This window comes from Phalacrocorax carbo, chromosome 11 (assembly GCF_963921805.1).
Source record: "Phalacrocorax carbo chromosome 11, bPhaCar2.1, whole genome shotgun sequence".
Taxonomy (NCBI): Eukaryota; Metazoa; Chordata; class Aves; order Suliformes; family Phalacrocoracidae; genus Phalacrocorax; species Phalacrocorax carbo.
This window is the reverse complement of record NC_087523.1, coordinates 10,336,067-10,480,245: the sequence shown is the minus strand read 5'-3', so window position 1 is coordinate 10,480,245 and position 144,179 is coordinate 10,336,067. Positions and strand designations below refer to the sequence as shown.

At 41.6% G+C, this 144,179-nt stretch overlaps 1 protein-coding gene across 11 annotated transcripts; it reads right to left on the bottom strand.

Annotated features, from left to right (window-relative positions):
• Positions 1–39,089: 39,089 nt before the first annotated feature.
• Positions 39,090–130,556, bottom strand: KLHL13 (kelch like family member 13). 11 transcript variants are annotated; one of them, XM_064462998.1, is made up of 11 exons: positions 130,443–130,556; positions 120,204–120,291; positions 111,608–111,666; positions 102,573–102,644; positions 67,134–67,275; positions 64,251–64,383; positions 63,805–64,001; positions 55,540–56,335; positions 47,762–47,875; positions 45,660–45,755; positions 39,090–43,961 (listed from the first exon to the last, which is right to left on the bottom strand). In XM_064462998.1, the coding sequence occupies exons 2-11, from the start codon at positions 120,231–120,233 to the stop codon at positions 43,888–43,890; spliced, it is 1,713 nt and encodes a 570-aa protein (XP_064319068.1). In that variant the 5' UTR covers positions 120,234–120,291; positions 130,443–130,556; the 3' UTR covers positions 39,090–43,887. The 11 variants fall into 11 exon arrangements, with proteins under 11 accessions (XP_064319068.1, XP_064319058.1, XP_064319060.1 ...); XM_064462988.1 differs by lacking the exon at positions 39,090–43,961 and having other exon boundaries at positions 44,200–45,755; XM_064462990.1 differs by lacking the exon at positions 39,090–43,961 and having other exon boundaries at positions 44,200–45,755; positions 120,227–120,291.
• Between the last annotated feature and the right edge of the window lie 13,623 nt (positions 130,557–144,179).

Genomic DNA, 144,179 nt, shown 5'->3' with positions numbered 1-144,179 from the left:
ACAGCTCCATGTCTTGTAAATCCTATTTTGCTTTGAGGTCATTCCAGCTGTTCATTTACCTGATATTTTCACAACTTCTGTGCAAGTTCTCTGCCATGATGAAAGGAAGGAAGAAGAAGGATCAAAGACAAATTTTCCAGTCCTTTGTACTCAGTAGAAGCCAAAAAAAGTAGACGTAGTTTTTACTGAATAAAAAAAACTATTAAAAGATATTCATTCCTTACTACTATAAACATGATAGAATATTACCCTTAAGTTAGTGCCCTGATTCAGTCAAGACACATCTGCAATAGCCGTAGGCAGGTATCATGTGATCAATACCCACATTTATTTTTTTCTTTTTATTTCATTATCAATAAACAAATTATAGGATAAAACTCGTATAAGTAGGCCACCATTATACACCAGTGAAAAACAGACCTGAAATGCATATGCAGTGTATTAATTGTGTAGACTTAATGACAGGTGTTACTCCAGAAGTAGCAATTTTTTCCAACTCCACTTAATCTGGTGCCTCAAGCAGCACTCATGATGGATCCATTAGCTCAGTGTGAAGGACATGTGCCCACATGTGTTTTGTTCTTTACAGTGCAGAAAATTTAATCAAATTAGAGGATCAATGAGTTTTTAACAGGAATGACTAGCTTAGATTTTTAGCCAGGTCAACTCAAAGACATCTTTGTATCCTTATGGAGGTGCAAGGAAACAATTGGCCTAACTCCACTTTGATGAAGCCATACAGTAATTTTTTGCTATTCTATCCAAAACTTGTTTTATAATGCTTTTAAACTATTTGACAAAAAGATCTTAATGAATGTTATTAAGTAAGAAATAAACTCCTGAAAATACATGAATGCATTCATATAAAATTATATAGTACTGCAGAAGTGAGAGAACTTCAAGCCCTCAAAATTTTCCTTTCATTAATGATGGTAAAATCACAGTGAAAGAGCAAGAGCCACAATGCACCCCACAAGGATGGAGAATGGTGATGAAAAATCTTCCAGTCCCATTATTACTGAGGCAGTTAGAGATGCCCTACTCTTAAACCTTCAACTACCTAGAAAATACAGAGCTGCCTCCCAAAGCTAAAGCCCTGTGCTAAGGGGCTGTCAGGATGGGGACATACTTTACAGCAGTCCAAGAAGAATCTAGAAAACTTCTTAGAGCTCCCATTATAAACTACAGCCCTCTAAGGTAGATCCAGATAATCACTGGTAGGTACTTAAACACCAGTGGCTCCCACAGAGCCACACACAGGTGTGTGTGCCATTATCTGCCCATCATGAGACAAAACCTTAAAAATCATATTCCTATTTTCAGCTTTAAATCTTTCAAATGATAAAGCTGAACAGGACAGGTAAGTGCAGACACACTCAGGCATCTACTCAGGCAAGTTGCAGCTGGGCAGAAAACTTGTACTCAGGTAAGCGCCACAGGGAAGTTTAAGCCAAAAGAAGACTGGCCATGCAGCAAGTCTTTCTTCAAATGTCTTTTCACAGAGTCATCATGAGAAATTTAAATGGAAACTCATTCAAAGAGCAACAGAACTGGAATTTGGCAATGCCGAAGCAGCCACACACCCCAGCAAAGCCACCATGCCTGGAACCACTCTGCACCATCAGTGCCACACAGGGCACCCAGCTTGGTCATCACAGGTAAAACAATGCAAGGATGTCACCCGCAGCCAAAGTGACGTTGTTCTTCCCATGGAGAGGCTGCAACATCCCCCTGTCCCAGCTAAGAGACGCCCACAGCAGCCACCACGAACAATCACCCATTTCCAGAGGTCCCGCAGAGCTCTCTGGATCCTTTTGGAAAGGACTGATGCATTTTAGCAGGCAATTTCTGCAGGAAGGGCCAGCCTGCCCAGCTGAGGCCTAAAGTAGAAGACAATTTTATAACCCCGTGTAACAAACAGCTTCCTAATGAGCAATGGCAGGAGACAAGAGCCAGTGCTCCTCCCCGCCCCATGCCAGCCTTCCCCAGTGAAGCAGACGCAGCTGATCTTTCTGTGGACAACAGGCAAATGAACCCATCGATTTGTCTGCAAAAATTGATAGAATGCATTAAATTAAGACTTTTACAGCTGTGCAGTGTCAATATGCCAATAGGCGTCGGTGCCTTTCCATAGGACTAAACAACAGGTCCACACGCAGAAAACGTCCCAGTCCATGGCTGTGCTGACAGGCGTTCCAAAGGCGTTTGTTTAGGGACCCACGCAGCCGCACGTCGCCATGCTCGTCATTACCTGCCGCCCGCCATGGCTCAGCCCAGGAAGGCAGCAGCAAAAAGCAGGGATAATCCACTGCTGCGGGCAATAAGAGATACAAAAGCAGCTGGGGCTTACTGCAGCTACCGGGCTAACTTGGAAGCGTTTAGAAAATGCTCAGGTGCTCATACCAACACAGTGGTATGCCATGGGTGTATCAGCTGAACGCAGAGAAGATTAAACTGACAGTCTATATTCTGATTTATGACATAAAAAATGGCAGGATCTTTACTCATTGGGCTTGATTAATGGTTGTGCTGCTTGACTTTTTAATTAAATTGTGAAGACTATTTATTATATGACCATAAATTGTTTGTATAACAAGGGATGGTATTGAGGGATCTGAAAGCAAAGGCCAAATAAAATAAAAACTAATAAAAATGTATTTTTTAACTGTAAAATCAATAGTAATTTAAGCGTGCTGGGGGTCACAATTCTATTTGAAAAAGATTGATCATCTCAGAGGAAGAATTTTTAAACATTTGGCTGGTTTCTTCCATTTTCCTAGAATCACCTTCTTTTGGAGAACTGACAGCAAAATGATAAAACATGTTGATTTTAAAATGCTGGGCTTTGAAAATCACCCATATTTGTCCATATCAGGCAAGGGATGGGGAACATATATCTAAACAAAACTCCCTATAACTTGCTAAGAAAGGTGAAACACACCATGATGACATACTACATATTCACAGGCAGCAATAAAAGTAATCTGCAATACCTATTTCCCCACATACGAATTCAATGCCAGGTAATAAAAATCATAGAAAAGGATCTACAGGCACAATCAGGGATCTGATTTTGTACCACTGATGTAAAAAAAATCTGGTAACTTACAGCGACGTTAGGAGGCTTTCATGCCAGTTGGATGACAGGAAACTGCAAGGAAAAACTACAGCTGAAGGAAGCTAATTAAGCTAATGGAATATCCTGTATAACCTAATGCTGAATGCAGAAGTGAATATAGCTTCCACACTTTTCTGCATTACAGATGTACAGATTTATTTAGGGAGATATCCCAGAAGAGTAAAGAGAAATGTAAGCGTAAAATGTGACATTTCTGTAAAGAAAATAAGGAACAGCAAGCTAGTGCTGGTTGGGAATGCCTCCCTTTCCTTCAGCACATCCTCACGCATATGCAGAGATCTTCCCCACAAGGACCATGCCTTGACGGATACAACAGGTTCAATATGATTTCTTATTTATGTGCACAAGTAAATCAAAAGAGCCAGGGAAAACTTTACATCTTACAAAATATTAGATATGCAAGTCTAGGGAGTAAAGCTTACAGGGTCTCAGCTCATTTAGTCTTTGACAGGAACACTGAAATCATTACTGCACCTAAAGCCTGGAAGCTGTTATTTACTGGAACTGTATTTGAAAGCAAACCAGCTTAGAGCACTCACCTTTTCCTGGAACCCACTTCTTGAGTTTGTCTAATGCTTTCTTTTAGAAATGATGCCTGCCACCTACTTCTGATAAGTCTTACACCTCTGCCATTTGCTGCCAGACACTGAAATTCAGCAGAGAGAAAAGCCCCCAGCTAGACAAGTGTTTTCTCTTGGGTTCATCCTGTTCAGGGCTGCTTATGTTCCTTCTGCTCCTGGTGCCAACAGCAATTTTTTTTGCAGCCTGTCAAAACAGTGATTAAATCCAAGACTGCAGACTAAAGTCAACCCTCAGCAGCCCCAGAGAGCCCCAGCGGAGGCAGCCAGATCCTGCCTGCACCAAGGGCTTCAGCAGGCACCTTGCACGGGGAAGGATGGGAAGGATGCAGGCCTGGCAGCACATCCCACCCCCTCGCTGGGATCAACGTGCACCCATAACAAACCCATCTGAGGGCTTCGCTTCTCTGTGGGCACTGAACCAGCAACGTTTTGCACCACAGCCTCGCCTTCCCGGTACGGTCGCCATGTGCTGCACTGCTTTTGACAGATTCCTGCCTGATCTACATTGCAGCAGAAGACCCCCAGGCATGCCCAAGCAGCTTTCCCAGCTCACCGTTTGTGGGCAGGTATGTGAGATGTGAAAGGGGGTGGCAGCAAGGCAGCTTCCCCTTAGGGGATGAAGGAAGGAATACATTTGCCAGCAGAACCCTCTTCAGAGACGGGCAGAGGATGCTGGTGGTAGCTCTGAGGAGGGCTGCACAACAAGGCAGATGCAGAGGTAGAAGTATTCAGAGGAATGTTAATTTACCAGCAGGAAGAGGCAAAACCTGCTCCTGAGGAGACAGTTATTACCTCTGCATGAAAAGAAGGGTCTGGCGCTTGTAGATGTCTAGAACACACCTTAGCAGTGTCTCAGGGCATGCCACCCATGGCAAATTATTTGCTAAGAGCACCAGTGCATGTTGTAGCCTTTGGGTGCTGAGCACACCCCAACGCCTTGGCCCCACGCATCAGCTCTGCCCTGCTGCTCTAGCGCTGCGTTGTACATGAAAGCAAATACACCTGGAGCACATACCTTTCCCAGGATACAATGCTCAAAAATCCAGACCCGCTCACTATCTCTCCAAGGTGTTATTGCAATAACAAAATAAAGCAGTAATTCGCTTTTGTGGCAAGTAACTGTATTTTATTGCATCAGAAAGCACTGACTTTCTGCAAAGATGAAAAAGCACCAGCCTAACAAAAAGTGATGCTCTAACTTCCTGAGCTTCTCTAATGTTTGTGATTTCTCTGGCAGAACCTGGTGAGAAAACAAAGATTTTGTATTATGCAGACCGTAATCTTTCACTAATACGTCTCATTCAAAGGCAAATTTATGTACTTCTAAATATTTTGAAGATATTTCTATATCCACAGTTGCATTATTGTGCATTCCTTCTCTTCCTTACAAACTTAATAATGCCAATTAAGTTTAAAAAGCTGTGCAAGCTCGATCAGTGAGGCTTAAAAATGTTTTGGAAAGATGCCTTGCTTTAAAAATATTTTCCCTGTCCCTGTGCATAGAGCCAAAGGTGACTCCACTTTGCAGCATATTCCAGCTGAGCTCCAGACAAGTAACTGGCCTGCTGGTACAGTAGAAGCTCCTAGAGAAGATGAGCGTTCCGATACTGCATAGCTTCCTTTGCTCCCAGCAACCCTGTGTCACGTTCCTTACACAAGCCAAGTCACGTTTGTGCGAGCACACAGTCCCACGGAGGGACTTTTCAGCACCAAGTTTGCAGAATTTGCCCTTTACCACATGCTACAGATGTCTAAAAGGGTACATGCAAGCCAGGATTCCAAGGAGAGTGGGTGCAGAGACCCAGGGCTCTCGGCATGCCAACTGGCACAGCAACAGGGAAGGCCATACTTTTTGGCAAAAGTTCTGTGAAACATTTCATTTTCAATGAATTGGCATTTTCAAAGGCGAAAGTGCTTCATCAGAATATTCCCCTAATGTGAATACACACCACAGTGGTTTGATTTGCAAAAAATTCCCTCAAAAAGTGCTGAGCTAGCAGGGCTGTTCGCCTGAAAGGGTATATGAAAGATTTGTACAAACACCATCAAAGATGAAATGATGTGTTAACTTCTGGATTATGACTAATCCCTCTGGAAATAATAATTTATTCAATCAACAAAATAAGATCAGTTACATTAACCTTGAAAGATCTACTAACAGCTACCCTCCAAGCTTCACATACACAGATGATGAGGTTTAGCACCAACAGTTCCAAGAATCTGTTTCCTCACTCTATTTTCACCAGAAAACAGTGAAAAATATCCTCAGGCCTTTTTACTGTTTTGCTTACATGGAACGAAATAATATGGAAGATGATTTTCTTCTCACATGCCCATGTTTATCTCAGGCTTGACTTCAGCAAAGTTGCTGTACTTCACATAAACATAAGTGGGAAAGCACACAGGGATGCAATTTCTCCGTGCAGCACTATGGGTTGGTTTCTAGAAAACCTAATTCAAAGGGCATACTGGGGTTGGGTCCTGGTTTGAGACACATGTAGAATATTTTCAGGTATTCAGGAGACCTTCCCAAACTCAGGCACCACCAGGCATCTCCAGTCAGACAACAGGCACAGGTTTTAAACTCCTTATGCCCCAAAAACCACCATGGATAAGGGACTCGCAGTGTTTTCAGCAGGTGCTGCTGAAGAGATGGAAAGAAGGCTGGGACAGGGACTTTTTAATTTTCTTTTATTCTCCCTATCATCCATAATTTAGTTGCACATTCCAAGGCAGTGTATTGTTGTCTCAAGAATGATTCTGACCAGAGACAGCTTCCTATGGAAAGTGTCACGCCATGGTGTCCTTTGATTCATATTGTGCTGCTGCTCCCGTGCAGGCCATGCTGTGCCTTCCCACGCTGCGGCAGATGCAAAGTGAGAGGCTTTGCAGCAATCCCAAGCTCAGCACGGCCATGTCTGGAGTGTAGCCATTCCTGCCACTAGAGTGGTCCATGAGGGCCAAATGGATGAGCACTGAGATCTTGGATATAACCCATCCTGTCACGAGCAGCATGCACAACTCAGTGAGCTGGCTGGTGGGAAAGGCAAGGACATTCCCTCAGCCATCTCCTATTTCTGAGTCCTTGATTTTTTTCTCAGAAGGAAAATTCAAAACAAATGAAACAGAAGAGGTGATTGAGATCCCCTGGCAGGTGAAAACTACAGGAACATCAGAGCTTTTTGCAAAGCCAGGTCCGTACCCTGCCAGAGCTCCATGAGTGCTCTAGAGGAATACATCGACAACAGAAATTTCCAAGACAGGATGACTCGGGAAGAGCCAACGACCAGCTGGAAGGCAGCACAAAGCTGTGGTGTACTGCAGCCAACTTCAGCCATGCTCACAAGATTGCAAGAAGTCAGCCTTGCGCGATATTCCTGTAAAGCAATGGCATTTAGCTACTGGCTATGAAGAGTCGCCAGGATGGCAAGGTTTCCTGGAGAGCTGGAACTACCTGAGAAATGGTCACCAAGGTCCAGACCCATAGAAGAGTTTGAGTGCTGGACTCCATTTTAAGCAGGGTACCTGGGGAGAGCAGGCTGCCGCAGGATCATGATCATTACATACAGGAGCTGCCTGCAAAGATGCAGAAAAGCAGGTGTCTCTTGCTGGCTAAGACTTGGCCGCAGCATTCACATGTCCTGGTGCAAACTGTAAATATTGAAAAATATTGTATCTACAAACTGGCAGTGCCCCTGGAGACAGGCAGCAGCTGAGCAGAGAGCTGAATTTCAGCACAAAAGTCCAAGCCCAAAGGCTCAGCTCTTGGGTGCTCAATTGAGCTCTGACTGAAGCCAAAAGGAAAATTCATTCCAACGCACTAAGGAGCAAATTTTACTGGTGTTTATATTTCTAAATATATAATTAATATTTCTGAAAGATTTGTTCTGGGAGCTCTGGAGAACAGCAACATCAAAAGAAAGTAGACTTGAAAAGAGAAAGGAGAGGTTGAGTCAATAACAGTGTCTTTATCATCCATATATTTAACAACTGCACATTTCTGTGCTGTTTTTAAAAGAAATCACCCTCATTTGCTATCTGTGCATTTGTGAAACACCTTTACCCTCCAATCCTCTAGGAAAATAATTAAATTTAATAGAACCCACCCACGTTCTAAAGCTGAGATGGAAAGTACTTATATTTAATAGAAACTACATCTTCTAAATGATTATGGTATTTAATTTGCATTCTCTTTGCTATTTGAACTGCAGCTTTATTAGAACAGCATTGTTGGCTGCAGTGTTTATCTTTTACCACCATTGTCACGATAAGAAAAACATGGAAAGCAGATGAAAAACAGAGAAAATATGAAAAGACAGAGCATAAGCAGAATAGGCTGAATATTTGTGTTTGGGGAAAAATATCTCAGATCTCTGCAAGTCTCAAATCCCCATTCACCCTCCCTGTGAGCTTCCAGGAAGAGAAAAGAAGATGTAGGATGTTGCCGGCTCATTTCCATACCAACTAAACATCCTTTTGCTTCAGCAGAGAGGGGCAGACGGTCAGCAGCTGAAAACCTCCCTCCAGCATCTGTGCCCATTGGCACTGGTGGAAGTGGCTGCTCACAGCCTGCCCCTTTCCTCCATCCTTAGATGGTAGGACTAGAAATCCCATTTTCCTTCTCTGCTCTCTCCCTCTCAGGACCTGCTTAGCTTTGTGGGTTGGAGCCAGTGCCAGATGTCTGTGTTTATCCAGTTCAAATCCCCAGCCAGAAGATTACGCACATCTACACTGAGAGGATCGTCTTGAATTTCTGTTAATGAAATCATCACAAACATCAAGAGATTGTGACGCTGGGCCCAGCGCACCCAGAGCGTTTGGCAGAGGCGAATCACGAATGGGTGAGAAGGGAGGCAGCTGATGGGGCGGGTGAGCCAGGACCTGGCAGGTGCTCAGAGACACACACACGCCGCCCGCGAACCCACAGCCCTGCTCCAGCCCTACCCGGCTCAGCCACGGAGGCTATTATGAGCCAGAGGATAAACTACAGAGGAGGAAAAGTGAGCGGAAAAGGCAACTTGATCACAGACCCCAGTAATCACTTCCTGAGCTGGAACCAAAAGGGTATTCACCACTGAAGTGGTGAATAATCATACAGGGTGATAATGATGCTATGCAAACTGAGCTGCAGTCTCAGCATCCATGATTCCCCCTTTGCTACCAGTTCAGCACCATTGCCCAGATATTTTTAGAGCAGCTCTGCCAGCTCCCCAGCATGTTCTTCCACCCTGCCCAAGTGCAGATGCACCTATGCCTGCTTCTGGCAGTGTAGCACCATCCCTGTGCGATGCCTGTAGAGCTGCTACATGAGGAATATGGATCAGGCCACCCGCCTAGAAATCAGCACAATTCAGTGCTACAGAAAGGGCCATCATCAATCAGCACCCTCCAAGCCCTCCCCAGGCAGAGCAAGGAAGGGATTTAACGAGGGAAGCTGGGAAGACTCCAGCACTCACCACAGCATGAGGCACTGGTGGAGCACAGTGTTTTTAAGCAACCGGAACACCCCAATAGCATTCACAGCTCAGTTATACAGGATGACCCACAAGCAGCCAAAAGATGGTCCCTGTCCTGAATCCTGGGGCAGGAATCTGGTTAAAAAAGGAGGGAGACAAGAGGAAGCACTCTGGAGTTACTCAGCTCTTCAGATTTGAAGGAAACATGATATTGGACAAGCAAAATATCATATAGGAACCTTATCTCTGCTGATTCTGAAAAATTAGTAATTAAATTCTCCTCAACCTTGTCTATAGCTGGGGATTTGCTCAGATTCTTTTAGTCATCTTTGTCACCTGCTGGATGGAGCAAGGAGCACCAGCTCACATTTTAATAGGTGTCACTGGGTTTATGGCGCCATGAAACCACGCTAAGCAGGCAAGGCAAATGAGGCAAGCGTCTCCATTTGCTGAGAAATCAGATTCACACTAAAAAGTAATAAAACTATCATGATTTTTTACTGGTTCTCTTTTTAATAGAAACAAGTTACTAGAGTGAACTCTTTCTGATGAATGACAGACTTACTGGGAGAATAACATGTCTGCTGGTAAGATTTTAAGAAAAGGGACAAGGTTTGGGGTTTTTTTAAACTGATGATCTTGAAAATGTCAACCTTTTGCTCACTGCAGTCATGAGCTTAGACAGATCCCCACCACAAAGCAAACTTTGATCCAGCATAACACTACCAAACCTGGAGCAGAGCCAAGGACGCAATATGCCTCTCTCCTGGGGCTCCTGCGCTGCAATACCTATGAAACATTTCAGACAGCAGAATTCAGATAATATTTCAGATAGCACAATTAATAATAGTTGTTTTAATTAAGTCTTGTCAAACAACACAGAACAAAGAACTGTAATACCAACACACCAGCACTGGCGCAGGTTTTTAAGATTTGCTCAAGCAGGTTGTCATCAGCATCTCTGTCCTGGCCGGAAATTCAAACAGAAGAGGGTAACTGGAACATGAGCTTGCAACTATTAAATGCAAACCTAGCAAAGAGCTTACTAGAAGGGGCAACAGAGGTTCAAGCCAGAATTAGCCCTTCTTGCCAACCGAGAACAGTTCTTCAATGGCTTCCCTGTGCCTACTGAATGTCTGTCTTCAGCTCTTCTCTAAATATATTCCATGTCGTCTTGGGAGAAATACTAGAAAAGAAAAAAGACCTTCAGTACTTGCACTCTTTCTTGTGAAAGGGCTGCTGCCGCATCCACCCCCTTTCTTAGATCTGCTACACAAAGTGGGTCTGCCGAGAGGTTTTGTACAGCAAAACTTCTTAAGGTGATGATGCCAGAGCACGGAGCGCAGCAGGCGCACCTCTGGCCTTCATTTGGTAGCAAGAGAAATCAAGGTGCCTTCAGCTTTTGAAGTCATCTTTTAAGCAGGTAGGTTCATCTGATCAGAGGCAGCCTGGCTACGTGGAAGTAGATTTTGTAGGAGAATATAATGGCAGAAAAATAAAATTTAAATACCCTATCTCAATGTAATTAATTGACTTGTAATTATCCAGCATAACTCACCTGCAGTTCTGCCAGGATGGGACAGAGACATCGGCACACCAGAGACAGGCATGTGTGGCCTCAGGAGTGCCCACACTGGCCCCAGGCAGCCCCAGCGGCTGAACAGGGACCCAGTCCTGTCAGAACCCAAACCTTGGGGCAACGCAAAAGGGTTCAAATCCTCATCGTGGCTCCTTCCAGCGTGCAGATTGAACACTGCAGGCCATGCACAGGGGGTGTGCCTGGTCAGGTCCCACAGCCCATCTCTGACCTCTGGCAATGCACCAAATCACTCCACTGGCATGGATGAATGAGTCAGGCCAGGGGTTGCCATATGTGCAGATGATGCCTGGAAGGTACCTGTGATCCGGAAGTGTTACAACGCAAAGAGACCACGTCCTGTTGCACACTATTGCCCCAGTCCCCTGCCAAGTCCTTGGATCATGGCTGCATCTATCAGGCTCCAGCTGTACTTTGCTCCTTTCTAGTAGGGGCTCAATAGTTCATGTTCCCTTCGAGGTGAGCTCTCCCTTCAATTTAAAATTGACCATGTCAGCATGTTTTTGTGCTCACATTCAAGTGACGCTAATTTTACATGGCAATATGCCAGTTCAGAAAACCAATACGTAAATTCATAATTATTCATGCATAATTCAGGAATTATTTGCATACAGTAAACAGGCCATCATCCTGATGAAGTGTCAAAAGATATAAAGTGCTAATGAAAAAAATGAGAACAGACAAGAAGAGATCATGAGACCGAGAGAGGGAGAAAGTGGAAGTATATCCTCTAATGAACTTTCAAAAGTTTCTCCAGGCTCTTGTGAATCATAAAAGACACCCAAAACACAGCCCCAGGAGCCGTCCCCTCTCCCGCATTTGTGTCCAGGACAGTACAAGTATTCCCAGCAAGCAAAGATACATTTTCAGTCTGGCCCAGGATTTATCTGGGTACAAATCAGATCTTCCAATCAAACCAGAAATTATTTCTTCTGAGACCTAGTAATTCAAAAGACCCATCGCTGTCAGAGGGGAAGTGTTTCATTATTAAAGGGTTCCTCGGCTGTCTCAGGAGGGTACCTACATTCTTCTTATGCATTATGTATGGCGAGATTATTTTAATAATTTCACTTGAAGAGAAAACATTTCCAAGCCTCATTCAAGTCTCTCTCACTCTTATCCTGGGTCTATGAGTGAGACAGGGTCCCCACCTCCAGCAAATATTCTATATTATTAAGAGTCTTTGTTAGCAACATGTCATTCACCGGGGAAGAAAGGGAGAAATGGATTCACACACTGATACTCTGGCATTGACTTCATTTGCGTTGTTTTACAATGAGTGTTACGTCCAGCGGAGAGACCCAGCTCTTACTGAATGAATGTTATTCGCAAGGAAAAAACAAAGGTTTTTGCTGACAGTAAATTCTTCCTTTTTAAATATGTAAATATTTTTAGTTACAGAAAACCATAAATATTTCAGAAAAGGGCTTTTAGCTTTCAAGATTCTGAATAAATGTGCCTCGGTTTTAATGTGTTTTTACATAGATTAATATTTCTATCAAACATAGGTCTAGGTAGCTTCAACTGTCATCTTAATAAAAACCTCAGAGACAAATGTTGAAAGCTGTGGTGAGAAGTATGCTTTTTAAAGTAATTTTTCAGTGGTTAATTCTAAAAACTTAATTTTTAAATAATAATTGCCAGTGAACAATTTGACAGAGCAAGGAACAGTGCAAAAACAAATTAGAAAGCACAATTTCTGTCCTGATTTACAGCGTATGACCCTGTTGCTTTGTGCCCATTATAACTGGCATAAAATTAAATAGAGTGATAATGTATTACACTGGTAATACTCCTGCTAGAGTGAACTAAGTCCAGCCAGACTGTTTTAGGCTCACGGGGGCTATTGGAGTTTCTAGCACTTTTTGTGCATATGCGTTATTGGGTGGTTTATCATTGATTAGGTGTCATAAAAGACCTGACTTTGCTATCTGCTTCCATTGAAGTGGAAATCAGTGGTATCTAGCCAGACTTGCTACGGATTTATTATACTTCCACTGAACTGAAAACATACCTATTATTAACGGAGGGGCAGTCGATATTGCCACTAAATACAGGTACCAAAACATTCATTATCTCTAAGCGTTTTGATTATATTACAGTTTGCTCATTTCTGCTCTCACATCAAGAGCAGCAAGGCTGCATTCAGAGGACAAAAGGAGAGACAGGCTTTCTTTGTGAGCATTTTTGTTTGTTTGCTTGCTTTTTAAGCAGATAATCTTGCCTCTCCACAAAACCTATTTACAATCAAGGCTTCAGTCTTGCTTTCTTCTTGGGCTTTTTTTTATTATTATTTTTATTTTTATTTTATCCTGTGAATGGACAGCCGGGGGAGCTGAGATTGGGAGAAAAATACGTCGGCTGCAGTAACTCTTGAGAAAAGCTGACAATCACCATGGCTCTCTTTCACGCTGCTGTATGCATGATAAAAAGGATCTTTTCTGGTGAAGATGCTCTAGGAGAAAATGTTCTAAGCGCGGTGCACAGTGGAGAGGGAAGGAGGGAGACAAAGTCTGGAAAAGAAGGCAGAAGCACTTTGTGCCGTAAGAAAAGATTTAAGCTTGTCAGAATGAAAGACAGGCATTTTCAAAGTGCATAATTTCCAGAGAATTACATGGGATGTGGGTGGCTTCAAGGCTACAGCTCCTGCTCTGCCACAGATAGGTTTCAAGGTCAGAGTCTAATTTTATCCTGTGATATAACAGCCTGCATTACGAAGCTGCCGAGGCATGCCTGAACGCCTGTTGCCCAAAGTGATTAGCACCTCAGTTGCCTTGTTTCTCTAAAGCTGCGGACAGCGCGAGAATGGGGCAATTTGGGATCGCTCCGTCACGTCTCGCACGTTGGCCTCATGAAGCGCGCGAGCGACACGGTCGCAGCCACAAACACCGCTCCGAGCAGCAGCACAACCACCACGGGTGGCTTTTAAGGTGAGCTGAAGGTAATGAAGGGGAAGGAATTTAAGCAGAAATTCCTGCAGTGGACTCAAGCTATGGAAGATATAATTTTTTTTTTTTCAGTTATCCCAGAGAATTCTCAGCTTGAAACTTAACCACTTCAGTGCAGGAACTAGAAGTGCAATGTAGGGAGATAACATTAGCAGTGATTTTGTGCTCATGAATTTAAAGGTTGGTCTGAAATGAGCTTGGCATCGCCCTGGGAGAAGCAATGGGATGAAATTTGATTTCAAGCAAACTTAAGCAGAAAAAGAAAGCAAAGAAAAAGCAAATTAAACACCACTGAGATAGACCTTGAGGAAGCTGACATGGATGAACAATTTTTGATGTCTGTTCCTCATAGAGAAAAGGGGGGTCTGACAGGACCATAGGTCTGGATGTTGTGACGTCTGGAAATCAGTCCATTGGGTTTCCTGGGATGGGCTCCCTGTGATCAGGGCAGGCAGAGATCTTCACATATGCGGTTCCTGCCTTGGAGCAACCGCAGGACAAAATGGCTTTCTGCATTCCCCGCCAGCCCTGCTATTCAGCCGTTCCATAATATCCATGAATTCCCTCTAATTTATCTATTGGCATCTGCAATGCATCCCAGAGACACAAGGGGCCCTGTGAAAGAAACTCTGGTAATGTTTTTTGGTGCTTAGATGGCTTTGTCTGATTCTCTGGAGTATCTCTTGAGATAAATCATGTTATTGTTAATGTGGTTTCTAACAATGCATTGATATTTCCTTGGGAGATACTGGTCCTGTCAGCCCTCAGAATTTTAAAAACAACAAACAAAAATATCTTGATTCTGGGAGACTCACTGACCACCACCAGAGAGGTCAGCAAGGGACTTGTATTCACACACATTATGGATAGACCTAACTGAAAAGAAACAATCAATAGTCCCCTTTATTCACATAAAAATGACTGCTATCCACACAGAAGCTAGGGAAGCTGTGTGGAGCAATTAGAAAGGAAAAAAAAAAAAAAAAACAAACCAACAAAAACCTTCTCCTTTCGTTACTTTTCCTATAAATTAACAGAGATGTATGCCAAAAATGAACACAAATTTTTATTGTTTTCACAAAACTAAACCTACAGATTGTAGGGCTGTGCAGAAACCGGTGGACGGCTGAATACATCCCTGCAGCCCAGGGCTGCTGCTCTGCAATTGTCAGACAGAAGATGTCAGGTTTTGCTGTCACCTCCATGTTCCAGGGCCAGCTCAAAGCATGACTAAACAGAAAGGCAAATTCTGGAAGGGTGGAAGGGTGGTCCCTTCCCAGTGAAACGCAGCCCACCGGGTGTGTGAGCACCTTCGGAGGGGTCTGCTCTGAGCACCCACAGCTGCCTGCTCAGCCCTGCGCTCGCAGCCTCCAGACACACGTGGGTTTTTTCATACCTTGCAAGCCCTTTCCCTCCTGTGAGCTTACCTGTAGCAATATTAAAGCGGTCTCCTAATGACAAGCTCACAGACAGATTTTCCTTGCCTACGCAAGATCACTGCCAATTCCACCCACCGAAAGTATTGACTGCCACTGGGATGGGGTCACGCCTGGAGCCGTGAGACAACAGAGAGCTGCAAATTGTAAAAGACAAATTAAGTCTCCACTGACAGTTCTGAGCACTAGCACGAAGAGAACTTTTTCTCCCAGCATAATGCTTTGTAAGACTTTGCTAGATGGAAAAGAAAAACAACACATGGCAACAATGACCTCTGGGCAAAGGAAGAGCCAAGGATGAATCTGTTGCAGCTGTAACACCCAGAGGAGGTGCAGGATGATGCTGTGAGGGCACCAATGGTGCCAAGAGCTGTGCGGCCACCTCTCACTTCTGCAGCAGGGACGACAGAGATCAGTGCAGTTTTTTGGCTCTAACCAGGCTGACAACAGCCACCAGCCCCCAGGTTAGAAACCCAGGGCCATTGCAAACTGGATCTGGAAACTGTTAACCATAAACTATCCTCTAAAAGACTCTGTTAAAGCAAAAATCTTTCCAACACAGCCTACATTTATTTTGCCTTGTACCTCACCTTGGTTTTAGCTGTATTAAAATCAGCTTATCCTACACCAGTCCAGTGCTAACTATAAATTATGCTGCCGACTATTATAAATTCTTCATGTTGTTATTTTCAAAGTAGGAAAGATTTGCAAGGCAGGAGAGTCTCTCCTATAATCCTTTTACATTAATCAACCAAGCTTGTAAACTTATTATATAGAAAACAATCAGAAAACCAGTATCAAATTTGTCTGACAAGGTTATCTTGCCCTCCTTTAATATTTTACTGGTTATGAAGTAGGGTTTAAAATAAAGATGCCTTCAAGGTACTTTCACCCCTAGCAGATGGCAGAAGTCGCAAGGCAAGAGCTGTAATTGAAAATTCAATCGCAGTCTCATCATTTACTGCCTCCTACACCAGTGCTGAAAAGAAAAAGAGGGGTGTCTGCTGATGTTGAGGGTACCCATTTTCCTGGTTGATGCTCCTTGCCCATGGCCTCCGTGGAGGCTGGCCACATCTCACTGCAGTTGTTTTGGATGTCTCCCAACTGCTCAGTTGTTTCCAGGACCAAAGCTGAGGAAGACGTGTCACTTTGCCTGCTAATAAGTCCCCAGTCGCTTTTCTTTAATGCCTTTGGAGCTGATTCATGAAGATTGGCAGGGGAAGTGCACTTACACTGGGACTCTGCCTTTTGCATCCCCCTGACAAGTGACCAGGCTCAGGCCAGCGTTTCCCTAACACTGGCCTGTTAGTGTGAGTGAGTGAGCCTGTAAGGTGAGTGCAAGCAGAAAACCTGCACTCCACGAAACGCTCCATGTGCATATGGGTTAGATACATTTTAATTACATGATTTCACACTGTTTTTCTCCCCCAGATTCCCAGACTCATGTAGGACCAGCAGGACGTGCTGCAGGGCTGGCTCATGATCCACACTTTTAGAAGGAGCTGTATTCGTAAACCATAAGTATAAGGTCAGACCTGCATCCTCCAGGCCTGCTTCCTAAAGTATCAAATCCTTAGCTGCAACACGGAAAGCTACAGAATGAGTAGCATCTTGCCAAGCTTCTCAGCAAGGGCTGAGACCAGCTGGCCTGGCTCAAAAAAGATGCAGAAGTAGCCGAAGCACTGGCTGTGCTTTGGTGGCAGCGCTGCCCCCAGCCACAGGCTCCTGCGTCTCTGCTTTTCGCAACCAAGTCCTACCCACTGGCAGACCTCCAGCACAGCAGGCTGGAGGGGTGGGAAACCAGCCCCAGAAAAGGGGTACTGGCAAGCAAAGAGAGTATCATGTGGAAGGTAAAGGGCAAATGGTGCAGGGGTAGAGGCAGCATTCACTCAGGAGCAATTCTGTAAACATCCCACCGTAGATAAATGCCAGGGAAGACCATTTTCCTTTAATGGTCCCTTCATGTCTATTGCATCTGAAATATGCAATAAAAGGAAAAATACCTAAAGCCATAAAGAGCCAAAAAGAAACAGCCTGGCATCTCCTGAAATACTGTGCAGGATTGGACCCATGTGATTTCAGGAGGGAGGAGGGTGTTGATACATAGGAATAGTATCAATGGGCCCATGCTAGGGGAAACTTCATCCACTCCCAAGATGCCCATCTGAATGAAAATCCCACACTTTATACTCCTCATCACTTGTTCTGCTCCAGGATACTTGCCTCCAGGCTCCACAGTCATCACTGGGGACCACAATGCTACCAGGGGAAGCAGAGCTGGTAGATAGACACAGCCTCACAGCAGCACCACGTGCTGCAGGTCCCAGAGATGTGCCAAGAGGAGATAGTCCAGGACAAGGTCTGTGCCACTGCACTGCAGCATAAGGAATCAAAACAGCAAAATTCCACACCCATGAACAGTAATAACATGATAATTTCAGAGCATCCCTAACTGAACTGCACCTCACTGGCAAAATCTTGGCCCTACATCTGAAATACCAAAGAAAATAGTTCTTTTTTTTTTTTTTTTTTGGTAGAAACTAATACCATACTGAAAATCCAGACTGTGTGGGATGTTACGGAGCCCATCTAGGGGGTTAGGATACCTGCTCCGAGCAGTACCTGGAGCAGAGCTGCAGGATGGGAGCACCCTGTGCTGCAGATATTAAGATATTACAGCACAGCACTGCTGAGGCTCAGTGGGACCAGAAAGCTCCAAGAGTGAAAGGTTTCAGATCAGGCTCAGTTTCAGAAAGAGTCTGTGCTGAGCTCACTGGCTACTTGCAAGCACCTCATTTATAGGAAAGACATGATAAGCACTTATATAGCTGTCTATATACATGGGACACTGCTGCATGTAAGGCATACCTGTTCTCTCCAGCTCAAGCAGATACACCTCTGGACAGATCATATATACTGCAGAGCTATAAGAGGCTTTTGATTTTGGGAAATTAAAGCCTGGCTCTGTTGTGCCAATGAGCAGTCATTACTTGAATATGCTGGCATCAAAGTCAAGGGAGAGAGATCCTGGAGCAGGCTGAAAACACAAAGGGGTGTCATGGAGAAGCACAGTTGTCTTCCCTCCAGAAGGGGGGTGCTCTCATCCAAAGGCTGCCATAGTATATCCTGAAAAGCAGTGAAAATGAAAAAAGTTACCAGAGAAGACAACAAGGAAGCAGCTGAGCTGGACACGGAGCAGCTACTACCCAGCATTTCTAATTCCCTGGCTCAGCTCTGCCTCAAGCATGGAAGATGCTCACCGGCTCCAGGAAGGGGGAGCAGCCGCAGCTGGCTTGACTGACTGCAGAGGTTGGATCAGGGTGGCCCTGGTGCTGTGGTGGTTGATCTCATCCCTCCTTTCAGCTGCAGTCTCTCCTCATCTAGTCTGTGTAGGCTCTTGCTGCCACATTTTCCTGTTCTAGCAGAACTTTCAACAGCAAACGAATATTTGTTACACAAAAGTCCTTCTCCCTCCTACCCTTTACACCAGGGGCTAGGGAAATCACAAGAAAATCAACCTGCAGCAAGCCAAAATGGAGCAGAAATCCCCGGTGAGAGGCAGGGGGCTCTGTGCCAGGCGCACAGGTGGGATAGCCTCCAGCTCTTGCCCAGGCAAGGAAGGGAAGGCAGGAGCAGAAGACCCCTGCCCAGGGGGACATGGAGGCAGCAGGAGGGGTGGGAGAGCACAGAGTGGGCTGAGGAGGAGGTGGGCCCCTACACCAGGGGTGGCCATGGAGAGGGCAGGTTACTCACTGGGGCTTTCTGGGAGAGCCCATCTACCCAGTTTGTTCAATCCAGCTTTTTTTTTTTTTGCTGTTAAAAGAGCTTCATAAATCCAAGAAGGGAGCAAACAACATAATTAGCAAGCAAATTACACATTGCAACATGATGAAGAGTGAATAGGGGAGAGGTAACTCACTGAGGTCTCTCTGCAAATAAGTCTCCCGTTGGAGCATAAGCAATTTCTCAGAAACTTATTACATCTGCATGAGTCAGAATTGGTTTGAAAGCAGGGAAAAAAGGTAAAAGTTCACCGAATACTAACTGGCAACAAACATTTGATCAGCATCAAAACTAGTATCATAACTACGTTGATATAAACAACGCTGGCTTTCCTATAATGTGTGTAGAAAGATGTTAAATAATACCTCCTGCTCTTTTGAATTTAGCTGGATGCAGTAAAATAATGCCAAAGTAGGAAAAAAAACCCCAAAACCAAAAAACAAAACTAGCCAAAAGACCAATTTTCAGTGCCCAGGTGTCAGTAACCAAGGACATGAAAGAGTTTAATAATAATATTTAGTGTAGACATGCATTATGCTATTGGTTGTCCAGCCAGCAACACCTAATTGAACTAAAATTATTCGTTCTGCATATCTAATTATAAGGCACAATCTCAAGGCTGTGATGTCATCAGTCACTCAGTGTCAGACTTTTATATGAGGCACAGCTGATGACACTCACTTGTGCATGGCATGGAGGAAGTGCCAGTGCTGGAATCGCAGCTTTTGTTTCCAGCAGATATTACTGTTTATGATAGCCTTGATCTTTTTGTCATAAATTTACAGATCCTACTGCTGCACACAGATATCACACACTAAATCTATCAGAAAACATTACCCAGTATAGCTCTTGGCAACACCAACTCTGCTGTGTCAACCAGCCAAAACAGGGCTTTAAATGAGGAGAACAACTGGATCATATGTTTTGTTAATTATGCACAAGAAGACGATGTAAACAAGCTTCATGAAGATTATTATGCATGAGTTCATGTTTTTGCACAATTCACAAATTACCTATAACTGCTCTTCTCAGATAAATAATGTTGGAACAATAAAGCTGACATTTTGTGCTGAAGACTATGACTTCACTGTGGCTTTCAGAGAAATTACCCTTAGATTTACAATCTTATTAACCCATGACCCTGAAAAATGAGACTTGTTTATCATCCTAGTCTTGTGGCTGAAAACAGTCTTTTTCTTGATCCAGATGACTCAGTGCAGAAGCAATACGGCTCTGAACTGAATCCTTAACAAAGTGGTCTGAAAGAACCAGCCCCAACTGTGTATGAGCATGGATGTCCCTGTTTTGCCTAAGAGAAAAGCTGTCTCAGGAGGATGAACATGTAGGATAGCCTTCCTTTTCTGATTAAAGTCAATCTTATATAAAATGGGAATGCTAAAAAAAGACAAAACTTCTAGAAAGCATTTGTCCCGCAGCATCCCCTGCTCACACCAAGCTTGCTCTGCTCCTACAGGGCAATGCATGGAGAGTCTGTGGGGTCAGGACAAAGACACAGAGCTCCTACAAGCAGCATCTCCACGTCCTGAACAAACACAGCTCCAAATGCATAAAGCCATGGCCCCTCCCCGGTGCTTAGATCACAATAAGCACGTCGCTTTGCAATATCATTCCCTTTCTAAGGCCCTCCAACCCCAGCCTTTCTGGCTTCACTCCTAACTGCATGCTTGTTTGGGGTTTTCTGCTGAAAAATGACAAAAAGTGACTGCACTCAATTTCTCAGTGCCTTTGTATTTTTTAACAATGCATAATCAGGTCAGGGCAGACTCGTGACTTTTTAAATTTATCATATTATTACTTTGATACTATTTTATTCTGGATTGTTAGATAACAGGAACACCTTTCTAACCCCATGTTACTCTGCAAATTGCTTTAATTTGTACCTACTAAGCACTGGCCCACTGTCCAACACTACAAAAAATAAATTTGATATGAAGAGTTTGCCTGTTTTTCTACAGTATCTCCTAGCAGAGCTAGGAGAAGGAAAGTACCTCCCTGAGATGAGAATAACGTGGGACAAGGACATCGTTTCAGCCAGCAATGCAGACAGCTTTGTTGGAGGAGAGCAGCGGTTAGCAGGCTTCTTCCCTTGACTAGGCTTGTACACATGCAGGAAGCCTTAACTAACATTTGTTAGATTGTAAATCCCTAAATGACCTTCATGTGTCTCTTTAAAATCGTATTGAAGTAGTGCCAGGTTCACCAGCTTTGCGTCATATCCAAAATGATACTGAGAGCCTTTACTTAAACTAGTAGCGGTGTAAGAGCACCTTGTCCCAGCTGCTCTCTTCATACCTGAAGGGCTTTAAAAAGGTAATTTGAGGGTTCCTGCAGAAATCTCATCCATCTTCCAAAACTGGCTGTCACGAGGGACACAACTGCTGTAGTAGCGACTGCCCAGTGGACTGGAGGGCAGAGCAAAAGTCCAGATGGACCCCAAAAGACCTGGGTGTTAACCCAAAACTTGCTCACACCTCCACGAGCTGCTACTACCATCAAGTCAGAACAAGCGTGTGCTTTCCTACAGATGTGTTCAGGCATTCGACTTTCAAATTCAACTTGCTCAGGGGCTCCTGCTCTGTGTAAAACTGCGCTCAGACCCTGAACATAATGTTGGCTAGTGGCATCCGTATTCTCCTTGACTGTGACATTCATAGCCTTTAACTACACGTATTTTAGAATTATATTAATGGCTTCTATATTATGTAAGGCAGATTAGAGTTCTGTTCCATTTAATCTTGCTCATCCATCATTTATTTAACTTTGCACATTGTCATTCAAAGCAAGTATTTTAAAATCAAGGCTCCATTAACCTGTTCAATTATCTGTTGTTCCGGGCAACCATTATCACTAGGTGCAATAGCTTTCAATAACTGAAATAGAACACTATGAAAACAAAAATAATATTGTTAACCTTGGAGCATCTCCAGGTCCTAACTTTAAAGGAGCTCAGGCATTAATCCTACAACTTATAAATAAATTATTATTTAAAAAAAAAAAAGACCAGGAAAAGTTGTAGAAACAGACAACTAAGCAATGCCTTCCGTCACTGATATTGCTTTTTTAAGCAGGTAGGTCTTTTTCCATGCAGCACACAGAACGGCTTTGATGTTCTGTGTAATGCTGTTGCTCACTCAAAGGCAACTTAGAGTTCAGCAAAAAATTCAGACTGCACGGAGAGTCTAACCTCGCAGCTCTGCACTCTTATTTATGAAGCGTTCTATATTTAAGAGCATTAATACTGCTTGAAAACTATGTTCAGAAGAGACACAATTGTGGTGACTCAGTCTTAATCACTTTATAATTAGATGTGGGTTTAGTAACTTCAAAGTAAGGGGAAATATTGGTCTATTTCTGTACTATTCTTACCCTATGTCATGCTTGTAAAAACTTCAAAGTGTTTAAAAAACCAGTCTGATTTCATACATAATTAGTTAAGGAACTGATACTTCCAAACAGAAGCCTAAGACAATAGCAACCCACTTTCTAGCATTTGGCAAGGAACAAAACAAGACAGAGACAACAGCAAGAATTAGCTGATACCAGAAATCACCTCCGTGCTTTCCGGAGTGGGAAAGCCCGGGATCAGACAAACCACGTGGGCTGTGCATCTTTATACTTCTTGTTTGTGCCAGGAGGTTAGCAAGGAAATCTTATGGACTGAAACATATTAAATGGTCAGAGGTGGCGAGATCCAGAAAGACATTTGAAATACAGAGGTGCAGAAAAATAACATCTTCTAAGGGAAGATGCTCTCAGCCCAAGTCTCTGGAGGCCGAGGGTACCTGATACAGCATCACATAAAAAAAGCTAATAACAAGGCAAAATTGCAAGACTGACTGTGAAATGTCATGATGCTTAGATACAGTCATTAGCTTTATCCGGGGAGAAATGTAAACCCATGCCTCCTTGTTACCCTTCCTTTTCCTAACACTGGCCAATACCACATCACCCAAATAGCCCAAACGGCTCTTCCATGATCAGCAGTGCTCGCACAGCCCAGCCTAGCACCACCTCAGCAGTTCTCTGGTGCAAGAATTAATGCAAACTGCTATTAAGGCGTATTTACTTCTCCTGTTCCTCCTTCACAGTGCAGAGAACCAAAACAATACCTTTGAAAAAATGTACATATAAGATTAGATGAATTACAGGCAATACAAACAAGAGACATACGTGGGTATTGACTAACCTTCTTGCTCAAAGTAATTATTGCAGGCTACAGCGAGGAAGCTGCAGTCTCCCAAATACCTTCAATCATATCTCATTGGCCTCTGGCCAGATCAGCCTGCAAGAATCTTTTCAATCACACGATCCTATAAAAACCAATTTGGTTTCATGATGGTGATGAATCTGTCCTCTGACTAACCTTATTATTTGCTTGCTTGCTTTGAGAAGACCCAGATCAGACAGCTTCAGATTTATCCATACATTTTCAGTGTTTTGTTAATCACTTTATTGCTTTATCAACATTCCCATATCGGACAATTACCTTCATCCGAAGAACACTTGCTAACTGTCAATACTTGGGATGCTGGGCATTTGTGCTAAACCTAATTAGTGGGACAGCATTCCTGTTGTTCTACCAGAAAGTGATAACCGGCTGTAAGAAAACAGGATAAAAACAAGTGGAAAAGAGAATAAATGCCACGTGTTCTCATCCATGGGAAATCATGCCAGACCAATAGCACATCATTCCTTATAAGAAAACTACCTTGTTGGACTGGGGAAACACACTTGTCATCTATCCAGAGTGCAGCAGTCAGTGAAATCTCCCTGTGTGAGTTACTGCTCGGCGGTGGAGTGGTTGGGGATTAACAGCAGGAACCGGCTCTGGGGGACCGCCAGCAGGCTGTGCCAAAAGGGGGCTTCTCAGAGCAAGGATATTGTCAGTGATGACAATCCTGCTCATGGTGGCCATTAAGGATCCTGGTCCACAAAGCAGCTGTGATGTTCAAGGAACATGCCAGGCTCACGTTCAAGGAAATAACTGTCTTACAGAGGAAGATGTAACATCAAACCTGTGTAAAACTGCACTGTACTACCAGGCTTTTCTTTTCCTTTTTTCTAAACCTTGAAACGGTCAGCCTGAGAGTCAGAGAAAAGGTGGTGATATCAGAGGGATTAATACTGCTAAAGAGCAGGGTGTGCTGCAGAGAGACATGGCTCGCCTCTACTCTGCGTCGGGCTGGTAATTACTGCCCCAGGCCCCTGGGGAGGGATGCAATAAGAAACGTGTTTCATCTCCTGAAGAATCAAGATCTGAAAGAAAAAAAAAAAGTAATCAACAGTGCAATTTGCTTCTAATTCAGAAACTTTCAAGGTCTGCTGCTGTGAAACAGTTTATAATGAAGCAATTTCCACCACCATGCTGAAGAGGAGAGATGTATGGACCAGGAAAAAATCGAAAGCTACTCCGCCAGAATCATTCCTCTTGAAGAGCCATCAGTGTTGCTGCTGAAGTGTCTTCAGTGCACGTGACTTAGCATTTATCACCCGTGCTGATGCCACGCTAACCAGCCCCACGCAGGTCAGTGCACTGCTGGCTCACCTCCGCCGTCTGGGCTGTGCTGAGCCTGGGGGCCCAGATGGCATTTGAGTTCCTCTGCGCAAGGAGATGTGCAGGACACAGAGCATGAGTTGCTCCCATTTGCCTCGCAGAAAAACTTAACATCTAAATAATCAAGCAGTGGAGGAAAAAGAGGTTTTAAAACACCAGCTGCTGAAGCCTATGTCTGCAAGGCCTCTGCTCCACAGGGAGCGCCAGCGAAGGCTCAGCTGGTGCAAAGTGTTTAGTTTACACAAGGGTGACAGCAACTCCTGCACCAAGCCAGGAGACCTTGCGGTGACCTGCCCATAGTCACCAAACCCTTGGAGGTTTGCAGGATTTCCTCAGCTCAGCTGGGACCATCAGGGCACAGGGGCAAGTGGGAGCAGCAGCACAGCCAGCTGCCAGGATGGGCACCCAGGTGTGAGGCTGCCAGTCCCGCCCCAGCACAGGGAAGGCTCAGCCAGGGCAGCTTCTGGGCCACAGCACCACAGTGAGGCAAGCCTAGCACTCGCCCTAATGAGCCACCAGTTACATCAACAAACCGCATTAATTTTAATGCTCTCCCTTTTATGCCAGAGTCATTATGCTTTTGCACTCCATTTACCTGACTGTGTCTGCTGAGACAAACAGCAGCTCAGCATTAGGCAGTAGCATCTCCGTAAACCCCACGAGCCCCAGGCTGAAGGACCTGAGCTCATGCAGGAGCTCAGTGAGACACAGATGCAGCATGGAGGATGCAGGGGAAGGTGGACAGGCACCCTGCTCGCTGCCGCTGGATTTCCCCAGGGCGGAGTGCTTGGCGGAGGGGAGGTGACATTTTTGCATCCAAAGACATCCCAATCCCTCTGCCACTGCAGTGCAGCTGAGGGACCTGAGCAGGATCACAAGCGGCAGCAAGCTGGGGCTGGGCACAGAGGCAGCCCTGGGCTCTTCCATGGGCAGGCAGAGCTGTGCAGCCCCTCTCATCGAAGCACACCTCTGGTAGGGGATGTTTGCTTATTAGAAACTGCAGTTTTCACAGGAAAAGGAAAAAAAAAAACCAAACTACACAGATGGCATTTTTCACTTGTTTCCACTGAATTTTTAAACTGAAAATACCACAATTTTCAAAGAAGGCCAAAAGAAAATAATTACAAGACAGTGCATAAACAGAAATTAATAGAAATACTTCCATAGGATTTTTAAGCATGAAAAAGCTTTTATAAATATCTGTGGAAAAATTACTGCTATTTTGGATCAGCTGTGGAGTCAGCATCCAGCAACACATTTTGCTGAGCATCCGCTCCTCCAGAAGTGCTTCCCAGGATAGAAAGCAAAACTCCCAGGCTTCTCAGCACACTCAAGTTGCTAATTTTGTCCAAGGAAATCTACCCACCAAACGGATCCCTTCATGTTTTAGAGGGAGCAGTCCCAAGGAAGACCGACAGCCCTGCAGACACTTTGGTCACCAATCAGCCCTTCCCGAGGTTGCTCTACAGTGCATATACAACTGTGCACATATAATATGGTGTACGTGGCCTGACTGGGGTCTGCCAGAACCTTTCCCTTGCCAAATACACATTTTCAAACATTTTAATGCTGATCATCCCTGCAGCCCCTAGGTGGTAACAAGGGGCTGAAACATGGGCAAAGCACGGAGGCAGTGACGAAGCTGTTCATAAGGTGTTGGGGAGCACTGACCCCTTCCTAAAAGCCCCAGGGGGAGCTGAGCTCCTCCTTGGAACAAGCAACAGGAGTCAAACAGAGTGGGAGAAGTTTGGGGAACTTTTCCCTGCTGCCCAGGGGTGTTCAGGATCGCAGGCAGCTGCACTGAACTGGAGCCATCCTTAAAGAAAATTCAGCAGAGAGCACAGAGAACAAGACCCTTGAGAGAGAGCAGAACAAACTGTACGGCCACAGCTGTTGACTAATGAACAGCGGCTTATTATCTAACTAATGATCAATTAGTGTTAAAGCACGAGGTCTGCCCCATTCCACAAGCCAATGACAGCATCTCTGTACAGAGCCTGCAGCACCCGGATGCACACAAAAAGGCCATTCTTCAGGGGAATTACTAGCAAAACCAGCAACCTCTCCCATGCACACAGAAGAATAATTTTCAGTAGTGGAACTAATGTGATTTGACCACATGTTTGGGCTTTTCCCCTCCTGTGGATAAAACCCTTATATTATCATTTATTTATTAACATAAGCCCTTATTGTAATTGGGATTAATCTCCTGCTTTGCCCTGCTGGGAGCTGAACAGACACAGGGGAGATGGGTGCAGCACAGGGGGCCCATGTCTGAAGGTACCTAGGGTTTTGTGCAAGCTGTGGGGACTGGAATACAAAATGGTATTGCCGGTCACTGGGAGGGAAACGGCATCAGTAGCGTCCATGGATGGTGCTGGAGAGGTGCTGGCAGCCATGGTTTCACCCCCAGATTGGTGCTGCATCTTCTGGCTGAAGACAAGTGGTGCTCCCGCAAGTGGGGCACGATGCACTGGGATCAGCTGGCGTTTGCCCTGAGCATCTCCTCCAGGCTCACAGTTCATCCACGTTTTCTGCCTGTACCACAACTGAGAACATCTGCACTGCTGAGACCTGTCACTACATTGTCCACATGCAGACGTGAACACAGTGGAGAGAGCAGCTTCCAAAACCACTGCAGATTTTGGGCATAAACACCTCTTTGGATATAGAGTAAATCAATATAGAGACAAATCTCCCCATCTACTGATAAAGTTTCTTTCCTGACAACATGCAGTATAGCAGAGCAGCATTCACGCTTAGTAATTCCAGTTAAATCAATGGAAATACCTAGAAAATAATTTAGTCCCAAGAGTTAGTTCATGTTGAGCCAGATGGGACGAATGACAGTGTGGCTCCTCACTTGTTTGATTGTTTTTTAACAAATCTGTTGTCTGGACTCGAGTAATAATCCACCATTTGGACTCTTAGTAGAGTATCGATGCATTTTCTGTGCAACCCTAAATCTGCTCAAGACAGAAGAACCATTTTTACTGACTTTGGAAGGTGTTGGTCAGGGCTCACCTCCTGGAGGCTGTGCTGCCCCAGGCTAGCACAGGGAAGTGGCTTTGGTGCTCGTCCGCACGCCTGCCTAGACCGGAGCCAGCACCCACCGGTCCCAGCTATCGCTCTGCAGAGCAGGAGCTCCGTTAAAAAATCCCAACGGATTAAGGATTATACAAGCATACTTTTACATTTTATGTTTGCTAAAATTAACTCTGAAAACTGTCAATGCTGCAGCAGAGCTCTGCAAGGAGGGCAGGATATTCATAAGGCTATTTTAAAGATGTTAAAAATTGGGAAAATGAGTATAAGAAAAAAAAAAAAGGAGTTCCAGCTGAAAACTTTAAAGCCAGTCCACCAGCTAAATAATGCAAGGAAAACAAGAAATAATTATTAATAGAGTTAGGAGGCCTTTAATACTACATTTATCAGACAAGCTAAAAATAGCAGCTAAATATAGCAGCATTAGACTAAAACACTGTCTTTAGCAGGCTTAAGTTTTGACATTTCATTTGCTTTCTAGCATCTACATGAAATCACTCAGCACCTTGATTTTTTTTTGAAACAAAGACAAATAGTAAGTTTTTATCTGTTTAAAGAAGCCCAAATCGCGGTGCACTAAACATCGAGAGAATGATGTAAAACCTAATTAAAGACCTTTAGCTGCCACAGAATTGAAAACCAATTAAAAACCTCCTTTTGCCTAGAAATGTCCCAGAAGAAATTCCTAAATCTTAATTTGCTTCTGTCCTTATCTCTGTTGTGGCAGGTCTCTGAAGCCTTCTCTGCCAAGCCAGGAAGATAAGAGAGAAGCGAGCAGTGGTGCACAGGGTCTGCCTCCCCCTCCGCAGGCAGAGCCGACTGGACCACAATCTTTAATTATGGAGCATGATCAGATGCGCTGTAAGAGAAACGGCTTTTAAATCACTATTTGAAAATTGATATGCACGCCTCAGTACCTTGCTGCTAACTATAGCCCTCGCAGCTGATGAAGGATGACATTCAGCCTGGGCCGTGCCCTGAAACCACCTACTCCTGCCAGCAGTTTCCACTGCTCCCAGCTTAAGCCACTCAGGGTACATCAAGGAGGCAAACTAAAATTTTCAAGTTTATCCCCCCACTCCAAAAATAATAGAAAAAGACATTATAGGATCAACACACTTCTGTCCTGCTGCCTGGGGGTAGTGCCTCAGCACTTTGCCCGACACTTGATACCATTTTGGTTTATTACTGCAGAGAATTATCAAGGAGACAGGCTGGGAACACTCAGAAAGCCTTTTTACAGGTTTATATTTAATTTAAGAATCTAATCTAATTCCTTAGTAGCCTTTCCTTTTTGTTAAATTAACACTTAATTCCTTCCTTGCTATTTGAATGAATTCATATCTGTGGTCAGCCAGAGAAGATGAAATTGGAAATTACAATTCTGGGGGCGTCATGCTGCAGACGAGTAATGAGAACTATGGGGTTTTTACATAGATTTTGACATTTATTAATTTTCTTTAATACCACTTTTTGTTCTGTATGACAATCTCATTACGACCTGGGGTTTGAGATTCACAGCCACGGCAAGTGCAGAGACCAGAGGTAACCGGAGGGCGCAGCTCTGCTCCCAGCTCCACCATTGGGAAGACGCAGCCTGCCCACTGAGCACAGCACTTGTCCTCCCAGGCATCACTCACACACAGATCAGAAATCCCAGGCCCTTGAGACCCTCCAAAGTGTGATCTGGGAGGTGGTGCTGTGCCGGAGGAGGAGCACCCGAGGGTATGATGCCAGAGAGGGTATGGTGCCAGATGTGCCAGGGACCCGATGAGCCCTTGGAATAATACAAAAACACCTTTTCTCCTGCACATCTTCCTCTTTTGTTGAATGCTCCCTTACTGCTGTTACTGCATTCCTTTTTCCTTCACTTTTTTTAGACCTCTAACATATTCTGTATCTTCCTTCCCACCAAGCCAGACTCAGTCTTCCCTACCCCTGCAGGGCCACGCAGCGGGTCAGCTCTCCCCACTGCGGGCAGCCAGCGGCCCTGAGCACACCGTCCCTCTCACGAGCTCTAGTCTCCTCACCTGGAGGAGGGAAACAAAAACTTTCTTAGAAAAACTCTAAGAGATGATGGATGACTGACCACTGCACTTTGCCCCCGGAGATCTCCCAGGCATTGCTTGAGCTGGCAGTTTGCTGGGATTGTCTTGGTTTAGTGCGTATCCATGAGCTTCCCAAAAGCAACTTGGACAGTGCAGGTCCTTTCATTATTTTTCCTGTTGAAGCCCCAGGCTCCATCTAAGTCACCAGCTGCAGAGGAGCAGCCTGGGCCTGTTCAGACACAAGGAAATACCACAGTGCTGGTATTTACCAGCAATTACATAAAGCAAACTTTCACCCTGAGAACATACTGACATTATTTAAAACTTGTCATCCTGGTGACTTTGCTCCCTTTGCTTCTGCGTGTCACGATGGCAGCTGCAGCAGATCGCTGCCTTGAGTGTGCCACACTGGTGGGGCTCGGCTTTCTTCTTGCTCCCAGCCCCAGTGCTGTTGCTCCCCATGGGCAGGGCTGGGTGCTCTCCCCTCCACCCTAAAGGGAGGGGAGACCTAAAGGTCTGCAGCTCCCAAAGTGACTTACTCATTTGGTCGCTCAGCTCAAAACCCTCAAAAAGAGCCTCTTTCTCCCATACGGGCAGAACCTGCCAGGCCACGCTGGGCACTGATCCTGCTGGAAACACCCCCTTTTACACAGGTGCCATCCCCACGCCCAGGTTTTGCAGCGCAGGAAGTAGCCGTTGGGGGCTGCTTCGCCAGCGCCTGCCAAAGCAACGCCCGCACAGCCTCGGCGCGGGGTAAATGGCCCCCGGGTTTCCTGCAAGCTGCTGCCCAGAGAAGGGAAACTTCTCCCCCAGCAGAAGTGGCCAGCAGCTGTAACACTGCGGGGTGCAGGGAAGATGGGTAGCAGGGCCCAAGGACCACAGAGACACATATCGCACCTTGAGCCACTAAATATGTGTGCGGACAACCAGGTACCAGCCTGGACTCTTCTACTGCACACAAGGAAGAGGATTTTCTGCTCGTGCAGAGGTTTATGTTGCCTGCCACTGTTGGGAATATGCTCACAGGGCTCACCGTGCACAGGGACCTCACTGCACACGTGAGCTCAGCGACATGGTGCCACTGCTGGGGCCATCCTCATGCAAGCAGGCACAGGCTGGGGGCTCTCCACACAGACCAGGCAGCTGCAAATGTTTACTGGGCAGGTGCTACTGCCTCAGAGACCAGCGACTGAGCCAGAGGCAGCAGTGTGTTGGCCGTCAGCAACTCTTTTGCTCACTCCTAGGCATTATGCACCGAGACGAGCGATGAGAGCTGGAAAACCTACCTGCCCTTGGGGCCAGCTTTAATTGCAGCATCTTCCCCAGCCAGGACAGAGGCCTCGGAGGGCAAAGCTTTTCCTCCCCCAGCACCAGCTTGATCTTGAGCTCTCACCCTCTGGCATGCTGGGCAGCACAGGGATCCAGTGGTCCTTTTGCTTCAGGTGGGTGCACTTGTCATCGCTTAGCATTTGCAACCAGCCCTTGAGGATCATTTCCGTGAATGAGGGCAATGAGTCATCTGATCAGTTTGCTTACCATGCCAGTGAGTTTTGCTGCTGCACTCCTTACATGAAAAAAAGCAGCTTTAATTTGGGGAAGGCAGCTTTAATCCCTGCTGGAGGAGAAAAGCCATCAGAAGCTCATTTACTGCAGTTCAGCAGGAGCTCTGCATGTCAGCTCTCACACCATCAGACACTTAGTAAGAGGCAACTCCAATTGGGAATTAACCCATTTTGCAGCTACTACTAAACCTCTGGGTTTAATTATTTTAAAGAAAGTATTTTAATCCCCAATGCTGGTCTTTCCCAGAGACCTCCCAGCCTCAAAGCAGGTTCCTTTCTACAATGGCAGCTTCAGGACTTTCTCTAAGGTAGGTTGGATCCACAGCTCAAGGGGCCCCAAGACATCAGACCCATCCAGGTATCCCAAGACCGTCGGTGTCAAGGGCTCTTCTACACATAGAAATAGGCCTTTTTTTCCTCCCTCCCTCCGTTGGTACAGCTGAAGGGTTTGGTTTTTTGGTGTTGGTTTGGTTTTTTATACCAAGCTTTTGTTCCTGAACAGACTGCCCTGAGAGAAGGATGGAGAGGGACTTTCTAGAGGTTTGTGTATTGTAAGGTCACAGCAGGCTTTCCCTGACATAAGTCACTAATAGCATGGCTAGACACACTAAATGACATAAAAGTCTAGAGTGGACAATTAAATATCATTTCAAAGTGATACTTATCCTACTTGTAAAAAGCACTGGCTTTACAATGTCTAATCCTTTGCAAAATGTCTGTATATTAAATAGCAATATTTAATGAAACCACGTATCCTCTTGGTGGACTCGTTAGTCTATCCTCTTGCTAAAAATACTCTGGTTTGTCTCTGGGAATACAGTAATTCTCATTAGAAAATCATGGTTAGTCTTATCTAATACAACAGCGCAGACCAATATACATGGAAAATACATTAAAGAAACTAAATGATGGCTTTATGCTTTTCTGAGGGGTAAAAACAGTCAAAGCAATCAGTTATTTTCTTGTGAGAATATAACAGAAAAAATCCCAAACTACTACATGCAATAACCTTGTGCGTGTACAACTTAGACCGGTACACCTCATTGTGCTCAGACCATGCATCGTACCCACAGCTACGTCCTTTCATTCCCTTTATGGTGTCTCTTGGACGTCCTCAACCACACCGACCCAGCAGGGTTATGTGCCAGATGGAAACCACGCCTCACTGAAGTGCTCTGTGCCTACCCCAGGCTCATTTTGGCTTCTTAAATCATAGCTTTCCAGCGTCTCTTCATCACAAGAACTTGGTCTCCAAATTGCAGGCAGTTGCTTGTTGAATTTCTCCAAAGTAGATGCTGCTTTCACATCATCCCTGCAGAAATACTGCAGCCTGTGGGAAGAGGCACAAGCCCTGTGTTGCCCTATCACACAAAGGCCTAATTTGTACAAAAAAAAAAAGTATATGTTTTCCAGAAGTGTTAAAGCAATGGACTGGGAATTCTCAAGACTATACAAAGCACCTCCCATGAAGCGTGCTGGCCACGGGACCCTGCTGTCAAGACACTGGTTAGGGCTCAACCATTGCATAAATGGGTACCTACCTTTCTCCGTCCCTGCCCCTCAAGGTCAGTTCCCTCATTTACCAGCAACTAGACTAGTTGTTTAGATGACTTACAGGCAAGAGAAAGCACTAGTTACCTTGCAAAATAGCATCAGGAAGACAAAAACAATCACACCCACAGATTTATTTTTATTGTCATAAAGGCTACCCACCAGCAAATAAATGTTATAATGCTTTTGGAAATACATGGCAACCCTTTGAGGGGGAGCGCATATTTAAAAAAATCCAAACCCTCAGACTTACAGATTTTGCCTGGCAGCGGGACCCTCTGGGGATCTGGTTAGCCAGCAAATACCGCTTTTGCAAACAGGAGCTCCTTTGCCTTCTCTGGTTCATTTAACTTCTATATTGAGAAAATGAAGTGACCAAAGTAATTGTCATTCTCCAGAAGGCATCCAGTTTGGAGATCGCCCACTCAGATAGCACGGCTGAGCAAGGAACCGCCAGTAACAACGGAGGCAGCCCAAAACTGCTGGGGAGGTGAGTGCTGAACCCAGCCTGTCTTACAAATGGAAGCAGAGGCTGCGAGAGATGAAGCCGAGCACACCTGCAGTGAGCCTGGCTGCAGATGAGATGCTCCCTTGTCCGGAGGAAAGCTGTGCCCCGGGAGGGTGTTGGAGCTCCCTTTGCCCTTGCGAGGCACCTCGCGAAAGGGCATGCACAAGGCCCGGAGCGCTTCCCTGGCCTCCACCGCCTTTAAGCAGCAAAACCCTAAGAAACTATCAAATGGGCTGAAAGGTAAGCAGTATTTTTACTAAAATTGCTTTAAAATCATCGTAGCTTTCATCAAACTCTCATTTTACCAGTAATTTCATCACATCATTTTGGTGAAAAAAGTTCCCTCACTGCTTGGTGACAGCCACGAACAAAACACAACCCTGTGCCTGTAGTAATGCTAGGAACATGCTCCAGATTTTTTTTCCGAGCCTAAAATTACTTGAAATAGCTTTTCATCAGGACACATAAACCTGATCTGACCACACACACAAAACACCTCACGTCGTTCCTCATCATTCACTACAGCTGGAAGGAAAAGAGACCTTAAATGACCATTAAACATTGCATCTGAGTATTTAACATCGCATCTTTTTCAGCCAAGGGAAACCAGTTGCCATGTTACATCCTCTTGTTTATCACTTTATTCAGCTGTGAACACAGAGTTATTAATGATACTCTAATACTTAACTAAGTTACTTTTACTGAATAAGTAAACTGTAAAGGTTTCTTGCATGCCTACAGAATGTATTTTCTCTTATATTGTCTGCAACTATATTACAGAGTCCTCCTATTACACAAACCTGGTAAATGAAGCACAAAAATATCAGACAATTTGAAAGGTCTGAACAGGACAAATGTTGCCGGTGAAATATCTGGTGAGGCTGTACAGTTTTTAAGAACAAGTTACCATTAAACTACTGCACCTCTTTCCAGTGTCTTAACGATGGAAAGCAAAAGGCGGAGCTTGTTGAGAAGTGGCAAAGCACTTCCTACAGGCAACGGGAAGGAGCAGGGCTGAAAATGCCATATATTTTCCACTGTAGTGCACGTTTTTACAACCAAATGTTGATGTATAAACCACCATCCATCATCTATGATGGAACAAGCACTAAAAATGGAAGAAAAAACATTTAGCTGCTATTAAGCCACTCAAGTTTTTATTTAGCCATTCGGGGTGGTTTTATTTTTTTGCCTTTTTTTTTTTTAAACAATTCATCCCACTCCACCTTGACAGCTTGTTTACAATTTCTTTCTAACCACAGACAGCTGACAGATGTGATGTGATTAGCAAGACAGGACAGCCTAAATACAGAGCAGACAGCACAGCAGAAGACACACAACGGGACTGCAAGCTACTCCGCAGGCTTCAACATACCTTGAAGTTGTCACCACAAAGCAGACATGGGCATTAACCCCTGCAATTCCCGGCAAGGTCAGATTTCAAAACTGACTGCATTTAGGAGCAGACCCAGTTTCTGTAGAATTACAGAGAAAAGGTAGGTGGCTTTCTGTGGCTCAACTCTTTCAGACAAGAACATCTTCAGCTCAGCTCCACTATCGTTAGCAGAGTTACAAAAATAATTATTGCAGTTCAGCTTGTGCACTGGTGACCTCCTCCCTGATGCCACCTCCACAGCGCTATGGTAACAGGAGCCCGCACAACAAGCACTGCAGAGTGCAACAACTGCTCTGATCTGCAGGAGCAGAGGTGCCTGTGGGGAAAGACTCCCATCCAATATTCTGAGTTGTCAGACGTGAAGTCGTCTGTCTATTTTCCAAGGAAAGGGGTAGGGACCAGAAGGAAGAGGAAGACCAAAAAAGTTACCTAATAAACACTAGACAGACTCAAGTGTCTCTAGTGGTGGTGAATTCAGACACCTGGGGTCTGCCTTGCCAGGGCCTTTACATCACAAGCTTTGGCTTCTCAAAAAAAACCCAAGTAATACACCCAGAGAAGAAGCCACTTTGCAGTCTTTTGACTGGGCCCTTCCAAAACATTCCTCTCCAGTTTTGAAAGGCACACGAAGCTTCACTGTAATGCATCAGAGAACATGCCGTCCAGGATGTGCAGATGAGGTCACAGGCCTGGTCAGACAGCTTTACTTACTAGCCTGGTTGAGTAATTTTACTGAAGTCTTCAGTTAGTGAGCAGAGACCGACAAACGAGCAAGAGGCACACCACCTTCTGCAAGAGCAGCACAGGTATGCTCGGGGCTGACGGTTCATCTCACACAGAAGTGATGCGCAGCACTTTGGCAGCGGCATTAACCAACAGGGATGAGCATTTGGTGGCACAGAACGCAGCTGGCTGAGATTCCACCGCATTTTACTTAAGCAGTTACTCGTCTGGCAGATGGGGAAAGCCCTCTCACCCTGCGTGCGGCAGCGCTACTTCAGCACAGCCACCCAGCCAGGTTGCAGCCACCTCCCACACCTGAGCAAGGATGGTTCAGAGGCAGGAGGGACAGCCTGTACCACGTTAGACATTCAGTCTGTACCACACCAGGCTTTCAATCGGTTATTTCTGCAACAAGCGCAGTTACCTGCAGCAATTCAAGAACTGTTTTTGTAAAACAACCAGTGCTTCCTCACAAGGTTCTCCTATGCCTGCTGTGTGTGGTCGATACAGCTACTTGACTGTGTAGTCTTTGCTGTTGACATCAAAAAGCCATGAAACTGACCCTTTGTCTACCTTCAGGCAGATCAAAGACCTCAGGGATTTTGAGATTAAAAGAAAATAAATAAATCAATAAACAGTCAGAGAAAACAAGTACTTCAAACCTTAGATGACAACCAGCATCAGAAGACTGTGATAAATTATTTGCTCCCATTTCATGCATAAGGGAACACAGACTTTTCAGGTGGCTTAGAAAAGGAACGGGAAGTAGAGAGGTCTTCCTTTAGCACACAGGAGAACTGGGAAAATAAAGGTGTATCACACCCTCCTACCAAGACCCAGTGCCTGAGCTCAGCTCATGGACAGCCAGGGCCAAGGGTGCCCCGCCAAGCCTCTCGTCCTGCTCTCCCCAACAGCAGCACTTGTCCTTGTGAAGCTGAAGAGCCACACTGTTGGGTGGTCACATACCGCTGGAGATCCGTGATGCTCCCGCTCTCGGGGCACTGCTTTTGCCCACGAGTAGCAACATTCAGGGCTTCTTCCAGCAGGTCCCTCCCTCCGCTCTCCCTGAGCGGTGTGCCAGTAAGATTTGGTAACACGGAGCAAGAACACTCCTGCCTACCAGCTTTCATACTTGCTTCTTACACATGGAGCATTCCTCTGCTTAATTTTAAGTTATTTCAATGGCCAAGTAGTAAGATGAACACAGGGTTTAATGGCTCGATACTGCAACGTCAGCTCTGTGTGGGGCATGGGGAGAAGACTCACAGCAAGGATCTTCTGTAAAGAGAAACTCCTGTAATTTTTAACTTGTTTACTAATTGATTGGCTGATTTTATAGTGCTCAAAATAGTAACTGCTGTTTCCCTTCAGCCAGTGGACTGTTAATGAAGCTGGAATTTGTCCCAGCAACCATATGGCACACATCATCTCTATCAAGTTATCTAAATGCCAGGAAGTCCACATTTATAAGTGTATAAATACAGAAGAGGAGAATGAAACGTGATTCCTTATGAAGTGCATTTTCTGGAGTAACCCTAAGCTGCCAGACGCAGCTGTTTACTGAATGGCATGGTTTCTCATGCCACATGGTTTTAACAGAAGACTAAAAAATTCATCTTAATTTGGAATAGACAGCAAAAACGAGTGAGATGTAGAATGTGCAATATCTTTTAAAACTCCCAGATCTAATACAAATATGTTTACAAATAGGATGGGTTTTCTTCAGAGAGGAAGTAAGGATGGGGAGAGCAAACAGGGCTCCTTTCTCATCACCACCACAGTACAGGACACATGCTTGGTGACACAAGGAGGTCACAGTCACGTTCCTAACTGCTTGGCCTCTGCATGCCTCAACCTGCCTAGAGTGAGAGATAAAATGTGTGAGAAATATTAAGGACTAAGCAGAAAAGGGCGGGGGGGCGGGGGGGGAACAAACCCTGACCCTCTCCAAAACCAGTGGCTGACAAGTGCTAGAACTGAGTGGTCTCGTCTGGACACCCTCTTACAGTGACCTCTGCATGCAGCGACTGCAGCTCGGGTTTGCCCTGTGCTTTGGAGACCCAAGATTCAAATTATTCTTATAAGCAATCAAGCATTAAAAGAAAAAATTCCTTCTTCCACACCGTCGGGTGAAGACATCTTCCGGGCTCCGCTGGCTGAACAGGCGCCGCGCTGTGAGCCTTGCTGGTCCCTGCTCAGACGGGCACACCCTGCCTTCACAAACTCCCTCCCTCCACTGACCTTCAGCTTCCCCCGGAGCCCCAGCTGGGCAGAGGCGGCCGCCCGATGCTCCCCGCTGCCGGGCGGCCGCCCTCTCTGCAGGGAGCGGGCCCGCTCCCCAGGCAGGGGCACCGCGGCGGCACGCGAGGCTGGCTGCCGCCGTGCAGACGGGTCTGCGTTGATATTCCAGAGCACGTGACAGAAGTCACAGCTCGGGGAATAACGCAGAGATGTTTGATTTTCTCCTTTCCCAGCACTGTGTCACTGCAGGCCGAATGGAAACCTCCTGGGTTATTAAACAAAATAAATTTGACAGGATTGTAAATCATAAAATTGTCCCAAATTGCAGAGGTGCTGACAGCATACACTATAATCTGTTTGGCATCTCATGTTTCCTTTTGTTTCTTCTTGCCACAGAAAGAAACATCCATCCCCTCCTTATATCTCTACAGAGAAAAGCGGCAGCAGAAATGCCAAAAAACCCAAATGATGAACCAAAACCTGACGTTTTATGTTGCCTTTGCCAGGTTCAAGTAAATGCAATAATGCTATAATGGTTAGATACAGAAAATGGCTTTAAAAGTGGTTTTTAAAAAACCAGAAGTATAACGTCTAACATTCAATGTGCTTTTAAAACATTATTCAGAATCAACTATACAGAACACCCCGTGACTCATGGGAACTAGAGCATCATTCATGTGATTAGAGCAGAAAAGCGAGGCATTTGTTATATATGAGCACTCGAGACATCCCATATATACACAGCCAAATGTTAATAGTGTTGCATATCAACACAGGCAACCTGCCTGTTTTGGGGACAGACTGGTAGATTTACTTAATTGTCTTTATTTACAGCAACAGCCATTGTTAAAACCTTGAACTCCTGACAAAACATGCCTCAGGGACAGCAACTCTCCCTCCCCTTTCTAGAAACACTGGCTTTCAAACTGAGCCGTAGACTTTTCTTTCTTAACTGCAATAAGAAGCTGCTTTAATTTTCCATCCAAGTTCAGTTCTCCTGTCCCTGGTGCGGGTTCTTTAGTTACACAAGGTTTTTCCTTTGAAGCTGGGACAACATCCACCCCCCTCAACGAGCCTTTGTGGGCAGAAAGGGGGCCTCAGAGGCAGGGTTGAGTAAACCTCACAAGCCAGTGCTCTACCCACCTATTAGCAAGGAATACACTCTATAAAAAAAGGCACATAGACATTATTTGCAAAAAACCTATCTGAGAATAAAATATTCAAAATTGATGTTAACAGCACAGGCCAAACCAATCTGCATTTAAATGTCTGATCCAGGGCAGATCTGCTCTCCAAAGGAAATAATTTCTTCAGATTTATTCCATTGTTAAGGAAAGTATTGAGCCCTCTTTACCATACCTACCGATGCAGCAGAGGAACCTGGGCCCATTAGCAGGAGTTATATGACTTCATAATATTTATTGAGAGCTGCCAAAGGTTTGGATAAAAATATGGAAAGAGACACTGGCAGGCACTGCGTAAGAAACATGGGGAGGGGACTCGGGTGATCAGTGGTTTGTTTATTTCAGTGCATAAAACATGTTAAGGAAAATTATTTCCACACTTCTAAGAAAAGGTTACAAGCAATGAAAAACAAATGGAAAAGAAACCAAGCCTTTTTGTTTTGCTTTACAATGATGTTGAACAAGGCAGGTAAAGGCAGAGCTGTTAATCCAACAGAGGCCAAGTGTTTTGGAACAGTGGATATGGGGGACACATGTTATAATGGGGAAATTTTAATGTTTTCCTTCATTAATTGATACTGTTCTGGGAGTTAATGTTTAAAATCTGAAGTGTTTCTACAGTTCTTTTTCCCCACAGTGTTTTGCAGACAGACGACAGTAAACAAGCTTGCTCTCTCCTGAGGTCTGCAAAGCCTGACCAAACCCTGACCCTCCCCTCCTGCAATTTCCATATAGGCGCAGAAGAAAGAAAGGGCAGAAGCGATGGCCAAGAATGAAGTATTGCAAACCAAAGAGTTGCTGTATTTCTACCCCTTCCAGAGGACTCAGCAGCTCTGGTACACAACCCTCCGGGAAAAGAGGATGAGGAGATTCTGGTGGTCTCTAGATGCCAGGGTAAACTTTAGGTCAGCCTTTCGAGATTTGCCTCCTGCACACACATTTTACCTGGATTTGGGAACATTTGCTTGCAGGGTAGCAAAGGGCTGGCAGGAAATTAGAAGTCAAAGCCACAGTCCTCATTCCACAGCTCCACGTGATCTTTAGCCGGCCAGAGTCACCAGGTACTTCAGATATAAGAATTAAGGCTCAGATTTATTTTGGAACTCTATCAACAGGCAGTATGGATGAGGAGAGGTAACGCACCCCAGCCAGCGCAGATTGCTGAGGTCTAGAGAGAACACCTAATGCCCACACAGCAACAGGCCAGCCAAGAGTCCAAGCAGGTATGAACAACTGAGCTCTGGTTCACCTAAGCCAACTATAAGTTGTTTTAAATACATAAATAAATTTAAAAATTGTGCTCCAGACAGTCTGTGGGACCTCAACATCTAAACGAATCTCTGAACCATGCCAACAAACTCTAAAAATATGCTTTTTTCCTGACTAGAATTCAAATTTCACTCTGCAACTTTTCTAGCTTCATGTTTTTCCAGCCCAAAACACATTTTCATCTGAGGTCTTTCCACACTGCAAGCTGAATTCTTCTAAACGCTTCGGAAACAGCCTCAAATAGAGAACTTCAATTAATATGTGGCTAGCCCAACAGCATGCAGCTCAAGAAGAAACAACTGAACCTTTCACTCCCACTACAAATTAGAGAGGTTTTACTCATTTTATGAATAAAATGTAACCAACCCAAACACTCCCAAAGATGGGGGGGGAAACCATCATTCAAGAGCCAAAACAATACACAGAGGAGCAGACGATCCTCATTCCAAATCATCCCTTCTGCTGTAGCACTGCTCCCAGCTTATCCGGGCTGCATCTTCTACAGATCAGCTGGTCATTAAGCAACTCCGCAGGACTCCTGTGTACCACTGATGCTGGAATTCCTGACAAGAACTAGCCGCGTTGTTTTACCAAGATACCTTGCGGAACAAATCCCACCACATTTTCCCCAGAATGGGTAACCAGCTGGTCAGACAGTGCTGGACATCAAAAGATAGAGCCTAAGGACTGAGAAAAAAAGGTCACTTATTGATGTGTAAAAGACTGGCAACAGGAGCGTGCAAGCCAGTGCCAGTCAGTAAAGTCATCCTAATTTGCTGGCTTGTTCTCAAAACTGTGATCACAGCTGAATAGGTCCTGCAGTACCCATGGGACCACAAACTTCATCATTAAGCAACGTCTACATAACTCTGCATTTTAAGACTTTTTTCCTGAACATATCTGTACACAAAAAACAATGATTCACATTTTAACTAAAATATAAAAGGAAAAAAGTCTAAGCAGCTACATATGCTGTGCAAGTACACAACACTGACAGAGCATGGAAAGCCTAAAGTGAGTCACCCTGCAGATCTCTGGGTAACTACCACTCACTACGCACAGCCTAAAACACCATGTAAGGTACAAGGCAGGAGGAAATGGGACACGTTACTCCTTCACCACACACACAGACCTTTCACTAGGTTAAAATTACTTATATATTTCAAAGTATGCACAAGCTGAATTATGATTACATTTAAAGATTATGTTACACACCAGCAGTGGGCTATTTTCTCCCTTGATGGATCACACCACTAGAAAAGCTTCAGCTTCATCAATTCCAATTAGGTGCAGAAGTAGTAACAAAGATCTCAGCTACAAAAAGGAAGGATTAAAAACCTAGTAACCAGCAGAGTCAGACACCAATGCAAGGGTGAGGTACGTACCAGCCGGAGTATAAATTAAGGAGTAACAACAGTTCCAGTAGGCAGAGTGAACTTTGCAAAAAAAAAAAAAAGTGCTCCGATCTTTCCAGATCAGATAATCCCCAAATCTTTGGCTTTAAACCTCTCCAGATGTATTGCACTTATTGCTGTGGCATCAAATTATTTTTTATGTCCAACCAGTCCATCAGACTAAGACTTTAAACCTTTGGGGAGAATTTTATTTATCTGTATGCAAACTGCCCTAATCCAAGATTTCCATTATTCCACTGAAGAATCAGACTATTGCTTTAAGCTTCTGACTGTTACTAAAACGCTACTCCTTGAATATCCCCCTCCTCAGAAACAAAATGGGCAATTTAAAAGTAGCACTGATATGGCACAACTCATTTTTGTGCCGTAAGACTCCGTGATTCTTCCGCACAGGGAACTCTAGAGCCACAGGTCAGCTGCATTCTGCTGCTCCAGTTCTCACCCCTTCATAACTCCATTATCCCAAGAATGCTAAGACTGCAAATGCCCCAGGAGAGGTTGGGTCCTGCCATTAACTGCTTTCCCTGGACCAGACTCTCAGACCTTACACGACTTTAAGGGAAGGGGAACCATGGAAAACTGGACATCTGCAGACGATCAGCTCCTTGATGTAAACAGGGCAAAGAAACTTCAAATATTCTGGGTTTTCCAGGTTCTCTTCCTCATCGTTCTTGTCCTATTTCAAAACACAGCACAAGGGAATTTCCATCCCAGATGCCTCGAGTCATTCAGAGTGCTGCGTTTCTTTGCAGGGATATCAGCCAGGCCTTTTGATGAGTTGTATATGGAAGTGAGGACTTCTGGCATTTGCTGCTAATTGGGCACCAAAAAAAGCAAAGTCTAAATCAATTCCAAGATTGCAGTGTGGGTCTGCCATCACTGGGGGAGGGCAGGCAGCTCCAGCGGCTCTCCCGGCCGGCACACTCACGTAGTCTGGTTCGCATTCAGGTCAAATATCTAACAACTGCTTTTTACCCAGATGTTTTTCTAATTTAGGTACTATAACTGCAGTAATGAAAGCATTCAAGATGTACGAAAAAGAGGTGGCTGCTTATCATCTGGACACTGCTGGCTCTAGATACGATGACACACTTACTCTTCATAAAAGCAGCCTTACTGAAAAAGGAGACTGAATATCTGCTCTATCTACATGTACACCTACAGCTGTGGATTCAGAGATGGATAGGGTTTGTTATGCTATGGTTAAGACAGATGTAATGAGAATTAAGTCATTTTACACTGCATTACAGAAGAAAACTGTTTGCAGGTCTCGGCAAATCTTTGATGTTTGCTTTTCAATTCTGGTGAGTAGATGTTAACTAATGTCACTAGGAACACTCTAATCCAGAGGGGGATATAAGAAAAAACCTCAAAGATTAATTTGATTGAAGCACTACATTTAATCCACTCTGCTATGTCCAACACTGATGACAAAATGACGTTCAAAAAGAATTCTTCCACTTTAAGTAGAATAGATAATGAGTCACTAAAAAAATATTAAGTCTCTACACCGCAATCATATACCAGCTCCTGGGCTATTCTCAAGGCTCAGACACAAAAATTTGACATCCTGCCTTCTAACAGTCTCATAACGGTTAGAACCCACCCTAAGCTGCTTCTGCATGGAGAGTACCAGTGAAGATAGCCACTTTTAATCAGTGCACCTCCTCACCCCCAGCCTACAGACAGCAGGATGTATTTATGTTATCCAAAGGGAGTTGCAACTACTTCAACTACTTTGTAGTTTAATTAATAAAATAGAAATGGAATATGAATTTCAGGGGATTTAAACTCAAGCAGGCTTTAAAATCTGGTCTCTGAGCTGGAAAAGAAAATTACTAGCATGCGACATTTAGATGACTGACACATACTTAAATGACAGAGCAACATTTTCCTATCTGATGCTTTGCACAGGATTAGAAGAATATTCTTAAGGTGATGAGTCAATTCATCTTGACTGGCTACTTTCCAAGAGTATTCACTGGTGCCACTATTAACACCTGTAACAACCCTGCCCAGTTACTCAGAATTAAGATTATTATTTTTTTAAAGAGGAAGAATTGCTTTTGATTTTAACCAAAACAATTATAAAACCTAAAGCTTACACATATATTTTGGTAGTGATCATTACTAGTAAAATGCATAAAGAATAAATATCAGTACTTCCAAAATTGACACCATAGTAATACTGCTGCTTGATGCATCAAGCAGGGACAAAATACAAACAGCATACTCCCAACAGAAGTCCATTAAACTTTACATGATTAATGGTAATAGCTAGCACAAGAAAATCAGCTAACAGATGTAAACAATTTTCCCCAGATGATGCCCCTCTGTGTTCATTAGCAAAACCACTTGCAACATACGATGGGAAGTTCAGAACAAGCACGATGGTATTCGCCTTCTATACACACTCAGAGCTGCAACTTCTCAGCAGTGCACTGTATTTTGGAGCAGATCAAGGTTTCCGTAAATGCGCCTGGCCGCATGCATAAGCGGTAGTTCTCCAAGGAAAAAAGTTAAGACCGTTTGTTCTTTTGTCAGTTCTTAACAATAAAATGAACACATCAGGCCAAAACAATGTCTTAAAAGTAGGTCAAAAACACCCATTCCCGATCACTTCTGCATTGGTTTCCTAGCAAATTAATCTACCCACACAGATATACGTAACGCGTATCCTGGAGACAGTGAGGCAGAGGAAGAAAACCAAATACATTAATGAGGTAGCTTAGACTGAATAACTGCATTTAAAAGTTTTATTGAATAAAATTACGTAAAATGTGGTAGTCCAAGTTCACTGAGCAAAAGCAGCTCTCTCGCTGAAGCTGCACTTTGTGCTAAATAACCTTGTTTACTGAGACTATACAGAGGACACATGATGCAAGTTATCCCAACAGCGAAGGAGAAAAGTTAGATTAAATTTGATCTGATGGAACAATTTGGTCAAATTTAGTGGCTTAAGTTAATATTTCTAGCCCTTATCTACCTCTATTCAGTACAGGCGTACAACAGAATATACAGCTGCACTGAATTCCCGTTTGTTAATAGTGTGTGCTCCCATGCAAGCGGGAGCCAGTTCCTGAAAACACCAAATTAAAAAACCCAGACATTTTAAATCTTTTGTTTGAAGTGTCACTCAGCCAACTGAGGAAAAACACTCGATACACGGTATAAAAAAACTCCCGGCCTCTCAAGGTCCACTTCCTGTACAGTGCTAGTATTTTAAAATTATTTTATTTCTCCCCTCTGCCTAAGAAACTTCATATGCTCTGAAAGGACCCACAAAGTCTGGTGGGTAAACAGATATGTCAAAAATACTCTGTGAAAAGAGGGAGGTAGCTCAGGCCCCTTGGCAACCTTCTGTCATAGTTCACATTGATGTGGTCTACCTCCCCTTGTAATCTGCAGTCAAAAACGAAAGGGAAAAAAATTTCAATTATGCAGTTTAGTGAAAGAATGTGTTCAATACAAAGCCTTCACATTTGACTCACTGGGCTTCCAAATGTAAGCTATAAGGTACCTCACACCCAATACACAACATTAACAACGTACCTAGTTCATACATTTCATAGACAATATCTTCTCATTTGTTAAACATTTGGCTTGGGTGAGTACATCTGGTTTTTGTTAACCACTTGACAAACATTCTAGGCCAAACAAACAGCACGAATAATGTCAAAGTCTTTTTTTTTTCCAGTAATTGTACGAAATGCTGTAGGCTAAGCCTAACAGAAACTACTGAAGAAAAATAACAGACTCCATGATGCAGTGCAAAGGTGTTACTACAACATCATAAGTCAAGGGATGTTTCTAAGGTGCTGAAAGAGGAGATTCTCTAGACGGTGACCCTGTATTGTCCTCCGGTGGGAAAACAGTAAGAGTGCAGGCTCGAATGCCTCCAAGTGATTCTGGAAGGTCAAATACTTTATGCCACTCATCTTTTTCCGGATCATATTTCTGAACTATTTCCACCATACACCGATTATTCCAAGAATATCCTCCAACAACATAGATTTTATTTTCAAAGACAGCAACCCCAACATCACTTTGCCCACGTAACATGGCAGCAATTGGAGTCCACTGGTCTAGAGTTGGTGAGTAATATTCACAGCTTAGAACATCATCATAATCACTCGTTCCTCTAAAGTGATTTCCACCAATAACATATAGCTTGTCTCCTACAGTACACATGCAATGCAGACCTCTGACTGTTGTCATCGGAGCTTTCTGAGTCCATTTGTCTGTGTCAGGGTCAAAACACATAAGTTCCTTTTGGAAAGTATCATGGGTAATTCCCCCTAGAGAAATAAAGCACACGTTAGAGCAGTGTTCCTCCTAGCAATAAATAAATAGCAGAATCATACATTTCTGTGAAGGAACTCAGCCTTCCCTTAAACTTTTTCAGGTTAACTTAGATTCCTATCACATCAAATGGCTCCATATCAAATGGCATTTTTTATGTACCTTGCTCCTGTAATTCTGAATATGGAAAGAAGTAATGTCTCATACAGTACTTCATTACATATGATGATACTGGCAGATTAAAAGAAAAATTGTTACCTATGCTTCATTTTGGCAAAATTATTTCTTTGCTTCCATTTGTTCAGTTTGCTAGTTTTGCTTCCCACCATCAAGAAAAGAGGACTCCACTTCCCTTTCAAATTTTGATACTATGCTATTGTGTTTTAAGTGGTCCTATCACAGAGCAGAATTTTCTTCAGAAAACTTTTTCCATCAACTTGAACTGAAGAGAGAGAGGACACAGATTTCAAATATTCTTCTCTGTTAATAGATGCCTCTGGGTCTCTGTATTTACCTTCTTCACGGTTCCCTGCAAAAGCACTTGGAGGCTTCAGGGGAAATCACAGGACAATTTCCCATCAGTGGATGAGATGTGCCACCTTTCTGCAAGGTCACTAGGCAGGCCAGAAAGCAGTCACGCCAATTTTGGACACGGTAGGCTTATTGGCTATGGTTTAAGATCATAATGCAACTATATTTAAGTTGCTAAAAAATATGCAGAGAACACACTGGTACTGAACAACCTCCTGCTGATCTAACCATTCAACACTGAATTATCACGCTTGGATTACTAGCGGACAGAGGTGGCATGGTGCCTGCAGTTCTGCAAGGAAGTACTTAATTCTTCAGTCGGACAGTAAAAATTAAACACAGAAAAAAATAGGACTGTCTGGTCCTGACACTTAAGTGACAGCCATAGTAGTGGCAGTGCTTAGGAGAATGTCAGAGAGAAGAGGCTTTAATGGCAAAGGAACCAATCTTCACGTTTTGAACCCCAAAAGTGTCTAGACTCACGGGGATATCTGAGAGGACAGGAGGAAATGGAAAATCTGTGGGAAATACACAGCATCTACATGAAAAGACACAGGAGAGAGCATATATACACGTCACCTGCAGTAAAACAAGCAAAATGGGCAAAAAAGTACAAATAGCAGGACAATGATTAGAAGCTAGCTTAATGGACTTGCTCACAGCAAAATAAGAAGCTGTACCTTATGGTAAATGTTCAAACAAATCCCTACTAGTCTACTGCCAAAGACCCCCTGCTTCAAAACACCCAATCCAGTCCAGGGCATCTCCCTGCCAGTTCTTTACAGCTAAGCAACTTTGTCCCACCTCCTGCTCTGAATTTAAGGGATATCATCCAAGAGCTAAGCTGAAAGTCGCAGTAGGAAAACACAATAGGTCTGATCTCTGTAGGGGTCGGTGACAGACTGAATCTTCTTTAAAAATTGATTTCAGATTTTCAGGAAACCCATTTCCCCCAGTTTGTGGAAAAAATGGAATGAAACTATAACCTCGGTGACATATAGGACTGAGTGTATTACAAATGAAAGTACAGGCATCGTTTGTATATTGTCATTAACACGAAAACTTATCCCTTTCCATTAGCTCAATGAAGGCAGATGTTGTTCTTTAAAGTATTAAAATTTGCAATGGTTTCCAAAACGTATCAAAGGGGATGTGTTTAATGGTTATTGCTATATAAATGCATACAAGTGGTGTTGCCACAGAAAAATGTATTCTGACAGTTGAAGTGACTAACTGCTTTGGAATTCAGAGCTGTCATTTACTATATAAATGGATAATATTATCTAAAATAGTTTTCTCAGACTCTGCAGTATATATGCTATTTGACTGGCTTCATATGAAATTGCATTACACTTATACCATGGCAAACTTACTGCAACCAGAGATTAATTTTTATTGTCTCCAACTGAAATAGAAAAAGTCAGATAAGTAATTGTTTCATACAAATTATATGATCATCGGAATTATTTACCTGAAATATACATTAATCCCCCATACACGGTTCCAGCATGACCATAGTGGGGTTCATTCATTTTTGCGACATAGCTCCATTCATTCATTCTGGGATTGTAACATTCCACAGTGGCTGTTTAAAACAAATGAGAGTACAAAAACGTTGAAGCTAGCATGGCAGTTTGGTTTGGAGTACAGTCACAGTGGCAGTAATATATTCATAAACAGAGGAAGTATCAATGAGAAACATGGTTCAGCTGAGAAAGCGTCAAGGGAATTATTGAGCATTATGTCAAGAGACAATACAGAGAAAACCTCAAGCTTCATCCCAGAGGAACAAAAAGGAAGAAAAAACCCTCTTGTATTCTTGCCTTCCACTTGCCTCATTCCCATTCCTGCTTGACACACAACCTGCCCCAGCTCATGAACCCTGCCAGAGGTACAGCTGTGGGACACCAGAGAAAATGGCAACGAAGCTGGGTGAATTCAGCTTTTCTACCCTTTCCTCTTGCATAACTCCCTTCAGTGTCTGCTGTAGTGAGATAGGGAATAAAACTTCAAACTTATCTCAAAGAGAGGATCAATACATCCAGCAACCAGAACAGACCCACGTCTTCAGCAACATCCCACCCATGCAGAAAATCAGGCTAGATTTCCTTCTTGGCATTTAGCACTGAACTGGCCCTATACCCTCAAAAGGGGGCAGCAACTGTTTACTGATTCCCTGTTGTCTTGCAATGTTTTACTAAATACTTGCACAGCAACATACAGCACAGCATATGTAAGTCATTAGTTCAAAGAGTTTACACAAGCCAAGCTTCAAAAAAAATACAAGAGAAAAAGCATTGAATCTCGCGTGGAGAGAAGTAGTGCCTGTGTCGATATACAGCTCCACCTCTGCAGCTTTCTGTGAACTAGAACGTTAGAATTACTAAAGGATTTGTGAAATCAGAAATCGCAGGTTAATACTAAGTTAAAGAAACCTGGAGACCAGACGTCCTTGCAGAAAGCATTTCTGAGAAGGAATCCTCTCTTCGAAGTGGGATGGAAGAGATGTGGGGTTGCAGGAAAAGGGCGACTCAACAAGCACAGAGAATGGAAATAGAAAACGGATTTAATGATGGAGCTGAGGAAGCTGTAGAGATTAGCAGCTTCGATAGTACAATATGACCACGGGGGCAAGAGATTCTGAAAAACCCTGTTAATATAGTGACCTTACGATCCACAAAGCAATTATCAATAAATGTGTTATCTTAAAGACAAATTAAATCTAATTCTAAATAATTAAAATTAAGAATCAGATTCTAATGCTTGTTATACACTGCTTAATCTCTGAAGAGATGTTTATGAATTACACATACAAAATCGAATCTGTCTCTGAAAGTGGCATTTCACTTGCTCTAGAACAAGGTTTTTATTCAACCAATGGTAAAAAAATCTGAGCCAGCTCTATGGTGACTTACAGTCCAGGATTACACATCAACTGAAAGAGACTAGAAGCTGAAAAAAATCTAGAAGCTGGGAAACTTGCTATTTTAAAGGCAGAAACTAGTTATTGTTAGTATAAGCCTGCAGAATTAGCAGTACTGGCCAGGTCAGTAAAGTACATCCATCGGTAACAGCCATACAGTGACTACAAGGTACCTCACCCTAACTCCAAATCTGTCTTATTAAAAAAAAAAAAAAGAAACCCTTCAGAGCATTTTGGAAGAGTAAGGTATAGCTATGGTCTTAGACTACCATCAAAAAATCCCTAGTCACGTAAAAATTTAGCAAAGACCACATTGCTGTGATCTTCTGAATTATCTTTTAGCTGCTGTAAAATGCACAACCTCCTTGCTGCTGCAAAACAGGATGTTTCGTAATTCCATGCAATTAGTATCTCAAGTAGACACACTCAAAATAGAAGCTTCCAGTTTCAGTCTCGGGAATACTGTTTGACCACCCGTCCAGCACCATCTAAGGTTAGAAATAAAAAATACAAAAAAACTATATGGCACATAAGAATTGCTAAATTGTTACAGCACACTGCATTTTCTTGAGCTTTTCCCCACCCAGGAGCTGAAATTTTAATTTAAGAAATGCAGAAAAGTGCTGGTCCAGAATATTAAGTTAATGATATAAGGCAAAAACATGCTAAATTCCTGTTTCAGAACAAATTATGTACATCAATTCACAGGTATGAAGTGATTAATTTCATATTCTTGAAACTATTTAAAAATAGTAATGGAAGGCTGAAATGCTTCTGGTTTTATAGGAGTGACTTGCACATGGAGCCCCAGTTAAGCCAGCCATCTCAGGGCTTCGTAAGAGAGACAAAAAATAAACTGATGCGAAGTAACTGAAGCCAAGCCTGTCTGTACACTACTGTTGACATGCCAAACTTGTGATTTAAAAAAAATCTGACCAGGATGGAGAAGTTCAATTTTAAGAGATCAGTCCTTCGCTAAACACTCCTGCAACCTAGCCTTCTTGTACCGCGTTTCCTACATCAGACATCCAAGGAGAGCCTCGAGCTGCCTTTCACATTACACACATGTACAGAGAGATAAAAGTCTGCATAAACAAACATACGAAAAGGTATTCAAGGCAATTCTTCTACCATGAAAATTTTTAACGTCAGGCTTAATTTTATAAAGTCAAAAATATCTTCTTTAAAAATGTTGGTATTTTTCCCATTTGATATCCTGTAGACTTTGGATATCCGTCAAGGACTTACATAGCCATAAAGCCAGTGAATGCTGGAGACAGCCTCTTGCCCAGATAAAGGTACAGGCACAAAGAACTGATTCGACAAAGCACACCTAAAATTAAATCTATGAGTTGTATTTCCGTGTACTGCCACCTTGGCACCACACGCAGCGTTTGCCCAATCCTCAAATAAACCCATGCTCTTTCTTGTATAAACGTATTCATCCACTCCAATATTCTTTTCTAAAGAGGAAAGCTCCCTTCTACTCCGCTCTATTTAGCAATCAGAAGACAACAAAGATGTGCAGAAATTTCAAGAACAGAGAAAGCCAGACTTGACATGCAAGTAATTATAGCTGTCCCAGTTCTACCCTGACAGCAGACCCTTCCGACCTGCTGTTTGCTGCTGTGCTGCACCAAAATCATCATTCTTCTTGCTTTCACAAAGGCATCCTCTTTCCCATAGCGCTTCCACTCTCTGCTGAGGTGAGGAACTTAAATTTCTGATACACTATAAGGACAGGAAGAACAGTGTATGTGCAAAGCAACTGCAAAGCCAGCAGTAACCGATTAACACGACATTCAATGCTGGACAACTGTTTATCTCACTCTGCACTTCTGCATTTAAGAGAGAAACCACAGCCAAAAGGTCACTTTAGCAAGAGAAGACAAAACACGTGGAGATTGGTACACATTAGTGCCACCACGATCACCACGTCAGACATTAGTTATCTGAGAAAGGACGCTGTTGAGTCAAAGATCCCTCACTTTCTGATGTCACTTCAAAATTCTCCCAAATATCACCAGTAAAACTAAAGTACTGTTTGACAGTATTTCAGCCAAGTGATTCCAACTCAGATCTCAAATCTACCATGCTCTAAAACAAAGGTAATTATTTCCCCGTTGAAAAAACCCTACTGTTCTGTGAGGTTGTTCTGCATAGTTATTTCCCTGTTTCCTTGCAGGGTCATTCCACTTCTCTCTCTCAATAAGATCTCCCTCTGCACTGAAAAGGAAAGAAAATATTCACAACTTCAGCTCTTAAAGGTACCTGTTAATTCAAAAGAGGCATCAGGGTGTTCTATACGTCATCTCCAGACAGAGCATCGCTCACAAAACACTCAAAAGAACTGCTACTTTATTGAAGCTACATGTATATCCTATATAGTGTGAGACTGATGGATTCATTCTCCCAACAGCATGAATGATTCAAATCAGGCCTTATTTATGTTTAACAGTGGAACTTCTGATCTGTTCATTACCATAATCCAGGGAAGACAGGCCTCATTTTAACAGAATTAAGCAATCTCAAAAAGACACAAAGCTTTGGCAGTCCCAAGGGATGCTCAGCCTGCACTCATTTTATAGTGCCATCTGTGATGCCGTTTGAGGAGCACACAGATATTTACCACTTCTCTGTCAGTAGCTTCGAATGTGTCTTGATGTTTATTGCAGCAGCACTTGGCAACTGTGTGTGATGTCCCAAAATCCAGGATCTTAATTTTGTTACATTATTGCTATAATACATCTTGCTTCTGTAGAACTCAAAGCTGACTTGGTTAAATTAAACAGAACCCCGAGTAATTTAGTCCCTAGCATAGCAAGGAGCCACTTCAAAATAAGCTCCTGTGCAAGGGGTCCTCCAGTTCACACTTGGATTTGATATTCACAGTACTACACAGACAGCAAACACCCCAACTGGGTAGTGATGCATATTCTTCTTCTTAACCAGCAACATCTTAAATATATGTATTATACAGACTCACGAGAGAAGTTTTTACATAAACAAGGAGTTGTTTAAATTGAGAGTTAAGCATCATAAAGGGCAGCTGGAAAATAAATGCCTTCCCACTTCTTGGGCAGGGGGCCAGAAAAATCACATAACTGTCCTGCCCTGGACTAGAAGTCTTCTCTTTCTGTCTTTATTGCAGCATAATGACAAAGGTATCAACAAATCTGTGGTTTAGTCACAACCCAACATCCCCTAAAGTGCTCGGGAAAGCCCGTAAATAAAAAACTCAAACTCCACTCAAGCCTATCAACAGCAGAGCCTGAAGGATCCGGAAAGTACCTAACTGCACAAAAGTTTTCTGATACTTAAAGGCAAACTCCTGCCATCATCGTCACGCACTACAACTGAACCCTTTCAAAAAACAAATACAAAAATCTACTTGTCGAAGAAGAGAAAAAAGCATCCAGTGCTCTGCACAACAGCACGGTGGGAAACGGCCGCTGAGCTCCGCTTCGCATGTATCCCCTGTGAGCCACACCTGGTTTTCCCTTTGTCTCCTTTTCCAAAAAGTCTTGCCTTTTGTACACCTGCCTTCTCCAGGCTGGTGGTCTCCTCACGCCAGAGCGCTGCTCTCCCTGTATCCTTGGCAGGTGCCTGCTCTGACGTTTAAAAAGACCCAACCAGAATTATGCGCAATCCTTCTAGGAGTGGTACATGCTTCTGCACAGCCCTAAGTTGTCACAGGGCTGACAAACCTGCATTATAATTTCATAATTCTGTGTATTTCAAAGATACATTTCCCATATTCCAATTCACGTACCATTCACCACATGCAAATTCGCCTGTCCTTACCAACGAACCACACCTTGCTCAGTGGCGTGTGCTGCTAAAGAGCAGCTGTTGGTTACTGCTACAGCACATACTACTGAGGCAGAAAGTGGTACTTACGAAGTTCCCAGAAGATTAAACATTTGAAAACTGTTTTTGGAAGGCTTGATAGAGACCCTCAAAAAAGTATAATTTTTACTCCAGTGAATGTCAGAAGGAAAGAAAAAAAAATTTCATTTTTGTAACATTAATCCTTTGGCCCCTTTCCATAAGAGCTGATCTTCCAGAAAGCTGAATTCAGGTTTTGGAATTTTTCCTCTCTAACAACAGATTGAAATTAGTTTGAACCCAAGGGCAACTTCTTTAATACCTGTCCAACACACATTTGACCTTCTCTTCTATGAAAAGCTTGAGAGTTTTTCTCATCTGAAGAGAATGGGAAGTTTAAGCTGGATTTCATCTTTCAGCTGCCAAGGTTTATGAAAGAAACATGAAAATGAAAAGTGACTTGCCTCACAATTAACAAGAAAAGAAACTGAAGCCCCAAATCAAAGCACCAGACAGCTACAATATTAAGCATTTATAGAGTGCTCTTCCTGCAGAATGATCCAATGACATTTTTCAGGTCTGTGTGAAAATCATTGCAGCATTTTAATGATATCTTTACAGAAGAATTTTAGACAGCTGACAGATTTTGTATTTTAATTAAAGCTGCAGAAGTCTTGAGGTCAGCAGAACAATACTGCTCGATCTAATTTAGGAAAAACACTGAGCTTAAAGCCTGCTGTACACACAGATTGCACTGGCTTAGTGACAGTATTATTTCATATTGATTTTGTTAGACTTGCAACTTTTTCACTGACATTCTTATAACCCTACTCTGTTTAGATGGTACATTACACAAGGACAGCAATCTGATTATCTGCTATTAATTCATACCATTAGAAAACAGCTCAATGAATGTCAGGTTTTCTGATACTCAAGATAAAGATCAATACACGTTAGTTTGTACATTTGGTCTTTCACAAGGCATTAAGCTTGCTTTTACAATGTATTTTCAGGTGAATAAAGTGACATGTAAGAAGAAACCTGAAAACCTCTGGATCTGCATCAGAAAATGGCTGTCTAGACAAAACGAGTTATGGAAAACAGTTTCCCATGGTTGTTTTTTTGGGGGGGTTGAGCGTTTTTTGCGGGTCTTTTGTTTTATGTTTAGTTGTGTTTTTTTTAAAACAGGGGCATTTTTAAATGTCTCATTTCATCAAACATTAGAATGGATTTTAAACTTCTAGCAAAACCAGCCCAGTTTTGTGTAGTGGAAGCAATGCACTATGCTTCCTAAGTCAGTCTGCATTTCAATCATGAAACAAAGTGTATATATACATGAACGACTGAGATGCATTAATTAAATAAAAATAAAAATCACAGATTAGGTTTTGTATTGTTTCAATTCAACATGCTTCTCACTGCACTTGAAGATATCAGTGCATTTCTAAAAAGCAGTTCTCAGGAGCAAGAGATACTCCCACAAAGACTTGAGAAGTCATGCATAAGTATTGGGCTGAGAGCAGCAAACAAAATAATGAAATGTTGCATCTGGTTTAGATATAATATTATACTAAAATTCCAAACAAATCACCGTAACATTTCAATTTTAAAGCACAGACAAATTTAAAATTGAGTGTAAGCTCCCAGACTTGACTGCAAATGATAACCACTGTGGCTTCAGAAAATGCAGTGGATTAATACAGACTTCAGATATATTAAAAGTTACCATGTATTTATTGTTTGTTTCCAACCATCTTATTTCCCTGAATTTTTTTTTTTTTTTTTTTTTGGTCAAGGAAAACGAATCATCATTTGCAAAGGAGTCAAAAAAGGAAGCAGCAGGACAGGGTCATTGGTATAAGTGCGTTAACTGTGTAACAAGGTAACAGATCACGGGCAAAATGTAACATATTTAGTAACTAAAAAGTCCAGAACTCAGGAGACCTGAATCAAACTGATCTGTGAGTGAAACAAATCACTTCGTCATTAACCCACTTTAAGGAAGAAGAAAATTACTATTTCAAAATTACTATTTGAGAAAGATTGTGTGTTTTCAAATACAACCTTCATTGAACAGTAAGTTTCAGTTAGAAAGTCATGTAGGTATTGCGTAAGAGTGAAAAGAATGGGTTTGGTTTCTAAGCTTAAGTAATGATTTTCTTTGTGTGTGTATAGTTGCATTTATATCTATATATACACACACATGCTTATATAGGTAGACACGCTCTTACTTCATGTTTGATGATAAAGATGGAAGCATCAGATATTATGGATCGATACAAAAGATACATGTATTTGGAAATTTTTTGTGGAAGCCCTTTAAAAATTAACTGCTAACAGTATCCAGACAAATTTCTCTAGGCATTTTCAGTGTTTCCAGAAAGAAGCTGCAGATCAACAACTTCAGCTTGTTCCCTCTCCACCCATTCATAGAGCAGCACAGTATTTCCAGGCCCAAAAAGCAAGGCAAGAAGCCGTGCTTGAGGAGCAGCACTCACCTAGCTCACCCGCTGCATTTCGGCCACCGACTGCATACAAATGTCCTTTGAGGGCACTTAGGTGGAAGAAGGTGCGCTTCTCATTTAAAGATGCAACTTGCATCCACTTGTTGTAGCGAGGATCAAACCTAAAGACCGTGTCAACCGCCGTCTTTCCCTTTGTGTCGTAGTTGCTCTGGCCCCCGACAACGTAAAGAAAGTTTCCAATCACGGCGATGCCGTGCTGGTACCTTGGTGCATCCATGGGAGCTAAGGATTTCCATTCATGGGCCTTTTCATCATACATCCGTAACTCCTTGCTGACAACCAGCTGCTGCCTCAGCACTCCCCCCAACGTCACCAAGTGAGTGCTGTCTGAGCGAATGGCAGTCCTCTCCGACTGCATAACCGGCTGCATGTATGGCATCATTTGGTAATTGCTGGCTTCCAAAAGCAAGTTTACACAGGTATTGTCAGTTCTCATGAAGTCCACCGTTTGAACATAGTTAATAAGATCCTGGGGCGTCATCAGCGGAAACCTGATGTTCTTCATTAGCTTTGCAGCGTACTCCATCCGAGGCTCCTCATACCGTAGCCAGCGACAAGCTGCCTTGAACAGTTCAAGTTCAGTGCAGTGCTTAAGGCTATTACTTGAAAGCACAAAGGCAAGACGTTCAAAGGGGAGTTTCACAAATTCACCAGTACTTAATAACGCAGGGAAGTTCTTCAGGATGAAATTATTAACATATTTATCCACTTCTGTGAGATTGTATGTGTTGGCAATTCGCCCAACCTCAACACAGTTTTCCAATGAAACCTATTAAGTAAACAGAAAGAGGAATCAAAACACTTTCTTAATTTGGTGTCTAAATGATAATGTAGAATTTAATTAATACTATGGAATCAGCAATTTTTCATCATTTCGCAATGCTCAAGGTGATTTACACATGAGCAAATAAATATTCAACGCTATGTATATATTCATGACTGCAAGGGGAGACCCAATGTATTCCTTATTTTGAAGAAAGGAATGAGATAAGTAACAAGCAGATGGCATATATTAATTATGTCAAATACCTTATACAATGATGATACATAGCAATTATACAGCACTTCATCTTTGAAAAGCTCTGCAAACATCTTTGTAAGAAAGAAACGTAGAAAACACAGTTGAGGGAGAGGTGATCAGCCCAAGGTTACAGAAATAGGTGTTGCCATTAGACATTTCCTAACATTATTGAAATTGTATTGTCATAATGCAGCCAAAGAGAATGGCACAGCTACCTCATCAATGCCACATATATCAAACAACTTACAGTGCTCAATCCCATGAATTCTTCCCCTCAAAATAAACAAAATTTCATCTTTAGTAAATCAAGGTGGTGCTCTTAAGCAATATGTTCAAAATTAAATACATGTCATTGTCAAAAAGACAAAAGTAGAGATTTTTTTAATGCATACACTTTTTTTAAAAAAAAATTAATTTAGGAGGATTTCCCCTAGAAATACCCAGCACATGAAATGCTTTCGCAGTATGGATCATACATAATTTCATTCAACGCTTGAGCGACTGTATCTTGGTAACCCCACCTTTTGCACTGCTGCTGGATTTACCTTTCTCACACCGTTGGCTCCTAAATTTGAGGTCACTTGGGACCCAAGGCAGAGGGAGGAAGGAGGATGGGAGGGTCAGGACATAGGGTTAAAGTGGGACTCCAGTGAACCCAGCCAATTCAGTTCAGCAAACTCTGCCGTACATATGCAAAGCAAATCAATTTTCAGGCACTTCTTGCTGAGAAATGCAGCTTTTTTACATTCAATCCTTATTCTAACCCAAGCTTCATTTACACATGCTTTCTAGTCTCTGTCCATGTCAGTCCTCCTCAATGTTGACAACTCCACAACTTTGTGATTCTCATTATATTTGTAACACCAAAAGAATTTAAACTTCTGAAATTCATCATTATTTTTAAAACGTTATAAAGATTGAGGACTATGACCTGATTGCAGCCTAAGAATTCAAAAACCTTCAGATGATCTTCTGGTCATGACAGAGATAAGTTTTTAATACGGTATAACTCAGTCTGATCATTGCCCTTTTATACTAGAGAAGCCAAAAGTCTGAGTATGGTAATAGATTTCTTTTAATTCATTAGAAACTGATCTAACTTGCCCTAGAGTTAAGATCTGCAGTCATCAGAAGTCTTCATTCACACATCCTGAAACGCCTTTATCCAGTCAAAGGTTCCAAATCTCACTCTCCATCTCCAGGAACACTAATCCTGTAATCAGGTCCTATCTAGAATACGAACATGAGGCACTGTCAGGGGTTCTATTATAAAAAAATATCTGTGCAATATATACCTTCAAATTATTTTTCTATTACAAGACAGACTACATTGTTTATATCAAAATATAATCACATCAGCTAGCAATGGCTTATGAAACATTCTCTGATCCTTAAACATTCTTCCTTCTTTTGACTGTTTTTGAGAGTCAGTATCAAAGTAATTTCTGAACATTTCCTTTTAGGATTTTTTATGTACATAAATGAATTGCATAATGGAAGTAACAGTGTATCTTAAATTAAGTAAATAAAACAGGACATTCTTTCTTCTAAAATTTCTTCCAAGCCATATAATAAAAATAAAGCAATGGACAAATCAACCTTTAAGAAACAGCTGACAGTGTATGCCACAAATCCTAACTCTTGCTACAAAGTTACTGCATTTAAAAACTACTTTGGAATACATTTACTGGCATCAAACTACAGAGGTGCAGCAATTTCTCCATATCAAGGTAAGCAGACAGGAAGATATTATTGCATACAGAAAAGGCATACTCGAATTCAGAAGATCAAAGCAAAAAACGTACAGGTTATGTACCATCGGTACATGGTGTTCAGGTTGCAATGAAACGTTTTGACCTACTGCAGAACGCATGGCAGCTATCAAGTGGTTATGATGATACATCAACTGGACGCATGCTGGCCATGTTACACTGTAGATCTATGCAATGGAATATATTCCCGGAACACTCAGAGTTGAGAAATTTGTAGGCACATCACACACTGTTAATGACTGATGTACATGACATCAGTTTCTAGTCACCCCCTAATTCTTGGAAAACTTACCTTATACTGCCTTAATTAATCCACTGGAATTGTACTGTACTCAGGGTTTTACTTCGTGCTATGATTGCAAGTACTCCACATTATGCTCAGGAAATTGTGCAGTGTGTTTGGCTTAGTAACAAATTCCACCACTCACCTCAAGTCAGGGTACCACATTAAATATTTTCTTAAAGGTTACTTTCCTTGGCAAAAGTACTATTACCAGTTTTACCATGCTCTAAGATAACAATCAATGTATGAGGCTAAATTATATTGCAAAGATTTCACAGCCATAAAAAAATATATACTCTAGAGGCTGTTAACTCCTGAGCCAAAAAGTAATCCTTCAACAGAATGAAATGCAATAGTTACTTCTACTTAAATATTCGTAGTTGGACAGCATTAACCACAAGAATACTGCTTAAATACTTAAGTTACTCAAGTGTTGATAAAAAAAAACACCAAAAAAACACAAAAAACCCCAAGAGTTTTACTTATGCTATGGTACTTATGAGAGGTGTGGAAACTGTTCTCTGTGCAAGTTAGTCAGTCAGGAGCTCATCAACAGAAGCAACAGCTACTTCTGAAAATCCCACTGAAGTGAACGGGAAGAATGGAAATATCAGACAAAAGTATAAGACTGATTGTACAGTGAATCCAGGAACTAGTCAAGATACTCATGAAGAACCAGCTAAAAGCCATAACTGGACAAACAGCTAAGCAACTTCATAAAAAGTCAAGAATTTTAGATTAACACTATTTTACTTGGTCTTTGACTATGGTGCAGAGCTGCTCATTCACATTATTTGTTGTAATTGCTCATTACAGAGCAAAGGAAAGGTTCCAGAACATCCTAAAAAGCTTTTAAAAAAAACACATGAAGGTCAAGCACAGCACAATGTTATTACAGCCTGAAAAACCAAATGCAAAAGCTAAAGTACTTTCTCAAGAAAGCAGTTGATTTAATTCTTTGAAATTTTGAAGCAACCACCCAAGGTAAAATACTACAAAACTAGGCACGGAGCAAAATGACTGCAAGTATAACAACCCTGGAAAACAACTGAGGAAAAATAACATGCACAGAAAATCAAGTCCTTAAGCCCAATACCACAAAATATTTCGGCATCTAACTAGTTTCAATGCCTTTCGACACTGAAGTACTTAACATGATGTTTCAAAGGGTCCAGGTTTGAAAGAGTTTAAGCTCCCATGAAATGGCCAGTTTTCCTGTGGGTTCCCATATATAGAAGTCCAGAAATAAAAGCACAGAAAATTTGAACAGCTTGGAAAACAGAATCAATCGTACCCCCATGTTAGAAAAGGTGGGTTTCTGGTAGCTGGCAGGGCTGGCCCTGGCATTAGATCCCACACTCCCACAAAACTGAGACCATCTTGCTCCATCCTCAGTTAACCAAGTTCTTGTGACAAGACAGACTTCCAGATATTGAGAGCTCAATATTTGACACTCTTCTAGTTGTTACAAAAACCTAAAGCACAGAATTATAGGAGGAATAAAATTCTTATGCAGCTTATAGGAAAGGTAGAGCCAAGACATTAATTTTCAGTGTTTTGGAATATTTTCTTTAATTACAGTGTAACACCCCCTTCCCCATTACACTGTCATTTTCGCGAGTGCTGTAATTTACTCGGATTGGTTTCTCCTCTTTCTCCATTTTGTACACTGCTGCTACTTTTGCAAAAGCATTGTGTGTTCTCCAGCACTCACTACTCTGAAAACATTTCCATGGCATTTTTATTAATTTTAATTACATTATTGCTCATTTAGATGTGAACCTGAGAGTAGTCCTAGTCTACCGTACACCTATAAATATTTAAAAACAATACTAAAAGACAGACTGAAAACATCTTAGGAAGTATTCCAATGTTTCTCTGGGAGTCTGTTCGGCTGCAGAGCAAAGATTATCAGAGCAATGAGCTACTTGACAGGAGGGGTGTAAATGATGAAGAACAAGTAAAAGGACGTTTACAAGTCAGCTACAACATGTACCATTGAGTGCCTCAGTATTTTTTACACAAATTGAACTGCTACCTTAAGCTTATATTTTTCTTTGTAAATATTTCCAATACCCTTTTATGAAATAACACATTTACATTATGCTTTACATAAACTGACTTCTATAACCTTTCTAACAATAGACTCCCTAGATAATTTAAAGACAATTAAGTACTTGTCTGGGAATGGTTACATCAGCTCTCAGATGCTGCTCTCAGCTCATTTCAGTAGAAATAAGCTCAAGACTTTCTCAGAGAACTGACTTAAATTACAGAAATGCTACTTCAAGAATGGAGCAAAACCACTGTAAAGCTAAGATGTGGTAATTAAAAAAGGAAAAAAAACCACCACATTTGTTCACCAGTTCTTGTTCCTGTTCAAATTCCAAAGAAAGTTCATTCAAGAATTCTTTATGCAAGGACGCTGAGAACATACCTAGGCTAACAGCCAAACTTTAGTTTTGTACTCTCTCTACAGTTATACAAAGAATGAGATGACGTTCCCTTAGACATCAATATAGAGAAAAACATTTAAGAACAGATAATCAAGAATATTAAGAGAACAACTAAAGTCTTCCTGATTCTGAACCTCAGCCCTTTTGAAAAATGGTATCAAACAAGACATTTTTCACTTGAACCAAAGCAGTGACTGAGTCAACATTGTAAGTGAAAGAACCTCCAGAAAACAAGCATTTCAAACAACGAAAAAAATTATTCCAAATAACATGATTTAAGATAAAAGAAGCTCTTTCCATAGGAAAGCAAAATAAACAAGCAGCTGCCCTGCGCAGAAATGGGAAAGGGCAACACGGTGTCCCTGGGGCTCACCTCCCATCAAAGGGAGGCCGCTCCAAATCCCCAATTCAAAAGAACAGCAAGACTTTATTCCAAATTGGCATTTATAGCAACGCCAACCCTGGAGAGGCAGACTGCATCATTTTGGAAGGTAAAAAACCTGAGCAATACAAAAGAGGTAGTGTAGGATTTAGGAGTATTAAAATTAATGGCACATTATCACAACATTCTCAGAAAACTGGCCAATTACAAAATGTGCCAAAACTAAAAGCAAGTAGCTTTTAAAGTAGCATTATAGAGCCTAAATGCCTCTAACACTTTCCTTACGAAACAGACTGCTGTTATTAGCAGCCTAGAGTCCTCTTGCTTACATAAATCCTAGTACATGCCTTCATTAGGGAGGTCACATTTCTGAGCCTGTGCTCTGAGGAGCAATGGAAATACCTGCTTCTTTATTTCTTATTACAGACTATCAGAAAGATGAATTCCAAATAATATCATAACTCATGTAGAACATACTGGTTTCCCTGCTACAGCTAAAGTGAGATTTCTAGTGAGGTATATAAGCAATTAACATTAACGTCAGGAAACATCCAGGAAACATTAGAAATAATGCCAGTGTCTCTCTGGGCAGAACTGCTTTGACAGCGTAGCTCTTGCATCTTGCTCATTCTGCAGCCCCACAAAGTAGGTGCTCCTTACTGTTCGCAGTTATAGTAATGCAAGACAGCAGGACAAGAACTAGGAAAGGTATTGAAGCATCACATATTGGCATTCCTTATATAACATGTTTAAGTACTAACTTAACAGATAACTGCACCCATATTCTGAGACTGCCTTGTTTTAAGAATAAAGTGAACATAACTGAAGCATGCAAAATGCACGCAGCAAGTTCACTGTAACACCAGAATGAGTGCAGTCACGCAGTGAGACCCCGAAACCTCTGATACCTAAGATTTAAGTAGTAAAGGATGTTTAAAAAATAAAACCTCTGCAAAACAACCCAACATGTGTATATCAGCTACGCTTAATAAATAACAAGATTAAAAAGTACAACGTATAAATTCAATGCTTTCAACAAGAGGTTGGAGCCAGATAAATGCAGTGTTTGCATGTCACATCTCTTTCCTTACATGCCTTTTCCCACCCATGAAGACAGAACCCAGGAAAAAGCTGACAAGAGGAGAAGCCAGTTACCACTTAACAAGCTGAATCCTTAATGCCTCTCTTGCTTTTGCAAGAACACAAGTTGGTTTTTAATACAGAGAAAACTGCAAAACTGTTTGACATTCAACCTGAAGGGCGCACAGCATTCTTCTCCGAAGCAGTGTCTCAAAACAAAACAGGACACCAACTCTGAAAGAGGAAGGGAAGGAGGAGGGGAACAAAGGTTGTTATCAAAGTTCCCCCTCCCCCCAGAGTGGGTTCAGGACCTGAGATTTTCATCTCTATAATAAATAAAAATCAGCAGGGCAACTCTAAATCATAAATAGACTGACTACATTGCATTGGAACTACAGGGTACTGCTTTAGAGGGCAAGCTCTATTTGTTCCAATTGCACAAAAGCAACCGTGCTACAAGCTGTGTACGTATTAGTCTTTTAACTAACTGTTATTATAGAAGAGGAGAGGTTTGCTACTTTGGGGGCTGTCCCCTGCTTACAAAAGCAATTATTTTGGCAATTGTGAAAAAATATTTCCCAGTAGGCATTCAAGGCCTTTTTTAGTTCTAGCAAAATACAGCAATCAACATAAAAATCCTTGTAGGTACTTTTTCATGTAACCAACATTTCTGCAAGGTCCCTGTTAATAATCCCTTTAGAGGATATATTATTCTAAAGGACTGTGACCAAGTTCACTGGTTTACAAAGAAGATGTAGTGGTCTCTGTGATGATCACTGAAACTGTGGGCTTCATTCCTCAAAACAAAAAGGTTTCAAGACACAAAGGGCAAGAGCAGCTCACTACTCTTTTTTTTTTCTAGTTTAAGTAGCTTTCTTATGGAAGGATATAGACTGTGAGGGTATAAACTAGAAATCCAGTAAGGAATCTGGGAACTATGATCATCATTGCTGCCATCATCACTGCAATATGCTTAGGAATTAGAAGAATTTTAATGTGGTATAACATTCATATCAAACTCACACTGTACGCAATATTCAGAAGAAAAGAGACTCAAAAAACTACACAGCAAACTTGTTCTCTGCAAATCCAAATTATGAATAATGGCAGGGTTTAGACTTAACTTTGACTATTACATAGTCGTCGTTTTATTTCGAAAAAAAACAAAACAACAACAACAACAAAAAACCCAACCAAACTGAGGCCTTAATCATTGTAAACATGAAACAAGTAGGTAGACTTACCCCAGAGATAAGAAACACTTTACAGAAGTCCAAAACAGGTAAAATCTGCAAAAAACTGGCAGCTTCCAGAGTGTCCTGAAGGTTGTCCATGTTAAGGGAAAGTTTTGCAGTATAAATGAAATCAATGATCTTCTTTAGGCCTATTTTGTTCACACCATGAAGCTTAATGCACATTAAATCCTGTTCCTTCATTCCTCCTGAAAAAGACACATAGGTATGTTTATATGATCATTTTGATAGGGTTGAAATAATTTCAAAAAGACTTATACAAAATTAAAATATAAAGTTAAATTTAAAAACCCATATGCAACAGCAGAGAGAGTACAACTACATAGAGTTGTTTGCAGTCCTGGGCCGATTCACACGCAACACTGCACATGCGCCCGAGTGTCCAAACGATGGCACTTTGGAGATAGCAGGATGCATTATTTCAACAAAAACACCACCTGTGAACATAGCCTTGAAGTAATCACTCGCAGAAGCCATCATCGCTCTGTGAACAGGAAACACTTCGTCACCATCTCCTGGAACTAGCGTCACATCACAAAGCAAACCTTCCACTCGCAGTTGGTCAAAACCCTGCAAGAAGAGCATAATGCAAAGCATCCACTTGATTTGGGAGGAGAGTAGGAATCTCTTTCGTTTCCCTTACGTAAATACTTACTATTATGTACAGATATACTGTAGTTCCAAAAAGTCACTAAGAAATCATCTTGCAACCATTATCTCTAATATATTCAAGGATAATTATTCATTGGAAAACAAGCAGGATAATTATTATCTTCCAGAAATAGCTGAAGGATGTAAAGTACACTGGGCCTTAGAAAGTAGCTTTATTCCGGTAATTAAGTTATTTAAAAGAAGGAGTTTGTTCTGTAAACCTGCACTCCAGCAACTTTTCAAGTAGGGACTGATATCTTTTTTGGACCGACCTGTTCTGGACACATATGCACTCCAGATATATTTTGGTTCCACACCAGCCTAAGTGCTTTGCAGCCTAACAGGCTGAAAAATACTGGGGCCTGAAAGGAAAGCCGTCACCTGGTTCTATCAAATTTATTACCAAAGTTTACATAGTAAAAACTCCAAAATAAGCTCACATTATATATCTGATCTTTTCTGAATTATTTACAATGGCTAAATGTAGTTGAATTCCTTTTTTATCATATCAGCATCCTAGGGTAAGATTTTCCTCTGAAAATATGCCCAGTTGGGGATACTGGAAGACAGGTGGAATACTCACCACCTCCACACACTGCAGAACAGAAGCTCAAACAAAACAATTTCCTTCAACTGGGTGTGTCTGATGTTTTCTAGTACTAACAGGAATGTAAATATTTTCTTTATAGATTTAACAGTTAGACAAATCTTGGCATCAGCCCACACTGTATAAAATTTAAGATATCTTAAAGCAAGGCTGTATTTTTTTAAACTGCAAAGATAAGTAGAAATATACATTCAAATTTGTGGCACAGAAAAGAACAGCATAAAAATGAAAAATTAGTATTAGCTCCAATAAATCAGAAGCCAAACACAGAATTATAGAAAACTAATGTATTTCAATGATTCAAACGACTTGCCTGTAGTTCCTACAAACAAGGCTTTACAACTACCAGCTCTCCATTTGCTCAAATTTTGAAGAAAAAAATTGAATGAAGAGGACGTAAGCTCTGAACACTTTGCCTAGAGTTCGAACAAGGGAGAGCTATGCGCAGACACCCGAGCTGTAGAAACTAAAACAGAAGACTCACTAGCTTCTCTGAATTTTTTTTTAAAGAAAAAAGGTCCTATTTTTGTCCCAGAACTTAGGCAATCTATTTAGGCAGCTGTATGAGGTTTGCGTGGCAAGGTTTTGGTAGCGGGGGGGTGACAGGGCTGGCTTCTGTGAGAAGCTGCTAGAAGCTTCCCCCATGTCCAACAGAGCCAGTGCCAGCCGCCTCCAGGATGGACCCACTGCTGGCCAAGGCCAAGCCCACCAGCGATGGTGGTAGCACTTCTGAGATAACGTATTTAAGAAGGGGAAAAAACTGCTGCAGAACAACAGCAGTGAAGAGAGGAGTGAGAATATGTGAAAGGAAGAACCCTGCAGACACCAAGGCCAGTGAAGGAGGGGGCACCAGAGCACAGATTCCCCTGCAGCCCATGGTGAAGACCATGGTGAGGCAGGCTGTCCCCCTGCAGCCCAGGGAGGTTAGCGGTGGAGCAGATACCCACCTGCAGCCCATGGAGAACCCCACGCCAGAGCAGGCAGATGCCTGCTGTGACCCCATGGGAAGCCCACGTTGGAGCAGGCTCCTGGCAGGACTTGTGACCCCGCAGGGGACCCACGCTGGAGCAGCCCATTCCTGAAGGGCTGCGCCCTGTGGAAAGGACCCACGCTGGAGCAGATGATGAAGAGCTGCAGCCCGTGGGAAGGACTCACATTGGAGAAGTTCATGGAGGGCTGTCTCCCGTGGGAGGGACCCCATGCTGGAGCAGGGGGAGAGTGTGAGGGGTCCTCCCTGTGAGGAAGAATGACCAGCAGAGACAACATGCGATGATCTGACCGCAACCCCCATTCCCCGTCCCCTGCACCACACGGGGGGAGGAGGCAGAGACATCGGGAGTGAAGTCAAGCCCCGGAAGAAGGGGGGTGGGGGGGTGGGGGGGTGAGTGTTAAGATTTAGGTTTTGTTCCCCATTATCCTGCTCTGATTTGACTGGCAACAAATTAAACTAATTTCCCCAAGTTGAGCCTGCTTTGCCCGTGGCAGTAATTTCCAAGTGATCTTCCTGCTCTTATCTCTACCCATGAGCCTTTTGTTATATTTTCTCTCCCTGTTCTACCATATGGTCGTGCCACGCACCCAGACCCAGCATAGGGCATTACACCAAACCTGGCAGGGCTCTGCCATCTTCGGGACATGAAGGAGGAGCACAGAGCTCTCCTCATTCACATCCCTAAGGCAGCTTTCACACAGGAGATGGTACAAGTGTTTGCCCAACATAATTACATTATTATATTCAAGTGAACTACTTTGATACAGCTGTCACTTCAGAGTTGAAACAATATTACCGCTTAGAAATTCAGAGCGGACAGGGATATAACCTAAGGAGAAGGCCAGGGTTTTTTTTCCAAGCTGTTACTAAAAGGCAGATTTCAAAAGTTCACAGGAAAGGAGTTTACAAGCCATGTTTGCTGCGGGCATTGTCAGCACAGCACACTAACATGCATTTTTTTGAGTTTTTTTAGGAATTACTAGTCTGATAGAGTCTATTACGTGGAGGCATTGTTTAGAGCAGCCAAAATTCTCAGTACACATCAATACTGACACAAGAACATTTAGTTACCTGTAATACCACAGAACTGTGAGTATTGCTGGTGAAAAATCTCGTAGTCCCTGTCTTAGAAGACTGTAGATGGGCAGAGATGCCCATATCGCTGCTACCAAGAGATACTTTCATATGAGGATCCTCCTCTTCCACCAGAGATCTAAGAAGATTAGAACAAAGAAACCTTAAGACCAAACTCATTTTCATTCAGTGCTCTTGAGCATTAAAACCACAGTCTTCGGGATGAAATGTAACAGCATAGAGGCTATAGGTCAAAAACAAGCAGGCAACAGAATTGGTCCTTAGTGGTCCCCTTCAGCTAATCTAAGAAAGTGAAGCATTTACAGTCTCTAAAACAGCGTAACTTTAAAAACTTAGTTTTCTGCTAATAAATTTTTCCTTTTCCTTCCACAACCACCTCCCTGATTAAGACACTTGCACGCTATTTTATTTCTACGTGTGCTCCCAGCATTGTAGGATGCTTGCAGATCACCAAGGAAAGCTAAAAGATTGAAACACTAAGTGCAATATTGAAGTTCAGTAATTTCATTCTTACAGCTTGCATTATCTTGCTCAAGTATGAACATAATAATAGTAAATATACATAGTGGAATTTCAAGCTGGAACTTTAAGCTACCTTTAGAAACACACAACTAGAAGAACTCCTTTAGGACATGATATCCAGTATTTTGCTACTGCAGGCCACCACTTCATAATTTTAATTTAAGGTTTGTTAGTGTGCAGCCAATACTTATGTTCTTGATTCCAAGCAATTACTGTCCAAATCTAGATAGGAAGGGCTAATTTTAGGTAGAACTGTTAAAGAATTACTGCACTATTATTAGCCTTCCATTTTAATCTTAAGATGTAAATTAGGTTTACATAAAGAGATATGCATATGAGATTCTAACTACCCTAACCTGTGATTGCTATAAAATGTAAATAAATTTCATCTCCAGAAATATTAACAATAACTAGTTCCTGTAATTTCCATGATCTAATGTACGACCTATTAGCATGCATAGCAATATAATGCATATAGACACAATATTTATTAGCAAACACAAGCTGTTAATCCACAGATGACAGCATCTTCATTATTAATAAAGACACCGTGTTTCAAAAAATATTCATAGCAGTTTGACATAATTGCTACAAATCTCAGATACAAAAAGTTTTCCAAATTTTAAAGGTGCAGGTTAAAACATTGGCCTCCGAGCTAGTTTCAGAAATTACTTTAAATGACAAGAATATGGGTAAATTTCTCTCTCTCCTCCCCCCCCCCAGTTTTGACTGATCACTGTGTAAGGACATATTTGGAATTTTCAGATTAAAAATAATTGTAACAAAATTTTTTTCCCAGAAGAAGTTGCTTCTTTTTTTAAAAAAAGTATTTACCCCCACCTTCTTTGGGTACGTGAACTATGTAGAGCACTTTCTGAAACTCACACATAACCCTGAGAGCACTGTAGTGCCTTGTTCAAACCCATGAGTACAGAAGGTCAGATATGAAAACATATTCACAACAAATTCCCATTCAACAGTGTACATGGGTTTGAAACAGTGAGGTTTTATGCACACAGACATCATAACAGATTGTAGGAACAAGGGTACATTTAAATAGCTTTGACCTGTAGCAACCCAATACTCGGACATCTGAAAAAAATTAGTAAATGTGGATATAGTGCATCATGCCAGAACTGTCATTACTGAAACAGAATTACTTCTATTTTATAAAGCATATCCAGAGAGTAAATTAAAGTCTTACAGGGTGTACCTTAGAAAAGTGCTCTCCAAACTGTCTTTGGCACCCAACATTGTAACACAGCAGCAGAGCAGTTGCTAGCTCATAACCCAAATATTTTTATTCACTTTGTTCTACAATGTTTTGGGGTTGGGGCAGGGCAGGCACATGATGTGGTTTTTGTTTGTTTCGTTTAGTATTAATACAATCACATCAAGGAAAGAGGCTAGCATAATTTCAAAGGACACCCAGTCTCTAAATTTGTACTGTCTTTAAAAAGAAATATAAAATAATGTGGGGAGACTTGTACGCATGGGTGGGAAGGAACCACAGATCCAATTAGCATGAATCTGACTGTATCTGCTCTTGAAAGATCTTCCTGAACTCTCAGGTCAGATAGCCATTATTTGAAGCAGCTTTTAAAAGACTTTTTCTAAACTCAGAAGAAAACAGAAGATATACGCATCAGTTGAAGTCATTAGGAAAATAAATGTACAAGTAAACGACCTTCCTTGGCTGTTCGCAGGGGACTTTTTACCATGTTTGCCACATACACCATGTTACTTTATTTCCCGGCATCCAGAGTACTTCGTAAGTTTTACAAATGAAGGCAAAGACCTTGACATGATTCATTTATTCCGAGAATGGCAGTGATAACGGAAGCTTTCTTCTGAACAGGCCACATCATATACAGCTTCCCAGCTTTGTCCTGAGAGGTCCTCTATAGCAGGTGACACCTTGTTACGACTGCACAGCCAACAGAGAGGACACAATATATTTCAAAATACTTGCAATACTTAGAAGTATGCGTTCAATATGCCAGGTGTGGCTATGAGCAGTTTTTTCCCCTACCTAATTTTTCAATACATAACGGACAGCTGTCTAATATCTATATCACACATATAAGCTCCGCAGCTTGATGCTTTTCTGCAGAAAAGATTTTCGTTATTTCTCTCCCGCATTTGCTAATATGTATATACAGGGACCTGCATATGCGAATTAGACATTAAAATTGCAAATTTCCACACTATAAAAATCCACCAGAAAATAAATCTTGCCGTTCTAGTCTCAAACATTAACTTGGCTGCGTATGAGTCCATGAGGATAAACTTAAAAGATAACCAAATTATATTTTTCCTATACCGGTTTTTGTTTTATATCTTAAGAACTACGCAATTATTATTTTTTTTAAATTTGGTTTTGTTATGAGGGGATTTCTTTGTGGGGTTTCGGGGAGTGTGGGGCGTTTGTTGGTTTGGGGTTTTTTGGTTCACCCCCCAAATACACCACCTTTTTTACCTACAGCTTTAACAGTGCGGGCAGGCAGCGTACCTCTCCCGTCATGCAGAAAGTGACATTCAGGAGCTGGTTTTGGCAGAAGTTACAATGCAAGTCAGCAATAACACCTGGCAACAGCGCACTGATCCCCTGAATCCCAGCCTTGTGACATTCACCGAGAGGAAAAGAGCACTCCCGGAGCAACCAGAAATTATGAGTTTGTCCCTGGCTTTGTACCAGTTTCAACACTTATCTTCATGCAACAAGAGAAACCAGGCTTTGTAAGACAAAGTGAAAATGCAACAGCACTTACTCACTGTGTTGATACCAACACACAAAGAAACAGCAAAACTCGGGCACTCTATCATCTACAGTGAGAGTAATTTCAAACTGCCCTGCACAGAAATTTTAAACCATTCAGAACAACTTCTGTTTAGGAGGCTGTAAAGTGAATATTCAGAAACAACCTGGCATTCACACCCAGCACAGACTGGTAACGCACTTTATACCCAACCAAATTCCCAACAAAAACTAAGTATATCTGTCTTGTTTGGACACTTGCCAAAGGCATTATTTACATTCATTAACATAGGTCTGCTAAGCACTATAAATAATTAGATACTAATTAATGTGAACATATTGATTTTTTTACTTTATTGTAAGTACAGTATATCGCAATTAAGCATACCACCAAAGCAGCAAGCTAACTCATTTTCTAATTCCATTGTTCTGATCAATAGAAATCATTAAACAAGAAGTGCAGCAGCAGCATTTTTAACCAGCGTTAAAAAAAAGTTGGAGGAGACACCTAAAACTACAACAACATGCAGTGATAATTCACAAGTTGCTCAAAGTTGGATATTAACACTATTTTCAATGCACACACTTGGTCTGGAGGGGTTGAACATTATGGTATTACACTCCACCGTTCCCTCGTTCTTAACTGAAATGAATACGGGCATCGCAATAGCAAGGCAGAGGAGCTGCCTGAATCTTTCTGCAACCTCTGGGAAGCAGTGGCTCACAGTGCAGAGGAAGGCACCACGGGTTAATTAGTTGCTATCACAGAATAAGCTGTCACTCATTTTTCCTTCTAACCTTATGTTGATTCTTTCAAGTACAGCATGGTTTTTTTCCTAGCTACTGTAACCAAATGTGCTTTTCTCGTGACTCCGAATTAATCCAAGTACTTTCAGCTGGTATTTTTGTAGTGATGAAATGTGGAATGTACGTTTATGTATATTAATTATATATCTTAATTTCCTAATTTGCTGACAGTTTTGAAGGAAGACAGCTTTGCTTTTTACCATTAAGAAAAGATGTTAAAATAAGTTTTCTTTCTGTAGATGAATGCCCACCGGATTCACTTCCACTTATTTTCTCTCTAAAGATATTGCTTTTAATCTTGTTCATCTACTAAAAGGTACCTGAACACCCTCTTTGACAATGTGTAAAATTAGCAGTTGCTTTAGAACTAGAAAGAAGACCATAAGCCAAATGTTGATCTATGAAAAAAAATACTAAAACAGTTGAAGAGTCTTGCTAAGCTAATGTGAAGCAGCTACACTGACTTTTTGGGTTTGTGTTTCTGGGATTTTCTTTTTCACAGCACGGGCAAAGGAGAATCATAATGAAGCACCACCCTAGTGGAGAAAATGAAGTTCAAATGGAACAATTCAGTAGCACTATTTAATGTTTCATTGATTTGGAAGATACAAGTTCAGTGGCTTGTAAGTACTGGTCAGGTGTATCACTCCCTAGATCTTGTCACAACACAGGACAAAATATAGTGGAGTAACAACAAGAACAGCTGACTTCTCTTAGTGAAAAGACAACTGAAAGGTGAAAATAGTCTCAATGGGTCTTCATGAGTTTCTAGGTTCAACTGCTAGAACCTGCACACAGAGAAGTGGCACGAGTAAATGCCTAGACTAGCACAAACATTAGGGAGCTTAGTACTTCAGAGTACTACTAAAGATGCAATTTGAAAACGCACAGACTGACCAAAGCACTTACAGGACTTCTGCCCATTACTGCTCCCAACTGTGTGCAACCTCTCTAGATCAAATGCTGTGAATTATGGAAGCGGTGCACTGACTTTAAAGGTTGAAACAGAGATACATATACAGCAGAAGAGCTACTAAGCCTGTGACCGCGGAGAGGATACGCGACCCTGTGGTCAGACCCAGAACTTGAACTTTATTCACCCACTCCTTAACTGAAAGCTTGCTGACATAGATGCCCACACCTCTAGCATAATTGTGATTTGTACCTTCCTTCAAAATATGCCTTATGTACTGGAACTTTCCAGCAAATACTGACAAGTATCTTTGGACTGGCTGGAGTTACGACATGATTCACAGAGGCAAACTGCTTTCTGAAGCATATAGCAAATATTAACCCATTAAAACAGCTCAGAGGCATCCAGGTGACCCATGAAAGCTGGGATCTGTGTAAACGAAGACAAGTTTTACTGTAGATTAAAATATTCAAAATACAGCATTGCCATTTTGTATAGTGCCCGGTGGCAGAAATGAAATAAAACAATGTTCTGTTATGATGTTTTCTTGAGAAATTAAACTCATTCCGATTCTGATGCAACAGAAACATGGCAACTATGATTATTATTGGGGATTTGTTCATTTTACATCAGTAAACCATTGATCTGTTTGAAATTGCAAAGCATAGTGCACAGACTTTGAAAACAAAGTAAGGAGATCAGCCTACAGCTACAGGTATTTTAGAGTGCATGTTCTCTGATTTATTTAAGACCACAGGCTTTACGTAACTCAGCAAAAGCTTGCCAAAGCCATATTGGCCAGACAGCGAATTCTTAATTTGGTGAAGCTCAATAGCTTGTTTTTGAAAGGATTATAACCTTATTTTCTATGTCAAATTACTGCCCAATGAACCATGACTGCAAGTGTTCTGGTCACTGGTGAATAGCATCTTCAGCAATCACTCCTGGCATGTGCCAGTGCTCTGGTATTTATCAGCAAAGAACCAGTTTTCAATTTCATATTAAGATACTTTTATTTTAAGACAAAGCTTTACTATTTTATGATCCATCAAAAAAATCTGGTATGTTACAGGGCTATCCCATACATGCAGCTATGCATGTATTTTGCTAATGAACCTATTAATGGAAAAGCCAGGGAAATACTACATTTACTGTTAGATATAGAGTAATTCTTTACTTCGTATGCATAATCTGCCAAAAAGTATTTTAGTATGCTTAGTCTGCCAAAAAATAATTTAAGTATTGACTATCTTACTGTCTTCCCATTATGAACAGATGTTCCAGCTTCCTGAGTAATGAATTTAGGAATTCCCCAAATTATATGGCCACCTAGGAGCTCAATAAGCATAACTGATATGGCAGCACTGTATGAAAGAAAACCTCATAATGATTCTATTAGGGAATTAAAATATTAATGTAATGTAGATTAACAAATTACACAATCACAGTATTTCACATTTCTTCCATCCTGTATCTGCTACCCATACAATTTCAGGAAATCCTTTATTCTGGTGAAGAAGTTAGTTTTATACTTGTCCTCTCCTAAAAATAACATCTAATCTTTTTTTACTAAGTCTTAACAGGAGTTCCTAACTTAATTCCTTTGTGGAATCAGTCACCCAGTAAAACTAGCCAGTTTTGTAATTGGTTAATAGTTTCTTCTTACAAAAATACAGCAAAAGTTTCTATAGGAAATGCAAGTTTACATTTGAAAATAGATACATGACTCCAGCTAGAAGAGAAAACAAAGACAAAAGGTCATGTTTGTTCTGAGAGGTTGTCAGAGCAAGTTAACTCCTCTCTTAACAGGCCAGCCACCATGTTCAGCAAACTTCAGTTCTTGCTTTGGATGCATACAGGTACTGACACAGGCTGCTGCTAAAGGTCTGAAAGTAGGATGATCACAAGAACAGTGCTGGAAGGCAGGACTGAAATGACCTGTGACACACACAGAGCATGAGGAGTACGAATCAAGAGTACCAGTCATGGCTTTTTTCCCCTATTATGACCACTAGTCCCACGCCATCAGCTTCAGATATCATTGTTTTTACTGAGTAGTTTAAAGAGTGTAATTTTATAGATGGACTAGAGGCTGATAATGTAACTAGAAACACTTTCTGTTTATTAGGTTACTGCATTTCATAAAAATGCCATTTTAAAGCTGTTTACTTGAAAGGGGCCACCAAAACCAGAAGTCTGCAAGACTTTACCTCGAGTGAATTACTACTGCATATTAACTACTGTGGGTACAATTTTCAAAAGTAGCTACAGCAGCTAGTGTAGAATAATGTTCACCCTGGGCAATGCTCTGATGTTTATATTTGCATATCTCACTTTTTACACCTGACCTTGTTTATAGATTAGGAGGACAACAGTAAAACTAAACAAACGTTTAAATGTTCTGCTAACTTGATACTGAACTCTTCTAAATCTCCACTCCAGGAAAAATGCATAAAATAAAGCTTACTGTTTCTTAAATTGAAAACAAATAGATGTTCCTATACCCATTTTCTACCTTTACTCTTAACTAAGGGTATTCTGTAAAAGGAGAACAGAAAACCAAGCTCTATACAGCAGAAGAAACCAGTGAGAAGTTGCATCTTACTTTCACAAGGCTCTGGCCAAGGGCAGCAGCACAAGAGGATACAGGGCTTCCAAACTTCCAAAATCAGCAGAGAAGGACAATGATCATTTCTGGACACATGCTGATGGACAGCAAGCAGAGGCAGGTAGCTCTCCAATTTTAACTGCTGTTTGGACACTGTTACAGCATGAGATGCTCATTGAAATGACAACTTTAAGGGGAAATTAAGTACTGCAGCAATGTAGCCCAAGCAGCTCTGCAAGCACAATCACCAAAGGCAGCGAGGCCACAAGGGGAACACCACCACCACAGACCCGAAGGACAGGCACACCGAACCTTGTTCAACCAGAGTCAGGCTCAGGGTAACCCATTTAACCTGCTCTAGAAGTAAAAGTTTTGGAGACTAGTGGGTAAAAGTCAAGCCTTTAACTTATTTTTTTTTAATACAGTTTATTTTTTTTTAATATAGTTAAGTCTCTGGACATCAACACAATCACCAGCTTGACAAGAAGTTTCTGCCCAAGCACACAAGCCCATTATATGACCACAAAGAAAGCTACTGGAAACACTCCAATGACCAAAGACACAATCACTGTTCCATACACCAGTGACCTGGGTGGAAAGGAGGACAACGCAGAAATGAGGATATTTCCAACATCACTTGAACCTTTTTGTATCACTTCAAAGTATGGCCACACCGTGACCAAACTCAGCACAAAATTAGGTCCCACAAAGCCAGCAGAAGAGGACTGAGCAACATTATCAACTGTTTCGGTATGATTTCCCAAGGATACGTGCTCAGAAAATATTCTCTTCAAAATTCCTTCTTAAACAACTAAACTATCAGAGGTCTCAAGCTGTTTGCAGCATAATTACAGCCCACTGGTTAATTCAAATTTGTTTTCCACAGAAACAAAGCAATATTTGGCTCAGGCATTGCTATAAAGCTTTTGTTCCTAACAGCATTTAGTCTCTCTGGGAGCCTCAGTATCGCATCCACATTTATCTATTTGACAAAGGGTTTACATTCATTGAGCCATTTGTAGCTTAAATTTGCAGACTCAGATTGTTAAACGATGCTAAATTAGAAGCGGTTCTCTAATGACTTTTTGCCAAAGTCAGTGTCAGTCTATTGATTCCTACTATTAAAAACAGAAAAAGCAAAGCAAACACACATGCTTCGTAGCTTTTCTACAGGAGAACTACTACTGTGTTTCCTTGATGTTCAGAAAGGTAATATACAACAGTCACCCAGAGGCTTCACAGTTTAGGCTGGACTGACACTGCGCGTCCTGTTCTCTGCCCTTTTTATTCAGTCTTCAGTGTTCAAAAGGCAAGTCGTAATTTTAGCTAAATGCCTACTTACATTACAAAACACTTAAGAGAAGGGATTGCATGCACCAGCAGATTACAGCTCTACCTGATGTGTCTCTTAAATTTGGTTTTCATACACACAGAAATTGTTAAGTTTACAGATTACAGGTTTTTGTCTCTAAGGAACTATACGTCTACGGTGGTACCTCCACGTTCAAGATTTGGTCACAGAATATACAACCCACTGTATTCCTGTAACAGATTTAGGAACAACTCCTTTCCAGAGCGTTGGCTTTTTTCCCCCTATATACTGTACAGAATAATCTTGATAGCTTAAAAGCCAGCAAACAAACAAACAAGATTCTGACATTACTGTTAGGTTATTAACCCTTGCTCTTTCTGCTGGCGAGGTCTGCTCTACCATTCCTCTTGCTTTGTCACTACCCATAGATGGTTTAGCATTGCTTTATTACAATCTCCTGGGGAGAATGGGGAGGGGGGATGGCGATTACTTAATTTAAATTCTAAAATATTTTTCCCCTACATGATAAAGGGTTTAAATCTAAGCTTGTCAGATAACAGGTGTGGGTGACTTGTCCATCCCATGAAAAAAAACACATTTTTGCAACTATCTCAGTCTCAGCTGGACAAAATATTACAGCAATAATATAGATGTGTACTTCCACTTTAGTGTTATAGCTACACATTATTACACTACAATTCCCACTACTACCATTTAGAACAAGTGCCTATTATTTTAAAACCCCAATATTCACCAAGTGCTTTATGAAAATCCATAGGTATCCCCACCCAAGCTTCAGCAGAAAATACTGCATAACACTAGAAATGCCAGTGAGTAGAAGGTGGCTGCACAACAAGATTCGTCCACAATAACAAGGAAATAATGGCGAAAATGATAAACCAGCACAACTGACATTCTGGCAGACTAGGCTGAGTAACACATTAAAGATAACTCAATAAACATACTTTAGCATGTCACAACATAATGTCAATATTGCAACATCACACTGTATAAGAAGAATGTGACACTGAGGACCAGTGAGCCACAGCATCACCTATAAAGGTCTGCCCAGGAAAAAAAAAAATCACTAGCACTGGGAAACTTTATGACAGCCAGGTTTGTTTTTTCCCTTGTTTTTGCCAGTTTATTACGGCAATGAAATTTCACATTTTGAACTTAAAATAATCTATTGGAATACCTATTATTTAAAGAGCAAAAGTTAGATCAACAGGCACAAATGAGAACCCTATATACTAAATTGCTGGGACTAAAAGCAGACTTCTATTTTTAAGTCCCTTCTATTCTCCACCGACCCAATTAATCTGTTTACGTGCATTGTCAGATTAGTTCAAAAAAATACTTGGGGCAACCTGCATTGACTTCCAACATGTTGAAATTTGAAGTACCTAGGAAGTAATTGCTTAAAATGGAAGCTTTGCCAAAGACAGAGGAGTCTGTTGGTGTGACTAGGTGTAGTCTGTCAAACCCTCTAGAGCCCAACAAAAGGGTTTATTTACTGCAAACGACCAAAGACAACAGTAGAGGCACATAGGGTGGGCTCACTAAAGAGAAGTGCCTAATATAGATGGTCTGATGAATTATGCATACACACCTTTTCCCATTTAAGTATACATCACTGTATAGAATAAATTCAAAGAGTTCATTGCAGAGCAAATCAGAGATTTTAAATAAGACATGAAAGCATTAACCTATATAACCTATATAAGCAGCTAAAACTAACACTGATTACTCCAGAGTATTAAGAATTTATTCCACTTTTCTGCACAGTAACTGATTTCCATTACTGCAAAACATTTCCTATCAGACAAATTCCACAACCACATGACTCAGGACAGACAGACTGCTGCAAACCCTTTGAAAGCAATATATTTGGAATATTGCATGTGTTTGGTTAATTATTAGTCAGTTACTTATGAACACATGCAAAGGATAGTTCCCATCTAAAATACCATAGGATAGAAGGCACTAAGTTTACAAACAGATTATTCTGCATTAAGATTTTTTTTAACACTTAACTGAACATTTAACTTGTCAGAAAAAAGCTAGCAATGATTCTCACATGGCAGAGGATTATAGAATAATCCTATGTCACAGTATTTTTGAAAATAGTATTTTTGCATTATTGAATTCTTTTAGAAGTCCATCATTGTACTTTAATCTCCAGAGTTTTCCATTCGTGTTAATGGAAAATGTGCACAACTGGAAAACAATATAAATGACATAGTGTGAATAAGAAAGAACGCTCTTCATAGCTCATAAGGTATGAGATGACGTGGCCCCTGAATAATAACTGGGAGACATATTCCTTTACACCTCCAAACTGTTATATATAACCAAATTCTGAACTGTTGCTTACCCTCTCTGAAGCAATTCTTAACCTCTGCTTATGTCAGTCACTGGTTTTTGTTTGTTTTTAACATACAGCCATAGCTACAATGCCAAGGAATACCACTCTTCAAACTCGCTATTACTCACCTTGTCCCTTCCTCTGACTCACTTGCTGAAACTGCTCACCTGCCCACATACTATCTTAAGTCACATAGGTCTGTCCCCACATAGCCAACACAACTGCAAACATGAATATCATTTCACTAGCAGAGCATAAACTTGCTGTAACAGCTTTCGCACTCAATTTGACAAAAGGAATCTATATTCTAAACCTCAACGCCGTGAGCATCATGAAAGAAAACGCAAAGCAGCTTGACAAAGGCGCACGCATGCACACGTACCTGCGCATTCCTAACTCATGCACCAAGCCAGGCTGTGTTACGCCTAATATATTGGTCACATGCCAGTGCTCCAACTCTAATACTATATAATTTTCCCTATGCAATGTCACTGGATCTCTCCATCAGCTTGGGAGAAAGCTCAGGCTACTCTGGACCAGTTCCACCAGAAGCCACGGGATGTCTGCATTTCCCTTCAGAGACACCTATCGTCTTCTGTGTAACATGAAAAGTTACCACTTGCCATTAGGATATCCTGAAAATATTCCAAATAATTAACTGGTGGGAAACAAAGCCACCCGCCAAAAGGCAGCAATTCACTGCTGCTCCTTTCCCACTGCCAGGAAAGCAGTACAAGACCCAGCAAAACCAGCAGGCTTCCCAGTAACAGAACCAAATCCTCACCTACAAAGTCGTCGGCTCAACTTCAGCAGGTCGGTCCCTTACTTCATGTTCTACCCGTCCACAAGTTTCCCACAGCAGGGGACTCTCTGGGACAAGCATTTCGTACTCATTCCCCACGTGAGGAACTACAGCAAACTTTTCAAGCAGAGGCTGCAGCTAAGCCGCCCCAGCTGCACAGCAGTTAACTGTTTTACAGTGGTACTTGGTACATAGATCCCTGTTTCATCCAAGAAGCCAAACGTGCTCGTAACTGCCAGTCTCAGCATTTTGATACAGGGAAACTAAGGCAGAGTTCAGGTATCAGGTACACGGACCAAATAAAACACTAATAAAAATCTATGTGTCCTGACAATCAGTTTAACCTCTAGATAAGTTACCTGTAAATCATAAGCAGGATTAAGCTTTTAAAGTTAAGGTCAACTGTACTAGAAAAGCCTGAAAAAATCTGATTTTTATTTCATTCATTCCCCCGCGCCCCCCCAAATCACCTTTAAGACCTCTCTACTTTACATTCTAAATTATACTACATTTTAAGATTAAGATGTCAAGTATTAAAGGGATTAAAAGCTCAGTTATACCTCTGCACACTCTAGATCCAAAATATCAAGTATAGAAATGTTCATCTGTGAATTCAAGAGGTTTATGGTCATTTAATTTACATCAATATATGTTCTGTCTCACACGCCGCTTATTCCTGAATCTTTTACTCAAAGCATAAGCCTCTTGCCAGTGTGCAGAGTAATGCTTGTGAAAAGTTATAAATGTGAATGTAAAAAACAGATCACAAAACAGCAGCAAATTTACTGTAATCTCTGCAATGAAGATAATGAATTCCACCACCTATTTTACTGGTCAACCTAAATTATAATGTTCTTTTAATCAGTTGATATAGACTGCCTCATCAAATAGGTGCCATTTTGTGATGTTTCTCATACTTTATACTAAAGTATATGAATAATTTTAACATTAGATTTAAGAGTCCTGCTAATGGCAGGACTGTGTGCCAGTGAAGAAATGTCTCCATAATCATTGGGATACATTGACTCATTATAAAAAGATTATTAAGGCTGCTGATCACATATTCCTTATGCTCCAGATAAGCTCAGCATCATATAGTTAAGCATGATCACTAAACCTGTTCACATACTTTCAACACTCTGAGATAATCAGCTACATGATCCCCATCATAAAAGCTGGAGCATACACAGAGCTTGATTAGCAATTTAAAGGCGACACACAAAAGAAATGCTTGGTTTCAGCAGCAGACAGATCAGACTGGGATATTTCTGATTTTTCTTGCATTTAATAAGCACTATAGTTTAAAAAAACAAAAACATACAAGACTAAAGACAACATTGTCCTGAAATAGGTTCAAAATCCTGACAACTCTTTTTTATCATTATACTTTCTTTGTATTTAGTCATATTTTTAAAAGAGTCATAATAAGTAGCAATTTATTGGAAACAGCTTATTTCTAGTAGCCTTAAACATATTTGATGCATTCAGTGAGTGAAAAGGCTGAAGCACTTCCATGAAAATTTATCTTAAAATTGGAGTGTGCACAGCACAGGTTCTATACAGCCAGGTTAGCTCCTCAAACCCCAGCCTTTCTGACTGAGAACAATAGTGACCACGCATACAGCGTTGTATTGTTTCAGTTCCATCGCTTATCAAAGCATTTCTTAGCAACAACCAAAAAAAGATGACATTTAGAGGACCTGTAAATTCTTACAGCATGTCCCTACAGCAGCTGGAGCAAAAGCCTATGTGCAAAAGCTGCAAGCTTAAAAGTAATAATGTTATAGATATTAAGCTGGAATACAATTGGAACGTAATAGTCTTTATACTAATTTCCAGATAAGGAAGTCATCTACACTGCTACTTGTGCATTTTAAAGCAACTCTTCCTCATGTTCAAATGAGCTGCTTTCTTAAATAAAGGCAGAAGCAATTCAGTGCCCTATGCTCAGTTTTATTTCACTGAAGGAAAAAAAAAAAGCCACCTGTATATGCTAACACAGAACTCGTAGCAATGAAATGTGAACAAAAGCTCCATCAAGATTTAGCAAGGCAAAGGCATATTGTTTGCGTCTGTATTACAATACTTTTACACGAAACTACTTCACATGGACAAACTGCATAACTACACAAGTGTTCAGACATGAACAATTTATATTTGTTTTAAGCCTTTATTGCAACTTTGTAAAAAGACATTCAATTTGTATTAAGGATAAGACTTTCAAGAATAAAACAAGACCAAAGCAGGATGTCTTCTTTTATACAAGAACTTACTCGAACAAAAGTGCAGTACAATACAGCAGGTGATTCCATGTTTAAATTCCAAGTGTAATAGTCGGGAGGAGGAAATGTTAGCATATATGCTACAAAGAAAGCCTGCCTCAAAGCTTAACTTGTCAATTCAAGATCAGCACTACAAATTAACAGCAACACGAACTTTTCAGATGAACATGTACGATAGTATTATGAATATGGCTTAATCTGCACAATTTCTCTACATTTCAACAAAGAGGGAAAGACTCGACACAACATCCATCGTGAAACATCCAGGATAAAATCTAGGGGTCTACATAGAAAACAAGGTAAAATTCCGAGTGCCAATGTCATTTAATATATAACAGGGTATTTTGCCACAGGGTAGTCTCACAAATGCAATCCCACCTTATTATCCTCATTTCTCTCACTTACATGTATGCTGGAGAAAGTGGCGATGACCTGGATGTTTTAAGCACAGGAACTGGGAATTTCCAGATAGCAGGAGAGCTCGTTTTCCATTTCAATGGCATGTTGTCACCACGGTACTACAATAACAGTAAACAGCGTTTCCATAACAGACTACCAACTAGGACTTCCATTCCACACACTACTGACACAGCAGTGGCTGCTGCTAAGAACAAGGAAATGATTCTGCCAATGCCCTTAAACCGATGCTTCCAATCTGTAAAACAGGGCTGCAAGGCATCTCCTTTTAAATCCTGCTGTCCCCTAAAGCAATATGATGATTCTATCCTTCTAACTCAACAATAGTGCCACCTCGTTAGGGAAGCGCTGACTGCAGTATATTTAAAAAAAAAAAAGACTGCACTGAGCACACCAGCACAATGCAGCTTTATTTAATAAAAGCAGCTAATTTTTAAAGAACTGTTTCTGATGCTATTGTTCTATCTTAACAGGGACACTGCAGCACTGTACTATATTCTCTTCCTATTAACCTCATTTCTGACCAATGGAAGCAGAAAAAAAAAGGTTTCATATGAAAATGAAACAACGTACCTACTCAGAATACACTTGTCATCCTCTGAACATTCTTCTTTTGAGCTGCAACAATACAAATGGGATATAAATCTCAGCATAGCCTTAGGCCACGGCTAATAGAGATCAGTGACTAAATTCAGCAGCCTGTTTTCCTCCTGTGCAAGCTCTGACCAAACAATACAAGAATGCCATTATGGAAAAAGCCCATTGCAAAAATCAGTCCTTCTAATCCATAGCTAGGAAGACAAAATAAAGCACAAATCGCTGCAGGTTTCTGCATGCTCTTCTAATAGCTTCTGGTTCAGGATGCTCTCATTTTCCTATTCTCATTTCCAAGGAGGATGAGCAAAAATCTCATGCATTTTACAACATGCTATGGGAACACAAATATCACTCTGTCTTCTGCAGTAGAGAAGCAGAGTAGCATGCTGTTAATAGCAGTCCTTGTAGGGACGCTATCAACAATCTAATTCTGAACGCCCCCCCCAGCAGCTCACAAATTGCCTGAAGAACTGACGGAGCAGACGGTCGCGCAGGTGTCCATCAGGGACCACTCTGCAACTCTGTGCTCTGCCTGGTGACCTCCCGGGGCTGATGACAGCAGGGAGTTTAGAAGGCAAGCGATTAAAAAAGGGAACAGAGAATCTAATCGCATATTGACCGTAAGCAAAGCAGGTTTCTAGGGAAAATAAGGTAGGAGCTTCAACTACATTGACTCCCTTACAAGAAAAAAAAAATTTAAAGAATCACTTTTAATGTATTACCACAGTAGACCAGAACAAGACTGTTTAAGATGCTTATTCTACATATTTCAGAATAACCTTTGCACAGAATGACAATTTTTCTGTTTATCAGAACAGCTTAATCCTACCACAAAAATGCCAACACCCTGTCACACTATTCAGCAATAAAGAACAGAACCAGGAGCAGAATTTCTGTGAATTTAAATGTTTTAATAACACTTAACACTCTGATAGGTTTTTCATAATGGTGAAATGTACATTGTTAAGTTTATTTTTGGGAAGAAACCACCAGGGAATAATTGCTGCTTCTGATAATTATTTAAAACGTTTGCCCAAAACTATTTTGGGCATTCGAAGCTGTTACCATAACCACAGGCAAGGAACTAAAATAACCCAGGATGATCAGAGCAGAGGACTAATTCAAAACCAGATGCACCTATTCGACAAACAACTGAAGAGCTCTCCCACTTCTTTAAAGAAGTTCTAAATTACACATGAGCAGCATTAACACAGGCAACAAATTTCACAGGAACTGCAACTTGAACACCGAACAGACATTTGCTGTGTAGGACAACAGTATTTATGTGCTATAAATATTAAGAAACACTAGCTCTGCAGAGAGCAAGAACACCGTTTTAGCACAAAGAGGTCTTACTTTTAGTAAAAGAATTCATGCATTTACATGCCAACAGCCATGCTTGTGTGCACTCACTGTAAATATTGCATGCAGTCTCATACATATACACAACACCAGACTAGTACATCGTGCCTTCTCTGCACTGGCGACCTAAAAGTTAACTTGAAAGATGTTAGATAGCAGCTATTATAACCACAAAGAAAAAGATCATGATTTTGAATTCATACACTCAGCCTTGCTTTTGCTTTTGCCATCATACAGAAACCGTCTTAAAATACCATAAGCAAATGATGTTACTCCCTTCCTCATGTGTGTGCACAGCCAGTGCAACCAACTGGTAACTGCCCTTAAAGTCTGTATCTCCCTGCTCTGCCAACGCCAATGAGCTGATTACACCTGTTGTTTATTAAGAGCAGCATTACAAATATGAAAGAATGAGGCTAAGCACAATCAGTGGGCCACTTGTTCAAAAGCAACTCTTGAAATACCCTTTTGATCAGTAAAGGAAAAGCCAACTCAAGCCACAGTCATTCCCAGGCATTGACTAGTATCTAAGTTGATCAATGCACATCCAGAAAGCAGAGTTACCTCCCACTTTGACCCCAACAAGATCATTCAGCACAGAGCGCAGGCAGCAGTAGTGCTCAAATACCTACTTCTCCTTCACATGCTTCAGATCCCATTTATTTTTCATTTAATGTACAAGTAACCTAATTAAAACCTTTACAGAAAACCCAGTAGTAAACCCAAGTGTATGAATCCCAAGCACTGCCCATCTTGAGCTCCACCACATGCCCAGCACACACCATGTGATCAAAACAGTCAATATACAAAATACAGAACTGATGGAAGTCGCAGTGCCAGGAACCCTAAAAAATAGACAAATGCTCTTCTCTTGCAAAAGGAGAACCACGTGACAAACAGATCACCTACCTGCACATATGGAGAGGGAAAAAAAAAATCAAATACCATTTTCTTCCTGACAGTCACAAATTGGTTTTGTATTCCCAGGAAAATATTACCTAAAGGTATTCTATGCTTTACAAACTATTTCAAAGACAACAGAAAACCACAGTATATTATTCTGTTATTTTAATTAAGACTTCAAAATAATAAGAGTTTAGTTACACATTTTAAAAATACGGGAAAAATAACCTGGTCTCCCGGAGTGCGTTGCACCCACTGAATATACTACCTTTCTGTTCTCACATTACACTGCTTTGCCACTCGACCCCAAATTAACTGGTACTGAAGGCCAAAAGCAGCATTACAGCTCCGTGCAGAATTGTACTTGCTGAGGAAACAGTTATTCCTAGACTAATGCTACAAAAAGACACCAAACTGGAGTTCTGCTTTTAAGTTGTAAATGCTGAAGACCCACAATAACTGCACAGATTAAACAGCTTCTTGGGACCATTCAAGGGGCGTTTTCTGTATTTTTCTCAGAAGCAAGCTCATGTTCAAGATTAAAAGCATCTACCACTTTAATGTTCTTAAAGTTATATTCTACTTATTATCTGAGTCTCTTACGCATCTTTTCTTCTGTATACAGAAGATGAGAAAGAGGAAGTCTTTGGGTTTTAAGCCATCATTTCCACGCTACTATTTCCAAAGCTGCGCTGAGCAGACTGACAGCAAAGTAACTGACAGGGTACCAAGCATGTCTGCAGAAAACTCCTCCATAAAGTAACAGAACAGGTGGCGTAGGAAAAAAAGAAAATAAAAAGACCAAAGGCAAGATCCCACGCTGCCGTTTTACAGACCCGAACTGTTAGCAAGGCCAGAAGCAATTGACAGAGGCTGTAGAGCAGCGCAACTCTGAACCTGCAAGGGACACAGGAGAGCGCTTAAAGGAGCAAGGCACTTCTTATTCCTCCTCCTCCTCCACCCCCCAACCCAAATCCTTCTTCACCATTGACCAACAAACAAGATTTGGCCCCAAATGAGGGGAGCAGGCATGCAGCACCATACTCTGCAAGCACATGAACAAACCACAGAGCCAGCCCTTGCAAGAGCATTGATCACAGCATCTTTTCCTCTGCAAGCTTTCCCTGATCTTCAGGGTAGGAATGCAGCTAAAAGCACTTCCCTTGCAATTCTCTTTCCTTTGTACAACTTGAACACCAGGCTGCTACCACATCGTTTCATACTGTTGATACCTATACCTTTGCTGCATTTACCTGCATTATAAAATACAAGTTCTCCTCTTTACAGCCTGGTATGCTTACATTTCTGGGGCATGTATACCTCCAACAAAACCTTTAAACCATCTCTGCATTCCCCATAAGGCTTCCCCCCTCATAGTTGTTTGAAGAATAAAAAGTCACAGGCAGAAAGATGTATCGGAGTCCAGTGGCAACATAAAACTCTAGTAGTCTGAAAATACTTATTCTTAGCCTTGAAATGCCACATGAATTTTTGTAGGAAAACTAATCAGAGTAAAAGTTACCTTATAGACATGCCACTGGATTTTCATCAGTTTGCACAGATTGAGTTCAACTTTTTTCAGCCCTTAAACTATTAAAAACAAAACCGAAAAAATATTTGCTCAGTCAAGTGATTTGCTGAGGTTAAAAGATTTGCTGTTCCGCTCTAACAAGCTGCTTACCTCCCTCCTTTTATTCATCTACTAAGTACTGGAGGAAGTGAAAGCACTAGGGAGAAATAGGGTTATGCTATATGGAAACTTTCTCAACTCTTGCAAGCCCTGTATAGTGTGACCTGAAAAGTCGTCTGCACTTCCAGAACCCCAGGCTTATTTTAGCCTTACAGAAAGAAAAAACATTCTAAGTCATGGCGACTGTGTGATTTACATCTCCCATTTTCACCCAGAAATGGAAACAGACCGGTCTAAATATTTGTGCCACAAATATTATGTTTTCTAACGTTAGACTCTCTTCCTACTGATAGAGTGCTTGCTCATATAAGAAAAGATGCCAACACACAAAGAGGTTAAAATAGTGATGTTGAGACCAGTAAACATCTTCAGACTTTTGAGACCTATGTTCTAAAAATTCAGTGTTTCGTAGCTATGTTTCCATTTGTAAATGGATACACGTTATTACATGATGAAACCTCTATTATGGTGTATTAGCACTAAACAAAGCTCGTTCCGAACAGACAGCAGAAACTCAGTTTCACATTGGAAGAAATTGCTCCGGATTTTTGCTTATCTTACAAGTACCAGCCCACTGAGCTGATGCATGCTACTACGCAAGTCTGTTTTGATATAGAAGAAAACCAAACACAACCCCAAAATCCAGCAAAATATTAGCATCAAAGCCATGGAGCTCAAATGCAATAATCATTTCAACATCAAATCATTTCAGTATTTTAAATATGGCTCTAAAGGCACAAGCCTTGAAACTGAATAGGAGCAAATAAGGACATAACATCTCTTCAGGATCCCTAAAAAATTGACAGTGTGATAGTCTGTCTTCCTTATTCAGCTCTTTGCCCTTCACATGGATGCTTCTCATGCCTCTACCTCTGGCTTTTCAATCTACTAAACTGCAGCTGTTCCAATTACTGGAAGAGAATAATTAAAAGATGGTATTGACAGTATTGCCCTATATATGAGCCAGTTAATTAATACAATTTCTTTGACTAAAAATCATTAAAATATTCACACCAAAATTCGTATGAAGGGAAAGAAGATCTCTGCCTTAAGAGGAATCCAAAGGAAACCAGAGCCTGCAATCCCCTCACAGCAACACTATAACATTCCCTAAATATTGAAGCACAGAAAAAAAAGGCAATGTGCACCTGGCAATACTTTTATTGAAACTGCAACTTTTCTAGAAACCTTGGAGATCTATCCTATGAAGTCCTTCAATTAATTGAAGTAAATTAAGAAATAGGCTTTAAAATAGCTGAAGACATTTCTGAGAATTACACATATACTTTGAGTTACTATCCACTACATTGTCTCTAACATTTTGGTTTTTTAATAACTGGAGGGGGGAAAGCCCTCAGGCACCAGATATAAGTTACAGAATCTTTTGGAAGGAAATACACTGTAGACATCAAGATGCACACGGCCTCATAAATGGAACAGAGATGCTTACAAATAGTTATTATCAAATATATTTAATTCTTTTAAATTGGGCTGAGTGGTCAAGGAACAAGGAATAACCACAAGTTATAAAGCACAAAGGAGTGAGATAAACTAGTTGGTAGCCAACGCCTCATGCTGTCAAAATGCTGTAAGCAGTACAGGTTCCCGTCTCCATAGCAATATTTGTAGGGCTATTTCTAAAACAGGAAAAAAAAAAATCCCCAAATCTTTAAATATTAAGTTAAGCAGTCAGGGCATGTACCATGTTTAACAAGAAGTACTGCAGTTTGCCATCCACCCACTCAGCATTTTTTCCTGTATAAATCAGAAAATTGCTGCAGTAACATTTTAGGATGCATCATTTCAGTGAAAATTACTTTTATACCTAAATATACATACGCATACTATATATAAGTATGTATTCATATATATAGCATGTGTATATATACACACACGCATTCTCTCTAGATACGCACTACATGTATATATACACACACCTTTTTTATATATATACACACATATATATGTATGAAATATATATTACCCTGCATCTGACAGAGGCCCTTCCCCTTCCCTCCCAGACACCTCAGTCAGGAAACATTCAAGTTCTCACATGATTTTCAGACTACCAAAACGCATGTTCCTAAACCAAAAAGGTAGCAGCAGCTGGCTGAGAAGTAACCATGCCGAGTAATGAGCTTCTCCATTACACACATTCTTCAAAAACCCACAACCCTGGTCCTTGCAAGTATCATTCATTAAGGACAAAAATATCTTGATAGGTTCAGTATGAAATTTATGAAAGTATTCAGCAACCATAAACAGTTAAAAAGACCCACACCACTTCCTATCAGTTCACAATCAGGTATCTTTAAAACAATTTTTAAAAAACCCTATAATTTAGGTTAAATCTTAAGTCCATCTCCCAGAAACTTGCAGGAAAAGGGGGACACACAAGAAATTAACAAACCTAATCCCTACAGTATTCACACTTCTAATATTTAGAAGAGTTACTTTATTAAAATATTAAATTCAGTTTCAAGTATATTTTATAACTACACAGAGCCTCAGAAATCTCAAATCTATTCCTAAGGGTGTGTTTCTGGCCATGAAAGTCATTTTAATTTTATGCCACTTATGGATGCCCTGCATATTTTTTGCATGTGTATTCTTGAAGAGGGCTTTGCTCTAAAGTTGAGGTAAAATTTCTAGCAAACAAAAAAAAAAGAAATCACTCCCAAGAGTCAAGATGCACTGCTAACTTAATGACAAGCTTCAGGTTATAATATGGAAAAAAAAATTAAAATTCAGCTCTGCTTGGGCAAACTACTCTTACATAAAAAGCATTAGGTGAAACAAGGTCTTAAGACACTTAGTAGGAGGTAAAACCAAAGTGAGCTAATGAATGTTTCCAACTTTTGATCTAAACCCATGTACTCTGCTGACAACATACTAAGAAGAAACGCTTTTGAACTAACACCGATTTATTCAGAGAACTGTGCTCATCTTCCCCAGGTGATTATATTTAATAAATCACCACAGAAATCTGAATGCACAGTCACAGCAGCCAGACTGACCCTGCTGCAAATAATTGGTCTGAAGCAAGTTGTTTTTATTAGGTCAAACTATGAACTACAAAGAATTTATTTCTAAACAACTTCTCCACAGCTGTTATGGTCTGTTGGCTGCACAGTTTATTTCAGTGAAGTATGCCTAACGCATTTACATATCTGACTTTACGATGCAAATATATTGAACAATTTAGTAATTAAAAGGAGGCCAGGATTGAGCACCAGTCACTAACAACTTCAGTATTTCCTGCACCACAGACAGCAAACTGCAAATTATACTAGTCATGTGTTGATTAAAGTACTTTGAAAATATTCTTAAAATAAAAGTTTGTAGGTTTTTTCTTTCATTCTTCCATTATTTATATGGAATCTGTTAGTCATTTTGCATACCCTCAACCTTACTGTCTTTAGCCAGCGAGTTTTTGTGGTCCTGCACACCTAGGCAAAGCAGTCCCTACTGAAAAGGAGGGGAGGCAAAAATAAAGCACATTGATTGCTACTCTTAACGTGTGTTTCTGTAATGACTATTTCTTTACAAGACAAAAAGATTAACTTTTTCTGAGCACAGGAATTCCCACTCCATTGTCACCTCTCATGGATCCAGGCTGCTAACACACAATCCACAAGATGTCCAATGTGGGCAGTCTGACATCTTTATCTGAATGCCAGAGTCCCTCGGGGAACACTGACAGACATGAGATTGAAAAGGTTTTGAGAAAGATGCTGATGCTTCAAGTCTAGGATGTCAGGAATAGCTGTGTGCAACATGGGAGCCACCATACAGTGGGAAAGCATCTTCTAGGAAAAGAACTTGAAGCTGCAGCAGCACACAGCCCACAGTCACTGCACTGCCTCTGGCTGGAGTCCTTTAAGAAGTGACAAAAAAAAAAAAGACACTTACATAGATTCAATCAATTTAATTATTTACCATCAGCCAGTCTTAAGCATGCTAGATACAATTTTTTATGAAATAGCAACTTAAAGTTCAGCTTGCCTTCACACACAAAGGCATGTGAAAGGCTTATGCAGCAAAAGTTCAGTTTCAAAGTTATCACTATTAGTATTTCCCCATTCAGTGTAAAAAAAAAATACAATTTCTCTACACTAGAAAAGGAGTTTAAAGTCTGCAGATCGTTCCAACTAAATGCCACAAAAGCAGGTGGAATTACTAGTTCCAAAGCTGGAACAGCTGAATGGGCCACACGGGAAAAAGGCAGTCTTGTACTAAACCACCACACTTCAAACCTTGGTTGGTTTTTGTTTGTTTTTTCTTTTTTTCCCCCCTTATTTTTTTTTTTTTGCCTATAAGCCAGAGGCAATCAGGAATCAACTCCTCACGTTTGACAAAGGTAGGTGTAAGTCCAAACACTCCTTCCCAAAAGAGAACACTATGGAACTCCCTGGTTGGTTTGCTCCAGATCCTCCCTTCCTCAGCAAATCAAGCCGGTGATAACCTCCACACCACCTGCTCCCAAAAGGAAAGCAAAATCAAGTGACCATCTCTTATTTTGATGCTCTCCCATTCCCAACAGCAACAGTGAAAACTGGCAAAAATGGATAGTTTTCACAGGTTCTTTCACTTGGAAGGGGGCCAGGAGCAAAGACACTGAAGACGTGTGTTCACAGCTCAAGGAAGATTTACACCTCAACGATAGCTGTAACTGTTCTTGCAGTCCTACGTGCATGGAACAGCTTTAATTGCAACATTTCTGCGGAGTTGGATACTACCTCTTCAGAAGATAGCTACTCATCTTCTACAGCAAAAAGAGATTTTCTGTGAATTCCCCCTGTTGGGTGTTGTTATATGAAGGACCCAAAAGGAACAGCCTTTAACATTCAACTGAACGGGGCGTGGGGAGGGTATACAATCAATGAGCATGTTCACGCCACAAAATTAACACGGTCTTAGTGTTATTAACTTTCTTCAAAAAATACATGAGGCAAAATTTTATCTTGCTTACATTTAGATTTTTCCAGAAGATAAAAAGAATGCTCACAAAAATGACACTTCGTATTAAACAGTTCTATTTGTCTGAAATACACAGCTATATTCTACTTCTAATTTGCCAAATCTCAAAATTCCTGCATAATAATTGTAGAAAGACAATTACAAACTGCTTCTTTAGCATCTCTGAGAATATAAATTTAAAGAAAACTGTACATTTCCTCAGCAAAGTTTCAAAAGCTACAAGTTATTTGGTTCATTCAAGTTTGTTATGGTGGGCAAATGTACAAGCTATGAAGTAATTTCCAAAAGCATATTTAAAGTGACAGTTTTAAGATATTCACTTAGCAGACTGGAACAACTCTGCAGTTAGAACATCCCTACTTAGTGACAATGTAGGATCAAGTCAGGACGTACTGCTTTGGATTAAACAATTGTATACAGCAAAAAAAAGTCTAAGCACAAGCTGTTTCTAGAAAAGCCCACAGAAGAATGCTCATCTTATTTGGATTTTTTAAAACTATGAAATATTTAAACCAAATAGTTTCAAGTCTCCTGATTATTAACCTTTATTTCCTAAAATTTTCAGGACTATTTTATAGCACAGGGAGCTGCCACACTGAACTGCAAACATCTGACTCCTAATGAAAATTAAGGCTCAGTGCTTTCAGAAAAGTCCTCGTAGTGGATTATACAGGTCCCACCACTGAACCGTTTTACCAGCACTGCCATACGTTCTAGGTGGTTTTCTGCATCTTTACAGCACTGTACACGTGACTATCACTTCATCCTGGCAAACCGTCCTTTCGAAAGGCAGAACTGACAAAATCGGCGAGCTCTGAGGAGGAGAGGCCCCACCTCTGGGCAGTCCGGGGGCTCAGCCGGGTGGCAGCTATCATCAGCAGAGCTTCACCACGACCCTGCCACCCACCCTCGCGGCTGTTCAGTCTGCAAAAAGGGGTCTAGATTCTGCAAATAATGCTAGATTTCTATGCAAAACAGTCACACCTCTCATCTGTGCTGCTCCAGTGAATCACAGCAGGCTCAGGAGAGACCGCTGTTTAGAAAATAAAAAAAACCAATAGATGAGCATGGTGTAGAGGTCCTTAGGGTGAAACGGCATCGCACAGCTGCGATGTGCGAAGAGACAAAAAAAGTCAGCGAAAACAAGAAATATTTGTGTTTCAGCACCTTCTGCAGCTGCAGTCAGCTACTCCTCTAAAGCTGAAAAATCTCTTTTTGATGCACACACTAAACAACTGCAATAACTTTGAGTTGGGACAAGCCCTTCTCTGAAATAAGAGTTTAAAACAAAACACTTGTAATTCAGGTGTTTGCCTGCCAGAGGGAGCTGAAGTAAAGAAAAAAATCCCGTATATCTACATACTTCAGAAGTTTTGGTTCTGTCCCACACCAATTAATTTAACTATTCAGACAAGAAAAGGTTTTAATGCAAAGTCACCCCAGCTGTGCCTGGCACAGGGCACTCTCGGCCTCAGCCACGCAGGCCACCCCTGCACCAACACCCCCACTACCAGAACCTTGCCAATTACGCCCAAGACACTCCTTCTACGAATAAGTTCCCCTCAATCTTTGAATGTAAACAGTATCTACTTTTAAGGTATCTTTAAGTACTTTTTGATCCACACCATAGTGGCGATGACTGCCTGAGAGAGGCTGCTCTAATGAGGAAAGCATCGCATGAGATGTAATCTAATGCCTTCTTATATCAACTTGTCATTAAAATGCATGGCAACACTGCACAAAGTCTAAGGTTCCAGTTTGCCAGAACAAAATACAATCTACGCTGAAAACAGATTTTCATTTAAATGCTTATTGGTCTTCCTTGCACACTCTTTCCACTTACCGCTTCTAACATTTAACATTAGTACACCTATAAATCTGCATGTGGTTAGAGATGCTACAGCATAAAACTCTTAATTTACAAGTTACCGCATTACTAATTTATTGTTGCATAGCACCAGTTAACCTGAAGAGCTTAAAACAGGCAGGAATTGGTCTCATTTTGCAAACTGGTAAAGCAAAATATCTAAACAATGTGTTCACGGGAAACTGGGATTCTGTAAAATGCTCAGGAAAGAATTCCACTGCACACATGATGGACAACCCCTTCCTTCCAACCTGCCCTTCAGTTAAACTATTTCCAACTTCAAAAACTTTCAATATAAAAGCCAGCATGAATCCCACCAGCTTTCACATTTGCAAAAGAGCAGATCAAGTATACCTTTATATAGCTCCCTTCAATATTTAAGGGCTAAACTGATCCAACTGTCCTTCGGTCAAAATTTGACCAACAGCTTTAAAATAAGTTTAGCGGCCTCCTGTGTATTTCTTGCAATCAAAACACTTTAGGGAAAATCAGTTATGCCACCTTCTGGTGTTCATAAGAACTGTTCTACAAGACAAATACTAATTTTCATAACTTCCCATTTTAAATGGGAAAAAACAGCATAACCAGAAAACTCACTTCACAGAGGACACTGATGCAAAATGACTTTTTAAAGCTTCAGTTAATTTGTAAAATGTCATTAGCTTGGACTAGCTTGTGCCCAGCCTTTAAGTTCCTACACCTGTACTACCTGCTGACAAACACAGCATCATTCCCCCACGTTACCTGGTTGGAGATGTGAGCTGTTCTGCTCTTTGCCCCACCTCAGCAGCTATAGCAATGGAACTGGAAAAGGCAGAGAGTGAAACGGATGAGTCATTTGTGAAATGGCTTCTATACAAGGAATACCTTGCAGATTGGACTTAGCAGCATGGAAGGCAGATAGGCAAAAAGAAATATTTAGAGTCTATAGTGTCGCAAGAAGCGTGGTAAAGGTGCACAGGGAATCATTGTTCACCAGCTCTCTAACACAATAAGGAGAAAGCTTCAAATGAGACTAGCAGACATCTGGTGGAAAAAAAAATATGATAAAACCACAGAGGAAACTTCTTCAGGTAATATGCTTCAGCTACCACACCATCAGCTTTTCAGTAACCATTTCTCCTTACAGCAGATTCACACAAGCAACTGTAAAAAGTAATAAAAAGTGGTTTGTACTGAGATGCATGGCAGGTGACTCAAGCAGAGTCACATACAAGGCCAGCAAAGTTCTTCACCCTACCTCCCACTACCAGATCATCATTAATACTATAGTAAGACAAATGTATGGATATGTAAGAACAACCATAAACACCCTGCCTTCTGTATTATACCTGGATCTATGCAATATAATCTGCACTGCTAAGCACACAAGGAAGGACGAATTTAAGCTATGACTCCATTTCAATAAATTTTTTTATTGCTTCCAAGCTAAGCCTTCAATACAGAACTGTTTCTAGACATCAAAGTTCCACACACAATTTTTGCAGGCAGAAAAGTAATGCATCTTCAGTAAAGGAAGAAAGAAGGTATGGAATTAGGTATGAAATAACATTTTAAAAGAGTACGTGGATAACCGACTCCAAGTGTGTCAAGTCTTATGCTCTTACAAGATAACCATATCTGCCAATTCTCCAACCTTAGTCAAACTTTGCCCTACAAATTTGGTGTTTCTGGCCATAATTTTTAACTGTAACTTTGAACTACACATGTTTAATTACATGAATTTTAAATGTAACTGGGAAGTTTGGTGTAGGAATCCGAAAAACCCAAGGCCATGGCTCAGGTACTTATGCACAAGTAGCAGAACCAACACAAGACACAGCTGAAGTACAAGGACATCTATAAGCATCCCCACTTGCTCATGACACCTTCCCACAAGCCTTTGCATATTCTTTCAGCTATATATATATTCAGCTCATTGAGTATGTGCCTCATTGTATAATCATTTTCTGATCTCTAAACAAAGCAAATCTTATGTTCAAGCAAAGCTTTGCTCTAACATGTTCTTACAATTAAGGGCTTTTTTATTCATTCTTAAATTCAGCATTTTGGTTTCTGGAAATGCTGTAGTTATCCTTTTGCCCGCAGAAGGATAATATGCAGAAGGGTATACATGCATAATGAGAAGTACAAAACATTGCTTTCATCAAACACCACCAAAAGTCATGCTGCAACACCGATTTGCCTGAAAGATTTTCCAAGAACCTCAGCAATAACGAATACAACACCGAGGTTGCACAATAATACCTCAGAAGAATGACGATAGTAACTCAGGCCGGGCATAATGTGACTCCGGCCACCCGAAAAAAGGCTTGATGCATATTGCACAAAGCTGTGCCTGCAAAATACAATGCTATCATCCCACATAATGAAGTGTTAAAACAATCAAATTTTAAAAGAAGTCGAGCACTGACATCAGTCCCGCCTGCCCATGTATTTACAGACATTTATAACCGCCACTGAACAGATTTTTGCAGATTACCAACCTTAAACTGAAAGCAGCGTTGGTTTCTAGCGATTCAAAGGCAATCTCAGATTAATACAGTACTTTTCATGACACTAGAAGTCCTTGAAACCTGAAGCTTTTGAGGCCTTTGAATAGCATATACTGGAAACAAGAAAAGAAGGCAAGATTCATTGTGAGGGCACCTGGGAAATCTCTGCTGGGCCGGCCATGTGCTACTCCATATCCAAAGCACAGGACACAGAAGTCAGGTTAGGAAGGGGGGAAGGCAGGGCAATAAACCAGTATTGACCTTACTAAACCAGTATTGACCTTACTGAATAAATACCTGAACTGGAAGTGAAATGCAGTTGGTAGCTTGGAGGTAAGGTGAACACTTGCCACAAGAGTCTCTATAAAGAGCAAAATAAGAACTGTCCAGTGAAAAATAAACCTATGCAGGGAAACCAACGCTTACAGCAACTATTGGACCACAGGAGTTCTACATACACACTATTGCAGAAGAGTGTTCTTTCTTTAGTGCTCCTCATCAAATTTCTGCAAACTTATGTTCTGGTTAATATCCTGAATCAAGCAACAACATGCACAAACATACCTTTTTCTGTTTGATTCTTTAACTGAAGTAGAAACATAAGCAAACTACCAACACCCTGCTGCACAAAAAGCAGCTGCTGAGAATTTTTAAAAAAAAAAAAAAACATGACAAAGTTTTGCTGGGTCCTGAAATACACTTTCAGGGATTTGGGAGGGAACAATGGCAATACCCAATTTAAGCACAAAATACTGATTTATTAAAAAGAAAAGACCTCTTTGAAGACTACACTCAATAAAGGTTTAAGAAGTTGTTCAGGATTCTTAGCCATTGTATCGAGCACCTCAAAGTAACTGAATTCTAGTATTTGCAGATAAGCAGCCTATTTAAGATTATCTTTTATCAACGCTCCAGAACAATGCACAAGGCACAGTGTAACTATGCTTTTCCATCATTGCTGTAATCTCATTAAAGCAGACAGAATCCAAAAGGCACATATTCAACTTGGAAAAAGTAAAGTTAGGTACAATTCTTGAGCCTTAGCTTTCAGTTGCTGAATACACATAATACATTCTTTTTAACAGCAAATTCCAGTAATGTGATTCAGTTCATCTACCCTCCTTCTCCCTTTTCTCCCAAGTTCTACATTGTAAATGGTCTTATAACCCAGTACGTTAACTGTCCAGAGAACAAGGCCATTCCTGTTCTTGAACAACACTCCTCATTACTCCTAAGCCACGCATAGCAGACAGATGGCCAGTCTAACTTCAGAACAAGCCAGCATGCATCATGTAATCACTCTTCATCCGCCAATGTCTTTGTCAGACCCCACTAAACAGCCACAATTGAAAGGATGTCCGGTTTACAATGACAGACCAGTCATGACCTGGCAAAGCCTCAGAACAAAACCCAAGACAGACCAGTATGTATTTTACTATATGGGCCCGGCTCTAATTATCTGAAAACAGAACTGAACACAGTCACACTGGTGCTCTAATTACTGGGGAGACAGATCAAGAGAGCAAACAATCTCGCTGTGAGAGCAAAGAGGAATCCAGACAATAGCCAAAGATGCTGTTCTAGCCAGGAGAGAACAGCTTTACAAAGCCTGCAAACTCCTCTGCAGTTCTTGTGTTCGGCTTTACTCCCACATTGCTCTGACTCACTGAAGTCACATCGATCCACATTTAAGCAACTGCAAACACAGCTTTGCTATCATTGTCCAGCTGGGGTATGGAGGAACTTGCTGACTTGTTGATACGTGACCTCTACGTTCTTGGGACAACAGAAGTAAACTGAGAGCATCTGAAGATTTAACACATTCATTTCAAATCAAGTTTCCTTCCAGATCCTTGGCTCCACCTACCTGGTTGTCAGCTGTGATTCACCTAGCCTGTAACAGGTGAGCTGGGGCAGAAGATTAAAACTAGAAGTCTGGAATTTGGAACAGGGCAGTTGCATGCTGCAAACATTTGGAATCTGACATGATGGAGCTTGATGTGATAACACAGCTTGGGAAGATGGAAGGAGATTAGCAAGATGCTCAGATTTCAGAAATGTCATAGGAAGGTCAGGCATAAATATATACACAATATTGTAACGAGGCAGAACAGTAGTAGTTATAGCTGAAGGCTTTCTGTAACAGACACTTCTACATTTTAACAGTGCACTGTTATCTCTAGGTGTTATATTTACTATTTCCTGCAGGAATCAAACCAATATTTGGATTTCAGATTTCAGTGTGCATCTATTTATGGGATTGATAGTCACCAGGCTGCAGGAGAATGCACCGGCTGAAAAATCAGGTTGTTTCCCTCAGCCGCCTTCACTGGTCCTGCAGAATACTTCTAGTATACCTCTGAAGACCATGTGAAGCCACTATTAGTTGCTTCAGCTTTCACTGTCCAGGGCAGGACACTAATGCAAATATAACCTAGCAGTTCTCATTTTCACAAGATATCCTTAACAACACTAGCAAGCCTAAGTGCAGCTCATTAAAACAAAATCAGTTTCAGATGCAAAACCTACTGATCCCCCATACAGTGAACACCCAAGCAAGAATGGGTATCTCATTTTTCCCAGCATAGTCTCTACCACTGTGCAATTATTTTCTAAGATACACCTGATTTTGCACCCAGGTGAACTAAAACCTGAATCACAGAGACATCCCAGATGTCCAAAGACAACAGAATCATGAGAAATGTACTGCCAAGCAGCACATAAACATACACACACAGAACACCTCTAGCATTTAAAAATAATGGAATGTGGAATTGGGTGTTGGGTTTTTTTGATTGGTTTGGTTTTATAAGGCAAGATTTTCTGGTGTTCAGGTGTGGGGGCTTTTTCCCTTCAAGTAAGGCACAAATACACACATCCTTCAGTTGGTTTGGGGTTGGGGTTTTTTTGTTCATTTGTTTTTAGATGTAGGAAGTACCAAACTATTCAGCACCCACACAAAAGTTATACTTCCCTTTTCAGAATTAGGTGATTTCTTTCCTTATTAGCAAAATTACATAAAACCAGTCAGATACTCCCATGAAAAAGTTCTATGTTTTCTTCCCCTTCCCTTTACAAATAAAGAACCATGTAATTCTTCTGTACTTGAATACTTGAATGAGAGGACATTTACTATACCTGAATGTTAGCACCAGAAGTACTCCCTGGGAGTAAGGAATTTAAAGATAGCATTGTTGCCTCTCGGGATGACAACTTTTATTTCAAAAGTGTTTATTTAGATGATCAGCTGCCAGCTACGGCAGATTAAGCCACATATTAAAATGATGCATTTTTTAAACAACAGGAGTTACTTACGTTTTTTAATGTTCCGTGCATTATCAGTTTAAGAAAAAAGTGATATGGCTAGCTTAAATATAGGGTCATGATGGATAAAATACATGCAGAAAAACAAATCCCATAATCCCTCAAAGGAAGAATGCTATACACACTATTTGAGTAGATTATTTTAGATTTAGGACTGTAAAGCACCTTACCACAGGCATAAAGTCACTCTGAGTAAAGCTTCTCTTTTTAACCTTATGCACTCAAATAAACACCAGACTTAGGAGGGCAACAATTACTCATAACTCCCCACCCACCACTTGCCATCAAGAGAACCATTACGATCAATAAACATCCACCCAACTGACAGAAGCCAGACACAGAAGCACAAGGGAAAGGACAATCCCATTGCGCTGCTAACATGCCACCAGCTGGAGAGCTTTCCAGAGTTGCGTCTCTTCAGCAAAAACTGCTCACGCAGTACTGAACGCAGTACAAACCAGCCACATTCTCCAAGCAGCTAGCCTAGTTTGCAAGCTTCCCCATGCCATTAAAAGCAGTAACCTCGCTTTCTTCAGAGAGAAAACAAACTGTTTTAGATCCATACCTATTTGTTGACCACATCAGCATCAAGTTGCAAACATTTCACATGTCAAAGGCACTGTATTTCAAACAATACACTAAAACTACATTTGGACAGATGTTAGCACCCAGAAGCCACGCATAGAGGGAGTTGAACTGCAACTAACCCAGAAATGTACCTGAACCAAAAACAAAACCCAGCTTTTAAATATGCAAGAAGGTGTTACTACTTTGAACCACCATAAATTTTTTTTGCATGAACAGTTAAATGCTACCAATTTGTCACGCCTGCACATAAATTTCTAGTCATATGAGCAACTTTTCCTTTATTAAATATTCCATCATCACAAATAAAACATTACTTTTACCTAGTCAGTACTGAAAAACCTCCAGAGATTTTATTTAAATGCACATCAACACTAAAGCTGTGAGTTTTCACTTCATTAATCCTTAAGTCATTTGGAGTAGTTGGTTCAAAAAAAAAGTGATTTGGAACGCTAAAAGCATTTATTGGAGAAAAAACTTTTGACTGAAGAGGTTAATTCTTCTGCTGAGGTTAAGAAATCATTTCCTCCTAAACAAGAACAAATACTGTCATACACACCGTACTGAGACCAGATGTGTCCAACACAAGTGTCCAATAAATAAGAAACTTGTCATCTCCTCAAAAAAAACACTGCTGCATTTTTGTCCTGTTCTTTATTTTCCAGCTTTAGCTCTTACATTAATATATTCAAAAGGCTTTATATGAAAATGCCAATGTTCCCATTTCAAATGAAAAAATACTTGTTCTAAAACATTCAAGTGCACATGCCTAAGAACAAAGGGTGTAAATGCATGCACCTAATAAGGAGGAGAGAAAATACCGATAACGTCGCTGCTACGGACAGAGAGAGGCATAACTGCTAAATAAAATCAAGTACAACAGAATAATTAGAGGGAAATAGGATGGAGTAAAGAGGTACTGTTGGGGATTACTAAAGCCTGGAAGCTTCTGAAGATGGAGAGAACACATACATCATAACTCTGCTCTAAGGAAAACCTTTAATTTTTTCAGGTTTCACAGCATTATCCATTATCAGCCATTCTTCATGATAAGCAGAAACGTGACTGACCAAACACTGCTATAACGTTGTCTGCATTCACTGAGTGCCAGCAACGTACAAGAATTTCACTCATACAGAAGTCTGCAAAGTGAAACTTGAGACTGAATATGCTCAAGTCACCATAAATGCATCCAGCAGACAAGACAAGAGGCCCTTGTGTGTCTGTGTTTGAGGGGGGGGGAGGGAAGGAGGAAGAAAGCAGAAAATCTGTTTCTTCTAACCCAAGATCAAACACGTTGAGAAAAATCCCCCCAGAAGCGGAGAGCAGCATGCTGATGAGTTTTATCATTCTTCAAGAATGATTTAGCTACTGCCAAAACATAACTTCAATAATTTAAACTGTTGTTCCATGAATTATCTGTTTAGACTGAGATCAAAGTACACAAGATCAGGCAATGAAACAACAGAAACAGCTCTATTAGATTTCTTTCGTCTAAACTTGCTAATAAATAAGGTTGCTTAATGTCAATACAACCTTTGGAACAGAAATAATTGAGCATTTATTCTTAAGAAGAATGCTCAAAATAGTTCTTTAAATATATTAATCTGGTTAAATGAAAGGTTTCAATGTCATTAACAATCAAAATGAAGAACGTGGAAGTCTTAAATGGCAGTAACAGAAAATTGCTAGGCGTGAACAATGCAGCAATATTCTTCAACTGCCTACAAGGGAAAACAAATCCTACCAACACTGTTTCCCTACTGAAACGCTCTTATTCATGCTGTTAGATTACATACAGCAGTGCAGAAAAGCACCCAATAGATCCCTGTTGTGTCTCAGAAAAAAATCAAGTCAAAACTAACATTGTTGGCACAATGAAGCTCCTTTACAAAGGAGTGCCAGAAACTTTTGTACCAGCAGCTAATTTCATTATAAACTTAAGGCATCCAAGCTTATGTTTCCTTTTTCATTTAAATATGAAGTTTCCAATTCAACTACAAAAAGCATGAAAATTAACTAAGATACAGCGTACATCTTAAAAGATATTCTAAAGATACTGCACTAGAAACATACTGTTTTTTCTAGTTTCTTTGGATGGATGAAACCAGCCACTCCAACAAATTAATCGGATCAGACAAAACTACAATTAGAGGTGTGCAAAGTACAGCACAAGATCAAAATGTAAACAATTTTACAGCTTCCTGAAATCAGGTCCAGTTAATTAAAACATATTGTTCCTTAATTAAGAACATTTTCAAGAAAGGAAGACAATGAAATAAGGTTGCTGGAACTTTTGGGACAAGGTGATCATGTCTACTCTTGCCCTAAATCTGTGGGTTTTCTTTCTAAGAAAAGAATAAGCACAAAAAGATTAAATAGCAGGTAGAGTGTAATCAAGACAGACCGAATAGCTGATTTCAGTATGTTTTAAGACAGAAGCCCCTTTCCAGCCATATCGGGAATGTTTTTAACACACTGACAGATTTTGTAAGTAACTGTTATTGCCTCCTTGCTCTAAGATTGTTCTTTGGATACCTAAAAGCAGATGCAAGGGCCGCTGGATCAGCTAAATCCGAAAAATCCACAGAAGTCCTGGACTAGAGAACCATTAACACTGGAGCTGGGTTTATTTTTCTGCTTTGTCTGCAAGTCACATAGTCCATTACTTGAGGAACAAATTAGCTTACAACTCACTAACAAGGTCCTTTCATTTCTAATCAGCTTTTCCAGGATTCCTCAGTTTCCTAGAAAAAAAGGCTTCCAGGCTGCCATCCTGAGAAAACTGGCACCTCTGCAGGAATTCAGGCACTTCCAACATACCTGTCATGAAGCACTGCTGACACCTCCCCTCTGAGCACAGAATGATCCATGCCGCCCAGGTTAGTTACTCCCCTGTTGACCAAAGGAGATAACATGTAATATGTCATTTTAGATGAGAGTAGCCATACTGAAGTGTGCTTAACATAGTAAAACACAAGAAGTTGCAGCAAATAGCTGCCAAAGATCTGTGGGGTCCATCTTTTGGTGTTGTTTTTTTAAAGAAAATTAAGTTTTTTGTTTGGAGAAATAAAAATGAGCCACATTCTAAAAAGCTATTCAGGCACGACAGTATCTGCATGCTGTCCATGTCCGTACTACCTTTTGAGGTTTTTACAGAAATATGTCAAGGCTACCAACAGCAGAAGAAAGAAAACTGACTCAAGAATAAGCTCCATCAACTGAAAAGTCTGATAGTAAAACAGGAAAAAAATTGCGACGGTAAGTGTCAATCTCAGTGGAAAGCCTTTATCCTCAATCTTCCCCAAACCTAGCGTAACCAAACTGTTTCTGCATGAATTTACTACCCACTGCTCAGCTGCGTTGCCTGTATTTCTGCTACTCCCTTGACTACCATAAACTTCAATTAGTCGTCTTTTGGCTTGCAAAGACAGGATCTAATCTAGGATGCTCATTTCTAATTAACCTGTCCTGTATTCATGTGCGCTTTATGAACACAGGAGGAAATACAATCATAGTATTCCATTTCAATGCAAGGACCAAAGCTTCACTGCTCCTCAACTGTTAAAAGTCTGAACAGAAAAGATAGCACGGTAGGGTCTAATTTGAAGCACAAACAGTGAATGCAATCAGAAAACTGAGTTGTTCTCTTATTTACTTATCTTTGTTCACTTAAGAGAAGGTTGAGAGGGATCTAATCACAGGTTTCCAATATGTAAAATGTAGTTGTAGAGAAGATGGAGGCACTGCCTTCACAAGGATGCACTTTTTAACTTTTTTCTTCTTCATTAAAAATCTTTCTTGAAAATGTGCTACAAACTGAATCACTTTGGAGTGAAAATCGACTTTGTCACTTTTGTCACCACAAAGCATTCCAGACAAGGAAAATATTCTGTATTTTAAAAAAAATTTTTAAATCACTGAATTTTACTAGTTGTTCTCTTTGCCATCAAAGCATCAAGACTGAAAATGAAATTCAAAAGCTGAACTAGGTCTTCACATATTTTAATATTATGAAGCTTTGGGTGAATGTGACAATGTATCAAAATAATCTTTTCATTGCTTCTCTTCTACCCACATACTACTTTGAATCTTTGGACAGATCTGCATTTATGCTTTTCATCTTGCCTGCAGTACTACATCATTAGGGATGTGCAGCTTTCACTGACTGGTAATTTTCTTGCCGGGGGAGCAAAGAAAGAGTGTTTTGTTTGCAGGATCTCTTCCCTTGGCAAGAGATTGAAGACCTAGGAAACACAGAGGGTGCTGTTTCTTTAAAGAAGTTACACATTCAGACTAATAAGAGCCTTAAACAAGTGCAGTTACATTGATAAATTACTTTTATCAGTATATCTCATCAAAACAATTAGGATAAACTGCAAAAAAACATCTTTCATAAGTGTATGCTGCCTGTATAAAGACTTACTGTCAAATATACAACAGTTTTTTCCAGAACTATTTCTCCAGCATGTTCAAGATGCAACCTTTTCTCCCTCGTTATCTACTCAGGTAAAATCCATCTTTCATGAACTCAAATTATTCTGGTTTCAGAAAAGCTCCACATTGCATAAACCTTTGAAACTTCTGAAATGTCCTCCTGCCTTATCCCTTCAGCCACATTGACTTCCTACAGCACATCCATCCAGTACCCCTGCTTCTCTCATCACACCAAGCATGAAAAGCTGCTCTCTAATGCCCTTCAGGGCTCAGCTTTGCTGTTTTCGCACCATTTGTTCCCCTTAATTAGCTCAACCTTCGGCAAGCCATCCAGTAAGCACCTCTGTGTTTTCCTTCATGTGACCCCCTTACACACAAAGGTGCCTTAAAAAAAAAAAAGCAGTGCTAAGTTCTCCTTCAAAACCACCACCAAGTCAGCAGTGACACATGGCACTTGGCGTGGGTCACAGTGCTGCTACATTACAACTATTTCTTCTTAGGGACTCGGTCTGATTTCCGATAGATCCTGATCTGCACCTGCTCTCTTTCTGCACTCTGAGTTCCAAGCACTTTGGATGAAAGATGTCTTGTTTTACCTTTGTATACCAGCATTGCTCGTCAGGTGAGTATTCCAACAAGTTACCTAAGGAGAGGTTCTGCAAACTAAATATTGAGCTGTACTTCTCACAGCATTTTCACATACATGCAAAATTAAGTAAAACTATAGGATCATCAAATTGGAAAGAATAAAAGATCTTAACTTGTTGCAGAATCAGTCATTCATCTAGATGAAGTAAAATATGAGGAATCTGCTTCACTGGAAAGTTCACAAGTTTCTTCAATATTTTTTTTTTTTTTAATTTAGTACATAAACTGCATCCAGTAAGGTAGACTATCCGTAAGTCTTTGCAGCCAGAACCAGGAGCTCAAGGTTGACGGAGCACAGATAAGCATTACAAGTCAGCAGCAATCGTTAAGGTAGCACTTTGCCTCTTGCAAACCCAGTACAAAAAGCTGGTTATCTCTGCTCAAAAGCCACCAAAAGCAAGCATGACGAGAGAAGCGCTGAGAACTCTGCTAGCATGGTAACAGCAGCGACTCAGGCCTTTCCATCAGAGGCTATTCTTGTCCAGCTGCAAACACTCAGATGCAACATCTGTTGAGTCAGGGTTGCTTAGGAGCAAGTATTAAAAAGGGCATCAAACATCTTAAAACACATTCCCCATGGATTTTTCTCTTTAATTGAAAAGACATACAGTGTTACTTACTACATTTCTTAAAAAAATAAACCAACACACTGTTTCCAAAGCTATTCAGTTTTGGCTCCTTTAAGCAAAATCAAGAAGTAATTGTTAAAAGGAAGAGTTGGGTGAAACTGTCTGAAGTCTAAAATATAAGGAAGCTTCTGTTACTAAAAAACTAACACAGTTCATATTGCACAGGAGTTCATTAAAATTCTGCAGTAGGCATATGCTGGATCAGTTCAGGAAGCCTGAACTGATCATTTACAAGCACTGTAATTTCAGGTAAGCCACATATACTAAAAAGGAAGTGAGACTGTTTAATAGAACAGGATTCACTACACTGAACTCCATAACACAAAATCATATTTAAAATCAGGGCAAGTAATTCTTGTTTTATGTAAACCATCTACTGCAAGACTGGCTAGTACAGCACACAACAGAACACTATTAAAGCAACGTAAACATCTGGCTTGTGAAAAATACACTCTAACATGCAGGATGCAAGGTGGCAATGGGAACATTACCAATCTGCAGAGTATAAAGCTCCAGAAGGTCTACTGCCTTGCCCTCATCGACCTAAAACAGGTACCAAAACTGTCCAGAAGGACGCCTGCACCCCATCAGGATACAAACTGTTTCACTGCATAGCTACAGCAACCTGTAATACGGCATTGTACAGACAGCAAAACAAGCCTCTAGAGCTGTTCCATGAGGAAAGAAAAACCTCTATGCAGTCTTAATGCAATCAAACCTATAATCTTAAAACCATTCAGCAATTTCAACCTCTGCACAGCATTTGCAGGAGCACAATTATGCTTCTGTGCTCCCGAGCTAAAACAGGATTATTTCATTGCCTAAGTACACCGGCATCTGTGCCCTAACGGATCTTGGCTCTCAAGTCAATCATATTTTGGCAGTTACAGGCTTCCTAATTTGAACTCCAAGAGTGACAAGCCTGACAATACCAGAGTCATTGGTAAATTTTGAGGCAAATGCAGATCACCATTTTATATAAAGATTTATGTAACTAAAGTTTAAAAACAAACCTGTCTGCTTATACACTTCTTAACCGACCTGTAGGATAAAAGCTGGACTTAATTACTCGGAGCACACTTGTTCTCAAACTCCAATCCACTAGTTTGTGTGAGCCACAAGTCATCATCAGAGGTCCCTCCTCTCTTTGTACGTTATTTCTATAGTTTATCTGAAGCAAATCAGCTACTCTTTCCATGCCAATGACCTTAAAAATGACGCTGCCTCTAACTTATACCCTGTGTCTAGACTAACCCCTCAGCCTACCTGCTATGGCTTTGTAGCTGACAGACTCATCAAGAGCAGAGGCAGACAGCTCTTCCCCACCAATACTTCACATGCAGTGGACCCCACAGACACATCTCTCCGGGCTGTAGTGGAAGGGGCACCTCTTCCCGCATCCACCATTTCAGCCTGTATCTCAGGTTTTGGGCAGTAAGCTGGGAAGAACCAGGCTGCTGAGTCCCATGTACCTAACGTGCATTACAGGTGGCAGAAGGGTTGTCCCTTGCCTTTTCCCTTCCATTCTTCAATGCCCTTATTCTCCTGCCAGCAAAGTTAGCTTTTACCTGAAGATTTCCAAGGATGAAAAAAACTACCCTGTTACATGGTACCACATCTTTCCCAAGAAATGGACAGGGGCCTGAAATCCACCCATTTCCACAAGCGGCTGCACGTGACACCAGGTCAGGGCATGGCGCAAGGACAGTCTCAACCCACTGCGCTGAAAGTGAAGTGGCAGAAAGAAGTTTTGCAATGCTGAGATGCATGTGTCAAAGCATTGTTTTAAATAAAATTCAAAAGAATATTTCAAGTTAGCTGATGAACTGTTTCATGCCTGCGTTTTCACAAAGAACCAAATGTAAACCCTTACATAATTATATCAAGATGAATCAAAATTTTATCAAGCTTACTAGTTGGCCCAAAAATATCCAATCTATTTGATGTAAAAGCATTCTTAAAATGTTTAAGTCCTTACAGATTTACCACATCTTCAGTGTTCTGTAAAGGACTTGCATTTCACCTGCACTTTTCATCCCTCATAAACCCTTTCTCCAATATAAGTCACCTACGGCTGTAACTTCAGCTTATAAAGCTCATTCATCACCACCCATGCTTAGTAAATCCACACCAGTGAAACTGATTCCACTGACAAAAGTTTGATTAGATGAGCATTGCATTTAAAAAAACAAAAAGGCACACAGAGCAATCCAACAGATACAAGTAAAAAAACACCTGTGTTAGCTCCAATAAGACAACAGGACTCATGACATTTAGATCCCACTTTTTCCTCACTCGCAGTGAAAAAAATCCTGGTACGAAACCAGCTGCTGACTGTCAGTTATTTTAAGAGCATAAAGCTTTATGTGGTTACTAAGATTGGGGAAGGCCAGCGGAACATATTAGTCCATTCACGAGGAAACTGAATACCTTAGATACAGCATGTCCCTTCGGTGTCCAACTTGTCACATACACCCCTGATCTACTGATTGCCAAGGGCACAGCTCAAGTACCTATTACTCTTGTACAAATGAGACTTGCTCAGACATCAGCAGATGTCAAGTAGAACAAGGCACCCCCATTCAGCCTGTCAGGAAAAAAATCAGCCTACGGAATGGAAGTCCATCTCTCTTTTGGTTGAAGTACATTATTTCTACAATTTTAAGTTAAATATTATCCAATATACTTATAGTTAGTATTGTTTAAGTTTATGGTTGTAAGAGTCAATACTACTAGGTTAAAGAGCTTTTATTGTACATTCTCACTTTATTAACAAAGCCACATTTTAACTTAATGGGCTAGGTTGCAGTACATATTTTAAACGCTTTAAAGCTTGCTGCTTGAGCGAAGTTGAAACATTTTCCCACTTTTAATCAGAAATCCTGTACATTCCAAACTGCACAGTAATAAACCATGATAAAAACTAACAGGTAAACAGCAGTTTCCATCATACTTCCCACAGACTTTATATAACTGTATAAACACCACTCACAGAAAGAGATATTACAGCACAGAGGTTAAAGCTATTATGATCATGCAGAATTGGGCAAAGAAGCCAGTTCCTGCACCTCCACCCTGTAGCAAGGGCTAAACTCTACTCAATTCACAAGCTACTCCATTATATCTTACCCATATTCACCCTTGCAATATCCCATAAGAATTAATGGAGCTAGCCAGATAGATATTACCTGTTATTGCAGCTACTAACGCTGACACAGAGGAGTCTTAATGTAGGCAAATCCAGAAACACTGTTCACGGTGGGCGTCATTGGCTGTAAGCCTTATCCGCTCTCGTAAGTATCAGAGCACAACCTGATCCAGCCATATGCTGAAGACTCTGAAAAGCTGACTGCTTTGCAACTAAAAGGTCCTTAACAGCAACCATCTGTACAAATTAAATGCTAGCCCCACAAAGTAACTGTTATGAATTTTTCGCAGAGCCTTTTCTGAATGTTGTCACACTAAAATATAGTAAACATCTGTAAATACACTCAAAGAAAAATGTATGTATCACCAGTAACTGGCATCACTACGAAAATATTTTAAGGTATTTAGACTGATACTTGGAACATTTTACCTAAACTATATTTCCGGTTAAAAAAAAAAGAATAATCAAGTTCCAATGTCATTAAGCTGCTAATAGCAAAGATATCTTATTAAAAAAATAATTAAGCTATTTCTCAACTGCAAATTTTTCCAAGCTCTGTAGAGTGATACCCAGCTGGCAAGTAAATACAACTGTACTTGTCTAATACACTGTACCTGACTAAAGCACATCAAACTTACACAAGCCTGTACAGACCAGATGGCCACACAACTTCTACTTCCTTCATTCACACTTCTACCATCTAGAAAGCTACAGCCAGAGTTTAAAGAACTTTTTTTATAAAAAAGGGTAAAGATTTTTTAGTTATGAAACTGCTCCTTTGCCCTAAGGAAGCAGCCTAGAAAGTTGAGGCAGAAGAATCTGAACCAAACCACGGCATCGGTGACATCCCCTCACCTCATTGCTAACGGCAGAAATCTGTTGTCGAGTTCGGAGAATTCAAACAAGGTGACTTTTAAGAACAGTGTTATCCACGAAGGAAGCAGCCTAGGAAGTAGTAGACCCCTGAGCAAGTCCTACCTGACTTACTGGGTCAGAGGTGGGACTGCCAAAAGATGACTGTCTCAGGGCAGACCAGAGCAGTTCAAGGAGCTGCAGAAGGAAGCTCGGCCCACGAGATCTAATCCAGGGACTCGGCCTGAGCCCTGACCAGAATCTGAAAACAAGAGGAACGTGTGCCATGACAGAGGAATCAAATACTCCACTACTCCGGATATCCGCAAGAGGCATCACAGCAGTATTTTTATTAAAAATATCAATTCTTATTTTAAAAGTTATATTATTAAATCGTATTCCATACTATCCCTGCTACTTAGCCAACTGTGACAAAGCCCTCATGGACTTTGGCCACAAGACAGTGATCGCAAGGTTTGATTATATCAAATCAGCGCTGTATTTCTTGGGAAGGTCAGCTGGATCAGCATGAGGATTTCTCCTGCTGCTTCATGAAGAATCCAGCACCTGGCCAGGACACCGTTACAAAGAAATCCTCCCGCAGCCTTCCTGAACTGGCAAGCAGAGCCTGGAAGAGGCCAAGGGAAAGATGACTACAAGCCAATATTATCCTGAAGCAGATTTTCTCCTGACTGAAAGAAAGTCAGACTACCAGCCACCGTCTGCAGATGCCAAACCTCATCCCAGAATGAGGAAATCAAGCACTAATGACAATTTTTTCAAAACAGTTACTAAACTACAAATCAGAAAAGTGTATCTATGAAAATATGCAAAGGGTTCCAGGATAAGAGAAGCCAAAAAACCATTTTTAAAACTTGCTCGTAGATCTAGATAACAAAAAAGGCAAATCCCATGTAAGAATCCAAACTAGTTCCTACCTAGGAGTTGAAGCAATTACTAGTCTGTTATAATGAGAAGATATTTTTCAATTTTAAAAAAAGAAAAATTTTCTTGGTGTACCATTAACACAACAAACAAAAAAAATTTAGAAATCAAGGTGCCGGCATTAACAGCAGTTTTTCTAACTTGAGCTCCTCAGTGCCAAGAAAAGCACTGAAGCTGTCCACAAAGGCACCGTCTCCTAGATAATCATCACTAGAACAAAGCAGTAGCTCCAGAGCATCAAAACTTACAGTTTAAAAGATCACATTACTTGTATTATACTTTTAAAAAAAAAAAAAGGCACAAAAACTATCATGGAAAATCCTAAAATAACATGCTGCTTTAATTCCCTGCTGTACTGGAAATTTGGCAGAAAAAAGGAAACACAGGGACTAACGGCCCCAAAGGAGAGAGCTGGCTGAGGGATCTGCAGCATTACAAACACTGCATATTTATGGAGTCCATCTGACAAGTAAGACATTGCATCACCTAACTGTGGTCATTAAAAATGACCTTGTTTCCACAAAAGTAAAACATTTAAGTACTTATTTAGGTACAATTATATTCTGACACAGAGGTTCTTCCTCTCCTGCAATATTTTGGGAGCGCGGTTTAACTGCATGCTCCTAGAATATTATTGTGTTCCATCAGACAGGAACTGAAAACTTTCAGGAAAGTGTCTACCAACTGTTACTATTCCCATCTTCTTAATGGCAAATATATCAGACCTCCAATCAAAATCAGACAAGGACAATACAGTGTTAACAGCCTGTCATAGGATAGGTAGCACCTGTAAGCTTGACAGAAGAGCTTCTGGAAGTGCCAAGTTAACCCTGCTAAAGGTTACCCGTACACCCAACCTGACGGGGTTTCACTGGTGTCTAGCACACATTCAACAGCCAACAGGAAAAGCCTTTGGTAGCTTGTGGAAAAGTTAGGCACCATGGTTAGTCATTTATGAAACCATACATATTCTATTGCCCTGTCTTCCAGCTCTCTATTTCAGTGATCAGCTTTGTCTGTGGTTTCCATGAAGGGCTCTATATTCACAGCTTTCCAGAACCAAATGAAACTGTTAGGCAAACAGCAGTTATTCGGGGGGGGGGGGGGGGGGGGGCGCAGGGGGGAGAAGAAGGGGAGGAGGAGAGAAATTCCCACATTAGCATTTTGGGCTTTTTAGAAAACACACATCAATTACTCACAAAGTATCTCTCCACATCATCTCTGATAAGCGGAAATATCTCCTCTGTTCTTCATGCACCTGTAGTCAAACAGAAAAGAATTGAACAGTCACAGACAGACATCCCAAAACAGCATCTGCCCCTCAGATCCCATGGGTTTTCACAAAACAAACCAAGATTCATTCTAAACATTCACACACAATATGACCTTTCCCCATTTCACTAGCTTTCTCCAGTAAAATTAGAGATAAAGGAGCACAAAAGAAATAAAACTGCTTCTTGTTTGCATGTATCGCCCTGCTCTCTGCTGTGGAAACAAGGATGAATTATGAAAACTGATCAAGTGAACAGAGAGAGCACATGCCCTAGATTTTTCAAATAATCTCTTCGTTTAACCCAGTTGTTCCTGAGCCTGCCTATCCCACGAACAATTTACTGAAAATGGAAGCTGTGACTGATTAAAGCCACCTTTTATTTTAAGAAGGAGAGAAACAGCTCGAATTATTTATGTGCAAGACGTAATCACATTAATTTGTACAGGAGAGGCCAAAATTTTAATGAGTTCCATTTTTAAGATCTAATATAGTTCAAAAACTCCTTGTTCAGTTTTTTTTAATGTCTCAAGAGTATGATATCTGACAGCCATTAACCAAAATGAAAGACTACAGACTATATTCAAGTTTGTGAACTCATACTTCCACTTGAAGGGACAGTGAAAAAGTAACATTTCAATTTGCTGACATCATTTAGCAGCAAGCGTTGCAAAATATAACTATGCAATACCCCTGAAAAAAGCCACACTTCTGATTTTTGGTCTTCTATATATTTCACATTGATAAACATAAGGGAAGAGTAAAAAATTAGTAGCTTTATGAATTAAATATTTCTTTAAAGCAATTTACTACTAGTTCACAGCCTGAAGCAGAAAATCCTATTTCTTAATTACTAGTTTTAACATGCAAAAGTAAGATTTACTGTTTTGTGACCATATCTAGCTATGTAACAGATTTGAAATAACAGGTCCTTTATATGTAACAGAAAATCTTCTGCAAACCATCCTCTCCCCTCCAACTGCTCTGTACCATCACAAATAAAATTCTGACTTCAGAGAGTAGGTCACAAGCAATGCTAATTTAGGAGCCTGTCAAATTTTATTTTGTTAAAGCAGATTTACGGATTTCATGGAAAGAAATCACACACAGTATTTGTAAGCATGAATTATAAATTCACTGTGTGCTTTGCAGTACTTTAAACATGCCGTCACGGAGACGGCATCAAACAGAATTGTTTAACAGCACCTAACTTGCCCGCTCCCTCCCACTGATGTGGGAGCAGCTGGTAGAATAACATGTTTCTTAACTCCTGGTGTTGCTGCACCTCGGGACAGCCTCTTGTTTCAAATAAACTCCAGGTCCTCCTCTATTAAAGAAGTCTGCTGAGTAAATCGGATACGTTTTATCTGTCCTCCATCATAAAACTAACACTTTGAAAAAGTGCCACGTACACCTGAACTGCTTTCCTATCATCATACTCGGAAATGGTTACTTGCAAAGTCCTACGTGATGTGCAGTGTGGTTAATGTAATTCGGATGGATGCTGCAGCCTCACTCCTTGCTTTACCATCCTGTGGACATCGCACCAGCTTCTCTCCTGAGGCGAACGCACTACACAACAGTAAGAAGGGATCAAAAGACAGGCAGCCCTCAACTTCATAAAACTCTACGGTTGGGATTAAATTAATTCTAAAACATAAATTAAGTCAGCCTCCTCTTGGGCAAGCATGCACTACAGATGGGTTTGCGTATGTAGTTAAGCATCTTTTTTCCATACACGTGCTCAGTGAGGTCAAAACCACGTTCCTTTGATGTGGTCTTTAATAGGGTTGCTTATCTGCACATATCAACTACGCTGCTTACTCCAGCTTGCTTGAAGAGTGTGAAGAAAACCTGACCTTTCAATTATTAACTGCAGATAAAAGTATTTTTTTTAATCCTCCCATTTTACATATTTCCCTAAACAGGTCACTCCAAGGCAACTAGGCTGGAAGACTGTTCAAGTTTTTGGAGACATAAATATTAGTAGTACATAGTAAATTTGTTCTGTACCCAACAGAACTAGACTTGAATTCCTGAAAAGGTCAGTTTCACCTTCTTCCAGAGACTGTTTAACACATTAGACTGACCAAACTGTCTACATACAGTCAGCACTACTTCTAATAACTTTAACCCTGTTGCCTGGTTTCAAATAAAAAGCTATTAGAGTAACTTCAAAAATGAAATCCCTTCTATCTTTATCTCTCTCCTCCCCTCACCAGAAGGTTTCTCTGGGATGAGGTTTTTGCAGAACAGCGCCTGTTACCCGGTCACACTGCTCTGCCTGTGAAAGCAAACCGAGCCAATTATACTGCAAGGTGAAAGCTGAAGTCTTTTTTTTTATTTTTAAATTTGGGGATTTTTTTTTTTTAATATACCACTGCTGATGGGACAAAAACTACCTCTCTGGAGCTACGTGGCTGGCTTGCAGTCGAAAATAGTGAGAAATGCCACAGGTATCTTTTTTCGCTGTACATAGGGAAGAACTAAGGTTTATAAAAATGAATAGTGCAGGATAGGCAAGCTGATGCACACAAGTTCTGAAACTGGCAACTGATGGATTTTCTTCCAATAAAATATAAAATTCAGCAAGTACATGACAAATATTTACCAAGTTTCATTACCACAGAAATTCAGATAGTTCAAATTCCATGTTAAAGATAAAACTTTTCATACTCAGAAGTTTTAGCTAACTTTCAACTTTAACAAGAGCTGCGATCAACTTTTCTGTCCTTACCGTTGATTCTACATGTCCAACACACAAATATGAGAAATTCACACCTCTGCTTACAACTTCACAGCTACTCACTGTGTCCACAGAAAGGACAAATCTGACCACCAGTACTAGCTTGCCTCCCCCTGCCAGGAACTGGGGACTAAATTTCTCACTGTTGTGCAAGTACCTCAGATCTCTCTGGTTTTGGGTGTTTGCTCTTGTTGCTGCTGTTATATTTTACCATCATTCTTTCAGACATGCAAAAGCAAGTACATATATTTATGAATTATTAATTTCCTATATAACCCATTATATTTATTTTAATGACCTTCAGCATGAATTTAGGAAGATAATTTAAAAGGCATATGGTTAAGACCCATGTAAAACTGATTGGCATTTCACAGGGAAGTTAAACTACTTCTGACTCCAACTCCATAAAATAGATAAAAAACTACATGTGTTGGTCATATGCCAGCGTGCACAACTCGCGTAGCGGACACCCTGTAACACTTTTATTTTTATGCCTGTATTTAATCTTCCATCAGAATGCTCTAGATTTTTCAGAGTTGAGAGACGACGCACATGGCTTATATAGGTCACTTGTATCAATTACAGTCAGCTCTTCAGGGACATCAGCAAATTAGCGACACAAGGCATGTCAAAGCGTACAATAAAGTGTGCAGGGCACGGTGCAGGCAGCCATTGAATGAACAAGCCCAAGCACCCTCAGTAGCACACAAATGAGCATGCAGTGGATGAGAAAAATACGCTCGTCAGGTCAGAGGACAGACCTCAGCAAACATGCCATTGCTACAGAAGGCAAGCTGTTTTCAAGTGATGCTCAGAAATCACAAAGCTGGAAGATGCTGTGATTCAGCCTGACCTACAGTGTTAACGCAGTCCTTTCTCCAGCACAGTAGCCAAGAAAAAATCAGAACCATAACAAAACAGAACTGCTGAAAAAAAGACTGTTGACTAAATCCACAGGGAGCAAGAGGCTAAATTCCAGCCTGGGAACATTAATGAAGGACAGAGTTCCACATTACACTTAGCCTGACCACTTGCCTACTTTGGGCTGAACCTAACAAACCAACCAGTGGCACCCCTCAACAAAAAATGGCTGCCGGAGGGCAAGCAGTGCCCAGCACAGCTAACACTGCCTCCCATCAGACAGCCAAGGCGACCCCACTCACCTGGTGGCGGCTGCACATCCCCAGCACCCACCACTGAGCAACTCTGCAAAGAGCAGAGCACCACTGTTGTCCCGTTTAGCAGCAGTTGATTGAATCTGACACTACGCTCTGAAAAGAACTGCTTTAATCTCTAAATAAGAAGTAATAATAAGAGAATCTTTCTTTAAATACAGGGAAGTATATGCCTAAAAAGGCATTTTTAACTTACAAGTAGGATTTAGAATAGCCTGACCTTTGCACATGTTTCTGGACCTTAGCATAGCCTCCCATTTTTTTATAATAGGCATTAGAGCTGCATTACCTGAGAGCAGCATTAACATATATCAAGTATCACCTGATAATCAATAATTAACAAGTAAAATCATTACTATTTTCCACCTACACATTAGAAGTATTTAACCATTCTCAATAAAAAAAAAATCAAGTCCATGCACACAAGAAACCCCATATCTTAGACCTCAGAAGATACAACTGAAGTTACCAATTTGCTTCAGTCGACCAAGGTACTGCATTTGGAAAAACTCATTGTCATAAAGGAGTCCAATAAACTGTTGAAATACAAGTCTAGGTAGCAGAACAGATGTCATCCTAATGGAAATTTAGTAATTGTATTAAGTGAAGGAGTTTTACCCACCAAAAGCAATGCTACCCTGCTTGTTAACTGCAGTTACATATCATCTTTTGTTAACGTACTTTAAAAATATGTTCAATAAAAATTATATTTGACCTATTTTAAGAACACAAAATAAACCAAGCTTCAGCATGTTCACACAAGCTTAGAAGTCTTCAGTAATATTTTATGTATAAAAAAAACAAGCTTCTCATTAGTATAGTATTTCACTCGTACAGAAAAAGAAAACAGTCCTCTGAAGATCAAGCCATTAATACACTGCTTATAAATCACATCCAAGTAAAACACCTGCAGTTTAAAATGGGACCACAAGCATCAGGAAAATATTATGCCGTATTGGAAGCCCCTATATTATGCTCTCAAAATCAGGAGCTTCAACAATTACAGCATACAATAATCCAACCCCAGAGAACAGGCTTTTCTCCAATTAGGTTTAGCCCTAAGGAGGCCAGCTCTGCACACAGGGATCTTAGCCTGGGACCAAAGGAGAGGGGGACAGGGAGAAGGCTGCAGACGACACCCACGGTGACAAGGAGTTTAAGGTGCCAGCATGGGCAGGCAACAAGGGGCCAGTGTCCCAAATCACCAGACAGCACGAGTGAGACAAGCCAGCTCCCTGCCAGAGCCATGCAAGACCTGACAGGTTAGGAACTCTCCTGGGTTCGCACTGGCTTTGTTGTTGCGCAGACAGCAGCACTGCTCTGCCTCTTCTGCCCTTGGCCCGAATATCCGCACCGTCTCTTCATCCACAGGTGCAGCTCCACGCATCCTTCAGAGCTGGGGACAGCACCCAGTCAGTCTGGCAGTGGCAGCTGCCTAAAATGCTGTTGTCCTCCTACTGCTATTACTACACCCACAATCCGGAGCAGATTGTCCCTACCAATAACAATGCCCACACTCCGGTTTGCAGGTGTCCAGACTATAAAGCAAGCATTTTCCACGCCACTCCTCTATTAAAGGCAACGCAGGCTTCTGCCTCTGCAGTTACGACTGGAGGCCTGGTTTAATCATTATCTCTCAAGACCCCTGAAAGTAGAGTTAGGACCCTCAGCCTACACGGACCGCTTCCGTTTGTCACCCGCTCCGTTCTGTGGAGTGTACGCCTCAGATTGAGGGGCTTCAACTAAATACTGCTCCGCAAGGGTTAATGAAAAGGCCAGCTCACACCAGACTGAAACCATGGGATAACAACGGGAGGTGAAATCCTGTGAAGCTTCCTAGGAAAATAACGTATACTTCAGTAGACTAAAATCTTCCAGTCTTCAGAAGTGACTTTTGGAAAGCCAGCATTCATTACCTGACAACGAGTGCAAAAAGCTCAGAACATTAAAGGTCACTTTCAGATTTTCTGCTGTAAAACTCTTTGGTACCCCTCTCCTATATCACCCACCAGAGTATCAGAGCCACCTGCTTCCCCGAGAAACTAAATCCATGGTATTTCCTTAAGCTACCATTCAAGTATCCATGTGACAAGCCACCTTGGAAACACTTTCCACTGAACTATGAGCCATCCCACCTGCTGTTACTTTCATCAGCCACATCCTTTACCTTCAGGCTTCATCTAAACCACATCCTGGGGGAAAAAAAAATATCTACATATGCAAATAAAGACCTGGGAAAAATGCTTCTGGACCAAGTTAGTCAGCATGATTTCAAACACCAGTCACCATCAGCAAGCTTACTAATTCTGGAGTGCTGTTAACAGGTGAAGGTGGAAGCTAAGGGAACACCTGGCTGCAGATCAACTTAAAATGCACAGGTTTTCCTTTGTTTGCTAACAGCTGTTTTAAGCATGCCTTAAAAAGACATAACTACTGAACTGATAGTTCAGGAAACTCGAGGTCATAAGGCTATCCAGAGCACAACATAGCACACACCACTCACTGGCTTATCATGAGCCAAACAAATGATATGAGAGTTGAATAAGATGTATTTCACATGTTAGTAATTCAGCTTATTACTTAGTAGTACATGGACATTTTCTAACACTACTGGATTAACAGCAAAGGTGAGATTTGGATTTCTAATGCTACTTGTCCTAGAAATGGGCATCTAGAACCTCCCAAACACGAGGACCTTGAACACCAGTACAATAACAGTCCAGCTCTTTTGGCCCCAGTTACCACCTCAGAAGAGCCAGAGGAGATGCCACACAACTCTTAGGTAACTGACTGGCAGGGAACAAAAAAACAAAGATCATTCTAGCTGTCTGAACCTGTACCAAGTATCATTTCCATCCTTAAAATTTCTCTTAACTACACCGTACATGCATGATTATTCTCTGAGATTACATACATCTGTTCTCGACTCCACAAGAAATCACAAGGTTTTGGTCATAGCAAACCTGTGAACAGTGAGGTTCCCTGGCTTACCCTTCGAACAGTGAAGCTTGCTAAACACGACAGTTTAAAATTAATGAATGTTTTACCTCTGAGCAGCACAGCTTAAAATTGTTAGCTCAGTCTATCCATGATCAGAAAAAGTAAACTGAAGCTTTAGCTGCATTTTGGTAAGATTTCAAAGCCATTTAATAATCTACAAATATATACATTTGTCCTTTTCAGCTAAGCTTAAACTTCTGAAGAAGCTGAAAGCAGTCTTAACATTGACTCCTTGTGTTCCATACACTATTTTGTACAAAGAACTAAACAGCTTCCTGTGTCTTCATTGATTGTTCTAATAAATGACCTAATGACATAATTTGATCCACAACAATTTAACAAATAGAGTATTTTCGAAGGAGAGTTCTGAGATTTTCAAGATATTAACATTGCCTAACATTTAAACTGTATCACCCAGCTTTTGAAAGCCCTGGGTAAAACACAGCTCCCATGGAAGAATTAAACATGACGTGGTCAGAGTTCTACAAAAGAAAATGAAACATTTTTCATTTGAACATTTGCATGTTAAGCATTTAAACTGCTGTGAAGAGTTTAGATACAAAAGCTTCCAAGAGCTGTTCATTTCCAATTGACTATATCCAAATTGTGACATTTAACAATACAAAAGCCTTCTAATTTCTGTCCCAGTAAAGGCTGACAAATAGCATCAACAGCGTCTGCTGAAAATTTACACTTTACAAGCATGCTACTCACCCACACAGTCTCTCATAAGTCATCTATTTTGTACTGGGAAAATTCATCAGAATAATTTTCAACGCATCAATTTAAGGATGCCTACTGCGACATCTGGAAAAGGCTATATAAAGAATACAGAGCATGTACGTGCATAAATATGTACCCTTCACAGTAGAAGGTTGCAGGCTACCAACAACAAAAAAATATCTGAATATTTTGATCAACACACAAGAGTACCTTTAAAGGTGCTTGCTTTCCTGCATACACAAACCATTTAATCAACATCTCTATTAAATGCCAAGTTTCATGTCAGGAAAGCACCGTGCAGGAGGTCAGACCAAAGACCTATTTCGCCAAGCTACCTAACAGCAGTCAATACAGGAGCAGCGAGCAAAAGGGAAGCTGCACTCTGCCAGCTTCGCTCAGCCAGCGTCTTAGGGACTTCCTACCACAAACTGCGTGGGAATGCAGTCTTTACTGCTCAGCAATTGCCTTTTTTCCTTTTGCTAATTTGTCTAATCACATCTCAAACTAATTTGTGTTCAAGATATGCTGTGACAATGGAGTCTCAATATAATTATACACTAGATTACAATGGAGTCTCACACTATAATTACACATTGCAGGACAGCAACCTTCAGCTACCACCTCAATAATTTCATAACACACCACCCATAGCAGCCTTTCCACCTCCAGTGTCACATCGGCTGCAGAGAATTCCCCAGTATTGTTTCCCAAAGAGTGCTCTCCTACAGAGCCACCCCTTGGACTTGCTGTACTGTCTCTTTGCTGCATGAAAAACTGGGAGCACATCCACATTGAACTACACAATGTGTGCCTAGTCACGTTAATTGACCAGGATCAGTTTCACTAGGGTTTAGCCATAAAAAAAAAAAAATTTTGCATACATGAAGCATCTCAACTTTCTTACTGTTCATGGCAGGATCCCAGGGCTATGTTTCGCCATTCCCAAGTAGTCCAGGTTAGTTTTGACATCTAGAACAAGGTTTAGGAAAAGAAAAAAAAAATTGTCACACACGTTTGCACACTATTATTCACTGTAGATGTTATTTTAAAGAACTGCAGGGTACAGCACATCCAACAGAGTTAACTATTGGCTTCTGCAGCTCTTTGAGCTCTATCTCCACTGTGAGTGGAAAATTGGATAGCACCACTTCTTGCCTGGAGGGAAAGTTCGCATAACTCACTACAGATCTGTGGCATCCTGATCTTTTCCATGTATACAGAGCATTTCATACAAAATTCTGCAAGACCATGGCTTCAAATAAAAATAAATTTCAACCACAGTGCAGAAGAAAAAAAGTCAGAGCTAATTTTTGCGTTGAAGCTAGTGAGACAGCCTCTCTGTACATCTCGGAAGTAGACCCACCATGTTACATAAATCACTAAGAGCATACAAGTCACAGGAGGTACAGAAGTAATACCTTGCATCACGATACTAAGCCAAGCATGCTTTTCATAAATTCTCCCCACAGTTGCTATCACAGCAGGAAGCTGTCTGGCTGGGCTTGCAAAAAGCACTAGTCACAAGGACTTGAAATAGCACAAAGTTATGGTGAAAGGCTTCACAGCCATTTGGAAGTCATCTCACTGAGCAGAATGGACAACTGAAACGCAGGATTTAGGAGGAGATGCTGCTTTTCTTTTTAATGTTGAAAAGATAGCACATCCAATTGAAAAGGAAAAAAGCAGCCACTTACCCAAAAAACTGAAAGAGCAATTAGCAGTATTGTCATCTGCAATGGCAGTCTTTTTTTAATTCATTCTAATGTAAAGCAGAGTGAGGAAACACAGGCAAAAACGCTGCCAGCTTTCACTTCCTCTGCACTTTGCCTCAGAAAAGAAAAAAATTGAAACATTACACTTGGCAACTCATATTCTCACATTCAGTTAGCACCAATAAGCGAGGGTCACTTCTATAATTCAATGAATGCACAATATTTTTTCAATTACAAGCCCTTGCTAACCTGACGTTATTCATTCAGTTAAAACAATAAAACAATACTAAGAACAAAATCACATAGGAAACTGCAAGTTAATCAGTAGTCGCAGATAAGAATCACTACCATGGGACATTCAAACTTCTTAACCAAAACAAAGGAGTTATCTGAAGATTAGAGGCTACTGCAGTCTTATTCCATGAAGCTTTCTTCCTTTTGACACTCCTCTTTGAAATGCATCACATTATTTTGCTTTTTATATATGCACATCTATGCATGGCAGCCATCAGAAAGACCCATGTTCCAGAATTAAAATATTAATGTGTCAGGAAAGACACATACAACTCATCAGGAAGCCTCTTACACAGGTCATTTTGGTGAAAAAACCCAGAAAGACAAGAGGTTAGAAAGTACTTTCTGGTGGCAAGAAACCGTCTAAAACTGGGAGTAAGATCCAGGCTTCCCACCATCCTGTCAGACCATTCTGCATAACCTGCGCCTCTGCAAAGCCGTGTCAGGCTACTCCAGTGACACACACAAGCATTACAGTGGAGGGCCTTATGAAAGGCTCTCAGTAATGAAAATCTCAAACAATGTCAGACTTGTTAGACACATCTGGGGTGGCACTGAAGCAAAGTCAATACAAAGACAGTGGTTTTTTCCTCCAGCCCGCTCAGTTTTTCCTCCTCCCATTTCTTTTTCCACCATTATTTATTCCCAACTCCATGTTCGGGGCTGCAAAGTGTTGCCATGCAACCTCTTCCCTTGCGCCTCTGCTTCTTCTGGCCCAACTCCCTGCTATCATTAATTTCACTAATGAATAAACAATCTGAACTAGCAATGGGAGCTGGTTATAACCATAGCGTGGACTTCTCTGTATGCACATGGGGAAGACACGATGATGCTGCACAGCAACCCCACACCACGTCCCATGGCACCGCAAGCCTGGCAGCACCGTCAGAAGAGTGTTAGCACTGCTGCCATCCCCTGTATCCTCATAAACCATCTAAATTTAACTACTTATTTCACTCCACACCAGCAGATCACTACAACCTAACCAGAAAATACACTCATTCCCTAAGAGGATGATGAATTGGGATTCTCTTACTTCACCCATAATCACAGGGTTATTTGCAGGGGAGAAACCACATTTCTGCCTGTCAAACAGCCTTTTAGCCTGTGAACCTCTGCCCTGGGTCTGGATCTCCTCCTCTAGATACAGCTGTGCCATGGAAGAGAACAATACCCTGAGCTGCTTGTCCCTGCTCTTTGCCAGAAGGCTACCAGCTGAGCTGCTCGTAAGTACTGTCTAACCTATTTACTCGGGATCAACCAATACAAAGAGTTATTATTTAGGCTGTTTAAACCACTCCAGCTTATTTTGGTTGGCATTCCACAGAAGAGCTCACATAATTGTCTAAGCTGCCAGAGGTAAGGTTTACAGCCCCCTTACTGTAATATTTTCTCCTTCTACAAACCAGGAATTATGGCCAACAGCAAAACCAGACAAGAAACCCCTGCCGGCATCCCAAAAGAAACCAGGGCTGTTGGCACACTCATCACCCAAGGAATGAATTTTAAGAGGTGAGCAAGTCTTGCTTACATCTGCCTGGTCCTTTCCAGGGAAGTAATTTCACCTAGGTTTCAGAGGAGACATAACTCAAAGCTCCATAAGCGGGGACAGCCACATGAGCACCAACAGTAACAGAGCATGCAAGCCTCTGTCCGTGATGGAAGGCAAGAGATTCTGGTAAAATCCATCAAGTTGCCTCAAGGCTACAAGTTCTGAAAGAAATATGCTACCACCACAGGCTAAAGTTAGACTACATGCTTACTGAGATGTTGCCAACAATGTTAACCATTTTTTAATTCCGTTTACCCACCCCACCCACAAACCCCAGAAAAATAACAGGTGGGAGAAAGACTACACTAGCATAACAAGATTTGGGAACAGAAACTGCTTTTTTTACACATGTGAAGCACTATCATACCAAGGCCTTGGTCCATCACTGTGGCTCTTGTATGCCATCAGGTACACAGATCAGCAAGAGCATTAAGAAATAAAATTAAAATTAAGGAATTGTGGTATGAAAATAAAACCTCAGGGTCTCTTATCTTCTTGCTAAAAGGAGATGCTACGGGAGTTGTACCATGGTCCATTTAAAGCCTCACAGGAAACTCCTCCGCATATTCAGCCTTACATTAAGGTAAGCTACTAAACCATTCCTGAAAAAGATTAGCCTACTTGCAAAGATTTGGGCCAGGCTCTCTCATAGCAAGTGATACTGCCAACATTGCTAAGAGAGCTGGCTGAGTTAATGACATTTCCACCAATTCCAAGGTAGCTGAGAACACGATCATCTCATTACTGCTCTCCTTTCAATAACAAAACTCCCTGTTTAGACATTAAGGACAAACTTTTCAGGCTCAGGGAAAATAAGATACCAAGTCTCACCTGGATTACAAAACTCCCCACACTAGCCCTTCTACCATTAAAGATGTCAGTGCGTTATATTGCCCAAGTCTAATGAAGAATAGAAACAGTGAACGCTTACGCATTTACCGTTACTCCTCCGTGACAAATGCAAGCAGCCACAAGAGACTGGTTTGATTTGCATAGCCACCGAGGGAGCAATGTAAGGCAACTCAAGCAATCTAGTAAATTCAGATTCAATATTGCTGAACTAGCTAGATTTATCCTTTGATTCTTTTGTAGCTCAAGTGTTTAATTCATAATGACCAGTTTGAATGCATAAGCTTGCAAAGTCTTTAGTTTATATAAAATATACCTCACAGGGCATATACCCTGATAAATACTTTAATTCCACTCTATAAAAACAAGCTTAGAACAGCAAACACAAGAGCCCAGCTTAAATTTCTAGATATAACAACACTGCTAAATTACAAATTCAACATTAAAGAGAACGAAACTGGTTACATTCTGTTTCTGTTAAAAGCTTCCATCATAAGCAGGCAATAAAATATAGCTGTTAATAAGTGACAGCAATACAACCACATATGTATTTTGTAACTTCTAGTTGCTACTACTTAAAAAGTTACTCACTAGCAGTGAGTAGATGATCAGGGAAAGGAGGCCGGGAGATAAACTATTAATACAAGTCTTCTACAACTCTGGCACCGTGGTGGATAATCCGCTTCTCAAAAAAATATTCATACAGGATACATGCCAACATCTTTAGGATTCTAGTGCCACTCACAGCTTTCTTTAAATAATGGATGTGCTACTCACTTCCTCTGTTCTATTCAAAAATCTGTGGGCAGCCATAAACTTGCCCAGATCCATGCCTGTTTTATAACAGAGAAGCTACTTGAGAGTCAGACACTGAGAAGCCAAAAGTTGACAAGGCAGAAGAGCAACCCGTTTCTCCCTCTCTGCTTCCTTCAAGAGCCAGATAATACATAAGCAGGATGCAGGCCAGCATTTTGATTCCTCCAGAGCTGAGACAAAAGCCTTCCCCCTGCCTTACTGTAGCACAGAATTCATACTTTCATTTAAAGATTTTACTGAAAGCATGAATTTACATGGATCATTCAGCTCCTACACAGGTGGAAAGATAACTGGAGAACAGCAGCCCCAGGAGTATGTCTTTAAAAGCATCTGCAAACATGACTAGGTTGAAGCAGGAGCACTGCCCCGGTCCTGCTGCACTGAATTTGATGCTGCATCCCCAGCATGTGCTGGGAGAAACACTCCTGCTTTCCCCCCACTCACCTCCAGCCACATCATTCCTGCTTCTACATGTGAGAGCAACAGCAACGTGTAGCCACAGGGTGAGTTAGCAAACCGATAAAAACATTACTGAGTGAGTTTCCCATGAGATAAGCAGCATGAAAGAAATCACGCTGCAATCACACAAGCATTAGCTTTCTGCCAAGGGAGCCGCAGCTGGAGATCGGGGCACAAGGTGGGACCACCCAGAGATGCATCAGATGAGGTACCTGCAGTGCCAAACGGCCTCCAAAGCCTTGAGCTTCAGATTTTGTCCTCCAAGTATTAATTTTCTGTTAATTTTCAATCCATAACAAGTTTATGAATATGTTTTAAATTTAAGAGATGTTTTGCATATATTCCTTACAGAATTATTTAAATATGTAGAAAATATACTACAACAATGTGTAACAGAAACAGAGCTTCAGCTTTAGAGAGCTGGGGTTTGTGCCAGTACAGTAAAAATATGCTGGATATTTCAGATCACCATCTTAACATACTGCTGGATATTTCACATTAGCAATATCAGATAAGGTCAGTTATTCAAAAGAATCAAGGTTTCCACGATGCTAAACAAAATGTACGTGGGACACATTCAATTTGACTCTAGAACAGACCACTCACATGGAGATCCCAAAGAACAATCAGGAAAAAGGAACTGGGCTGAAATTCACCTGTTAACCCTTGCTTTATTTGACCTACCAGATTCCCTCTAGTATTTAATAATTATTGCTCATAGACCTTAAAAATTCTGCTTCATTTTTTTCATGACATGGAACCTCACCTTCCTCATAACAACAGTCTGCACTTGACCAGATGGATGTGCAATCAAGCTCATTTACAATGTGCCACGGATCTCATTTGTCATGTTGCTAAATCCTAGCCCACAATTTCTGAAAAATTTCTGATTGATGCAGACTGATAAAACTGGCCCTGAGTTTATTTTTCTAAGAATCAAGGAACAAAGTTCTTCCCTCGCTTCCCTGCAAATATGGAAACTTACATTTGTAACAGGACTAACACGCTGACATGCTAAGCACTGTATGTCTGTTAAAACATTTACTTTTAAGTCCTCGGAGCTAGGACAGGCACTCCAATTATCCCATCCCTGGTTTTAACCATGAGACCTGTGCAACACATTCCCACGTGCTTTGTGCCGACTGTTTTTTCTCCTAGCAAGGTGGAACAGCTTAGACAGGACCTCTGTCCTAAAGCAGCTTACACCTCCCACATTCAGGCAAATAAAGAAACTTCTGAGCGGCAAGACAAACAGGTATGTACGCCAGTAGGCAGAAGGAGCCAAAGGAAGGTGTCTGACATCATGGGTAAATAGTCCTGCTGCTTTGACTAATGATCACCAGTTCCGCTTCTGGCCCCATCCACACCCGCGCAAGAAACACATCAGCAGTTTTGCCCCCTCGATAGCCTTCCATGTGCACCACTGCCGGGGCCCCCCTCCAGAGCAGCGTCCCTTGGAAAGGAACAGCAGAACACATAACCTGACAGTTCAAGTAGGCACAGGGCACCTTGCAAGTCTGATGCTCTTTAATATGGAAATAGAAAAAGGGTTGTAGTTGCTTAGATTTTGAGGAGAACTTAAAATCAAGGCAAAAGTTCTAAAAACTTATTTGAAAGCAAAACTTCTGTTCACAATCTATTTTCATTTCTACTTTCACCTGTATGTAAGCTTTCTCATGCTTCATATTTAATATTTCATATTAAAGAAACAAAGCTTTAAAAACAGAGTGCGTTGGCATTGCCAAGCAAATCTCACAGGCTTCACAACTATAGAACACACCACCAAGCAGCTGCATCTATCACAAAGAAGTTAAAACAAAAGCCCCATGAAATCATATGACCAGTGTCATTAGTATTTACAACAAAGCACTGTTTCCACAAAAGGAAACAAAATGACATATTTCCTACAGCAAGTTTAAAGCAAAAACATTGACAGCACAAATCAGTAGCTGGTGCATTCTTCAAAAAATTAGTACACCTGATTTGTTTAAAAATCGCATCTCAAAATAGGCATGGAAGACAACAAATTCATTATAAGACACTGAACATAGGAAATGTTTTGAATTTTCTTACAGTTAGTCTTCTGAAATACAAAGGCCAATTAAAGGAGTCAGACTTAAATTTCGTCCCAGCTTACAAGCTGCTCTTGGGTTCAAACAGGTCCCTTCCTACCTCATAATCCAAAAAGACATCGTTAAGAAACGCACTTCTGAAACACTGCTGCCACCAGTACCAAGTCACACATTGCAATTCCCTGTATCTCCCACCTCAGTGCACTTATGGCTTAGTTCCCCTGTTGGATCCTCTGACGCAGGACGCAGGCTACCCGCACTATACAGCACGGGCGCACTTTCACCCCTAAACGCTTACTACCATGTGAAACCCTTAGAGAAACTGGCAAATCTATCGAGTACCCTGAATGCCCCCTGAGAGCCTGCCCTTTCTTCCACAGACTAATACCCAACATCGCTTCATTACTTCCTAGTTTTTCAAAGACACTTTGCTTAGGGATAGCAAACATACTAAGGTAAGTTTCTTCCACACTAGTGTTTTTATTTTATCCATAAAGCTCTAATCTCCCAATTTTAAGAAAACTGTTGCATTACAAACAGTTAAAAAGAAAACCATAAAAATATTTCCACCCAGTACTCTGACAATGTAGTACAGCTGTGAGAATTTTAAAAAGCTGAAAGTAGAGAACCTGGAAAGGAAAGCAGAACATACATTGCCCCATCTATTTAAGCTTTTGCCTCCCACTCACACCCATACACGCTATGCCAGATCTGCGATAAAGGCATCTATCCCTGTGAACCTAGCCCAAGGCCATCGAAGTCAACTTTCATAAGCTATTAAGTCATTAGAAAAGTTTTGTACTATTGATACAGTGAAACAGCCAAACACCAAGTACTCTCTCTCTGAGGCTGTTCTGAAAACAAATGCTTCATAATCGTTCCATTTTTGCCATAGTGCAGTTTCTCAGAAAGTTTTGCCAGTACAGGTATATCAACTGAAAAGGAAAAAGAAGCCCTGTACTAAGGATCTCTGCTACTTCAGCATATAACAACCATGAAAAAGCAGAGCATTTTTGCCAGCTTTGCTTGTGGTGTTTGTGAAGGTGATACTAGTGCTGGCAGAAACACTCCTAGCAGCACACACTGCAAATTCCTCCGGAGTCTCTACCAACATGTTTCTTTGCAATGTGAACTAATCACCCTTTTCTAATCGTTGGACCACACTAAGAACATATAGCCCTCGAGGTATCATGGGAACTTTTAATTCAGACAGCAGAGGTTATGCCTTTAGATCCAGACATCCTGGGCTGGATCTCCACTGTCAAAGTAGTACATACAAGTATCATATTACACTGAGATACACTCAACATGACATCGTTTGTTGATTTTTATTTTTTAAGGAACTCCAACATTCTTCTCAGCTTGTTGCAAAACAAAGAAAAAAAAACACATATAAGGTTACCATAATGCAGGGGGGAAAAGCAAGGCTTTACTTTGTACGCTCAATCCAACAGTGCTTCTAGCCAGCTCACGTGCCAGCAGAGAGCCCTTTCTGCAGCAGCTACATTTCACTTCCCCTCTGAGCCCCCTTACAACTTAATGAAGGATTCTTCATCAGTCTCTCACACCGCCTCTGTAGCAGTATCAGCTGAACGTACTCCCTCTCTGCCTCACCCCGAGCCAAATCCTCAAGGCTGTTTGAGATGATCCCAGAGCTTATATCCCCACAGACACGCTGCCCTACCGTTTGTGGGACCGCACTGCAAACTGGACCAGTAAGCCTGTGCACGACCCTTTTCTTTCCTAGCTGGGTAAGTTTGCTGATCTGCTTCACGCCTGGCATCCCCAAAAGCTGTGCCAGTGACACCACAAGTTGCGGAATCCACCAAGCCAACACTACTGCTACAGATTAGGTACAGTTCAACTATGGCCTCAGATGACTTTCAGTTTAGTGAATCCCTTATAAAAGAGCAGAAGAAACCCTTTAAAAATTAAAAAAAAAAATGCTGGCTGAGGCAAAGTCACTTTAATTCATTTTTGACACCTGGTGTCAAGCCAAGGCTCACTAGAAGCAGTCTTGCTTCTTTGAAGCAGAGCAGCATGTAAATTTGTGCTGGCAGCTCACTACAATTTTTTGAACTTCAGAAGTGAAGGAAAATGTTTAGAAGCACAATTTTGAAAAATCACAGAATCAAAGAGATCACAAGCAGTGCATTCAGGATCACATTTAATCCTAGTTACTACTCAAACTTTCTTTTACTATCAACACTCTGCAGTGTATTCTAGTATTAAATGAGATTGCAGAACAGGCTTTACCGTGAAATCAGAGAAGTGGGGAGAGTGCCCTGAAGGTTCTCCATTAGCATTATCTCTACACGTAGCTCACTGGGGAAAGAATAAGGAAGACTCCTCTGTGGCATTCTATTCAAATGTATGAGCCATAGTTAAATGGGTAAGGGAGATATTTCTGATGCAGCATCGGTTTCATTAACACTCAGAACATCCAAGCTAAAGAGTCCTTTGCCATACAAAGCTGAAAAAGATGTGCGCCTTGCATCTCCTGAATTATAAAAAGGGCCCGAGCCAAGACTCCAAGGGCTCTCAAGTTAATATCGCACTTTTTACACGGAGGCAAAAAGTCCCGAACAGTACCTAGCAAAAACAGAGCTTGGCCTAAATTTTATGCGAACAGGGAGAAGAGGGAACCGGCAAGTTAATAACAACCTACAGCTACATCCCCATTTGTAATGGCTCCATCTCCGAACTAATCCCCCAAACCCCTCGCTGCACCCAGACCTCAGCCAGCCGGCCAGGGAACAATAAACACTGGTGAGCAGAAAGGGTCGGGGGAAGGAGGAGCACGACTTCAGCCACCGTAACACAATGCCTGCCAAGGAGAGCCGAAGACACTTTTTCAGAGAGGCACAAAGCACGCAGCCGGTCCCGAAGCGAACCGCCCGCTGCGACCCCAGCCCGGTCACTCCCGCTTCCAGCCCGGCCACCCCCACCCGGGACCCCCGGCCTGCGAGACCCCCGCGCTGCCCTCCTCGCCCTCCGCGACCACCGCGCACCCCCCCGAGGCACGGCGCGCGTTTGCTCCCCCCTCGCACGCAGCGCACCCCTGCTCCTGCCCCCTCGCAGGGCACTCCCGGCTCCAAGGAGAGCACCCCCTTTCCCCCCCTCACAAGCCGGGTCTCCCCCCGCTACAAACAGCGCTCCCTCCCCCCGCCCTCAGGGCAGGCCCCGGCAGCGAGGGAACCCCCGCCCCGCCGCCCCCGCCCCGCAACGCGCGCAGCGGGCGGCCCCACGACCCCCACCCGGCCCGCGACCCCTGGCCCCGCAGGCCCCGCAGGACACAGGGCCCCCGGCCCCACCGGGACTCCGAGCGGGGCGGACCCGCGGGGCGTCCCCGCGCACCGCTCTCACCTGCGGGCTGCGGCTGCCCGCCCGGCGGCGGGCCCCGCTCCGGAGCGTCCCCGAAGTCCCGAGCGCGGCCCGGGAGCGCGGCCCCGCTCCCCGCGCCCGCCCGCCGCCGCCTGGCCCCGCCCCCCGGCGCCGCACGTCACCACCCGCGCCAACATGGCGGGACGCCGCGCCTGTGCGCAGGCGCACGGGAGCGCCGCGGGGGCGGGGGGCAACGCGCGGCGGGTGGGGCTAGGTGAGGGGGTGGGCCTGGGGGCGGGGCCGAGCAGTGGGAGAGGCGGGGTTGGGAAGGGGGCGTGGTCTCTGCGCCTGCGGGGCGGTGAGGGCGGCCAGGTGGATGGACGGACGGACGGATGGACGGATGGACGGATGGATGGATGGATGGATGGATGGATGGATGGATGGATGGATGGATGGATGGATGGATGGATGGATGGATGGATGGATGGATGGATGGATGGATGGATGGATGGATGGATGGATGGATGGATGGATGGATGGATGGATGGACAGATGGGTTGATGGGTGGATGGATGATGGATATATGGGTCGATGGATGGATCGATGGATGGACCCTGGGGTGCACGGGGCAGTAGCTCTGCCAGCAGGGGCTGTCTCCAGGAGCGCAGACAGCAAGGGGCAGCAACAGTCCTCGGTGACTTAGTGAATGCGAGTGACAGATGTACAAAAACATCTCCTAGTGTTCTCCGGCAGATTGATTTGGGACTGGCATCTTCACCAAGTGAAAGGCGAAGCCCAAGGTGCTCTCCCAACCGTAGCATTTGCTACTGGAAAGCTCAGAATTGTTTCACCTGCTCCCGTAACACTGCAGGACGGTAACCCTGAAGCTTCTTCACAGTCTTCTTCACTCTTTCATGTGGCTGCAGCTCTGGTTTGGGAACTGTTGTCCTTCTACCGTTCTGCCTGTATTGTTTCCTGTAAACACACCTTTAATTACTGAACCCCCAACATTCAGCAAATTTTTGACTGTAGGTAATCTTAGGGCAAATAATGCCTTAGTAAACCCAGTCAACCCTAATGAAGTTGTAGGAATTTCAGCAATGCAATTCAGGGCAGAACTTGATGCAAAACTAATTATGAAACCATATGTAGCCTTCCAGCCAAGACTGCAACCATCTCCTTATAGCAGCTCTGTAACCCCAGCTTGCTAAATGCCCTTGGCTTGAAGGATGCCAGCTTTAACCTTAAAGGAAACGTTAAACCACCTTTGAGACCATACCACACCATTTGGGAGTTGCATATCTTCAACACTTCTTGCTTTTAAAGCTGTCTTTTTATCTAGAAATTTTAAAAATTGGCTTATCAAAGCCAGTGCATCATCTATCTCAGAGCAAAACAGATTCTGGTTAAGTAACTCTAACAGATTTTGCTATGGGCAGTTTCAGGTTCACTTCTGTTCTCTTCACATCATTAACAGCAACTGAAGTAAATTCAGGCACAGAGAACCAACCCATCACTGCACTCAAGGTGACAAGAAATTCAGTATTTCATTTGCAGAAGAAAGCATTTTTTTTATATATATTTTTCCTACTTCTATCCTTGAAAATGACCTCTTGCATGAGCCAGCACTAATCTCGACTTATCTTTACAAAACTTTGAGAGGAACGCACCTCTGCTGAGAAGAGATGTGGACATAGCGACATGCTGGGTATTTCCCAAATGTTCCCTAAGAGAATAACTCAAGTCTCAGAATGTGCTCACTCACAATGTTTTACAAAAAGCAGCTTCTAATAGTGAGTTCTTCACATTTTTACTTGTCTATTTCCATTAGAAATAAAGTAAAAATTGCCATTTAAATAGGCTGCAGCTATGAAACACATGGCCTTGTAGATATAATGTTCTTGCAGCTCTTTTTACTCCCAAGGCAAGATAAAGTCTCTAACACACATTTAACATCTTGTCCAAGTTTCAAACCAATCCCACACTTCTAACCACACAGAAACTTTACCTCTTTGCTTACTTACATGGCAGAAGGTGGTTTTTTTATACTCCAGGTTCCATCTCATTCCACAGTTGAATATACTCTTTTTTTTTTTTCTTTTTTTCTTTTTTTTTTTTTTTGGTAAGGACTCGCAAACGAATCAAGTGCTAATCATGCTTCAGTGTTCCTCTAATGGTTCCACCTTGAAAACCAGGCAAGTTTTCCCAGGCTTTACCTGGGGGGCGTCTCAGCACCAAAACCTATGGATGTGCCTCTGGCAGTGCCAGCAGATGACAGCCCAGCTGGGCAGGGGAAAGTTGGGAAGCTCTGTTCAGCAGACCTACGCTTTGTCACTAATGATTTCCTCTGCAAAATACATGTACTAGGTTTGCTCAAATGTTATTTTGTCATTAATAAAGTTGTTCTAAGCATACTTTTCTACAAAGCTTTGTTGTCTGTTATGTATTTCTCTGCAACAAACCCACCTTAAATTTGCTTTAGACTCTCTGACAGGCATCTCACAGTATAAACACAATATAAGACAAACATATAAAATTACTAATATAAAGTAATTTACATAACTACTACAAGGGTCTAATAATTTCCTATTAAATTATACTGATAGAATAGTTCCCTTCAAAACATCATTCTAAGTATTTATGCCCACAAATCTGACACTTGATAACTATACTGTCCACAATTCGCTGTGGCAATATATGTTCTCAGCATCTAACAACAGTATAAAGAATGAACAAAATTACCAGTTCAGACAGAGCATGTTTATATTCACCTCGCAATCATTTTGCATTCATATTACAGATTAAATATAGAGAACCATATCTGTTAAGCAACATTTCCTGTTCAGAATTTTTACAACTTGATTTTATCTAAAAAGTTAATGCATACCCTCCGCCACCTGAGCTAGAAACAATTCACTCTGAACATTTGCCATAAATTATAACAGAATCTATTATGAAGCCAAACACACAACTTGGGTAGAAGAGGAACTAAGCTCTATTAAGCTTCAATTGCTTGTGACGAGGTAGATTCACTATTTGCAGTTCTGCAGATATTCACCGGTGAACTTAATTTGAGCATGTGAGAAGCTGCAGTGGGAGTACCCATAAACGTGTATTTATGGCAGCATTTCTCCAGCCGTTTCAGCTTGCATCCCCTGCCAAAGTGAAGTGTACCATCCATGACCCCTTCTCCAAGTTCACTTCTGCAGGGATGCATCTGCTTCCAGCTCCCAAAGCGAGCTTATGAGCTGCATGAGCACTTTTTATTTCCCCTAACCTTTTGTATGCTGCAGTTTAGGAAACAGTTACTTTCAGGATTTATACTTTCTCTGTACTGAAAATGTTCTGTGTTGGATAGATCTGCATATTCATGCCACAATAACAGCCTCGCAAAATTAAAATCATTCTAAAATGAGAGGCAAGGTGCATATCTGTCAAGCAGTAAACACTGAAAATATTTTGTGATTTAAAAAATCATTCATTTTAGGTATTTTCAAAGCCCTCGACGTTCTCCCTCACCCACAGCTACAGACAGCTTGATTCCAGCCATACACGCTGCATTTCCAAAGTTCCCTGGCTACTCTGGTCCCCGCTAATGCAAAATAAATCCTATGGAGCTGGATTTTCCAAGTCATTTTATTAACCTGGAATAAAAAGGAACATCTGCTGCGTGCAGGCAGCCGGTTCGCGGCTCCTCCCGCAGGCTGGCATCCCATCCCGAAGGCCGGCATGTGCAGATGGAAGCTGCTCAGCAACAACCATCTGGAGCAGCTCCGTGAGTATTACTCCAACCTCCGAGAGGGAGAAAGGGGTCTGCGCAGCAATAAATGGTGTTTGCTGAGGCTGGCAAAGCCTCATAAAAAATCTTTTCAGAGTGGTGCATACCTACATCCTAGCCTTGCTGTTTTCCTCCGGTGTGAACTGGAAAGTTCCCCAAGGAGACTCTCAAAATAAAAATCCCAAGAAGGAGGTTCACTGTCCCGGCAGTGCTCTGCCACAGTGTCCTACTCCATCTTCCACTTCAGCAGCACCCAGGAAGCACCAAGCACTTCCCAGGAGCGCCAGCAAGGAAAGCCTCTCCCATTTCCCAGGTATTTTCTCCAAGGAAAGATTGCCTCACGGCCTCTCTCCCTGTCCAGAGCTGCAAGCACCAGACACCCTTGGTGCCCACAGGGGAAAATGGAAATGCCAGCTTCCAGCCTCATGCTTTAGGGCAGAGAAATAGGTATTACCCCCCTCGCCATCCCAGCACTGGTAGGATGAGAGCCACCTGAACCTCACCGAGCCATGTGAGGCAGCTGCAGGCAGCCCTCAAAACAAAATGACACCAAAAGTATTTCAAAGCTTGGTGAGAAAGGTACTCCTTGCAGATTCAACACCTTTACATTACAAAGGCACCAGATATCAGAGTTTTCCCCTGTGTTTGGAATTGGAAATAACCACCTGGTATGTGCTGGCACACATTAGTGTTTTAAATTACAATTATAATACAGATAGACCCTGTGTGTGCAAGTCCTGATTTTCTACCTTTTTTCACCATCCAGTCATTTCCACAAATGTAAAACTGAGGGTAGAACACCAGCCCAATGACTAATTTTTGTTGATACCACTTTTAATGTCTTGTCCCTCTTTGCCCTCCACAGAGTCTCCCACTGTGGAAATGACAATTATCGGGACAGCAGAGAATCGCAGGCTGTTTTGAGAGCCTGCCCTTCTCTTCCAGGCAAAACCACAGCAGAACAGGGAAGAAATAAGCATAAATATCACTGCTGTTCTCAAGAAACGTTTCCAATGTAAATGGAGCATCTCACTCAAGAGACGCGGTCAAACTACTAAAATATGTAGGAAGGGGGAATTATTTTGGCCACTGAGCATTAAAATTCATCATGTGAGGGGAAAAAAGCAAAAAGCATTCAGTGCATAATTGATCCAAACCTTAGGAGTTTGGGAAGATAAATGAAATGTGAAAGGAGTGGAAGGAAAGATGTGGAAATCAGACACTACTGCAGGGAGTACGGTCTGCAACTAACATTCAGGCAGAAAGGAGGCCATCCTGTGCAAGCGGAGGTTTAAGTGCCTCAGGAATGTGGAGTGTTTGCAAAATTTAACATAGCAGCTACAAAGACAGTATCTGACCTAAATATGCCACTTACATCCTTACACTGTCCGGTGCGACAATAACTCTATAGTTTGAGAACATAAAGGATTAAAAAAAAAAAGCAGCACTGACCTTTTAATCCTGTTTTTTTTAAACCCATACATGATAAGATTGCTGATCAAGTTATTCCTTTTAAGAAATACCAGTAGATCTTCCCTGCTATATCATGTCAGCTTTGTATAAATGGGTAAAGTGAGGATCAGAGTCCATCACTCCGTTTCTTCGCCAGAGGTCCATTGCCCAGAGTACAAGTTATTATGGAGGACACAAAAAATGTTTTACCCATTTTGTCTTGCAAATTCTTGTGTGATTGCAACATTTACATTTGTAACAAGGACTTCCTCATCTTCAGTTGACTCAATCGTTTTGGAAGCACTGACAACTAATAATCTTCACCAACTGCAGTCTGTCAGTCCCAGCCTGAAGTCTTCCCTTACCTCAAAGGATTTCTCTCAAAGAAAATAAATAGCAGTGGAACTTGTCATTTCCTCCAAATTCACTCTGGAGTTCATCACATCTTTGCTCTGGCTAATTTCAATGAAACAGAATTTTATATGTGGAGGAACAGCTATTTTAAAAATAGATCTCTTTATGCTATAAAATATTATAATAAAAAATCACTGTCAAATGACCTGTGAGTACTTTCCCTTAGTGGTGGCAGAGAGCCATTTGGGGAGATGTGGAAGGCTGCAGGTTGTGCTGAGAACTCAGTGCAGGACTCAGTCAAGTCACTTCGCTGGTAATTCAGGTGTTTTCCCGCAACAGCCTTAATTTGTAAGTCTTACAGGAATTTTCTTGTAAAGTCTTCCCTTGCTTGTTCCCTTTGAGATATATATTTATAAAGAGTGGGGCAACTTCATATTTTAATTATACCATTTCTCTACATTGCTTTTAATTTCTTATACATGTTTTGAGATGGTCAGGAGAGGGGTGGGAATTTGAAGTTTGAGTCATAGATTTTCAGAAAGTCCAATGTTTCATTTATCTGGGGTTTTTTAAGCCAGATTTGTATCTTCATTGTCTCTTTTCCAAGGTTGGGGGTTTTTTTTCCTAGCTTTTAGTATCTTGGAAAAAGATAACCAAATGTAATTCTTTTCCACTGTTAGGCAGTAAGCGAAGTGGTGCAAGTAGGGAACCACTTCCAGCAAATGTCAGAGGAAAAAAGCAAAATAAAATCCTCAGCTTCAACTCTACACATTTCCAAAATGCACTACAACAGGGCTTTTGATATCATCCCCATCAACCTCTCTCTCTTTTTTTTTTTAATGCCTATACAGCAGAATGTACCAGCATTGAGCTTTGATGTGCTAGCATGGGGATGCTTTATGATTCATGAAATAATTACATTCCCATTTACTGTATACAAGTTCCAACAGCCAACAGAAATGCTGGGTTAATCAATGTCTTCTGCAAGTCCTCACTATTCTAGTTTGGGCAATAACTGCAACAACACCTTTTGCACGGGGTTACTAGTCACTGCAGATAACTACTTCCACCCCTGTAGACTGTATATTCTCCAGGGTAAACAGTTTATATACTTTTGTTCCCCACTGGCAAATGGCACTAACTCCTCTCGTAGGACTGCAGGTCAGCTTTAAGAACATGACGGGAATTAAAAAAAAAAATTAATTTATTTTTCTCGAACTGCAGTAAAATCACCTTGCTTTTGACTCCCAAAACTGGTGATACAGGTCTTTCTTATCACAGAAAGGAAACGGGAGCTCAACACTCCTCATCTTGCCAGGAATGTGGCAGGATAAAGAAGATCACTTTCATCTTCCTTCCTGTTCCCACAGGTGGGGATGGACAAGGAACAAGTGGCAGCCAAGGAAACTGCTCCAGCCAACACAGTTCAACCAGGATGCAGGAAAAGTGGTCTGTGCCAGATGGAGGGCTTATGTATGTAAGTTCCCCTGGAGCAATAGGGAGAGCAGTGGCTTTAGATGAGGTGATATAGCAGTGCAGTATAGCTCATTTGCTCAAGGCACTTGGCATAATCCATGTGCTAGCTTGGTACCTGGGAATTTCTTTCCATATAGAAGAAAGCACTGCACCTCTGTTTCCTTATAAGTAGCAGCAAGGATAGAAAATTTGGAACTCTAACAATCCCTGTATGTCTTAAATTATCATTTATCACTATGATATCAAGACATATATTATTTTACTATCATGAGAAAGGTATGAAAAGCCAGACTTCCCTTGCCTTTTGCAAACACTCACATTGATCTCTAGAGCACTGCTCATATGAAAGTCATAAGATCTGACCGAAGCTGGTTATGACACAACCTAGCTATGTCCTGGCAGAAGAGCTACCTCTTACCTCCCCTAACATACCAAAAGCAGTGCAAGCAACTGTGTACTTCTGTTCTCCAGAAGGTAGGCTGCTAAATGGGCTTTCTGCAGCAATCAATAGTTCTTATATCCAAGCAATCCATCTTTAGCCTCACTCCCAATTAAAGATCACAATGAATATAAAATAAATTATTGATTGCTGTCAGGAAATACATTAACAAATCTGTCTCCAAGCAAGAACAGCTCAATGGTTCCAAGTGGAGCAAATTTAGTAACTGTCAGTGCTGTGGAAGTACTCCATCCATCAGCTGAGCTCACCTAGCAGTAAAGGAGCTTAGTACCCTCTGAGCTACTCCTAAACCTGGCATGGGGAACAACGGGGGACTATCCAGCAGACATTTCCAAAAGCAATGCTTCAAAAAGAAGTTTTGAGGTGCCACAGGATAAAACGTAGTGCCTTATCATGATATTCCCAAAATCAAGGGAGCATATGTTAAACTCATGCTCTCCTGCCCTGAGGCAGATTTAGGCACATCTACTAAGGCTAAACTGCACTGCAGGAACAACAGTGAAGGGTTTATTTGCTCAGTTATTTCTTCAGAGATAAACTAATCGTCATGAAATGTGCTTGCTCCACTGAGATACTGCAGTGTGGACAGAATCAGCAGAATCTAATGAAACCAGCTATCTCGTTACAGGTAATTTTACTGCAGCAGCTGTAAGGGTATAAATCCTCAATTTTGAGTTGTGAATGCACTAAAAGTCCATGCCCTTATCCTTCCATCCAGCAAAAGGATATTGACTGTGGAGGGAAAACAAAGCAGCCAGTCAGTCCAATACTTTAGCAAGAGGGGAACATTTCAGCTACTTAAATACTGAATTGTTAAGACCGAGATTTGTAAGACCAGAGAGGACAGAGGCAAATCTTAGAGACCCCCACTGAGCCTCAGTAAATGGCACAAGAAAAGTAAAATTCACAAACAAAAGTACAACACAACACACATCAGAAGAGAAATAACCTGAGCTCCTTGCAAGGTTCACAGCCCAGCTCCTGAACAGGCTGATTGCTATGAAAGGTCTGCTCAGGGATGCCTGTTCTGACCACCAAGATTTACTCTCTTCATGAGCTTTCTAGCAGGGGCTTCATTTAGTGAGGCATGTTTGGCCATAAACAACAGCAATCAGGCTGTAGGATCACGGTTTCACTAGTTCTAGGCAGCCTGCCATAAAGTGTATTGCCATGTAGAGGATGCATGAGCAAAAGTTCCTGCCTACACGAGCTCTGTATCTGTTGAAAGGCAATGAGCGTCAATGCAGATGGAAATTTTGATCACCAGCGGCCCTCCTCACTGTGCCCCAGTGCCTGTAAAACCCTGCTTGTTTTGTTGCCGGAGGTGGGGGAAGATATTATTTTAATTTTAAAATGTGATTCTCTGTGTTTTGGCAGAAGTTCTCAGCAGCATGCAATCCTCTTTTCAATGAGACAATATGAATTAGCATAAAGTAGGGGTTGTAAATTACAGGTCAGGGGGATTGGCAGGGAAATTACAGGTGTTCAGCAGCACAATAAATACTGGAGGTGAACCCAGCCAATTGCTTTTGAAACTCCTTATTTACTGCTGGCCCCAGCTGCAGGGTTGTGATGGCTGTAAACATCGTTCCTGAATAATGGGACAGGGATCACGCAGCACGTCTGTCCATAGGGTTCAGAGGCAAACCCATACACAAAACAGTGAAATGCAGTACATTGGGTGTCTGTGGCAATGAAGTTGTGCTTCATTTGGTTCAACACATCACTGAAAATAATTTCCATTAAACTGTACAGCAAGCATTTTCAAAACATCCTTGAAAGGCTCCTGGAATTAGGCAATGGTTGTGAGTGCCTGATGAGCGAGCACAGCTAGTGCTCCTCTTTGTGCCGTTAAAACCAGAGGCGCAGAAGCGAGCCCCGATTGTCTTTTCTCCCGCATTTTGTTGTCTGGGCTCCGTGACAGTGTTTTTTATGCGATGACTGGAGAGTGCACAACTGGGAATTCAGGGGGTTTTATGAGGCAGATACTCCATTTTCTTTCAGACACCCTGGATATCTGCTCTAGCAATTCCTTCAGTGCCAGGGAGGGATCCTCAGGGAGGCTCTGGTCCAGGTGGTCAGGCAGAGACAGGAAAAGAAAACTGGTTCTACATTTCCCTTCATGAGCAGAGGCTGCAACGTGCTCAGCCCACAGGCTGTGCCTTGCAGGCAGCCCTGTCGAGTCCGTGTTTAAGGATGCAGCTAATAGTCCTTTGCCATGTCATGGCAGAGCACAATCCCTTGACATCGCAGGTGCCTTCCCAAGGGTGCTGACAATCGTGTCGTGCCTAGGTGTATTTATCACATCCATTTAACACCAAACCTCTGCCTCCCCTCCCCACCTGTACGCTTGCCACCATCCAGCGGAGGGGATTTTGCTGTTCCTTTCCACCTGCGCACCCTGGGTATGCCAGTGGCAATCGATGTTCCTTGCATGGGCAGATGTGCACCCAGGGGGGTCTCGGACCCCACTGCATGTGTTTTCCAGCCTGCTGGGATGCTCAGAGCCACGCTGGGCCATACAGGGCTGCCTGAAAATATTGATTAATTTATTGCTTTTTTTATTCAGGGAGGAATTTAGAGCGTCTTTTAAAAATATTTTTAATATCCCTTTTATATTTTTTGTACCCAACTCCATTTCCTGGCCAGCCCGTGCGTCCTGGTAGGGTGACGTCTCCTGTGACTCCTCCTGACAGAGTCAGTTTATTCAAAAATGAAATGAGGATTCTCAATTAATTTGAAATTTGAAATGAGAAAAATCATGTCAATCCTCAGAGCTGCTCTGTCTCAAGGTATCGTTGCTGAGCTGATTAACCCTCTGTTCTGTCTCCTTGCTTGAACCCTTTGTGTGCCGTGCCCCAGAGGCAGCTCCCAAAGGCCCTTGGCTTTTCAGGAGAAAAAAGACATTGAGGTACTTCCCATGATTTTTTTTTTTTATCAACAGACTTACCATTAAAAACATACATTTCTGACAGCAGAAACTTTCACTGGTCCCTCTACATTATCGGCAAGGAAGCCTGAAAAGAGAAATTACTGCTCCTGCCTCACTGCATCCTTCCTACTTGCCCATGGTGCTGTTGATGCTCAGAAATGCAGCAGGTGTCCTGGATGCAGCCTGGTTTTTATTATGCAGCTCCTGAGGGGCGGTGAGGAATCGCACTCTAATACAGTGCATCTGAATTTTAATTGAATTGTAGCCTGCAGCTAAGATGAAAGATATTAAAATCAAACTTCAGCGTTTCACTGTACGGTCGAAATTCCGTCGTACCTGTGAAATAATTGATCATATATATATATATATATAGGCTCTTTCTTCACCCATGGCTTTGTGAGCCCCTTCCAGCAGCCTGGTATGTCTTCCCAGGCAGGTCACAGAAACGTAGACTGTGTCCCAGTGAGACCCACTCAAACCACTGCCTGATGCTGACAGTGCTGGACCACATATATTTTCTATGTAAACTATATTTTAATGAGGACTGCTGTAAGGACAAGGTTTTACAGATAATCCCTGAGTATAAAGTGGGATTTTGACAGTGTAACCTGAATCTAAAAGAAAGACACCTCTCTGAGGACGTTGTCTAAATAAACAGCAACCTCTAGGTGGGAGGTTTTAGGCACTTCAGCTCACTGCTTGGTTTTTTTTTCAGAAGAGAAGGGCCAGAAATGTGGCTGGGTTTTTTTCTAGATAAAGAAGTCTAAGAAATCATCTCTTCCCCATCACTTCCCAGCTAAAAGCCTCCACCAGTGTCGACCGCCTGTTAGCCAAAGCAGGGCAGAAATCGGCATTGCTCCAGGGCAAGGGGTCTGGACAACAGTACAGGACATGTGTCTTCGGTCCCGCTGCAAAGTGGTGGCAGAAAAGCTTTTTCATAGAGCCACAGCCCTCTGCTCCTTTCTTGGTGCCGCAGATGGGAAGCAGCCTCTGGGCTGGTGCCTCTGAGGTAGTTGGGGAGTGTGGACCACAGACAGACTCATATACACACTGCGGTTGCAGAAATCTCTGGCAGAAATCAAAGAAAAAAATATGTATGCTAAAAAGCATAATAAATAAATAGCACAGACCACTTCAAAAAATATATGAGTCACTGTGCACTTTGTAGCTCCGCAAATCAATTGCTCTTTGAATATGATTCAGTGGCAGCTGCAAATTTATTTGATTTGAATATATGTTGGCCCACGTAATTCATCCTGCCTGGTTTTTGCAGTGTGACTCCATCCTGGTGCTGAAAAATACAAAGTAGGTGTCAGAAACAGAAAGGTGTTAGATACACTTATCCCCATGCCTGGAGTTTTTGGGCATGCAGCACCCCAGAGACAAGAGCAGCCAGGATTCCCAGTCCCCGAGCATCCCCGACAGCTTGCCGATGCGTGAGAGGTGCCAGCAGTGGTGACCATGCTGGTCACTGGAGGCTCTGGCCCCTCCTGAGCAGAAATTTAATAGAACTTCCTTCTGCTACAGCAACTGCACCTGCTCTGCTTCTTTTCCAGGCATGTTTTAGTTCTCACCGTGAGTGCAATTGTTCTCAGTTACTCTATGAGTAGCACAAACATGGAAAATGGGCAGCGGAGGGTTGTAAAAGTTGCTGGTTTAGCTGGAACTCAACAAAAGAGCGAGAAAAACCAACTCAGAAACACGGAGCAGCTATAAATGGACACACCCTTGCAAGAGTGGAGATCCAATAAATAAATCTTTGAATATACTGACCACTGAAATCAAAATGCTAAAACTAGCCTCTAGCTTTTGTTTTTCAAAAGGAGAGTATCCTGATGCCAGAAGACATTTCTCTAGCATTTGAGAGGAGAGGTTCACATCACGCTTCCCAGCTGATGTGAATCTGCTTCTCACCAGGAGCAACAGGAGACATTTGCGTTTTGCAGCAGCTGCTTCCCAGAAGGTGTAACTGCAGTCTCTGCACCACGTCTGTCCCTGCTCCCTCCGCGTCCCCATGAGCTGCAGCAAGAGGAGAGGGCCTCTCTCCTGCACTCCCAGCCGCTTGCCCAGGCAGGTGAGAAGGAGCAGGAAGGGCTCTGGCAGCTCTGCTCACTGCAGAGGCAGCGCCTTGAAGGAGCTGTCATGTTTTCCCCATGGAAAAGGTTGAGGGTTTTTCCCAAAGCTTTGAAACCATCTGCAGGATTGTCCCCTTCCAGCCAGCCCTTGTTTATGTTACTTGTCCATACTAAATCGCGAGCGCAGGTGCAACATTGCAGTGCAGCATGGCTGCCCATGTCGCATCCCGTGCAATGCCTTGCTGCTGCTCCATGGGGATGGACCTTTTTTCCCCCAGATAGTTTAAATGCCCAACATCATCAGCTAACCCCAGAGTGCTTCTTCTCCACTTATATTTGAAGACTGTGGCTGCTATTTCAGACCTGAAGTGTGGGTTGTATGTGCAAAAGTGTGTTGATTTTTCCAGCTTTATCAATGCTACAAATGAAACTCTGTCTTCATGAAACCTGTCCCACTTCTATTCTAAACCACTGCAGCTCCAGGAGTGGCACTGCTAAGTATTTTTTAGCCATTTTTCTGTTTTTCCTGTTTTTTTTCAGGGGGACTCTTGCTTTAAAGAAAGTTGTAACAGTATAAGAAGCAACTTTACATTGAAGAGCAAAACTTCCTTAGTATGTCCCGCTACACCATTGAAAGAGGAACCATTTTCCCACCTTAGCTCCAGGAACCCTATCCAGCAACCTCCACAAGGATATTTCATAATTAATTTTGTAGACTTTATGAGTCATTTAATGTGCATGGCAGAGATGAACAAACAAGGGTCTACATGCCAGTTCCTTGAAATGCCTGTGATGTAGAATATAAATATTATTTGTGTAAAAGGAAAAAATAATACTCCTAAGAAATGAAAGGCCACCAAGGAGCCTTGCACGACTACAGCTGGCTCATGGCTGGCTTTGCTCCTCAAGGCAGTGACGAGGCACTTAAGCAATGGCAGTGGCATTGGGTAGAAAATGCTCACCCTCCTGGGGCAGTGTCTGGATGCTGGTCCAAGCTTGCTCCCCCACCTCTTGGGTGCTCAGGGGTCGCTGCAAGCAGCAGTGGCAGGACGAGGCTTGGACGTGGTCCTGGCTCACCGAGACCCATGGAGGGGCCCTGGCACAGAACATCTCCAAGGTCGGGGTGGGAACACTGTGAAAGGAAACTGGGACCAGCTGGAAAAGCCCAGGCTCCTCCCTGGGAGCCCTGAGATAAAAAAACCAGAATTTTATAAATCTTTAATAATGGTAGAGCAGCCTTTAATTGCAGCAA

Bases quoted from the DNA above. Each gene is read 5' to 3' on its own strand.
- KLHL13 (XM_064462988.1), bottom strand. From the start codon at position 120,233: ATGAACAGTAAGAAAGTTGAGATGCTTCAT. The intron at 67,276-102,572 runs GTATGTTGGAAG...TAATCTTCTTAG, and splicing joins TCAGCAGTGCTTCATGACAG to ATCTCTGGTGGAAGAGGAGG. The intron at 56,336-63,804 runs GTAAGTCTACCT...TTTACTTAATAG, and splicing joins AAGTGTTTCTTATCTCTGGG to GTTTCATTGGAAAACTGTGT.